We start from the raw sequence: 108,890 nt of genomic DNA, 5'->3' as shown, positions 1-108,890 counted from the left end.
GCTGAGCTTCCCAGGCCCCCCTTTCGTATGCATAGTTAATTGTAAACAGGGTGGTCATGTATTAATGCATTTATGGTTGTGACATGTTTTTGCAACTAAGCTTCAGTTAATCGTCGGTGAACTGAGGGGGGAGCTTTGCATTATTAAAGTTGTCTACATAGTACAATAAACTAAAAAATACAATGAGCAAGGAAAATACTGTTTACCGTGTTATGGCCCCTTTAAGTGCTTGATATGTCATTATGTATGACTCATATTTATGCTCAAGCAGAATTGCAGATTTTTCTGCATTCAAATAAATGAATCAAGAAACATGCATTTATTAATGTCAATTATTTATTCCAAAAGACTCAACATGTTTAAACTAACATTTTGATTAGTATGTTCCCATCAGAAGACTATCCTCTTCTCATCCAAAGCAAACCCCGCTCAAAAATAACAAGAATTCACATCCCATAGAAACATACCCTATGACACTGCTCCAGCCTAAAAAAAATAATTATTAAAATGCTATAAAAATAAATAATTGCATAAAATAAGAAGCTATGTTTGTCATTGCTAGAAATCCATTTGCTAAATTCTGGAACATTCATACATTAAAAATACAACATACTGTATGACACACAATTAACACATTAAGCCACATAAAAATAAAATCTATATTTTAATTGTGGAATATTAATTTTATAATGCTAGTTTTTAATTAATCAAATGCACATTTGAGGAGGAAGCAGATACAATATAGGATGGAAATCAGGTAGTGTAGTGAATTCCATGCGTGTATCAAACAACTAATGATTCCTGTACATTTTGGCATTCCTGTTAATGTACTCCGAAAAGAGGGAAAGGCAATTTCTATATTAAATACAATTTCTATCATAATCTGAAAAAAATTGTAGAAAAATAAAAAGTTCAAGGTAAAGTTTTAGTGACTTAAATGTATTTAAAGTGAGGCACTGTGGAAAAGAAAACATGTTTGTGTACTTGAGAAGAGGAACAAGTGTTGAAGCATCACAGCGCTTCAAACTCCAACCATTAATTTCCTGCACACTACATAGTCAGATCTTCTCTGAATAAAAGGAACTTCAGTTTTGTGGTCTGAAATAAAACTAAATTTGATAAATGTAAAGGGACAAAAATCATATCAATCATCTTGGACATCAGAATAATGGGGATTTACAGTCAGCTGTGAAAAGGAGAAATCTTTTCTTGAAAGAGATGGCATTATACTTTACCTTTACATATGCTGCCATTCTATACATTTCATGTTCATAAAGACTAAAATATCTGTGCTTCTTTATATTCATATTGAGGTCAATGGAGTATTTTAGCTGTTAAATGGGTTGCATAGAATTTGTTTTCGCAAATACACTGTGTGTGTTTTTTTTAACAGTGATAACAGAACAAACCACAACATAATTGTGCTTGAGGCTAGAACTTGAGGAACTAGTGACACCAATACATCCAAAAACATTGTGAAACACAAAAGTGTATAAGAACGTGCTTTATCACCTGACATCTTATTCAAGGAATAGTTTACCTAAAAAGAAAATTCTGTCATCTGTCAACATCATGCCATTCAAAACCCATATGACTTTCCTTCAACAGTTGAACTCAAAAGGAAAAGTTAATTTTCATTGCATTTTTTCCATGAGGGCAGGGGGGGTGCTTTAAAAAAAAACAAATCAGAAACAATACAATCAGCCTATTTTCCATCCAATGATTTTATGGACCAGGAAGTGTAAGGATAAAAAAAATAAAAAAATAAAAAAAAAAAAAAAAAAAAACAGAGACTGAGGCTACTATTATCTATTTTTAAAACACTTCATAATTGATCAATGATAAAGCAATTCAATGACATTTTTTTGGAGATTTACATTTAATCCGAACAGAAATCCAAAAGACAAAATAATGTACCTATTAAAACAAGATCTATGGATTTATACATTAATTTCCAGCGCACACACACACACACACACACACACACACACACACACACTTCATTATTAACATTCAACATTATTACTGTCATTATTACATTAATGCTCACCTCCACACTCTAAGTCTAAATACAACTGGATCATTGAGGTCTTTATGATGCTCAGTAGTAGCCAAGCTCAAAAAGGTGTTGAATTAGTTTTCATATGTTAAACATGCACTGTAAATGGAACATAACAAATCAAAGCATTTAAGAGTCAAACAAAGTGCACATATTGACACTATTGGTGCCAATATTGGTCATATAACATGACTAAATTGTGCTCCAGGAACACTGATGGTGCCAAACTAGCTGGAGCATTGAGTTTTAGTGAGGGGTTTTTAGGTTCTACGGTAGAATAAAAGGCAAATTACCAATTCGGTGTCGTCTCTACAATTCCAACTCTTTGTTCAATTCATAAAACCTACAAGGTTGATGGGACATAAATGAAGATGCTGCTAAAACATTATGACATCATAAACAGAAGTGCATGGACTCGTCCAATTAAACGATATTTGAAAAGTTCTAATGAAGGTCTTGTGTATTAATGAAGGCGAGGGGGAAATAAACGCTACAGTATCACTTTCGGTTGGATATGATATGGTGCATTGATTAGAGGGATGCTGTAGATGGGTAAAGAGAAAGGTGTAGAAGATGAGGGAGCCTCTGCCCTTTGAATTTGAACTTCCTCATCAGTAGATATCAGGACAGTTTATGTATTTTCTATTAAAGTAGCCGCCTGTGTAGAGCCAGTCCTGTGATCCTGTGTGTGGATTTGTGCCTGATTGAAACCACCTAAAAAAGGAAGATTGAAGAGGCAACCAGGTTAAAACACAGCATATGGGCAATTCCACAGAAATGTCAACCATACCATGGAACAATACAAATAAAAAGTTAAGCAAATGAACAAAACCCCTTTTAAATTGCTAATTTAGGCCTATATTTTTCTGCATTATACTGCTATAAATGTATTTTTCCTAGGCAATTGCATTGTTTATCTAACTCACATGAGGAGTGCACCATTTCAGAATCCCCATTCACACATGCAGCAGCAGGTTTTCAAAACATAATTTTTATATATATATATATATATATATATATATATATATATATATATATATATATATATCCATGTATGTGGTTATAGACAAATTATATAGAACAGTGATATCAATGACAACATTAGCATTCTCCATCTTTCCTGTAATTGACTCCAGTATATAACTGGATACGGATAACCGTCTTCCCTCCTATCGGTAGTTGCTGATATCGCTTTACATGGTCGCTGTCACTCATGTAGCCCGAAGTCGTCAGCTCTCAATGAAAATGTCTCCTATCACTTAGTGGCTGTGAGTTGCTAAACAATGTGAACGTCGGTTAAAACATAATTTTTAACCAGCCATATTTCAGTTATAAAAGAGGGATCAAAAGCACTTTGTTAACAAAAGAACTGTCAAAATCAACACATTAACGCATGAGAGTACATTTTTCTTAAAATCGCAATTAAAGCATTAACCATTTATACAACATAAACCTGTATAAACACTGGTTTGAAGGGCGGAACCTTTGTAATATATCAGTCCAGAATCATTACACTGACACACACACCACAAACATACACAGCAGTGATTTAGTGAGGAGCTCTTAATGCTATTTGATGTACAAAACTGAATTCCATGCCATTACTACAATGCAACCCACAAAATTACATGTTGTTGTCATTTATCGCCCTGCAGGTCAGCTGACAAGCTTTCTTGAGGAGTTGGATGTCCTGCTGTCCTCCTTGCCAGAGGATGGCAGGCCACTTATGGTTCTTGGCAATTTCAACATACACCAAGACAAGCCCCAGGCCATTGAACTGAATACTCTTCTGGCCTCATTTGACTTGGAAAGACTTCACACCACAGCAACTCACAGGTCGGGCAACCAGCTGGACCTCATTTTTACACGTAACTGTACCACCTCTAATATTCTTGTTATACCTTTACATGTCTCTGATCACTACTTTGTTCAATTCAACATGATTCTCCCATCCATTGTAAAACCGACCCCACCTTTGGTTTCCTTTCGCCGTAACCTCCGTTCCCTCTCACCCTCTCGCCTTTCCACTGATGTCTCTGCCTCTCTTCCCACAATTAATGTATTTTCCATGCTTGATGTAAACACTGCCACAGACACACTTAGCTCTACTTTAACAACCTGTCTAGACAACATCTGTCCTCTCTCCTCTTGACCAGCACGTACTACACCACCCAGCCCCTGGCTGTCTAACGTCCTTCGTGAACATCGGACTGACCTCAGGGCAGCTGAGAGGAGATGGCGGAAATCTAAAGATCAAGCCGATCTAGGTATATATATCAGCTCCTTCTTGCAACTTTCAGATAACGTTAAAGCTGCAAAAACTTCAGATTACCAGACCAAGATCAACAGCACCACAGACACTCGTAGCTTGTTTAGAACATTCAACACACTTCTCTGCCCTCCCCCTCCACCACCTGACACATCACTGACAGCAGATATATTCGCCACATTTTTTACTGATAAGGTTACAGCCATCAGCAATACATTCACTGCACCACACCCTGTCAAACATCCACCTCCTGTATGCAACTCTTCTTTCTCCATGTTCTCTCCTTTAATTGACACTGAGGTCTCTAAACTCCTCCTCTCCAACCACCCCACAACCTGTTCCCTTGACCCCATTCCATCACACCTTCTCCAGGCCATTTCTCAGTCCATCCTACCTGCACTTACACACATAATTAGCACATCTTCTTGCAGGCACTTTTCCACACACACATAGAACACTACAGACCAGTCTCTCTCATCCCATTCATGGCAAAAACACTATCTCTCACAGAATAAGCTGCTGGATGACAATCAGTCAGGCTTCAAAAGTGGACACTTGGCTGGCTGGTTCAACTCCTATCTCTCAGAAAGGTCCTTTGAGGTAGCCTGGAGAGGGCTATCAAAGCCACATCGGTTACTTACTGGGGTACCTCAGGGATCAGTGCTTGGGCCACTTCTCTTCTCCATATACACAACATCACTGGGACCCATCATCCAGTCACATGGTTTCTCTTACCACTGCTACGTTGATGACACGCAACTCTACTTGTCTTTCCAGCCCAACGACACCACAGAGACTGCTCGAATCGCTGCCTGTCTGGCAGACATCTCAGCCTGGATGAAGGAACACCACCTGCAACTCTACCCAGCCAAGACCAAACTCCTTGTCTTTCCAGCCAACATCACCGTGCAGCTGGGTCCAACTACAGTTTCGCCTTCCAAAACAGTCAGAAATCTAGGGGTAACCATTGATGATGAGCTAAATTTCACAGACCACATCTCAAAGACTGCAAGGTCATGTAGATTTACACTCTACAATATCAGGAAGATAAGATCTTTCCTCTCTGTACATGCCACACAACTGCTCGTTCAGTCACTTGTCATGACACGACTGGACTTCTGTAACTCTCTCATTGCAGGCCTTCCTGCATGTGCTATTAGACATCTCCAAATTATCCTAAAAACACATCTTTTCCAAAAGCACTTAACAGTCACAAAAAAAAAAATTCTTGTTGCACTTAAATCTGTTTTGTATACTATTCTGATGATAGGGAAACTTTGTAGTATGGCACTTTTCGTACCACTGTCTCATTAAGATGATTCACTTATGTTTTCCTCTTTTATAAGTCGCTTAGGATAAAAGCATCTGCCAAATGAATAAATGTAAAATGTAAATGTAAAACAAGCCCAGATGGAAATTTTGACAGAAGTCAAGTATTTTTCAGCCTACGTAAGCAAGGTGCATTTTAATTACCACTGAAACACGCCAAGTCTTAACTATCACTAAATCCTAGATAAGACGTTTTTGTCTGCAAGCACTTTTTAAATGTAGTTCAAAGCAGTGCTTGACGGTGACACGCTGACACAAATTATGAAAGCAGCTTCACAATTGCTGTAGCAAAACAGATAGCGCTTATTGCAGGGACAATCCCCCCCCGAGCAACCTGGAGTTAAGTGCCTTGCTCAAGGACACATTGGTGTTGGCTGTGGGGATCGAACCTGCAACCATCTGCTTACCGTTTGTGTGCTTAAGCCCACTACGCCACCGCCACTTAATGCACATTGCAATGAAAATGCAACCTATGTGGGGAATAGTTCTTTTAATTAGTCAAACTCCCACATAGACTTTGGGAAATGTTTAATGTTACTTGAATTGGTGCTTTTTTAGTGCATTTCTATCTTTAGCCACCTTTTTCCTGACTTCTCCATGGGTGGCATCATTACGTCGAGAGTCTTCCTCTCAAATGCTCCACACTTACACTTAGTTGTTGTTATCAGCTAGACTAACGTTACTAGTAATGGTGAGCAGCAGAGATGAACGTGCTGTTATAGGGCATTTTTAACAACTACAGGTCGCTTATAAACTACAGGAAAATGACTGTCACAATGATATATATATATATATATATATATATATATATATATATATATATAAACAATGGGGTAATAAATGCTCACCTAGTGGACCACTCTTCACCAGCTTTGGCCCGCTCTTTACGGGCCGCTCTCTGTTTCTCTTCCAACCTTTCCTTTTCTTTGCTGGCCTCATCTACTCGCATGCACATAAGGCATTCATAAGATATTGGTGAAGACATGCACTAACATGCACAAGCAGAATGGTGTAATTTCCACATAAAAACTGCAGGGAGCACAATAATGCTGTTTTGAAAACAAACTTCTTTACCCATGTCACCATTCTCCATGGCTCTGATGTCAGGCCGTAGGCGGCAGTCGGTTGGTGCTAGCACTCCCTCCATGCCGGGCTCCAACTCGTTCAGTGTCATGGCAAAATTTGTGAAGTTATACATCTAGAAGTGGACAGAGAATTCAGGTTATTACCGTTATTAGTTCACCATTAGAATCTTTTTTACTATTTCACCTTTTAAGTTTTTTTTTTAAGTTTTGAGGTGTTTACGTGCATTTAGGTACCTGTTATCACAACAGCATGCGTGTGTGTGTGTGTGTGTGTGTGTGTGTGTGTGTGTGTGTGTGTGTGTGTGTGTGTGTGTGTGTGTGTGTGTGTGTGTGTGTGTGTGATGACAGTCTGTACCTCTACTGAATGAGGTGGTCTAGATGATATTCTCCACAGTAATGTGCTACCAGGAATCACAGCCACAGTCTCTTGAACATCAGGCATTTCATCTGCATCCTCATTGACAGCTCCTTCGGTCTCCTCCTGTTGATGAATGTACTTTAAACACTCCGACAAATCAGCATCATTCTTTAAAACATTTACTGGATACTTTTGGGATTCGTTTTAAACAGTATATCCAAGGTATTAAACCTAGAGAATGCTTTTTTTCCTTTTCTTTTTTTTTTTGTTACATAGACCGATAAAAATGATATGGAACACAAAAGGAGATGTTAGGCAGAATTTTAACCTTAGTCACCATTCACCTTTTCAGCAAATAGTGATTGAGTCAGTCATTCTGCTCCTTTTTCTTCTCCTTTTGTGTTCCAAAGAAGAAAGAAAGTCACATAGTTTTGGTGAGTAAATAATAACAGAATTTATCTTGGGGTGAACTATCCTTTTAAAGTGTGCTTGTGCCATCTTTCTTAAAAATAATCAAAGTGATATTTATTTTAATTATATAATTTTTTTAATGTAATGCAGTGACATTTATACATTTTTAAGTGTGGCATAAGTGTACTTTTGGGACTGCTGTACATACACAATGAACTCATAGATAAGGAGTCTTACTAAATATTGGCATAAAGTAGGTGAGTCACGCTATTAATGGGACAAAAAAAAACTAAAACAGACAATAAACCGGAAAATAACAAACAGCACAGAAAACCCTAACATAACAAAGATGAATTTGAACACCGTTTTGTCACAACAGTTGGCTTAAGATGTTGGCTCCTTACAGAAATATACATATCAACTCCTACTGCGATTTGTCTATATCTCTTTGAACTCTTTGAGAGGAAAGCTGCTTTAGTTTTAAAAAGATAAATCATTTAAATACATGCATTAGACTAAATTAATCTTGACTCGATCAAGCGTAGAAGTATCATCAGAGGTCAACTGTTTGCACTTGCCATTTTCCTTCTCACCTGTTTCTGTTTCTTAGTGTCTGTCGTTCCTTTCTTCTCAAGCTTCCGATGGGCTTCATACAGCTGTGGGTTCACGCTCCACATACACTCAGTCCATTTCCCATAGATTACACAGCGCTTCTTCTTACTGTACACAAAGCACATGCACGATTGAAAACCAGCCGTCATGAAATCCGGAGGCATTTATCACTCTACAACCTTTTAAAAATTAAAGAAACATAATAAAATAAGAGTTCAAAAGAACAGAAGCATTACGGTGTGTTTGCTAGTGCACTCTTATCAAAATTATTGCATAACAAGTGCGAATACTGTTCACTGGCAAGAAAAGAATACAGTACCATTTTATTTGCACACTGGCAATACTACAATACATTCACACCCACATTCACAACAGGATACGGAGTCTCCTGCTAGCATATGGACTTAAGATGAGGGCATCAATCTGTATCATTTCAATAAGACATTGTATAAAATATTTTTCTATGGATAAATATGTCTAGCACTGGTTTGAAACTAGTTACAGAGCTCCCATTGACTCATTTACATCTGGTATTAAGATATTTTTGTTGATCAAATCACAAATGGTCAGCACTAAATACTGGTGAATACAGGACCCAAAACCTTTTGTGTTCGGATCATGGAATTAAACCACATACAGAGGTATTAAAAATGCATGTGACTATAGCGCAGTTAAGATAAACTGCTAATTCATCCTGAATGCATCCATGATAGAAGCGAAGCATCATCCCTCACCTGTCGATCAACTACTGTGTAAAAGTTTAAACTTTGACATTTATGAATGGCTTAAAAAGGAAATAACCTTCCAATTGGAACATTTTAAAAAGCACACACACACACACACACACACACACACACACACACACACACACACACACACACACACACACACACACACACACACACACACACACACACACACACACACACACACACACACACACACACACACACACACACACACACACACACACACACACACACACACACACACACACGTTGGTCTACCTATCATTATGAGGACTTTCCATAGACATAATGACTTTTATACTGTACAAACTATAGATTCTATCCTCTAAACCTAACACAACCCCTAAACCTAATCATCACAGAAAACTTTCTGCATTTTCAATAAAACATTGTTTAGTATGATTTTTAAGCGATTTGAATTATGGGGACACTAGAAATGTCCTCATAAATCACATTTATAGCATAATACCCTTGTAATTACTAATTTGTAACTTACAAAATTGTCCTCATCACACACACACACACACACACACACACACACACACACACACACACACACACACAAGCGTGTGTGGGTTTATTATTATACAATAACACACTGACATAGTAATTAATGTACAGTCGAACTCAGAAGTTTACATACACATAAGCCAAATACATTTAACTCAACTTTTTCACAATTCCTGAAATTCATTCATAAAAAACATTCCCTTTCTTAGGTCAGATACGATCACTACTTTATTTTAAGAATGTGAAATGTCAGAATAATAGTAGGAGAGAATGATTTATTTCAGCTTTTATTTAATTCCCAGTGGGTCAGAAATTTACATATACTTTGTTAGTATTTGTAGCATTGCTTTTAAATGGTTAAACTTGGGTCAAACTTTTTGGGTAGCCTTCCACAAGCTTTCACAATACATTGCTGGAATTTTGGAGGTATGATTGGGGTCATTGTCCACTTGGAAGACCCATTTGTGACCAAGCTTTAACTTTACAGTGCACCAGTCCCTCCTGCAGCAAAGCACCCCCACAACATGATGCTGCCACCCCCATCCTTCATGGTTGGGATGGTGTTCTTCGGCTTGCAAGCCTCACCCTTTTTCCTCCAAACATAACGATGGTCATTATGTCGATATAGGTCTCGTTTTAATGTGGATACAGATACTTGTCTACCCGTTTCCTCCAGCATCTTCACATGGTCATTTGCTGTTGTTCTGGGGTTGATTTGTACTTTTCGCACCAAACTACATTCATCTCTAGGTGACAGAATGAATCTCGTTCCTGAGTGGTATGATGGCTGCATGGTCCCATCATGTTTATACTTGCGTACAATTGTTTGTACAGATGAACGTGGTACCTTCAAGCATTTGGAAATTGCTCTCAAGGATGAACCAGAATTGTGGAGGTCCACAATTTTTTTTCTGAGGTCTTGGCTGATTGTTTTTAATTTCCCATGATGCCAAGCAAAGAGGCACTGAGTTTGAAGTGCGCATGCATTTTAGTTAGTTAAACCGTAGCGTTTTGAAGTTTAATAATAATCATATTAGGCCATGTCGCAATTCCTGCCTTTCCGCCCCCAAATTTAAAACATCTTTAAATGATAATTAAGACTTTTGTTTTACCATTTAAGATTTTTAAGATTTATTTAAGACTTTTTAAAGACCCGCGTGAACCCTTAATTTGAGGTCATGTTTTTTAATGGCCGATGCCGATATCCAGAGAGCAGTGTGGCCAATTGGCTGATATACAGTATCACACAATGTCATTTAATAGTAAATGACATTCATAAATTGGCTAAAATGTAATCGACTTTTAATTCAGCCTTATATTTACTCACAATATATCTACTCACAATTTGGTTAGGAACTTTTATTAAGCATTATAATTACTCACAAGTTCACACAAAACTTTAACTTATAATAATAATAAAAAAGATTTTGTGTTTTAGATGGTAGATAAATGAGACTGTTGCACACCAGTCTATTATTACTATGGCACATAACAACAAAATAAATTGCAATTGGTCATTTATATTTACTCAGATAATGCAATAACGATGTATTCATCACTCATAATCTATGATGATAATCGGAGTAAAAGAGATTACTGCCTATACCAGCACTACTCAAAAAGTGGCCCTTAATGTGCCTTAATGTGTATGAATTGTGAGCACTGTGAATCACAGAAGTTAAAGAGGGAAATACACTGCAAAAGGCTGTAACAAAAGAAATAAAGAACAAAGAATATCGGAGCATAGCTAAGGTGACATGAGAATGACGGCCTGTCATGACAGTGTCTGTGTGTACATTGCCAAAGCATTATTTGACATTATACATACAGATATAAAATTAATTAAAGCTGATGTTTAAAATATCAAAACTATTATTTTCTATGGCTGCCATTCAGTCTCCATTGCGCTCACGCTTATTCTCTCATACGGTTTCGCTTTTGACACTTGAGTGGTTCAGATGACAGTGAATATTTTCAGGCTATGCGAAGAGAAAGAGCAGGTTGCCCGTATCTCTCCCACACCTGTCTCACCACTTGCATGTCTTCATTCTCCATACAGTAAATCTGCTACCGGTGATTATTATGCCCAGGCCATGCATTGCAAGTAATGAATAAGCATGGACTACTCCACACAATCAGTTTCTGTGCTAGGATGTGCAGTCGAGTAGAGCATGTACCTACTGGAAATTTATATATACCAATTTTAGACTCAGAAAGTGGGGAAAAGTTTCAGGAAGTGACAAGGCTACAGGAATCTTTCCAAAGTTGAGTAGACCTGGCCTAGACTTTGGCTAAATGGGACGGAGAAGTATGGGCAGCAAATTTGAACATGATCTTAAACACTGTGTACCTTTAACTGATAACAAGCTGATGCAACTGTTTGGCCATATTATTGGCATAAAGACTCTTTAAAGGTTATTAACCCTTCACATTTACCACATTAACAATTCTGCCAACTTTCTCCTTAAATGTCCACTATACTATTTTTTTCTGGAAGTAAAAAAAAACAAACTCTAGAAAAGAAGCCGTCTAATGCCTAATCCACTAATCCACCATCATATTGCAAGTAATGAAGGTGAATTTGCACAGCGCAAAATATAAATTAAAGACCACAGTTGAAAAATCTGGATTATAAAACAATATTATGGTATGGATTCCAGCAAAAGCATGTCTGGAGTAGGGTAAATTTTTAAGCAAAACAATTCAAAATTGAATCAGAGTGATATCCAGCAAAAATCTCACCTCTTGTCCTGGACATAACCTTCAACTCTGTGCAGCTCTTTTCCGAACATTCCACAGGGTTTAAAGTTCAGCACACACTTCTCTCCAGTACTAAATGAATCATAACAACAGGAAGAAAATTACAAATATAATGAAAAAAAAATCATAATAATAATTAACATACAATGTCAGTATACAATGTCTTTTATGGTTCAGTATAAATAATCATTCAGTCATATCCATTTGAATTCACTGCACTTAATTCATAGAGTCTAAAAAATTAAAAAGGCAACATTTTCTAAACATCTATTTAAGTGTAAATTTGTGTGAGCCGAATGCAGTTGGTCTGTACCGGTGGTTGACAATTTCTACAGTGCCGTACTGCTCAATCCACAGTTTACCCAGAATTACATTGTGTACACAGCAGAAAGGGTTCGTCCATGTATAGACCTCTTTATGCCTGTGAGGATACACACACAAACACAGATGCATGTGGGTAGGCTGTTACCCAGCAACCCCAGAACCCTTCGCTCTGAAATCAAACTTAGATACCACTGACTCATCCAAGGAAAATCTCACTCACACAATCAATAAACCTTTTTGAAAAACACCAGAAGAGCTGGTTGTTCTAGGCTGAACAGTGAAAAACAACCAATAACCAAGACCAGTGTCTAGACATTGTGTGTAATATGAGTGTGTGTATATAAACACGACCACACGTGCAGTCAGACTCACTTCAAAAGCTCTAGTGTGATGGTTCCTTTAGGCTCTGCCTCAACACTCTTGCCCCAGAACTTGAGTTTGGGGTAAATGGAGCCATGGAACATGAAGTCTCCGCTCAGACTCTCTGCGTGAAATGCACTGACAGGCGGATGGTGACTCACCTGTTCTGAGAGGAGTCTGAAACCCTGATCCTCTCTGAGATAAAAGACAGAGAAGCCAACAAGAGCAGAGGAAGGAAATGTGAAGAGGAAGGAGAAGTTAAGTTACATAAGTGACAGTAAACTAACCCTGTTTAATGACATCCTCAAAAGCTATCAGTGTAACTTCTGTTATTAATCAGTGTCTGGCCGTTGGCTATACCGTGTAAGTTCGTAGGTCTCTCCTAAAAGGGGGTTGAAAGGTTTTCCAGTTCGGTCCCACTGAGAGGCGACTGCAGACACAGCGAAGGCAGCAACAGTCTTAGGACAAAGAAAGATGTTAAATTAGTAAGGGATAATGTACAGTCATCCGGTCATTCTCACAAAATAAGCCTGTCAAATTAAAATTAGAATATTTGTCGAATTCATAATTAAAGTGTAGATTTGAATGTTAAAACTGTTCATTTAAATTTTGGGTGTGCGCCAAGCACTGAAGATGACTCCAGATTAATTGCATACTTGCTCTAAAAAAGGCTACTGTAGATGTAGCGAAACAAACACAGTTTAATCAAATGCATGTGTCTCAAGATGTGTTTTTAAATGTTATATTTCTTTTTAACTTATATCTCTACATTTTCTTCCTAGCAAAGGTCTGGACAATAACTTACTTGGTGTCAGTAGTCAGTATACTGTTGCTATGAAATGACATAAGGCATGCTTAATCAATTGTATAAAATAAATATTATAAAAGTTGGCAGCAATAGTAACAATGTCAATACAGTCTCTTCAAAATGAGGCAAGGATTACGACATTGGGGCTCCAGAGACAAAGCCAAAGTAGTGGGGTTTGGGGAATATTCTACCCAAAGATTCAAATATTTCAATAAGTTCATCAACCGAGTGCACTTTGATATGAACATTAAAAGATAAAATCAACTTTTTGTTTTGAAGCTGAATGACAGCAGTCCAGTATTTGTGTTAGGTACCCAAGGGGCATATCAGGCCTTGTGGCTAAAGAAAGATACATTATGGGGGTTCAGGGTTACCCCCTGAAAGAAAATGTAGAAAAATGTAAAGGTCTGAATGTTTTTATTTTACATAAAGTGAAAATCTCTCAACAACAATGTACAACACAGTAGTAAAGCTATAAAAATGTTACCGGTAGCTAAATTTAAGTATGCCTATAAATGGAATATAAATATCAAATAATGGAAACATTCTCATGAGAACTCTATACTACTAGTAATATAACATTTCTGGTTGTTTTTTTCTTGCCATCTATGCCAGAGATGATGACATCTTTGATTAATTTTCACAACAACATTCAGTTTGTGAAAGACTTTAAACATGCTGATCATAATAAAGTACATTTTAAATGAAAGAAACAATTGTTTAAAGGCACTCTGGACGTACATTGTCCTGTCACAAACCTGGTTTAGCTGAACGGTCATCTAAAAAAAAAAACACCGCTCCTGCAAGAGATGCTGAAAAAAACTACGAAATCCAGTGAAATAGTCAAAAGTTCTCTAGCCTAGCGCATTTTGAACAGAAAAACAATTGGAAAACTGTGTGGTTGGACACAAAAGCATTTGGTGTGAACAGCCCCTTTGGTGGAGGTATTTGGCAGTTGCGTCTTGCTCTCGCGCGTTTCTCAGATTAAGCAACTGGTTTTAAAACTATTTTTTAATATTATTAACATATATACAACTGTAATAAAAACATACTGTGGAATCGCCATTTTTATAAAGCTTGAATCTGGAGTAGTACTGTGGCACCAGTGCAACCCCATGTTGACATAGAACTGTCCACTAAAGAAGTTTTCCAGCTTGTTTTACTTTTTACTAAACATTTGAGAACATGAACTAGCTAATTTTTTTTTATATGTACTGAAGTTTAAAATGCAATGCACTTTTTTCAAAATGCAAATGAAACAATGTTCAGAAGTTACAAAGTTCAAAGAAACAAAGTTCAGAAGTCTTCATAGTATGTTTTAAAGTAGCCTGCAATAAATAAATATATATATATACACACACACACACACACACACACACACACACACACACACACACACACACACACACACACACACACACACACACACACACACACACACACACACACACACACACACTCACCTAAAGGAATATTAGGAACACCTGTTCAATTTCTCATTAATGCAATTATCTAATCAACCAATCACATGGCAGTTGATTCATTGCATTTAGGGGTGTGGTCCTGGTCAAGACAATCTCCTGAACTCCAAACTGAATGTCAGAATGGGAAAGAAAGGTGATTTAAGCAATTTTGAGCATGGCATGGTTGTTGGTGCCAGACGGGCCGATCTGAGTATTTCACAATCTGCTCAGTTACTGGGATTTTCACGCACAACCATTTCTAGGGTTTACAAAGAATGGTGTGAAAAGGGAAAAACATCCAGTATGCGGCAGTCCTGTGGGCTGAAAATGCCTTGTTGATGCAAGAGGTCAGAGGAGAATGGGCCAACTGATTCAAGCTGATAGAAGAGCAACTTTGCCTGAAATAACCACTCGTTACAACCGAGGTATGCAGCAAAGCATTTGTGAAGCCACAACACGCACAACCTTGAGGCGGATGGGCTACAACAGCAGAAGACCCCACCGGGTACCACTCATCTCCACTACAAATAGGAAAAAGAGGCTACAATTTGCAAGAGCTCACCAAAATTGGACAGTTGAAGACTGGAAAAATGTTGCCTGGTCTGATGAGTCTCGATTTCTGTTGAGACATTCAGATGGTAGAGTCAGAATTTGGTGTAAACAGAATGAGAACATGGATCCATCATGCCTTGTTACCACTGTGCAGGCTGGTGGTGGTGGTGTAATGGTGTGGGGGATGTTTTCTTGGCACACTTTAGGCCCCTTAGTGCCAATTGGGCATCGTTTAAATGCCACGGCCTACCTGAGCATTGTTTCTGACCATGTCCATCCCTTTATGGCCACCATGTACCCATCCTCTGATGGCTACTTCCAGCAGGATAATGCACCATGTCACAAAGCTCGAATCATTTCAAATTGGTTTCTTGAACATGACAATGAGTTCACTGTACTAAAATGGCCCCCACAGTCACCAGATCTCAACCCAATAGAGCATCTTTGGGATGTGGTGGAACGGAGCTTCGTGCTCTGGATGTGCATCCCACAAATCTCCATCAACTGCAAGATGCTATCCTATCAATATGGGCCAACATTTCTAAAGAATGCTTTCAGCACCTTGTTGAATCAATGCCACGTAGAATTAAGGCAGTTCTGAAGGCTGAAAGGGGGTCAAACACAGTATTAGTATGGTGTTCCTAATAATCCTTTAGGTGAGTGTATATATATATATATATATATATATATGTATATATATATATATATATATATATATATATATATATATATATATATATATATATATATATATATATATATATATATATATATGTTTTTTTTATTTTTTTATTTTTTTTAAATAGAAAGTGAGCCAGTACACAATCTACAATGATAGACATTTCAAAAAGTAATTTGCTACACTATCGCCTGTGTGCTCTGCTTGTATAATTCACAGTTTTTTGGCAAATGTAGTAGGTTATCCAGGTATTCGATGCATAAAGAAAAAAACAGTAGTATTGGTTGATGCCATTCCGAAGCTATCCATGGTGATAAAAGCCTCACAGGTAAACAACTGGTGTCTATTTATCAACTTTCTTGAGAAAAAATAATAAAATGCTGATTCAGGATCAGAGACCTCCTAATGTGTTCAATTAGCATGTGGTGAAGACTCACCTGCATCCTCTCTATAGAGTCAGACTGTGAGCAGGCTTTCTGGATGAGGTATGTGTGATCCATATACTCCGAGATTCTCTGTAGAAAGCTCAGGGGCTCATTGAACACGATAGGCATGGTGATCTTGGACAGTTCCTAGATTACAGCACAATAATACAGGCTCAGCAGGACCGAACTCAAGTAATAAAAGTACTGTATGGAACACATTTGAAATCGATTTAGCAAAAAACAACAATATTATTTATCCTCACCAGTCCAATACATTTCTTGAGGATGCTCCATATGCTAAAATCATTTTTGGAGAACATGGGGGCAGGAAGAGATGACCTAATAGGACAGAGTAAAGCTGTATTACATTCCCAAACATGCAGCGCTATGCACAGATGTATAGATAAACACGACGTCGAGCAATACAAATCTAGATTGTAAGACAAAGGATATAGTGAGAAAGATTAAAGAAATAGTCAAAGAAAATAAAGGAGGGAGGATGTGGGTCACCGCCCTGGATTCTGGCAGTACCTGCGTTTCTTGATTCCATTCTCCTGAGAAACGGCTCCATTGTTCTTCGGAGCGCTGTCAAACACTACAGCATCTTTAAAACTGGCTACTGATGTGCCTTCACATGACTCATCTGAGTCCAAGCCTGGGACATACAACATACACAAGTAAATCTCACATTTAGAGATAGACACAGATACATGCTGATAGGGTTGCCATGGTGTACGGTGTTACCGGTTTTACTTGGTATAAGGGACAATACTAGTGTAAACAAATTTTTGGGTAAAAGGGGGAAACATTATGTATGGAACTTCCAATATCAATAGAATAGCCTAATTAATAAAATAGCTTTAAATAAAGAATAGTTGCCTAATGAAGAGTTTGCGACCCATGATAAATGAACCTAAATAACTCATTTAAAGCCAGATGTTCTGTACCAACGTATCAAATTACACAGGCAGCGAAGCACACGCACTGACATAGATGTTTAAATGCAGCTAGTGAATATAATGTGCATGTTGGGTAACTGTAAGTTGTCTCGGATTCGGAATGACACAAGAAATGCTGTAAAACACACAGACATGCGCTTGAAGAAACACACTTTATAATTTTTTAAGAACAGATGACAGAAAAGCTGTCTATATGCATGTCTGATGGACTGTTTGTTCAGAGGCTTGCAGTCTTGTGGAACACATGTAAAGGGCTCTCACTCTTTCATTGTTTGTGCAAAAATGTTTGCAAGAATAGTATCGTCTATGAGTGCTGCAAATGACCTCAGACCATCTCAGCTCAGGAGGTTCTGAGTTCAGTTCACTTTATTTCCAGAGCAGTTTGTTGTGAGCACAACTCTGCAGGGTCACTTTATATATAGCCTATACATCTGTGATTCAATTATAAATATATACAATAACAATAAGTGATTGTTATCATCATTATATTTACATTTAAAATTGTTTTTATATCTTAATTTGCATTAGTATTTTTCCACCTGTTGTCATAGACGGATACTTGCGCGACGGTAAATGGAAAGGTGATATATTTGTTATTTTAATTGCTTTTTCATTTAGTTTGAAGTGCAATTTGAATTTAGAAATGTTTTTGGTATAAGATAAAAAAAATCACTAAAGCAAGAATATTCACCGACGATGTAACAGGATATTGTGATATTGAGGATAAAAATATTTAGAAATTATTTATTGCATATCCTGGGATGAAAGGTAGTAAACACCAACAATAAACCTGCAACAACCCACAATAAGTGATATATTTGCCCAGACAACAAAATACCCGACCGGTAGCCCATGATGGAGAGAATGCACAGATGAAGTAGGTTTGTTGCCAAAGAGATGTTGCCCTTAACAACGGTTGAAAAACCATCTTTCAAAAAGTTGAACAACACACATTTTGTTCACTGAGGATGCATTTAATTGATTGAAAATAATTGAAAAATGACAGTAAAGGCATTTATATTGTTACAATTGACTATTTATTTTAAAATAAATGATGTATTCTTCAGATTTTGTTCATCCAAGATCCTCTACTTGCAGCAATGCAGGTGTTCGGCATATATTGTTCATCAAAACAGCTAGTTTAGCACATGTGAGGAGTCTGTTTTGCATATTAGAGACTCTGATCTACTTGAAATTTTATGTACTTAAAAATAAATGTTACTTTAGTACTACATTAACTGTTTAACTGAACATTAAATGATTTCTTAAGGATTATTTGACATGTTATTTTCTAAGTAGACTGGAGTAATGGTAGCTGAAAATTGAGCTTTGCCTTCATGGATACAAATCTAATTTTATTATAAATAAAAACAAACACTTATTTCAGATTATATCGCTGTAATCTGTAACAACATTACACTTGAGACATTTTTTTAATTTTTGTTCTTAAATAATTATAGCTAAATCTACTGGATATGAAAAACATATATTTGTGAATTCTTCTGGTGCCATGGATTTGTGAATTGAGAACGTGTGGATCTGTTGCATGCATGTGTGGCTCGGTTGCCTGTGGATTCCCGTGTGCATCTGTCGATCTGTTATGTGAATGTGTTCTGGCCACTTACATAGTCAACATTGCACAACCACAGATGCAAAAGATACCACGCATTTATGTGTGGAACCCTCAAAGCTTTCGTAGGATCTTTAGTGAAGATAGAAATACTCCTATTCAGCTAACAAATTTGGCCAGTTTGAATTGAAACACCGTTCCCCCACCAAATTCACTCTGTGAACTCTGTTCCCCCACGTTCCCCCCATTTCCAGCCCTGCTTATGTGTCAGTGCAATGTAAATATAAGGGGATGAATTATATTTAAAGTCTGGACCTCCAAGACTTATGGACAAATTATGGAAAAAAAAATTCTCACATGTAATATATTTACATTTTATGCATTTGGCAGACGCTTTTATCCAAAGCGACTTACAGTGCACTTATTACAGGGACAATCCCCCCGGAACAACCTGGAGTTAAGTGCCTTACTCAAGGACACAATGGTGGTGGCTGTGGGGATCGAACCAACAACCTTCTGCTTAGCAGTCCAGTGCTTTAGCCCACTACACCACCACTCCATAATATAGGTTCTGTTTTAATGACTTTACGAAATAAACTGGATAATGATAGGTTCATCAACTTTTAAAAGGGCGGAGAGAAGTTATTTTTGTTGTTGACATTAAAAACGAAAATAATGTTACTTGATACATGCCCTTATACCTGAAAACCATGAACAAAACTATTCAAGATAAAAAAAATAGCACAGGATACATTATAGGTTATGTTTTTTTTACTATGGTGGGTCGCCACTTGATGGCCAATGTAAAATCTGGGTTCTGAAGCAAAACCAGTTGAAAACCACTGTGTTAATGTACTGAATAATGTCAATTCACTGCCCATTGCTAATTACACAGTGCAACTTTCCATCATCTGATATCATTACCACTAACATGTGCATGTACCCTGTTCCAAGATATTTTACATTTATAGTGTATCAATAGCCAGCGAGTGCAATTTAACTTTTAATGAGCCAGTTTACAGTACATGCACACCAATACCCTGATAGTTTCCAAAATTAGCTTATTTAAAAAACCTGACAAAGTAAGAAAACTGCATTTACATGAGATTTTAAATAATCTAGTTATTCTCTGCATTTGATGTCAAACCGTGAAGAGGCACTTACGAACATTGGATAAGCCGGTAAGAACGCCAGGAAAGTTGTTCACATGCAATGCGAAATCTTGGTAAAAAAAAAAAGAAAAAAAAAGAAAAAAGAAAATCTACCTGTGTTGATCGGTTTAGTATTTAACAATTTATAACGAACTATTTATTTTCAAAAAGAAGTCATGCATTTACATGACCAAACACGTTGACGGATTAAGCATAATTAGTGTAAGAACGTGCATGTAAACACACTCTATGATGTCAATTTAATAATATAGTATAAAATGTGACTCCATGTTTTGTACCACATGATATATTTGATTCATCTGATTCATCTGACTTCGGGTCTCAGGTGCCCTGCACAATGACCTGCCAAAGTCCTTATCTACTTGTTTATTTATTCATTATAATCTCTAGTCGCAGCAATGACAAGAGACATCAAACCATCGGAAAACAGCTGTGTATAATTGAATCCATCAACAGGCCTAGGTAAGCAGACACCAGAACGGCGTTCCGTGTCATGGCCGCTCTGCCATAACAGACACACAGCCGCAGGGAAGAGTCAACAGGGGCCAAAACACTCACAATAGGGGACAAACAGCATCATCCTCAGAAAACACAGCTGTTTAATAGTGTCTGAGTGCTGTGTGAATTCAGCTACTGTTGACTATGAATGTTTTCATGACATGTGGCATTTCTATACAAGCTTGTGTCACCAAAATGACATTACAAACTACTTGTGATGTTCAATCTACTTCCTTTTTAGGTATTTACATTTTAGAGTTGCGTTTTTGTTCTCAAATATCCATCCAAGGTTTTGGCCAACCAAAAGAACATGTAGACTCTTTCTGAAACCTACAGCAGTAAAAGCATCTTATTACTAGTAGACACAATATTACGCAAACATTGAATTTGGACGTGACTTGTTGTGTCCACCTCTGTGTACTGCATGTGAAGGCAGCATTTTTCAGCTTTTGGACACAGGCATAAACTCAATCTAGAGTAGTGCTAAATTAAAGGTCACTGCAGATCACAGAATGAACCTCAATAACCAACACGTGTTATTTCAATGCATTTCATGATGATCATCCCGCCTCACCTGTGACGGCATCATAGAACTCGTCCTCATTGTTCATTGTAGAGAATGCAGGGCTAATACAGGGTCTCTAGTACATGGTCTCTCTCTTTCCTTCTCTCGGATCTTCGCTAATGCTATCACTTCCTTAGGACAGGCACACCTGTGGAGAGAAAGTCACAATGTCAAAAGATAATATCAACAAGACAACTCAATAGAACACTTCATTACAGTGTCAATATTAAAATGGGTAATTGGCAAACAGCCAGGCCCTTTGAGATTCCATTGGCTTCTTGACATCTATGGGGGAAAACAAAATCCTCTGATTCACTTTATCCTCCAATTATCTCAGTGTACCAAGTTCATTCATGCACTCATTCATCTGTCATGTTTCAATGAAACTTGCTAGCTGCTCTTGAAATGAGACGTGGCACAAATAATATCTATTAGCTAGCTATGCAACTATGTGCACAACTGAGTGTTCATTAAAGAAAGCTTACTAAAACGTTGCTTGTGTTTTTCAGGGTCTACCAGATTGTCATTTGGGCTCAAAGAATCCCCAAAACACAAATTTGTAGGGTTGGGAACAGAGATTTATTTTTAAAAGACACCAGAACCTTAGGATTTTCACAACTTTAGGTACCATCAACGGCTCTTGAATGTGCCGTTTCTGCCAATGTGGATCAAACACTGTACTAAAAAGTACGGCCTTCTGAGCTGTTTTACTGGGCGGTTAACACGAAACATACAGCGTGACTAGTGTAATGTGGTTCCCGAATGAATGACTTTTATGAGCAGGTTCTTTTTAGTGAATCTGACTCATGTCCAACTCAAAATGAACACAACATAATCTCATCATTTGGCAACAGACTGCTGAGGGCAGTAAATGCAATAAAAATGTCTTATTTCCAAATATTTATTTTCTCAAAAGTAAGAATTGTTAATGGGAGGTACTAGGAAGCTCTGCAAGCAAGGATGCGGACTACCATCCCTGGAACCGCGAGTTCGAATCCAGGGTGTGCAGAGTGACTCCAGCCAGGCTTCCAAAGCAACCAATTGGGTGGGTAGATTAATGTGGGTTATCTTCCTCGTTGTCGCTATAAGATGGTTCTTGCTGAGATTTGTGCACGGATGCCACTGTGAACAGCATGAGCCTCCACATGCGCTAGGTCTTCTTGGTAACGTGTTCACCACATGATAAGATGTGTGGACTGACTGTCTCAGAAGCGGAGGCAACTGAGATTCATCCTAGGTCACCCGGATTGAAGTCACTGCGCCACCACAAGGAATTAGAGAGCATTGGGAATCAGGCATGCCAAATTGGGGAGAAAATCATTATTGGAACTGTTAAGAGGAATTGGAAGTGGAATCTTTTAATTTAATACATATCCTGGACAAACACTGAATCTGTGCGGAAACTGAGATGCTCTTTGTACTTCAGACATCTGTTCTAGGCCATCTCAGAAAACCCTCAAAAACAATTCCAGGAACACAAACATAGATTTATAACTGTCATCCAAAGAAGTGTGATAAAGGTGAGACTCCAAAGTCAATGAGGCAACCAACTATTAAGTCAGAGAACAGTAAATAAAGCAGATATGCAAAGCAAGGTTCCAACCTACAGCTTTGTTGCACAACTTCATATTGCTGTTTAATGATAAACCTTATCAGAAGTGTATTTAGATAAATGCTACAATCTTCTACACAGCTTTGATTATTCATTAGAGGTGCTTTCCAAAGAAAACATATCTATTACTGTACTATCACTCATACTTAAGTTTAGGGATTTGAACAAACCATTACATTTTGGTGCAAAACTCATCCTCTTCAGAAAGTGCAAAATCTAGTCTTTCTTTAAAAATACAAGTACAGTATGAAGCAATGTTCAGAAAAAATTTCAAAAACGCCCCAACATCTCAACCATTTCGGAGGTCTAATTGGTTTCTGATGGCCGTTTCACATATGAGGTGTATGCAGTAGGTATTTCTTTTCAGGTATGGGCATTCAGACTGCACGCGGGTGCAGCACAGCAATACGTTGCAAGAGCGGTACATAAGCAGCTGTGCAGCGATCGTTTCCGCACCGATGTGCTGCACGTGCTGAATTAAAGTGATGGCGCATGGTTAGTGGTCAAAATTAACATAGATTGACATGAAAATGTAGCAATTTCACCATAAATGCATATAATTATAGTCTACTGTGTTTCAGTCACCATATGACTTTCAGCGCTGGGTAAAGCAAAGAAAACCAAAATACACTATTACCAATAGTTGCAAAAATAACAAATGCGATCAGAAGTATATCTAAAGCATGTTGTGTGGGGGACATTCGCATCTCAACAGAAAGCAGCAATCATGGCAGGCTGGTGGTCGGAAAACTACACCTTACCTCACATTTGGAAAAACAAGGCGACATAATGGATGACATCCGTGAGGCGGAAAACACAAAGTTCTTTATGAGCTGCAGGATTTCTATGTATGTTTTAATTTAAAATGTTTGTGATAATACATTTTCACATAATAAGTTTAAATGTATTGCCACTTGCTTGAGCAACTTAATATATAAATCTATAAAGAATTAATGAAATATTACATTGTTATATTTATTGTGTTTAAACGTGAATACATCTATCAAAGATTTTATTAATGAACTGTATTGTTCTAAACTTAATTTCTAAGTCCTGTCATCTTCCACATTCATGTCCTTTTCTGAATGCGTTTTCACACCACACACAATTTTCTGTTGGCTGTTGCTATATTAAACCATTTTTTGTTGTTGTTGTTGTTGTTTTAATTCAAATTTTTAAGAAGTGTGACAACAAGTGATTCAATATTGGCTTTTACACTTACCATTCAAAAGTTTTGAAACACTTGAAATGTTTCTTGTGATCTTAATCTGGATGCTTAAATGTTTGAAATTAGATTTGTAGACAAAAATATAATTGTGCCACCATATTAATTTATTTCATTATGAAACTAAAATGCAATAAAAAAAATAATAATAATAATTTTGAAATTGATCAACAAATAGAAAATTGGACTAACTGCACTGTGAAAGACCACTTTCAGCAGTCTGTCATGGTCACACCAACGCTCTCAAGTTAATGATTTCGGAAACACGCAGCCTGTTGGGTTTCAATGCAGAAAAGGGATGTTAATGTGTGGATTTTCATCTTATAGGTACAGGCCTAGTTTACTCAAAATGGAAAATTCTGTTATAATTTTCTCAACCTCATGTTGTTGCTGAAGGTGGTCTGATCCTTCAACTGAATCTGATACATTATCTCTGATGCACTTTCACCTACTACTACATGCACTTTCAAAACAAGTGTTCTGCAATCAGTTGAAATGTTAAAACAGTAGAGATGTACCCCTGGGAGCAGTGTTGTGCTACAGTAATGATGTCTGATTTGGGAACAGCATTCCCGAGAGCAAGCATGGCGGAATCAGAGACAACCGAGTGAATGTAAGTGCCGTGGCAACTGATAATCAGGCACAATATGTCTTGGTGATAAATAAAGTCTTAGGTGCAGGTGTTGTGCTGTGTAAAACCGGTCTCATTCAAGTCCTGTACATTTGAATAGAATCCTATTTAGCTGGATAGAAATTATTATAAGTATGGAAACTGGATAAGGAAAACAACATACAACACAAACACACTGATTTCATAGAGCTCCAATGAAATCATTTTTATTTTTATTGCAAATTCAGTTTTATTTTTTCCCAAATTCTGTATTTAAATTATAATAAAATTTTATAATAATAATAAAAAAAAAAAAATGAATTTTTTTTTTTTTTTATTATATAACTTTAGCCAAATGAAAACAGTACAATTATTTTTCCAGTAAGGCTGGGCAATATAGACCTAAGCCAAAATGTATATTGGGTTTTTTCTGTTTTCTCCCCAATTTGGAATGCCCAATTCCCAAATCACTAAGTCCTCATGGTGGTGTAGTGACTCGACTCAATCCGGAGGACGAATCTCAGCTGCCTCAGATTCTGAGACCATCAACCTGCGCATCTTATCATGTGGCTTGTCGAGCGTGTTATCGCGGAGACCTAGCACGTGTGGAAGCTTCACGCTATTTTCCGTGGCATCCATGTACAACTCACCATGCACTCCACCGAGAGCAAACCACATTATAGTAACCACGAGGTGGTTACCCCAAGTGACTCCACCCTCCCTAGCATCCGGGCCAATTTGGTTGCTTAAGAGACCTGGATGGAGTCACTCAGCACGCCCTGGATTCAAACTCCCTAATTTTTGGTCATTAACAACATAGTGTGTGTGTACACACACACACACACACACACACACACACACACCAATTTAAATGTTTTATGGAAAATGATTCAAAAACTGAAAAGTTAAATTTGTAATTCATTTTCTCCATTAAGAGACCATTTTATTCAATTCACAGGTGCTTCTTCACTGATTAATAAAGCATTACAAAGAGTGTAAATTGCCCAGTGCTGCTTCAGCATCATGGAAGAGATGCTGTTCGCAGCACAAGAACTATAGTCGCCACCTGGAAGGGCATGATAAAGTGACAGTAGATTAACACACAAATACATAAAGGGATTCTGAACTGGAATGAATCACAGCCTCTTGCATTACAAACACAGTTTCACACCTTTGGAATGTGGTCTGCTTGGGAGAGGTGCATGCACATACCTGACCATGAGATGCATGAGTCAGCAAGTAAAGGCGGTGTTAGAAATCTTCAAATGCACACAAAGCAGTGACACCTTAGCTTAATGTACGGAATGTGCCCTGATACCCATCTACAACTTTCTACAGACTTGCCCCAAGCTAGACAAAAACAGCAACATAGCACCTCAGGAGTGGAAATCAAACAACAACTGTTCAGCGAAATTCACTGTACATTATTGAACCCATTAACCTGCTTTAATGCAGGGCAGTACAATGACTGTCATGACTATATATAGGCTATGTAGAAACCTTGACAAAAAAAAAAAAGAAAAAATCATATAAATAAGTCATAAATCAGACATAGACTTCAAGTATGCTGCTGTAATTAAGAGCCATTGAACCAACATGAATCAACATGACACAATTCAAATAAGTCAATCATTAGGTGAACACACACACACACACACACACACACACACACACACACACACACACACACACACACACCATTTGGAAATTACCCTCAGCCAAAGTCTGGAATTCTGACAGCTCAGGCATTTTGGGACATTTTTTGTGAATTTGAAGAAATATTTCATTTCTGACATTTTACAACCACCGAAGAACATGCAACACCTGAAGTAAAGCTCTTCACACTTAACATCTGACTCCCTACATTTAGTTATTTCATATTTGTTAGCTATAGGCTGTATAAATCCCAGGACAAATTATTAATGTCAGTGCAGAATACGTTAACACACTTAACTGAAAACAGCAGAACAGCATTTTTTTAATGCCACTGTTTGCTTTTAGTTTTAATAAGAAAGTATGCTGTCTACAAAGAAATGACAACTGAACAGCCCTCAAACTCCCCATTGCATTCAACAGAACAGTAAGTGCACAACCCATTTAACTCTCATTATACTGAGACCGATCCACTCTAAAACCAGATACAAGACTACTTTATCACTTAATTGTATTATCAAAGGTGAAGTAGCTGGGAAGATAAATATAATCAACCAAAATAAATATTCAGAAGACACTCTCTCTCCCTCTCAAAAGCTGCCTACCTAGTCTACATTTTTGAGCATTCGGATTTGAACGCACTAGGTAGGAAGGTCACTGGGTGTTGACAGTGGTCGCTGCATGCCAAAAACGGCTGTCTAGGTAGGCAGCTCGCTTGGTTTTCGGGCACAAGCAGTGTCTGTAAACAGACGCTAACGGGCTAAAGCTCCAGCAGCTGACAGACAAACTTACTGAGCAAAGGTTGCGATAAAGTGATTTAAGTCGACTGGAAGACGTAACTTTAAAGCTTTTGTTAAAGAAGTGCATTAGTTCAAATCGCTAAATATAAATAAGACACACGGGTACCTGTGATGCTGTCTGGATTTCGCTTCTTCTCTCAGCCAGGGATGTTGCTGCTGCTGCTGCTGAAGGGCTGACAGGCACACAGCCGGAAGGGACCAATATGGGCCGTATGATTGACATATTTCTTGGCCAATTATATTGAGGGAATTACGTCGCCTGACGGGTTACGTCAGGGCAAGAATATTTGCATTGTAGTTGCACAACACTGTTTTTATGATGGCCGCTTTTGCAGACTAAAATAAACGAAATAAAAATGTATAACATTAAATTAATTAAAGTATTTAACTTTATGCATTTAAATTTATAACACGTATATATGAATTGGGACATATGAATTGGGCTTTGTTAAATAAAGGTTTTTCATTATTTTATTAATATTTTAATCTGATAAAAAAAAAAATCCTTTAGAATTTTTCATGTGTACAGTTAACCTGTAAAACAGTTCTAACTTGGTATTATTTAAATAACGTAAATAACTAAATAAAACATTAACTATGATATTTTGACTGAAACCATGTTTATCATAGTAAGTTCTTTTCAGTTTTGTTTTTTCACTAACATGAGCATTTAATAGATGAGATTGAGCAACACCCATTACCGCCTCTCATTCCAGTCTTTTATTACATATTATCTCGACATCAATTTATTGAACCGAACAGCATACTTATCATATATTACAACATGTTCTGTGATCCACCTTTCAGGAACATTTTAGCCTAATGTTCATTATAAATTCACAACATTGAGCAATTTGAGGTCACTAATGAAAATGTGAAATAGTGGGTTCAAATCTGCTTATGTTTTATTATGACCTGCAAATACTGCATTCTCTATGAAAGCATAAAGTATATGTGAAATTTGCTCTCTTTATACTGGCTCATTAATAATGGAGACAAAAGTCACTGATCACTGTTTCTAGAGCAACTCAGTACAGCAGGACAGCAGCTGAGCTGACCTGCCCTGACTTCATTGCTTAACTGTAGTTATCAAAGATCAAGAGCCCTTAAAGTAAAAAAAAAAAAACATCAAACAGTCAGCATGACAGTGTGATGCAATTATATTTTTCCAGCAGCTATGAGATCAATCTTAAATATGCTGTCTCAACTTTCTGTTCCTCTAGAGCCACAGAGTATTCATCCAAACACACCAGACCTGCTAGTCAACTGTCAGCATTAAAACAGTGGCAGAAGCAAATTATAAACCTCCCACTCCCAGCTGTTTTTTACACCATCAGTGTTTTGTTCCTGCAGTGTTGTTCCAACAGTTCTCGGAGGACCACAGAGTGGGACCGGAGGACAAGTACTGTAAAAGAGACTCTTTCATCCAGCATTACATACGCCTATTACACCCAGTGACCCTGTACAACATGCCTTTGTTTTCTGCTTGCATTACAAGAACTGCCCTTTTATCAGTGCTCGTTTTGTGTAAACAGTGTCTTTTCTAACATAGTCCAACAAAAGTATGTGAGACCTGGAAGCAAATGTAAAACATGATAGTCCCGCTATTTGTTCTGTTTTATTATCCTTTATTATTCTGTGCTTTACCCTTTTAATGAAAACCCCAATCTTTTCGTGTTTTATTCAAGTTGCGCTTGCCTAATTTTACCAGTAGATGGCACTAGTGGTTAAATGAACAGACAAGACGACTCGCTCTCTCCAATGTTCTAAACTCTAGACCGGTCAAGATTTTAAAAAATACATGTGCATCTTAAAAAATTTGAATATCGTATAAATTACTGCAAATAATTATTGCGCAGTTGCTCAAAGTCCTCTTTTCAGATGAAAGTACATTTTGCATTTCATTTGGAAATCAAGGTCCCAGACTCTGGAGGAAGAGTGGAGAGGCACAGAATCCAAGTTGCTTGAAGTCCAGTATGAAGTTTCCACAGTCAGTGATGATTTGGGGTGCCATGTCATCTGCTGGTGTTGGTCCACTGTGTTTTCTCAAGTCGAGAGTCAATGCAGCCATCTACCAGGAGATTTTAGAGCAATTCATGCTTCCATCTGCTCACAAGCTTTATGGAGATGCTGATTTCCTTTTCCAGCAGGACTTGGTACCTGCACACAGTGCCAAAAACTACTAGTAACTGGTTTGCCGACCATGGTATAACTGTGCTTGATTGGCTAGCCAACTCGCCTGACCTGAACCCCATTGAGAATCTATGTGGTATAGTCAAAGAGGACAATGAGAGACGCCAGACCCAAAAATACAGATGAGCTGAAGGCTGCTATCAAAGCAACCTGGGCTTCCATAACACCTCAGCTGTGCCACAGGCTGATTGCCTCTATGCCATGCCGCATTGATGCAGTAATTCGTGCAAAAGGGGCCCCAACCAAGTATTTAGTGCAGAAATTAACATACTTTACAGAAGGTTGTATTTCTGTATTATAAATTCTTTATTCTAATATTTTGAAATACTGGAAATTAGATTTCCATGAGCTGTAAGACATAATCATCAAGATAAAACAAACACAAAAAAAAGGCTCGGAATATTGCACTTCATGTGTAATGAATCTAGAATGTATGAAAGTTCCACTTACTGAATTAAATTCTGGAAAAAACATTTCCACAATATTCAAAATTATTTAGATGCACCTGTATAATTTCTGTATACACGCCAACATCTCTCAAAAAATCTGCATTAATGTGTACTCTGACACTGAAATAACAAACGTAACTAATTATTATTGGAACTTGTTTATATGTAACACATAAAATGTCGATTTACAAAATTCCATCATCTCAGTTTCAGTTTCATACCTAATTTATGATCAACACATCAATTATCATACAAATTCAAAAGTTACAGGGACCTGAAATATTATTGGTGACCTTTTTCTTGTTATAATCATGACAAACTGGGTGACTGGTGTAATGTATGTGAATGGATTCATCCCTCAATTAACGTTCAATATATAAATACTAAATTTCCAAGGATCGAGAAAAAAAAAAAAGAACGCATATACATGATTTATTTTATTTGATAAATAGTCCGTTATTATATGCATTCAAAACATTATAGTACTGAATGCTTGTTATTATAATGTAAGTTAAAAGGTATTCCACATCCATACATAAATCTGATATATGGCCATAAACATTTAAACTCTAGTTCATATGTTTGGTCATAGATATTCAAATTCCACTTTCATTTGGGAAAATATATGCAACATATGAACATATATGCACTTTTTCTTTAAATTCTTTTTTTTTTTTTTTGCAGCATTTTGAAATAAATGCTGTTGCATACACACATCAGTATGTGACTTTTTATATCAGTGAAACCCATACATGAACATAGTATTTAACATACAGTATGTTGTAATATACTGTATCAGAATTCTGAGTCTTACAGAGTCTTACAGTACTTTGAATGTCATCTGAAAAGTTCTATAAATCATAATATATAGCATGATGTACAAGATGTCTTTCTCATCAAGACAAGCCCAACAAAGAAATAACCAACTTTCGTCATTGTTACCACCACAACCATCACACTGTACACCAGAGACAGGTCCCAGTACTCACACACTGTCCCCACTAGGAGACAGAGCAAGAACAGCGGAGTATCCTACTGTTAGTATCATTATCACATTTAGGCCAAGTAATTGGGAAAAGGAACCAGTGACGGTTCTGGCTTACTTTGTGCCCTAGGCGAGATCTGATGTGGCACCTCCCATAAACATATACATGTATAATATAATATATAAATTATATACATATACCGATCAGGTACCCCGTCGTGCTGGCCCAGAGAGTGTTGCCACCCTAGGCGGTTGCCTATATCTCCTAAGCCAGGATCCACTACTGCAAGGGACCAAAATACAATTTTACATTAATTAAGCCCACATGAAATAGAATAAGTGATATCCTGTGATGTCTCCCAGTGGGTTTCATATTCCTCAGTCTAGTGTGGCATGGCTGCCCACAGCCATAACAGTAAAAAAAACCCTAAATGTCTGTACACCATGGATTTAATTGCTGCCTTAGGGAAAATTAATACAGAAGATAAAGTCAATTTTCCATTATACATTTTAATATCTTATTTAGCAGTACTGGAGCTAACAGGGAACGTTCCCAGAACTTTGGCTGACTGTAAAGGAATCAATGAAAAGGAGGAGGCGAGAACCGGCTTTTAAATATAAATAATCGTTTAATGATGAACTTAAAAGACAACATAAACACACACACATGACGGACATGTCCATAAACGATCTCTCTCTCTCTCACGATCCTCTGCAGTCGACCCTTATCCCTCTAGGGAGGCTTGATTAGCCTAATACGTGACCGGGTGTGTTTGATCAAGACCCGGCCCCGCCCTCCGCCATGCCACATTCCTCCCTCGTTCTCTCAGGCTGGGGAGCCCCGGCCTGACGTACATCTCCCCCCCCTTTGCCTGGGGGAGGGTGTGCTTTAAGCCTAGTCTGCCGGCAGGTCATCCCCATCTACCTGGACGAGGGAGGGGACAAGTGGAGGGAAACAGAAATAGTTAAAATGGGGGGGTACTTCCTGTAACCATGTAGTACCGCCCAAAAAACACTGTAAAATTTAAAAGAGGGAAAAAGCCAACGCAGAGCGGCAGTGAGAGAGAGAGAGAGAGAGAGAGATGAAAAAAAAAAACCTTGTACTCGCCATTTCTCCGAGACGCCGCAGCTTGTTCCTCGGCCACTCCTCCACCCTCTATCGGACGACAACCGCGTCTCTCCGGGTGGATCAGAGGCAGTACTCCAGCCTCTGGCGGACGGAACGCCCTCCCCCAGGGAAAGGGGGTGTAAGTCATGCCGGGGGCTCCCCAGCCTGAGAGAACAAGGGAGGAATGTGGCAGGGCGGAAGGCGGGGCCGGGTCGTGATCCTACACACTACACGACGCGGCCCAGCCCTCCGCCCTGCCACACTGACATTCTCTCAAAGTTATGAACAAATGTTCTTGCAGTAACATTAATAGAACGTTCTTTCATCATTTTTTATGTTGATAAAATGTTATTCAGTCATAATTGGTGGAACTTTCTCAGAACGTTACTACATTGTAAAAAAAAAAATTCCAAAATGTTTAAATGTTTTCTATAACGTTCCTATAACCAAGAAAAAACGTTTTGGGAATGATAGGGAAAAGTTTTTAAAACATTAAATTGTTAACTGGGTTTTTTTTTTTTTTTTTTAAAGAAAATAGTCCCATCAACACTTTAATTGAGCAATATCAAACAAGCAAGAGTGCTGTTGTACTGAAAATCATCATAGCTGTGATTTGATGCTCAGAGTATAAAAAACACTTTCCTCCCTCCAGGCAAAATCAAACAGCTCCACTGTCAGCCCTTTTTCCAACCACGCACCACTCGCATACTCTGGTCTTTAACGCTGTGAACATTTATAAGTGGAGTGATACAAACAGTGGAAAAAGTCCTAGTTCTGTTAATGTGCAGTCACATTTGTCTTCGCATGGCGAAATTCGGTCACTTCAATGGTTATCCGTGTGATCGTGAATTTCAAGCAGTGGACATCTGGTAGTGAAGAATTCCCCCTCATGGATTTTGCATGGAGTTCAAGTTTGGTGAACTTTGGTAGGTGATTTAACTGTGTTGATCAAGGGGAAGTTGCTCAGTTTGGCAGTGACCTCTATGTGGGTGGTACACTGAATATTCACAATGGACAAGGATATAATTTTAGCTGCAAGTAAATGTTTAACCTCACTCTATCAGAGTATATTTAGAAAAAGGCTTATTGGAGTTTTTTGCTGGTTTCACATGCGCTCAACATCCGGCCATACCTTCTTCGCCTACGGAATTTCGCAGTGACCGCGCCTTTCTACTAATTACCATCACTCATGGAAAACCACTTGGCCAATCAGATTAGAGGACCAGAACTAACTGATTTATAATTTTATTTTGATGTCTGATGTATTGCCAACTGTTCTTGCCCGATAATACTGTATTTCCTTATTTAACATCCCATTCACACTCTTTGATAATTAAAACCACACAGATATTCTACATTGTTTGTACAAAAGAACACACTGCATACTTGCATAAATAAATGGCTTGTACATCTTTATCAATAAAAGGATTAAGCGTTGCCTTTCATTGATCTGTTGTAGTTTCGAGTCTCTAGAGGCCTGTGACAAACTCCCATTGATAGATTTAGCATGAGGTACTAACATGAGACATTGAGAATGCCTCAACTTGCACAGACACCAACAGGCTTCTCACTATATACTGTCCTATCTCCAGCAGGGTGTTGGTGTGTAAAGCTGTGATGCTAGGGGAGCACCACCTGGGTGAGGGTCCACATATGGCACTCCCCTGAGTTTGGCCAGGAGTCCGGCCTCTGAATAAAGCAATTATTACAGACTAACCTCACAGTAAGTGCATTTCTGTGTGGAGTTTGCATGTTCTTCCAGTATTCGCGTCAGTTTTTATCTCTGGGTGCTCCAATTTTCCCCACAGTCCAAAAGGTATAGGTCAAGTGTTGTTTTGTTTTTATTTTGTCCTTTAAGTTAATTATGCCATTTTATTCTTAGTTTGATTTCTCCCTTACAGAGTATGATTTGTATCAGTGAAACTTTCCAGCTTAAGTTACATGGCTTATTCTTCTTGACTGATGTAGTGGAGACAAGGCTAGTTGTCATTATTAATTTCATTAAGAATATGTGAGGAAATAAATGTGAGGAAAAATAACTGATGCACTATAAATAAACACTATAAATAATAATAATAATAATTATAAAATACTATATTATTTTATTTTTAGAGGAAGGTCTCTGAGCATCAAGCTTAAGAGAGAAACTTTTTCTTTCTCTCTCTCTCCCTCTTCCAAGTAATGAAGACTTAAATCTCATTAAAGAAATAGTTCAAAAAATAAATTAAAATTCTCTCATTTACTCATCCTCATACCATCCAAGATGTGTATGACTTTCTCAGCTCTGTAGGTTCATATAATGCAAGTGAATGGTGACCAGACCTTTTTAAGGCAGAAAAAGCAGATAAAAGCAGCAAAAAAGTAATCCACCAGATCCCAATGGTTTAATCCATGTCTTCAGCTACGTGATAAGTGTGGGTGGGAAACAGATACATATCGAAGTCCTTTTTTACTTTAAATATCCACTTTAACATACTGAAAGTGAAAGAGAAAGTGGAGATTTATAGTAAAAAAGACTTAAATATTGATGTTTCTCAACCACACTTATCACATTGCTTCTGAAGAGTTGGATTAAACCAATGGAGTTGTATGGATTACTTTTATGCTGCCTTTATGCGAATTTTGGAGCTTCAAAGTTCTGGCCACCATTAACTTTCATTTTATGGAACTACAGAGCTGAAACATTCTTCTCAAAATCTTAATTTGAGTCTGCAGAAGAAAGAAAGTCATACACATCTAAGAGAGCATGAGGGTGTGTAAATGATGAGAGAATTCTAATTTTGAGTGAACGTTCACTTTAAGATGACGCGTTCATCTACCGTACCTTGGTGGCAGTATTGTTGTGCGCTCGGTCCCTTTCAGTGAGCCATTCGTCACGGTCAGAGCCGCTATCTAGGCGGGGAGAAAGAAACCCAACCAACACTCGCCAGAGGACACAGAGAGAGAAGCTACATTTCAAAGTTGAGGACGCATACGGGGGAATATTTAGAAAGAAAATAAGCTATAAGCTGCGCAGTTAAGGCAACCCTAGTTTTCTCCACTGGGATTCAACCAACTCAAACGGTTTATTGTAGGTTGAAGCTCCGGTGTGACGATTTTACCAGTTCAACTTCTGTTTTGGAGAAAGGAGACACATTTCTGCTTCATTCGTGGCTTGTAAACGGAATGAATGACCAAGACAAAGGTTGACACCGGTTCCCCGACGCATTTTGTCTCGAGGCAAAAGCAGAAAATGGAGAGCTGCACTGGCGCACGAGCGCAGCCCGAGCAGCATCCGCCCGAACAACCGTTACAAGTCAACGACAAAAAGAAAACACACAGGGCACCGTCTCCTGCAAGACCAAAAGATGTGCCCGGATGGTCCCTCACTAAAATCCGCGGAGGTATCGGCACTCCGACGCTGAGTGTTAAACCTGGAGCCATACATTTAGGCGGCGGCCGCGTGTCCAGACGCAGTCCGGTTGCCGTGAAAGAAACGAAAGCGGAGAAGAGTAGTAAACCGACCGGCAAATCGGCGGCGGGTGCGCAGAAGACCGGCGCAAAGTCTAATAACAGCAGTCGGAGGAAAGTTTCGGACGCCAGCATCGGATCGGATGATTTGAGTAAAGACTCCGGCTGCGCTCCGGGGAAACTTTCACCAACGGACAGCAGCTCGGAGCTCTCGGATTGCGCCTCGGAGGAAAACAAAGTCTCCACAGACGCACTGAGCAGTGACACTGAGACCAGCAGCCGTGGTGGGATTGAGGGGGACAAAGCAGGAGCAGAACATGGACTATCCAACAAGCGCGCTCGAGCCAAGACCAGCGTAGGGAAGGATCGGCTGTCGCTGGGAATGGAGACCGGAGAGGGCAGCATCTCTCCCGGCGACGAGCGCTCACTTGCATCGTTCGATAGCAGGATGCCTGCCAGCACCTCCTTGGCGTTTTCAGACCTGACTGAGGAGTTAATGGACGGGATGCATGAGGAATTAATCAGGGAAATTGAAGAACTAAGATCGGAGAATGATTATTTAAAGGTAAGAGTTAAAGGCCGGTATATTTTCAAAGCCAAATCATAACAGATAGCCTATTCATATGACGTTGCCAATGTATTGTTTTGCTTTGTTTCCTATGTGTCTCATACAATAGAAGGTTAATGGGTTCATTCATGTTGCAAGGCAAGGGCTTGTCATTTCTCCAGAATTATTGTGAAATTTATTTTTGTTTTTTATTTGATACATTATCATGTGACCATGACTCTACCAAATCGATCTGCATTTTCCTCCCCCAATATAAAGGCGTTAAAAACAGACCAGAGGTTTGACTGGCTGCATGAACTCATCACTTGATCTTCTCTATTGGACTCGTATTTCTGTGATTCCCGAGTGTTGAATAATGCAGCTGTTTGTACAGATGCTGCAGCAGTGCGCCCGCGCCCACTTCTCACTCCATTGTTTATGCAGTTGACCTATATTAATTTACCAAACACCAGCCATGTGTGGCAGCACGCGGTGGCACACAGCATCCTTCGGAAACTCTCTTCAGTATAAATAGTTATTTGAAGTGTAAGTGTGGCTGCGGTGGGATTTGGAGGATTTAGAGTAACATAACTGCTTTCTAAACATTGTTTTATTATGCAAACTCCGAGGCAAAGCAAAGTCCCGCACAAAATCCTAATGCCGCTGCTGAGGAAATTAAATGGATGTAGATATATAGCCTATAGGTAACATACTAAATGTTCCACACACACTTCATGCCTCCGCGATCTTGTGGACCATGAAAGGGGTCTTTTACACTACGTTTTTATACGGATTATTAAGCTCTGTGGTGCTAACCCTGAATTGGAGTTTCAAAGATATAGCCTGCGATCAAAAAGTACAATTTAATATTGTGTGGCCTATCATTTAGCAACAAAACTCAGAATGACTTTATCCCAGGGTTTAAATGATCCTGAGTTAACAAAGTAAATGTTTAAGGGCTTCCTAGAAAGTGGCTTAACCCTGGGTTAAAAAGACATTAAACCAGGGTTAAAGGAATAGTTTACTTTAAATCAAAGTGTCATAGAAGTGTCAAGAAATGACATGGCTGCTTCAGCTATTGTGTTTTTTACGTCACATTTGCTTAAACGACACTATCGATTTGGTTTATACAATGTGTTGGGGTAGGTTAGGGATGTCTGTTTTGTTTACCTCACTTTTGTATTTAATGACACTTTTGGTTAGGTTTAGATGTAGCACTTAGTGTAGGGATGTCAGTTTTGTTCATTTCCAAAAAAACAAACAAAAAAAAAATGGTAGGCCTAATCTTACATTTGCTTTTTAGGACATGGTAGGTTAGGTTAGGTAGGTAGGTGTGGCCATTAAGTGAACTGCAGCTAGCTACCTGTTGCTCATGCTTGTGCTAGTGCACACACTCCATAATGACCCAAGCGAGCATCCAATACTATGACATAACGTACAAAGAGACTGAACGTGATTCACCGGCATCATGATGACAGATGAGGTAGCATAATTACAATTACACAGTTATGATTGTTTTACTACAATCTTTGAGACTGTATATTATATTTGACTGTCCAGTGCTGGAAAGGGGCTTAAAACAATGTGTGGATATAGGTCTGACTATGGGAGAGTGTAGTTTGAAGTAATCACTTTTCTTTGTATGATATAGTGACTGCATTTATACAATAGCCCATGTCAGCGTTAGCTAGCTAGCCAGCTTTATCAATAGCTGTTAGCTAAATTTGGTGGATGATGACAGTAGCTGTTTATAAAATAGACTGTACATTATAAATATGTTGAAAAATGTCAGTATTGATGTGATTCCATCACATCTGTCATTTTGATATATCAATGCGCTCTTGTTTTACAATAATTTACTGTATATATTTTCTGTTTAACCAAGTTACGTTACACTAATGAATGGGTCTTTTTGTATTATCTTGAACGTTGCCTAGCATTCATTTCACATGTTATTGTAGTTTACCTCGCTGAATAATTACAGATTAACATTGACATTAACCTTACTTTTAGCATAAAGAGAAGATTGTTGATATTATTTTAAATGTATGAAGCAAGATAGCTTGCAATTTGTCAGCATTATCAGGCAAGACCAAGTTATCGAAAATTACACAGATCAATCCTTATGGCACTATATTTCACATGCTTTGCATTTATGTAAGCTTACCTGTTCAATAAGAAGAACGCCAATTCAGGGTCGGTGTTGATCCCCAAAACCGAACGAAGATCCCTCCAGGAATCAAATGCCCTGCCGATGTTCACTCTAGTTTTCACTTGACCACGATCACGTTTCCGCTCAGCCAGAAGGGATTCAGTAAATACAGTTTGTGTAGGAACCTGTGTTGTGCTAGATAACGTGCTAGATGACGTTACCTATGTTGCAGTTTGTTGTCGCTGTTGAATAGCGGAAGAGATTTACTGTCTGAGGCAAGGCTCTCGGGAGCGCGCATAAACGTCACATCCTTTGGATTTTCCCTGCAAAAGCAACCCGCTCCCTTCGCATGAAAATCAGTCTACAGGCTTTAATAGGCAACCTAGGAAGTCTGGGCAGGGCTAATTTTTTAAGTTGAGTTACAAGCCGTTCACACATTGGCAAAAAAGGCGAATATTACATGAATATTGTTACCTATTGCACCTTGAAAAAATTTGTTCTTTTTTTGAAGAACATTAAACTTGCTTTTAGCACCCCTCAGTGGACATTTCATCTCAGAACTGCAGCGAAATATGTAATAAACCACATAATTACATTTTGCAAAAAATATTGCCACAGTCATGTAATTTTCATTAGCTCAAGCTGCATTTTTGGATGAATTGTAGGGTACAACAGGGCTAAATGCACACCTTAAGGGAAATGTTATTTTTTTCTGGTCGCAAAGTGTATCAAAATGATTTTTTGTATTATTAAATATTGATGGAGCAACATCATTTGTGTGAAAATAAATAATAAAAAGTTGTATTGATTCAAATTGATTTGAAAAAAAAAAGGTGGCAAGGGAGCCTTTTGCCCTGCACCTGGCGTAAAAGGACCCCAGGGGGGTGATAGAGATGTCATGTAAATATAGGAACAATATGTATAGAGTGAAAATTGTTAAATTAGGCAAATAATTTTTAGACAGCAAGATGCTTTTTGGAAGATAAAACTTATTAAAAAAAACTACTTCAGAAGAGGGTGCACCATTTTTGTTAATTTCAATCACATTTGGCTTTTCATAACATCTCAATTATTCTATAAAAAAATTCTTCATTGTGATTGAATCAGTCAGTGTGAGCCCACTTTGAACATTTTTTCAAAACAAATTAAAACAAAAACCCACTGAAGAAAAACAATGTGTTTTATCAGGGGGGCTTTTACCCCAAATACTTTCCTTTCACTTATTGGAGTTATTGCAAAACTTTAGATTTTTTTCACCTTGAACAAAACTGAAAATGACAAATAAGTATGTGATAATTCCAAGGATTCTCATTATATATATACATTTGCAATATTTTAAAACGTATTAAATATTAGATCAAATTACCTAAAAAATCTAACTTTAGACATTGCATGACATTATATCACGAATGAGGAATATTTTGCAGTGTATAGTGACAAACCGGTGTTTAATGGAAATATTGTGGTAGTTTTTGTTGCTATTTTGTTTTTGGGAGAAAATACAAATAAAAAGTTCCTTTAACCCCATTGTATCCTACCTTTAAAGCACAATGTGAAAAGGTATGTTTATGTGTGACAAGCCTAAAAATGTCCAACATTTTTGTTAATGCTTGCAAAATGAATTCTAACTTTATATATTGCTTGTGGATGTATGTGTATCAGGACGAAATGGAGGAGCTCCGGTCTGAGATGCTGGAGATGAGAGACATGTATATGGAGGAGGATGTTTATCAGCTTCAGGAGCTCAGACAGCAGCTGGATCAGGCAAACAAGAACTGCCGCATCCTGCAGTACCGCCTTAAGAAGGCAGAGAGACGCAGCATCCGTGTGGCTCAGACCGGACAGGTGGACGGAGAGCTTATTCGCACACTAGAGCAAGATGTCAAGGTAAGAGAGAGAGAATGTGTTACAGATGTTTCAGTAATTCCTGCTTGTGTTCCCTATTAAATATCATTACAGGCAAACCCCACTGAACAATTCTGTCTTCTGACTGTTGAACCAAGTAATTCTATATCTAGTTGTCATAGATTGTTATGGAGGTTGTGTTTTGGTTCAAAGGTGTTCTGTGTACATTTTGGGAAAGTTCTTTCTCTTACCCCAGTTAAATGTGCAGAGACATATACAGAGACAACTGTATTAAGTATACAACAAGTAAGCCATTTATAGTTTGAGTATCCTGAAAAATTTATAGTTTGAGTATCCTGAAAAATTGTAAACACTAACTCAACCATTAGCACAACTTTGGGGCGACACTATCTGTTTGTCTGACCATTTACAGGCGAAGTTGTGTTTGGGAAATCTGTTTAAAAACAATCATTACATTTGCAAATCTAGTGACACTAATGGTAGAGAAATTACACACTTCATCTTTAAGACAGACTACTACCTGAAACTCATAAATTAATCTTATAAAAATAACCAGTGGTGGAATATTTGCGGTAGTCTGTAAGATTATGATTTGGGCTTCTTGTCATGTACTTAGAGTGGTGACACGCTGGCAACTGTGTCATGTGGCTGAGGACACAATACTTCTTTTCTCTGGTCTGTCACTGAGAAAATAAATAACCATGATGTCATTCCCTTCAGCAAGGGCCTGCTGTCTGCTTTCCTCTTTTTTAATGATAATAAAAAAAGATACAGTACCAGAAATGAGAAAGAGGTAGAGAGATTTCCACTGCCAAGTAAATGTTGTGGCTCTTCGTGTCACTGCAAAAAATGACAATTCTTTCATCACCTTCATGTTGTGCTAAACCCATATTACTTTTTTGTGGAACACAAAAGGATATGTAAGGTAGAATGTAAGTGAAAGATGACTGTTAGACATTCTGCCTAACATCTCATTTTGTGTTCCACAAAAGAAAAAGAAGGTGAGTGAATAATTGCAAATGGTCATTTATTTGTGAACTGCACCTTTAATATACGGTGTGCTTTAACATGTTATCACATACATATTTTTTGTCAGAATATAGCTGACAATCGACAACTTGAAAAACCCAGAAGGGGGATTTTATCTGCTGGAAATCATCTCAGTGTCTGCTGAATCCTTTAACTGCTAACAGGAGTCTCCTAACACTGGGTCAATTGTCTCCCCAGCCAGGTCAAATTACACTGCACTCCTCTGCACTTGTGCATTCAACTGGTTTAAATGCTCCATTTTGGCCGCTGTGACAGGTGTGCTACAGCTTAAGGAAGAAGGACATTGCTTCTTTACATTCAGCTTAACATAGCAACAATGCATCACACAGAGCTAAGTGCCATCTCAGGCATATTTGCTTGTAGCCTTACAGGGTCATGAAGATACCTACTACGATGACCATTCAATGTACAAAAATGTATACTTTGAATGTTTATGTTATACATGCTGAAATGCATAGTTTGGAATAATAGTCGACCAGTATGGTGTTGTGGGTTTTTTCAGTACCAGTATAAAGAGCGCTTGATCACCATCAATTAATGGCCAATGAGATATACTGTATGTGTTGATATGGCTAAACTTAAATGAACAATTATTTTACACAATGTTTATTAAAAACTTTAAAAGAAGTATTTGAATATGGAAAATCTTTATCCATTGAGAACAACTACAAATGTATGAGCTGAGTTCAGAATGGCATACTACCATGCTACTCTTGCTATTTTTGCCGTAGAAAGATAGTAAGTAATTAATAAGTATGGGCAAATATGGAATTTCACACTCAGCAATAGTGAAAGGTACACTACAGAATTTTGGGCTCTCTATCAACATACTGTAGTGGAAACATCAAATGTAATATCTTATACAAGTTTATTTCGGAAGAACATAGTTTTGTTTTTCCTGTCAGTTGCAAAGATGAAACTGTTAGTTTGAAGTATACACATAGTTGCCTGTGATGACCATATCAGAGCAGATGTGGCTACACCAAGAGGTATAGACCTGTAGTTAAGAAGAAAATATGAAATGTTAAAACATATGTTGTTAAGTAAGTAGCATACCTGCCGCTGAATCTTCTTTTCTTTATTTACGGACATGGCATAAATGTGCAAGGATGATTAAATGAAAGTCTGTTATTTCCTGTCAAATTCAACCTGAATGCTCTAAATATAAAATCATTATTGTAGGTTTACTGTAGTAACTCAAGGTAATGCAAGAACATATCTATGAACACAGATTTTGTTATATACTTGCTCAAAAATGGTATTTTGATCATTTCTAACAAGTGTTTTTATTTAATAAAAATTTTAAAGGCCTAATTTTAAAATGACATGCCTTTTTAAAAACTATTTTAATATGTTCCTCGAGCTTCAATAATATTAGTAGGGCTCTGAATCCATATTTTTTTTTTAACTCATTAATCGCTAGGGATATAAATCGGACATTTCATCACGATACGATCTAATACCGATCCGATATTTGCTGATACTTCAAAGTCTGCTACGATATGATTTCAATTTGATTTGATTCAGGGTTCTGCAATCGCTATTCTGATATTATGTGCCTGTTTTACACAATTAGTTAAAATTATTTGCCCTCAAATGCTATCAAAACATAATTTGAATATTTTAATGAGCTCTCTGAAAAGTGCAAATTTAATATCCACATTGGGATATCCACAACAAAATAAGGTACTTCAGATGTTGAAAAAATTATACAAATAATAATATAAAAAATAACGTCTCACACACAAGTGATCATCAATAGTTTGATTACAGCTTATTTTTCAGTTTAAACCAATTCAAAGTACGTACATACCCATGACTTGTTTCCAACTATCTGTGCTATCCATGGTTTTCTTGGCTACAACTTCCACAGTTGTAATGAAAAATTCTGTTTCAGTTAACTTAAATGTTAGTAAGGGTGTTGATGTGTCAAGTCTTATAACTGATGCAGGGCAGCAGGTAATTTCTCTTTCACTCATTAGTGCTGTTCAGAATGTTGGTGTTGTCGAGATGTTTCACATGATGGTTGAACTGCTCCATGGTACTTTAAAATAGCAAATTCTCATATAAAATTAAAATGGGTCGCATGCGCAACAATATCGATGGAAGCCGGAATTAATCACGCATGTGAGCCGCTCTGCGTTTGACATGAGAGCTTGCATTTTAAGAATTGCCCGGTTGATGTGCTGGAATTTTCCTGTCACTGGAGCTCATGTTTCGTGGGAAGCCCAGTTGACGGGTGTGCACGACGCACGGATAGCAGAGCACAATTTGTGCTTCATCATCTGACGGAAATGCTACGGACGTGGCTGACATGACAGTGTTAAAATAAAGGTACATCTTAAAAAAAATTATATATCGATATTTATGCATTGTATCGATAACATTTGATCGTTGGTTATTGGATCGATGCATCGATCCAGATCGATGAATCATCACACCCCTATTAATTGCATTAACATTTTTACTGGTATAAATCTTTGATACAATTATATACATTGCCTGACCAAAAAAAACATGTATTGATGACGGGAGAGTGGAACCACTCCGTAAAGTCTTCTCCAGCACATTGCAAAGACTTTCAATGGGGTTAAGGTCAGGATTCTGTGGTGGCAATTCATGTGTGAAAATTATTCCTCATTCTCCCTGAACCACTCTTTCAAAATGTGAGCCCTATGAATCTTGGCTTTGTTGTTCTGTTCTGTGTTATCATGGGGAAAAAATACATTGATGGGATAACCTGGTCATTCAGTACATTCAGGTAGTCAGCTGACTTTATTTTATTGTCACATAACATTGACCAATTGAAGCAACCCCAGATCATAACACTGCCTCCAGAGGCTTGTACAGTGGGCATTATGCATGAAGGGTGCTTTGCTTCATGCGCTTCCCTTCTTACCCTGAAGCGTCCATTGCTTTGGAATAGGGTACATCTGGACTCATCAGACCACATGACCTTTTTCCATTGCTCCACATTCCAATCTTTATGCTCCCTATCAAATTGAAGTTGTTATTTCCGATTATTCTCGCTTACAATTGGCTTTCTTGTGGCCACACAGCTGTTTAGTCCCAATCCTGTAAGTTCTCGTTGCATTGTGCTTGTGGAAATGCTCTTACTTTCACTATTAAACATAGCTGTGAGTTTTATGTCGATTTCTTACGATGTGACTAGGGCTGGGACGACGCGTCGATGTAATCGATGACGTCGACGCAAAAAATACGTCGGCGCAAAATATGCGCGTCGATTTGTCAGACTAAAACAAAGATGGCGGCGCCGGAGAGTAGAAGCAAAACAAGTGGCTCCTCAGACTACCAGAAGTGCAAGGCGGCACACACTCGTTCATCTAAAGTGTGGGAATTCTTTAATTTAAAAGGAAAAAATTATGTGATATGTTGTCTTTGCAAAATCGAGATGGCTTTCCATTCTAGCACCACGGCAATGCACCAGCACTAGGGCTGGGATGACGTCGACGCAAAAAATACGTCGACGCAAAATATGCGCGTCGAATTGTCAGACCCAAAACAAAGATGGCGGCGCCGGCGCCAACACGAGTGGCTCCTCAGACTATAGAAGTGCAAGGCGGCATGCACTCGTTCCTCTAAAGTATGGGAATTATTTAATTTAAAAGGAAACAATTCCGTGATATGTCGTCTTTGCAAAATGGAGATGGCCTTCCATTCTAGCGCCACCCGGGAACAGCCGCAGATAATAATGCGCTTACAGCTATGAATGAATGTCGTGAAAAATACATAGAGGACACTGACAACGCGCTGACAAACAGGACCAAGCAGGTAACATTTGATAAAGTCTCAACTTTCAAATTTGGTCATTCAAAGAAAATTAAACCATAAATAGGCCTACTATTTTGTGGCTCTTTAATGTGTCGTGACAGATTGCCTCAGTTAAAGCTGCTCGTGAACCGATTATCTTTTCCTTGGTTAATTTATAGCATCAAATAGGCTAAACATGAATGTAGCCTACATCAGAAGGACTGTTGTTTTATCCGCAGAAAGACGTCAGTACGGTAGCCTACAATCCATTATTCAAATCCACCGACGTTAATCTTCTCTCTCCTGACTACTTTGTTGGTCAAAAATGGCGTATTATGATTGATTGATCAGATCGCCAGTCAATCAAACTCCCGGCAAATGTTTTTTTTAAAATTTTATACACCCCCACCCCCGATGAAACCGGTATTACCGGTGTTGTCACAAGTCGATTAATCGAATCGAAATCGAATCGGACTGAAAAAATGAATCGTTAGATTAATCGATGCATCGAAAAAATAAATCGCTAGATTAATCGTTTAAAAAATAATCGTTTATCCCAGCCCTAGATGTGACTTCAAGCGTGACTTCACCAAGAGTTTTAGTGATCTCCGATCACGATTATTCAAGATTTTTTTCTCACTACATTTATTCTGCAAAGCTGACTGTTCACCACTATCCTTACAGGTGTTGGACAGTTATTAACCCAATTCCAGTGAATTCAGCAATCTCCTTTGTTGTTTTCTTTGCTTGAATCAGGCCAATAATTTGCCTCTTCTGAAACACAGTAACATCTTTTCAACGACTATGGGATACGATTTCCGACAACGTTGTTTAAGAAATGAGGAGCTACACACTGCATCAGATAGCAGTAGTTGCCAGCTGAAACATAGTAATCGCTGCAATAATGATCCAATCATAGGCATCTGCTAAGTATCTGCTTATTTAAATCCAAACAGTGACTTTCTTTTTGGCCAGGCAGTGCACGTCCCATAAAATCAGTGGACATGCTGTTATTAAAAATTGTGCAAATTCTTCTACCATTTTCCAGTGGACTTTTTAATAATAGAATCAAATGGGCAGAATCAATTCATATCAAACTTTATTGGCAAGAGAAACTTAAGTGTACATTGCCAATGTATCACTGGACACTTTATATACAGATATAAAACAAATTGAGTGCTGAAGAAAACTTTTTTTTAAGTATAAATGTCACTTAAATGAACAAGGAAAATTTAATTTCTCATGTTATGACCGCTTTAATCTTAAAATGGTCAAGGATCAACCAATTAATTTTCCTGGCCCATATATTTGTCTATCGATAGTTAGGATGCAGGTAGAATTTGATTCATAATGTTTTATTTAACCCTTTATTTTTGAGATACTTAAACTCTTTAAGCCAGATTTAGATGCTAATGACCGGCTTATCGGTTGTTGTTTGGTGCGTTCCTAATGAATGAACACCATTCAGTGGTCAGTATTCTTACCAAGTGGCAGTGCAAGACAAAAATTGTTTTACCAAGCCCCCCTTCTCTCATAAAGGAGTTTCCCATGTCCAACTTCCTCCCATCTTTCTCCGATCTCTCGGGACAAGGGGGAGGGGATTATGTCATGGTCAGGAGGGGATGGGGGGTTAAAGGTTTGATGGAAGATCTGAATGTTTGTTAGATCTCTGCACTATTTCCTGCTCTCTAAATCACTGGCCTCATTTCTCAACCAATGGGAGCAATATTTCCTGTAAAGGAAAGATTGAGAGCTCCACACCTCTCATCAGCTGCTGTGGCTGATTCAATTGGGCTGGAGAGACACCATAAGATCCTCTCTTCTTCTGTTACCCATCTGATGTTTGCATCCATGTGCAACAGCTTAGGAACAGAGTACAGCCAGAGGAAAGAAAAAACACAAATACGATCTCTTTAATATCTCAAAAAGGTAGTGAAATTAATGTTTTTGCCCACCAGCCACAGTTGCTAGTAAAAGCTCAATTTTACCAGCCACTTTATTTAATTTTTATACCAGCCATTTTTATTTATCAATTTCAAATATATAGCCAGTTCTCATTGCATTAGCACTGCCCCTGTATTTGAAAATCAACTTTGACCTCTTTTTGGTTCACGTTCAGTTATTGTCTTAATTAACTTTTCATTCACACTGTTAGTCACATTATTACTTATTAGTATTACCTTAAGGGCATATTGTCTAAACAGCTCCATTTTAAATGTCAATTGAATACATCTTACAGTTTGCCTGTAATGATGTCAAAACTACCCGCCACTGAGTAAAAAGTATGTGCTGTGTGGTGTTTATTTCACACCCTGATCTCAGTTTTTTCTTCTAGACAGCAATAAGATGAAAAGGAGAGCAAATGGAGCCTTTTGCTGAAGTCCTCTGTTCTCTGATTTTTCTCCTGAAACCCCAGTAATCTCACATGTTTCTCTTCTAGAGTTTCAGAAGAGATCTCAACAATGTCACAAACATTGCTCTTCTTTGCCAATATACAATTCAATACAAACTGGAAATTCAAATTCTTCTAAGTCCAATCTATTTTACCTATGCTACATTCATTTTATAGCTCTATACTCTAACTGTATTTCAGCAATTTTCCTCATTATCTGTATCTATTTTTTATTTCTCATCAGTAATTTTAAGAGAAACGTCTGAGATAAAGCTGATACTTAAAATTCTCTCCTGGGCAGAATGAGATTAAAAAAGAGGAAGGGAAGATGACAGATGTTTATAAGGGAGGAAAATACTGTTTGGTCAGTTTATCCTTTGCTTGTTCAGATATCAGCCTAGCAGCAGCATTCTGGAGATAAGAAGAGAGAATGAGAGACAAAGTAATGCACTCTTCCTTGTGTAGCTGGCTCCCTTCCCTCTCCCTCTAACTGCTCTGGGGATTCCAGGAAATTTGACTCCTAAGCCTCACTCCATTCCCTCTCCCTTCATAATTGTCCATGCGAGAAGTGCACATGCATAATCACCTATGTGGTACATTCACATGTCAAAGTCAACTCAAACAGCCAGCAATGAAGCAAGACGAAGCCCATATATCTGAAGCGCTGAGATAAAAGGCAACACATGACCCCTCAAAAAACAGATCTACTTAGTGCCAATTCTTAAAGGAATAGTTCACCCAAAATTGAAAATTCTATCATTCCAAACCTGCAATAAGAGGAGTTGATAGTACCCCAATTTAAAGCTTAAATTACCGCAAAGTATAAAAAAAGTATCATATTCCAAGTCTTCTGATGTCATACAATAGATTTTGATGGAAAACAACCTGCGATGAAATAAAATGATTTTGTGGTGAAGTAAATAAAGCAGAAAAGATCAAGTACTTTCTACAGTGAATAAGTTAGTTTAAGCATGAATTTGAAAATATTAAGTAAATTCTACATTTGTACTCAGTTCAAGCATTTAAAAGAATTAGAATTACCTTATAATTAAATATGATTTATGATATTTATCTGTAAAAAGCGTAATCCTATACCAATCCTAAATTAGAAAACCTAATATTTACAGTATTTGCTGATTTTAGTCAATATCACAGGAAAATGAAATTAGTAAATTTTACTTAACTTTGCTAATTATTCGTCACTATTTTGCCGCAAATTCGCCACTTATATTTTCACACGAAAATGAGCTTTGTGGCAATTTGCAGCAAATTGTCCATTGTTGCCAAAGGTTTACTGGAGGTTCACCACTACTGACGAAGAGCTGCAAACTTCTGGCAAATATTTGCAGTGAATCAAAAGCTGATTTGCAGGAGAAAATAAAAAGTGTCAATTTCGTCATCATCATTAAAGCAATGTGATGTTGTATAATAGACTACATGGCATGGATTAAGCTTCAATGTGTAAGACTTCCATGTGTCATATGATTAAGTATGTTAACAAAGCACTGAAATGTTAGTACACTTTTAAAAGCATGGCTTGGTTCAGTGCAACATTGTTTAAGTAAAATGTACTTGAGTATTACAAAGTAAACTTTACTTGAGAATTTTTGATTAAAGCCACCAAGAATTGTGTGTAGTCTTCACTCGAAAAGCTTATTCTCAGTGGCGTGCGTGTTCACACAAAAATTTGCTTTGTTTTTAATGCTTAAAAAACAACAGAGACATTGTAAACAATGCAAGTGCTTGTGTGAACAACACAATGCAATAACAACTTATACTGTTGCGTTACCTTTGCTAGAATTAATGGAAGTTAAAAAGCAAAGTTTTTATATGCATTGTTTTAGTAAACTCTGATTAAGGTTCTGATGTGGATCAGACACTTTCGACGATCCAATCAATTCCCCATGGAGGAAATCTAAGTCTGGCCCTAAATTGTTTTCTCATTGAGTGTTCTGTTTCAGCCTGAAATACATTAGATTACAGAAGTAAAATGGGTTGCAAATGCCGTTTTAATGTTGACTTTAATATTCTCACTTGTGAGTCACAAAGACAGGACTTGGAAAATTAACATGAGAGTGACATATGGGCGGAAGCAGAGATGGGCTGACAGATTAAAACATGTTTTAATGGGTTTCTTTCAACACAAATGTCTTCATGTGGCTGATCTGAGCTGCATGTGTGTAGTAGAGGTTAACTGAAGGGCAGCTAGTTTTTTTTCCAGTCAGGGTAAAGTTGAGTTTACAGCGATATTATGTCTGGGCGCCCGTCCTGCTGATGCAACCAGATACAATCTGTTGGGAAGTCACTTAAAACGGCCGTTTGCCCAGGGATGGGGGGAGCAATCATGAAAAGCAGGTTCAGAATACACACACACACACACACACACACACACACAAAATCAAGTCCAAATACAAACAAATTCCAAAGAGCCATTTAAATATTTGACCCAAGTACTGCTGACAAGCAGTCATGGTCACATGCAAACATTCTTTGATTTATAATTGCACCCCTTTGATTTCAGTGTTTGGATAAAATGGTGCCGATATGGCAGCTTGTTTCACATCAGGCTGTGGTGAGTGGGTGGACAACAAAGCACCTAAATAAAGTAATGCCTCATACAAATAGTTTCGCAAACAAACAATACCACAACAGGCTGTGACATTGTCAGGCAAAAGCAGGTGGATGGCATCCAGACAGAATGGGGGAGGAGTGGATGCAAATGATCTTGCAGTAACAGACACTTTTGGAGCTCTAATAAAGCTTTTGTATGACAATACAGATTACCCGATTACCATAAAACACTCATGGACTAGGCATTTTCTTGATCATGAATGATGGCATTGATTTATACTGGGATTGCACTCTACCTATTGATAATTTATAGATAGATTAATAGGTTAAATTATTATATATAATGACATATAAATTAAATATAAATGTCTGTTGGTGGCATTTCAAAAAGTTATTGTGAATATTGTTTACACATTATTTTACAGTGTCCTTGTTACAATTTGTAATTACACAAGTAAGCACTGGGTAATGGTAAATAACAACATGTACTTACTATAAGTTATTGGTTAGGGTTTAGTTTAGAATTTGTTGCTTGTAATTATACATAATTTACTGTTATTACTATAGAATATACACTTAATATGTGTAACAAGGAAACTGTAAAATAAAGTGTTACCATATCATCTAATATTTCTGGAATTTTGTTGTTTCCCCATATGTTATGTGTATGTGTTTTGACCCCCTGAATACCTACCGGTCCTGCTGTTTAGTGCAGTGGTTGGTTTGGTGACAGGTGGATTATACTATAGTTTGCAAGGCATAAAGATCACCTGCCTCCTTTGCTTGGTCTCACTTTTGATTAATTCATTTTATTTTATTTTTCTTTTGCCAGACACACACACACAGACACGCTAATACCACCTCTAATATATTCACAAACACTTAAAACACTGACTTGGATTTCAGAAATATGATTTTGTGTATTTTTTATGAATTTTTGAAATGTTAAAATCGACATAACTTCCTGGTCATATGACCTGATGATGTCACACCACATTGGAATCAATGCTTTCGCAAACACATCCTACCTATAATAATAATAATAATAATAATAATAATAATAATAATAATAATAATAAAAAAAGATTCCCATCTTTGTTTTTTTAAATATCCCCTGAAGTCCCATTTGGACTTGGTTCATAACATTTTGTACTTTAACAGAGCTACGCTTATTTGGCCCTTATATTAATTTAAGTAGTTGCACTTACAATACTCACAATGTGTTAGGAGCTGTAGAGGCGTAGTCTCAAGATGGCGCCGAGTATGGCTGCTGCGTTGCGAGCTCCGTTACAACACTGCGGTTTATTGTTTGTTTTGTTTACAGTTCTTTGTTTTTTTGTCTTGGATGTTGTCTGCCTTATTGTTTACGACAGACAAACGCTTTTGGACATTGGTTCTACAATTACACATCGAAAACCGGACTTCAAATTCCTTAATGCCGACCTGCTGTTTACAAACACGCTGGCGGAGCCCTTTGTCTGGGCTGCTCGGCTGCGGAAACACAGAAGGAAAAGAGGAAAACGAGCCGGCGTTCTCATCAGAGTAAGACGTCGTGCAAATCGACCCCCGCTACCCAGTATACTACTGGCAAATGTTCAGTCTCTGGACAACAAGCTCTACAAGCTGTGAACACGGATCTCTTTCCAACGAGAGACGAGAGATTGCTGCGTTATATGCCTTACAGAAACCTGGCTGGCTGCGGAGATTCCAGACTCAGCCATCGAAATCACGGGCTTCTCCGTGCACCGAGTGGACAGAGCGAAAGACCTCTCAGGTAAAAGCAGAGGTGGTGGTGTATGTTTTATGATCAACAAATCATGGTGTGATCAGAGGAACGTATATTTAATCAAGTTTTTCTGCTCTCCTGATCTGGAATATCTCGTGCTTCTGTGTCGACCATTCTGGCTGCCTAGGGAATTCACAGCGGTCATCATCACAGCTGTGTACATCCCCCCACAAGCCGACACAGACCGGGCACTCAGGGAACTGTATGGGTGTATAAGTGAGTTGGAAACCACGCACCCTGAGGCTGCATTCATTGTTGCCGGGGACTTTAACAAAGCCAACTTCAAAACAATCGCTCCAAAATACCACCAACACATAAAGTTCAACACACGAGGGGACCGGGTTTTAGATCATTGTTACTCTCCTTTCTGGGAAGGCTACAAATCCCTCCCCCGCCCCCCATTTGGCAAATCGGACCATTCTTCCGTTCTACTTCTACCTGCTTACAAGCAGAAGCTGAAACGGGAAGCACCCACCCTCAGAACAATCCAGTGCTGGTCGGACCAATCAGACTCTGCGCTACAAGACTGTTTTGATCACGCGGACTGGGAGATGTTCCGGTCCGCCTCTGATGACGACATCAAGGTTTACGCTGACAGCATAACGTGTTGTAGAGGACGTTGTTCTGACCAAAACTATACGGATATACCCCAACCAGAAACCATGGGTTAACGGCGATGTTCGCGCGGCACTCACTGCGCGGACCTCCGCTTTTAATTCTTCTAACACGGAGGAGCGTAAACAAGCCAGTTATGCCCTCCGTAACACTAACAGTGCAGCCAAACGCCAGTACAGGCACAAACTTGAAGGTCAGTTCAACACCACTGACTCCAGAAGTATGTGGCAGGGAATTAACACAATCACGGACTACAAACGGAATAAAGTCTCCGCCATGAACACCGCTGCATCTCTCCCGGACGAACTTAATACATTTTATGCTCGTTTCGAGGACAACACCACCGCCCTCGCGGAGAGAGCACTCGCGGCTGACGCTACAGAGGTCGGTTCACTCTCCGTCTCTGTTGTGGATGTAACCCGATCATTCCGACGGGTGAACATCCGTAAAGCCGCGGGTCCAGACGGCATTCCGGGCCCCATCATCAGAGCGTGCGCAAACCAACTGGCTGGTGTATTTACGGACATTTTCAATCTGTCCCTCTCCCTGTCTGTGGTCCCCACATGCTTCAAAACATCAACCATTGTGCCTGTTCCGAAGCAAGCTATAATCACTTGCTTAAATGACTGGCGTCCTGTTGCTCTTACCCCCATAATCAGCAAATGCTTCGAGAGGTTAATCAGAGATCACATCTGCTCTGTTCTGCCCCCCTCTTTGGACCCATTGCAGTTTGCCTACCGCAACAACCACTCCACCGATGATGCCATTGCATCTACAATACACACTGCTCTCTCCCATCTGGAAAAAAGGAACACATATGTGAGAATGCTGTTTGTAGACTACAGCTCAGCATTCAACACCATAGCGCCCTCCAAGCTTGATGAGAAACTCCGGGCTCTGGGCTTAAACAGCTCGCTGTGCAGCTGGATCCTGGATTTCCTGTCAGGCAGACGTCAGGTGGTTAGAATGGGCAGCAACACCTCCTCATCACTGACCCTCAACACTGGAGCCCCGCAGGGCTGTGTTCTCAGCCAACTCCTGTATTCCCTGTACACACATGACTGTGTGGCAACACATAGCTCCAATGCCATCATTAAGTTTGCTGACGATACGACGGTGGTAGGTCTGATCACTGACAATGATGAAACAGCCTACAGAGAGGAGGTGTACACTCTGACACGCTGGTGTCAAGAGCACAACCTCTCCCTCAACGTCAGTAAAACCAAGGAGCTTGTTGTGGACTTCAGGAAGAAAGACGGAGAACACAGCCCCATCACCATCAATGGAGCACCGGTGGAGAGAGTCAGCAGCTTCAAGTTCCTCGGTGTCCACATTACTGAGGAACTCACATGGTCCGTCCACACTGAGGCCGTTGTGAAGAAGGTTCACCAGCGCCTCTTCTTCCTGAGATGGCTGAGGAAGTTTGGAATGAACCAACACATCCTCACACGGTTCTACACCAGCACTGTAGAGAGCATCCTGACTGGCTGCATCACCGCCTGGTACGGCAATAGCACCACGCACAACTGCAAAGCCTTGCAAAGGGTGGTGCGAACTGCCAGGAACATCATCGGAAGTGAGCTTCCCTCCCTCCAGGACATATATACCAGGCGGTGTGTGAAAAAAGCTCGGAGGATCATCAGAGACTCCAGCCACCCGAGTCATGGTCTGTTCTCACTGCTACCATCAGGCAGGCGGTATCGCAGCATCAGGACCCGCACCAGCCGACTACATGATAGCTTTTTCCCCCAAGCAATCAGACTGTTGAACACTTGATCTATCAGGATCAATAATTAGCACTGCACTTTATTCAGCTATAATCTCACACTGGACTGTCAACATATTCTCCTCAATATACTACTTCATATATATCCATCCATCCATCCATCGTCAACCGCTTATCCTGTGTACAGGGTCGCGGGGGGCTGGAGCCTATCCCAGCTAACATTGGGCGAAAGGCGGGGGACACCCTGGACAGGTCGCCAGTCCATCGCAGTACTTCATATATATATATATATATATTTCATATACTCCTTACTTATTGTATTGTATATTGTGTATTCTATATTGTGTGTATTGTATATAATTATCGTGTTGTGTAAGTATGTGTACATTTGATATGTAAATTGTGTTGTGTAAGTATGTTGTTTATTGTAATTGGTATATGTCTTGTCACTGTCATGACTGCTATGTTGCTTGGAACTGCACACAAGAATTTCACCTACTGTTGCACTTGTGTACATGGTAGTGTGACAAAGTGATTTGATTTGATTTGATTTGAAAAACAGCCTATTACAGTAACAACATGTTTTTACTTTGTAGAACTCATTACTTACCTATGTACTTACACACTAATACAAAGTCTTAACAGTTGAATTGTTACTGCTGTAATTGCAGTGCACTCAAACGCCATAGAAAAGAGGGACAGGAAATCGTCTTTGTTACACATGTAACCTCGGCCCCGTGATCACTCATGCTAGGGAAATTCTAGAGATGTCCCGATCGATTGGCCGCTGATCAAATCGTCCGATATTCGTCTTAAATCCGTGATCGGCCGATCGTGAATAGATTTAGGGCCGATCTTTTTTGCAGCATGCAGGCAATCACACTTACACTGCTCCTCTAGAGGTAAATGTGTATGAATATTACTTTGCCCAATTTCTAGAGTCGTTACTGTTGTTATTCGGACTCGTTGTACAGTGAACAGGAAGAGGATGCTAACAGATTTAAAAACAAATTAAACAACATATAAACAATCATGCAAAAACATGATACATGGCATGAGTTGTAACAATCAGACGTTGTGTTGAGTGATAGAGACTGTTTGAGCAATCATGAGCGCTTTTAGCTTTACTCTCTTTAACATGAGCGCTCTCTGTGTCAATCAATGATGTGCACTCTTCAAGTGCTCTCAATAACTCATCATCAGTCACTCATCCCAATTTAAATCAGATTAATGTTGGTCACAATACCACTAATATTAAATATAACTGTTCAATAACCTTCAATAACGACACCGCGTATTCATGCATTTGCTTAATAATTAGTGATTTGTGTTACATCAAAACTCAAAGACAGTAAACAGACCATAGATATGAACGATTTCTCACTGGAGCAGTTTTAGGGCTTGTTATGAATATATTTTTCTTATTTTTGAATGTGTCTCTGCGGTGTGTGATGCTTTCATGGTTTGTACTGTTTGTCAGTATGTCACAATGGCATTTTGATATTGACAACAGAACTATTAATAACTGTTTCATTATTGTTGAACTTGGGCCTGAAATTTTGAATTAGTTTTTATGGAATACATTTTTTGTTGTGACTATTCAAGTCAAGCTGTTTACACCATTTGTAAGTGTATGTAAGATTTCTATTCATCCATGGATTTGATGGATGAACTGGAGTGGATTTATGATAAGTAGAAGTTGATTTTATATGTGAGTTTTATAAAAATGCTAGCTGCACTAAGTTAAATGCATTAAGCTGATGACATCTTTTAGTTACTTTGTTTACTTAGTTATTTTTGTAAACAAACAAAAAAAAAACAGTCTGTAGCTCTATTATCTAGGCAAATACAAGAATCGAACCGGGACTCAGTATCGGCAGATATTTAATATTTTAATATCGGATCGGGGGCCAAAAAAGCTGATCGGGACATCCCTATCCAACACATTTGAGTACTGTTGGTAGACTGTGTAGGTCCCCTGCCGCGATCAAAAGCTTTACCCAGTTTTATGTCTGCTTTTGGTATACCAAGATTTATTCAGACTGATGAGGGCTCAAATTTTATGAGCCAACAGTTTGCAAAGGCTCTTGACAACTGAAAGTTAGGCATAATATTTCTAGTGCATACCACCCTCAAAGTCAAGGTGCCCTCAAGAGATTTCATCAGACCTTGAAGTCACTTCTACTGTCCTTTTGTGTGGAGCTTGGGTCTGATCCTGAACCTGGTCCTTTTGGTGCTCAGGTGTGTTTTAAGGTAATTATGACCGGGAAGGCAACCCTGTATGGACCTGCAGATCGAGCTTGAAAAGGACTAGTAATAAGGGGCAACAGAGCCAACACCTGATCCCCGATAGGGAGTACAGGTCTCCCATATAAATATTTTGAAGCCTGTATCTTCTGTTGGACTGGTAACCTCTGTTTTACCAGCATAACCTGTTGACTCTTTACATCCAACTGAGGAGGGGATCTCCCTGTAGAAGAGCCTACATGGGTCTAATATATTTTCTAATGATATTTATTGAGTTATTTAAGGGCAGCTGAAACATTCTGAGATGCATAGTCAACTGGTTCCCTGTTTACCACATTTAGCTGAGATAGAGAATGGTGACATTCTTTAGTTGCTAGAGTCTTTCCCCACCTTGTTTCCAGATGTGCCTATTTGTACATCCGTAGTTGAACGCAACATTGATGTGGGGACTGCTGAAACATTTTAACAACATGCATACAGAATGAATCATACAAAATGGGAATTGTTGCAAAAAGAGGTTACCTACCATCTGGATAACAATCTAAACCTAGCTTTAGTCCTTGGAATTCACCCTGTCTCCTTGTAACCAAGCCAGATGGGTCTCTGTCACTGAACCAGACTGCTACCCTTTAATCCTGCATAGATGACTTTGTGGATAGGGTGGGGTCTGTGAAGTTTGTAAGCAAATTTGACATTTTAAAAAGGGTATTGGCAGGTGCCATTGACTGCCAAAGCAAGGGAGTTGTCTGCATTTGTGATGCCGGACGACTTCCTGCAATATAAAGTTATGCCTTTTGGAGTTCAAAATGCTTCAGCCATATTCCAGCGCCTTATAAATAAAGTACAGCTTTTTGTATAGCTCATCCTGGTCAGACCAGATGAGGGAGTTGTTTGTTCATTTAACCAATGCATCCATAACTATAAATCTGGCCAAATGTGAATTTGGTAAAGCTACTATCACGTACCTGGGCAAGGTAGTGGGAAATATACAGGTCAGTCCAGTTGAAGCCAAAGTTTTCCCAATACCTTCAAATTGCAGGGAGCTGCACAGGTTTTTAGGAATGGTAGGGTATTACTAAGGGTTTTGCCCAAAAATTGCCACAGTTGTTGCGCCAAGTCCCAAAGTACAATTTGACTGGTTCGAGGCTTGCCAACAGGCATTTTATGCTGCTAAGGCCTTACTGACTGATGCACCTGTACTTGCCACAGCAAATGTTTTGTTTAGCTGTTGATGCCAGTGACAGCGGAGCTGGTGCCGTTCTTTTACAGAGAGGCCAGGATTGGTTTGAACATACCATCTGCCAATCCGATCATGGTCAATACTGATCATAATCCCTTGGTGTTTTTAGACTGAATGAAAAATTATAACTAGAGGATAATGAGATGGAGTATAACTTTTAAACCATTCCACCTTGATATTAGACATGTTTTGGGAAGTGATAACATAATAGCAGATGCTCAATCTAGAGCCTATGATGTGTCTCCCACTTTTCTCTTCTCCTCTCTATCCTGTTTACTTATGGCCCAGGATGCAAGAGACCAGGCAGAGTGGGGATCAGATGGGTGAGGCCAGAGCCATATAGAGAGAGAGTTGCGACAACGGAAGTTCTAAATGCTTGATCGTCACGTGATTCACGTAGACTTCAGATAGTTCCAGGAAGTGCTTTGGGGGGCATTTCAAACTGTTAGAGTAGAGTGACAGAACTGCGATTTCTGGTAATTAGTGGTCAATAAATGCATTTATTTTATATATTTATGTAACACACCGACATATGTATGTAGCATGAGTATGTTGTTACAGCGATGTTGTTGTTTTAAAGATCAAATCAGCTAATATTTGAGGATTAGTGTTCGCTTACCGTTATTTGCCTCAACTTATTTCAGGCTAGGGTTTCTGTTGCCTTTTTATGTTACCTCATGTTCATTATTTTCACTAATCTCATGGTAACTAATGTCATATTTATGACTTTTCAGATAGTACAGAGACAGGCTGGTGACAGGTGATTTCCAGCTCGCACCGCACAATGGGTCAATGAACTATTAACTATTAGCAGCAGTTACGTAAATGTAAAATTTAGTGAAATGAAGCTTATTGTTTACAATTCTTACAATTCTATATATAGTAATATAATTATTTATGTATTATAAATATTATATATCTAATATATAATTCTTACAATACTTATTCATATACACAATATATTCAGCTTTAAAACAACTTAAGCATACTAGTATATAAACTGCCGTTCAAAAGTAATTAGGCTGAAAATTCAGCTTGGCATCACAGGAGTAAATTAAATTTTAAAATACAATACTTTATCCAGCTCCAATCCTTGCCTAATCTGTTAGTTATCCGATAACATCCCTTATCTCCTAATTTAATGAGTAATACTCAACTATAAGGTTTTAATTTACAAGTTATTTTTATTTAGCTGTACTGATAATATACAGAATAAGATAATATTATTCTTTAAACGTCTCACCTTTTAAAAGTGCGTCGCAAATGGTTTGTTCTGATGCATCTCTACGGTGTTTGCTGCTACTTCCGGGAACTATTGAGAGGCTCCACGAGCCGCCATTGCTGTAAAAAAAAACGTTCCATTGGAGTCAATGGAGTTGTCGCAACTCTCTCTCTATATGGCTCTGGGTGAGGCTACATGAGGTCTTTTTTTGTGTGCTTTTTTTTGTGAGCACTTTTGGGAAAGGAGGTTTATGACCCCCTGAATGCCTACCGCTCCTGCTGTGTATTTGTGGTTTGTTGACAGATGGATTATATTATTAATTAACCCTCCTATAGTTGGCAAGGTATAAAGAGTCACCTGCCTCCTTTGCTAGGGCTCTCTTTCAATTCATTCCATTTTTCCCTCTTTTTTATTTTTATTTATGCCAGACCAGCACACACACAGACACACACATTTCTAAATTTTTCAGTTCTATTTTTGGTTATTTATTTTTTTCCCCACACTAGACATGTCCAAAGTTGCTGTATTTAACTTTTTCCAATTCATTTGAATAAACTTGTTTTGAATAAGTCATTGTTTGCCTTTTTATGTTGTGGTTTACGAGCCAGCCGTAACAGTGTGGGACCATGTTTATGGGTAATACATTTAAAAAAATTTAATGTATAATTAAAAACTACACTTTCAGAATTGAAACCCTTTCCTTTTTAATTGTACTTAAATTGGAATTACAATTCTGCATCGTGTTTTCTACCTCGTTTCAATTTCAGAAATTTGGTTGGAATGTACAATGAATGGTCCTGATGGATGGATGGATCTGAGTAGTCAGAGCACAGAGAGATGTTTACAGAGAGAGGAGTACTTGGAAAATGTGATGGAATAAGACAGAGAGGCTGCCTGAGGGAGAGAAGGGGGAAAAATTGTAGCAGGAGGGTTTTGATATGAATTAGAGCATGGTGCTTGTACAGAGATGCATTGTGGATACCCAGCTGCACCCTGGCTGTGGTTTAGACACAGAGAAAGAGAGGAGAATCCACTCTCATGTAGTATTCACAAACAGGCCTGTGTTCCTTGTTCCCCTTCACAATCCCCATTTACCCCTTTCAGTGACTGTTGCCCTCTCTCTTCTTCATTCCCCTAAAACAACACTACATCCTTCCTTTATATGTCCCCTAAAGAAACATGTAAATGTTGTCAGCAATGAATGACCAAACGTGGAACCATACTGTAGAATAAATTTTGTAAGCAGGACTTATTTCTACTTACAGTTAGGGTCAGTGTACTTTTGCGTCCATTCTTTTTTACTTTTTAAACCCAAAATTAAAAACGAAAAATGCGGTTTCTTCTTTATTGGTTTTAAAACTAAAGAACAGAATAAGCAGATCAAAACAAATGTTCTGTTGACTATTTAATTTTCTATTTAAACATCAATAATGATAAGGGAAAATTATTTTCGTATTTTTTCATTGTCAAATTTGATATGCACATGTGAGCGGCACTGAAACACCACTTTTTTGATTGGTCAACCCGCCCTGTCTTCTGTGCTGCCTTAATCCTATCAGCCAGAATTAGAGTTGGGATTGCTCTACAAATTTGTCTAAATTTTCATTAAATATTGTCCTGACCCGAACCACCACTAACTGTAAACTATGCATGCCATATGTATTAGAATTTTGCTGCTTACATACATATGGCATGCATAGTTTACAGTTAGTGGTGGTTTGGGACAGTATTTAATGCAAATTGAGACAAATTGGCAGAGTGATCCCAACTCTAATTCTAGCTGAAGGCAGTAGGATACAGAAGACGGGGCAAGATGACCAATCAGATGAAAGGGGCTTTTCAGTGCCGCTCACATGTGCATATCAAATATTCCAGGTGTATATTAATTTTTTAAACACTGAAGGAAAACAAAAATGGAGAATTTCCCCCAATCTCATTTATTCCTTTGGTCCTTGAAATGGTCAACAGGAAATTAGTTTGTATCTGCTTATTTTATTTATCAATGTTAAAACCAATAAAGAAAATGTGTTGGGTTACGTGGTGTAACCCTTGTTCCCTCAAAAATGCGGAAAGAGATGCTGCGCTGAGAAAAGCATTTTGGGAACAATCCTACATTGTGACCAGCTGTGAATATGTGTGTAACACGTCAATGACCATTGACCGGAATTTATAGCCTCGGCTGGTGAGATCATTGGATGCACCTGTGGCCAGGCTATAAATAGACGTGTCACCAGCGTGTCGTCAGATATATTTTTTTCTGAAGAGCAGTCCTGGGACATCCCAGTTCGGTGAAGAAGCGCAGCATCTCGTTCCGCTTTTTTCAGGGAACAAGGGTTACACCACGTAACCCGACACGTTCCCTTTACAAAAAGCTTCACTAGGATGCTGCGCTGAGAAAATCGCTTTGGGAACGAGAATACCCATGCCGCCGCACTGAGGCTGTCCGGACCCCTACGGTTGTGAAGTGTGATCATAAGAACGCGAGAGGTGTCAGACATGAGCTTAAGATATCGACTCAAGGACATAAGAGCCCGGAGTAGCATGAACATCCAAACTATATAATTTGATGAATGTGTGCGGAGAGGACCAGCCTGCCGCATCACAAACTTGCTGCAGAGGGACCCCACTAGCCAAGGCTTTAGAGGAGGCGACCCCTCTGGTGGAGTGAGCCCTGATACCTACTGGCGAAGCTTGACCGCGCGCCTCGTAGGCCAGGGCAATAACATCCCTCACCCAATGCGACATAGTCTGCTTGGAGTATAGTCCACTGCGGCTCCCATGGCAAACTAATAGTTGCCCTGACTTATGCCAATGGCTAGTGCAGTGGACATAAGTCTAAAGGGCACAGACTGGACACAGTCTGTCAAGTACTTGCTGCTCCGGCGTTGCAAACGGCGGGGAGAAGAAGGCTTAGAGAGTGACCTGATGTAGGGTCGCGAAAGGCACCTTAGGCAGGTAGTCATGATGAGGGGGCAAACTCTAAACAGGCTGGTAAAACAGACAGAGCCTGTAGGTCCTCAATTCTCTTTAGATAGGTAATCGCCATTAGAAAAACCATCTTGAGAGTCAGAAGTCTGTCAGACGCTGACTCTAGAGGTTCAAAGGGGGTCTCAACCAGACCCTCAAGGACTATTACTAAGTCCTATGAAGAGGTCATGATCCTAGCAGGGGATGCCTCTCAAAGGGTACCCTGTCCATCAAGGCGTGGCAAGCCGAAATGGCCACATAGACCCTGAGAGTGGCGGGGCATGTGCCTGCTGACAGTTCTTCCTGCAGAAAGTCCAGTACTGAAGCAATATGGCAGTTAACTGGATCTGCATATGAACTTTTAGTAGAGGGAAACGCATACAGGCACATTCTGGGCCATGTATTCGCCACCGTGTCCAGCCCCAGGGGGCTGGGTGACTCAGGGAGAAGTAGAGGAGACATTGCACTATTCATAGAGGCGAAGAGGTCCTCTTCTGCCCTGTAAAGTCTCAACCAGATTTGTTCCAAGTGGAGGGAGCCCTAGCACTTAAAATGGTCTCGATAACCTCAGGAGAAAGCCCTGTGTACCTCAGTTGGTACCCTTCAGGGGCCAAGCGTGAAAGGTTCCACAATTCGGCCAGGGATGAAATATTGTCCCCTGTGTCTGAGAAAGAAGGTCCTTTCTGTTCGGAATCGCCCAAAGCAAGCCGTCGAGGAGAGATATTATCCCCGAGAACCATACCCTGTTCGGCCAGCGCGGCGCTATCAGTAAGAGGCAAGACCCTTGCTGGCGAACTCTGCATAACTCTGCAAAAATGCATACAGACGCATTCAGGGCCATGTATGCGCCACCGCGTCCAGTTTTGGGTTAAAAAAGAATGGATACAAAAGTACACTGACCCTATTGGTTGTTTTGTTTTTGGTTTCATTTTGTTTGGTTTTGTTTTTTCGTTTTATTTTTTGTGTTTCGTTTCAAGGTTTTGTTATGGAGGTGTTTTCATTTTGACTTGCCAGATCAAAGAAGTAGGCCTACAGAGTTGCTGAAATGGTTATGTCTGTGATTACCATTAAAGCAGATTTGTGCAACTCTGTATCGTTGTTTGCTTAACACAGATAATTGCCTCTTTAAAAGTTACTGCGGTTTTATAATCAAAAGCTTTTAATTAACTCTCCACCACCTTCAGGGACCCATGAATAATTAATTTGTGAGCCAGCCATCTTTGATACTTCTTCCTCAGTTATAAACTGAAAAGCACCATTAAAAACACTATTACCACTGGTCACACAACTTGTTACCTCTGCGCCACTATGGTAAATGGTCTGCACTTACATAGCGCCTTTTTAAACTTAGCGGTATTCAAAACGCTTTACACTGCATCTCATTCACCCATTCACACACACATTCACACACCAATGACAGCAGAGTTGCCATGCAAGGTGCTAGCCTGCAATTGGGAGCAACTTTGGGTTCAGTGTCTTGCTCAAGGACACTTCAGCGTATGGAGTCATGTAGGCCGGGAATCGAACCGCCAACCCTGCGATTAGTGGCCAACCCGTGCTACCACCTGAGCCACAGCCGTCCCACAGAACTGTAATAATAGATGAAAAATAATGATTGTCATACAGATTTCCCAAACACTCCCTTTCTTCCATTGTTTGAACAAAAATGTAGTCCTGTACCATTTTGTTTCCATTGGTGGAGCCAATTTTACTATGCTGGGCAACTTGACCAAACATATTGCAATTCCATTTGATGACACTGAACCTTAAAAACACCTCGCTGATCTCCCTCCCTGGTCATTGTGGTTTTTAGGTGGCTAAGGACGTGTCCATCCGTGTTCACAACGAACTTGATGCTGTGGAGAAGAAGAGATCTCGTCTGGAGCAGGAGAATGAGGAGTTGAGGGTGAGGCTACAGGAACTGGAGGTGGCCAAACAGGTCCTGCAGGCAGAGATGGAGAAAACCAGAGAGGTGAGAGAAAATTCAGATCATTGTCAAAACTTTCACAATTCTTCTGCAGGTATGATATATGATGTGAGATCTTGGGTAAATGCCATGGCACAATGTGCAACTTTCTGTCAGACTGAACGATACACATCGTAGCCAAGAATCTGGTCCTATTCATCCCAATTGACAACATTGATTGTGCATTTTATCTCATCTGACTGTCATAGTAGCAGTCACACTGCACAACATCAAGCAACATTTTTTTACTGCCAGAACTATGTCGGAGGCTAAGATTCATTTCAACGGCAATTAATCAGCCGGCGGTGAATGTGTCATACTTATGGCACTTTTCCACTGCGCGTTACTGTTCAACTCAACCCGACTGTACTCGCTTTACTATTCTGAGCTTACTTTTCCACTGCTGTTTTGTGCCACCTCAACGTGGGTGGGACTTAGGGTTGCAGCGGTATACCGGTTTCATAGTATACCACAGTATGAAAATGTATGGTTATCATACATGTACATTTGCTTATCTACGGTATTGAGAAAAAAATGCAACCGGATGGAGAATCTCTCATGCGTGTGCGCATCTCCTTTCCTCCTTGTCTGCCTGACAGGCTCGTCAACTTGCGTCACACACACACATGCAGTGGAGAAGATGTCAGATTGAAGCGGGGCGAGGGGGTCTGACATAAGTGAGTGTGTGTGTGTGTGTAAGTGCAGACAGCAGGGAAAGAACAATGTAATGGTTCTCCCATTGACGATATTTCGGTGGCCGCCCAAGTGATAGCCTATTTAGGACTGCCGAGGCAGATTTAATGATAATCTCGCAAACAGCTAAAGGCTTACAAGCTCGCGATCATGATCTGCTCTTCTCTCTGGTGCGCACGTGCAACAACTGGGCTTCTCTCGATATTGCAGAGTGCAGACATCAAAACTGATGTGACCAATTTCAATTCTAGACTTTTCTATTCAATTTTTAAAAGGGGGTGAGAAAACTTCCAGTAGATTTTGACATCAACAACAAAATAATGTCACTTGATGCATGTCCTTGTACTGGAAAACCATGAACAAAACTATGCTACATAAAAGGAAATGCGACCCAGGATAGATTAAATACAGGTTATGTTTTTACTATGGCGGGTCTACACTTGATTTCCAAAGTAAAATCTGTCCTGAAGCAAAACCAGTTGAGAACCACTGAGTTAAAGGTACAGACAGCAGCAGTGTATGGTAATTATTAATAATCATAGGACATTACTTTAAAAGCTCACACAGCTGATGTTATTTTTCATTTAGTAGTTAATTTAACATGCTATGCTAACATGTAAACTAACATGCTTTAGTTATATAACATGTTACATGCTATTTTTTTCATGTTTATAATTTGGTTTATTATAATAATTCTGTTAGCTTTCTTATTTTTTCTATTTATTTTATTTTCAAAAGGGATAATGTTTTTACACATACTTTAATAAAAAAAGGTTTCAAGTTTCAATTATAATAAAGTGTTTGCTTAAAAAATAAATAAATAAATAAAATAACCCTTCTGTTTTCACTGCTAATAGTAATTGTGTAATACTGTGAAACCGTGATATTACACAAAACAATATACAATAACACAGCCACTAGCTGTTAACTTCTAGCTCATTGTGCTGCATTATACAGTTGTTGAATGGTGATTTTACACAAGTGTAACAGTTAAATTGGCCTGGTTGTTTTAGAAGCAAGCTTTCCAGTAGCTGGTCAACTAAATAAAGTGAAGCTTTCAAGCAGAGTACAGAGTTAACATAACAAAACATACCATCCTCCATCGTGGAGTCCAGGCCACTCTCCCTCCCATTGCTCACCGGTCTAGATAGCGTCCATTTGGTCGAACCACTTCCACTTTTCCTTGATGGTTCTGTAGTCACTTTTCCCTACACTGTTGGTAGGTCCGGTGGTAGCTGTGTCTCAGCTGTGCGGCCAACATCTGAGACACTTCCTGAAATACTTTTTTCATTAGTCGCTAACGAGAGGAACGTCTGCACCTTGTTTATTGACCACGGCGTGGTTTTTACAATTCGAAAGTCACGTGAACAAATGATACTGCTATCGCTGTAGCTAACTTTAATACTAACGGGTTGATGACCCATGTCGAGAATCCAGTGACACTGGTAGACGATTCTCCCTGACCAATCATTAATCTGCAGGGTTTAGATATCACATTTAATATCTCGCTCGACTTGCTTGGAACCTCGACCAAGGTGGTATTAAAAATAGTACCAGGTACTATTCACAATGGAAAACCCCCAAAAAGCGAGCAGAGTCAAGTCGAGTTGTACCGTGCAGTGCAGTGGAAACGCCCCATAAGCTATCAGAGACTGACGATTTTGCCCTATGACAACATAAATCTTTTACAATCACAGAACTTTCTCTCAGACAGCAAAACTGCCAAAATCATGCATTGTAAAGCTTTTTTTTTTATTATTAATATAGAATTCAAATATGTACAGCATTTTAAGAGCCATTTTACAAGTTCTCCAAGCTTTTCAGGTTGTCACCTGTAATTTTGGGAAAATTAGACTATTATTTAGTTTCAAATGCTGTAAAATTCTGCATGGCTTCATTAGGAGCTCCTGGGAATATTTTTAAACGGAAATGTGTTTATATTTAAATTGATTTGGCTTGGGGCAGAACTCTTAATGTTGACACTGTTCTTCAACTTGAGGCACAGAGTACCACTATAGTCAAAGCGGCAGGAGCCGAAAGCCCAGGGCTGGTACTGATTTGTTGACTTTCTCTGATTAAATGTCAGCTTGGCTGGGTGGTGGAAGGGGAGCACATGAATTAAGTGTTAGATTTTTCTATAGTGACAGTTTAACAAGCAGGAACATAAAGCATGCTCCTTGTGTTTAGTTAATTCTGTTTTTTTTTGGCCTGCATTCTTTCCTTTTCTCTTACTGATAAATGTTTCTTTGTCTTATGAGTCATAGATCGTTGGCTGGATTGTTTGCATTGGTTCAATGGTTCTACTGTGATAGAAAGTGATGATGAATGCATATTGTATAAATCAATGGTCACGATTGGTTGGTTTACAAATTTCTTTGAAAATAATTTTATGGGGTGTTTTTATACTGCTGGTATGGTCAATGCCAGCACTCTGATTTGCTCGGCTGCGCTGCTATGGGTGGGCTAAAGTCTGTTCTGCGTTCTCATTGGCTGAATGCCCAGAGCAGGATGTATGCCACTCTGTGTTGTTGTGGACTGAATTCTTGGCATAACGGGCACTTATGTTATACAGCAAGAGAGTGAGAGGGTTCATACTTAACTGAAAATACAGTTAAAAAAAGAGCCAATAAAGTATTTTAGAAAACAGATTACTGAAAGAAAGAATGAAAGGAGCATTGCAGGGATGTAAAAGAAGATGAGTAAGAGAGGATTGGGTCTGAGTTATTGATTTTGAAGTATAAAACATTTGTTGCAGATCAGCGATTTGCCTCAGATGCTGGTTAGATGATCTGACTAATCATGATCTCTTTCACTGACATACTCAGGATAGGACAAAAAGAGATATATTAAGATGATTTGTTGTTAGTGATGGTATTGTACAGAATTTAACCTCCTTAGACCAGAGCATGACCGATGTGTGCATTTTCCATTTCCCTTTTTTATTTATAACTAGTAGCACCTAATGAACATGCAAAAATAAATATATATATATATATATATATATATATATATATATATATATATATATATATATATATATATATATATATATATATATATATATTAAAATTTCACAACAAGTGAAAATTTTAAAATAATATCAAGCTATAGAAAGTTTTTTTTTAATCAAATTGTTTGTTTCCAGGAAGGTTGTTTATTCATGTTGAGACATTACAGACATTAGAATAATTAATTCTTATTCAAAGTAATGGCCAGCATCATCCAATCACTGCCAACTATGTTAAAATAAAATTACACATTTTAAATCCTAAATCTATGTACTGATTACTATTGTTCCATGTCTAGCAACCACTTTGAGTGATCCAAACATCATCTGTTGCCTGAAACTGAACTTTTGTTCTGATTTTTCGAGTAAATCTACTTCATTACTCTATGCTGCATAGAGAGCTATAGGATTCTCCCTTGCATCTTTTTAGTGAATGGCTTAACCTCCAGTGTGCTGTCTGTCTGAACTGGTCTCAGAACAGTTCAAAATGCACCTTATTTTAATCATAACCCCATATAAAAGCCCTGAAAGCTAAATTGATCAGCTTTTGGATGTACCTATTGATTTTCAATGTGATAATATACAGTAAATATAGGATTTCTAAGGAACAAATTTGCTGTAGTACACGTTAGTGTACATTGTTTTTAGCTGCATGACGTTTCGCCAAAAATCACTCAAATTAAAAAAATGGCATATCAGATTACATTTCAGATTGCATTTGATTCAAACAGGTTTCAGTGTAAAAACTTAATCTGGTTTCTTGCCAGATGTAGTTTTGTTGACGTTTTTCTCAATGACAAACTCCGCTTGATCAGCGCCATGTTGTTTTGTCACATATCACCATCAAAATCCTCCCTTTCTGACAAAAATAAACAGTAAAAATTAAAGCTGGCTGATGAAGGGCTTTTTTTATAGCCTAGATAAAGCCATATCCAAAAATAATTTTTCTTTCCTACAAGCATTCGATTCTCTGTCCTTTTTATTCTCTGTCTCCAGTCTTCATTTAAAACACAATCAGTATTGATGCAGCTGTCGCAGAGTCGCACGGGTGATTAGATGCACATGTCTACTGGTGTGGGGTTATGAGAGGGTGTGTTTCTGTGTGTGTTTATGGCGTTCTGATGGTGGTTGCTTTGTGGAGGGGCTGTTTTATAGCCATCAGGTGAGAAACAGCAGCTTTAATAGGAGACATCTGTATAGTAATTGTGCAGTTAAGACAAGAGTTCAAACCAGAAACTCTATATCTCTCTCTTTCCTTCTTTAAATAATTCACTTTTATGTTCAAACATACACACTTTGATGTATATTATTTATAATACTAGAACAGTGATAGGTCACTAAAATGGCCCTGCCTGCTTATGAAATGCATTTTCCAGGTATAAAAAAAAGTGTTTATATTCGCTTACAAAAATGTACTGTGGCAGTACCATGGTACAGTGATGTTGTAACACTCTCCCCTTTTAGGGAGAATACACAGAAACATAAATACAGTTCAGAAACTCTCTATACCCCAGATTACTTTTCTGTATGAATGTGAGAATCAAATTAAAAATATACACCATGTAATCTTGAAACAAAACAGTCAAATGTATTATACAAATATATATAAATGCATCCAAACACCAATACAACAACATTTAATCCCTTCCCCTCCCGATATTATATACTTGAATACCAGTGGAGCAGTATTTCTGTGTAACTGGATTGCTCTTACCACGGTAACAAACATGCCGGTAGCATCCATCTTTAAAATACTCAATGTTGTATAACATTCCGTTAAAGTAATCCAATGTCAAAGATGATGTGTCCAAGCACGAATCCAAACAAAAAAATCAAATCAACGTAGAAAAAACAGGTAAATCTAGCCCAGTGTTTCCCAACCTTTTTCTGCCACGGCACACATTTTATGACTAACTTTACCCTTTTCAAGAACTTTTCCATGTTTTCTGTCTGTCTTAGTAGCGTGTTTACATGTAATGTTTGAAATTCTGCTATGCAAAAGACTTAGACTTTCTCATCGTCCGTCATTTTGACGGACAGGGTCGTAAAAATGCTGTCCTAATCTATTATTACCCGTCAAACTGATGTTCATATTTTAATGATAATAAGACATTTAATAGATTTTATTTTCATTCACATTTTCATTTTTAATCATGAACTTACAGGACGAGTATATAGCAGATTATACATTTATTTATTTATGAAGAGAACAGATGAACAACAGACACCACACGAAGCAGATGAATGTTTTTCTCCCTGCAGTGACAGCAGAGGCCACTAAAACACGACATATGAACAACGCAATATTACAAAAAAACAAATGTGATTAAAATGTGAACAGAACACATAAAATATTAACTGAACAGAACTCAATCGACAACTCTTCCTTCTGGTCCGCATCGACTTAAAGTGTGTGCTCGCTTGTGCGTAATGCAATGCTGAGGGAATTGTCATTAGATTTTGTGTCTTTGCCTCAGACAGACGACTTCTCGTGACAGTTTTTATTTGGTTCTGGAGGCTGAACCCAGCATCAAACACCGCATCGCCCTCCACATGACAAGAATTGCAGAAAGCGTCACAGAGGGGCAATTTTACGAGTTTGCCACATAAAAAAGCGGGAGGTGCCATGGTAGTACCATTGTACTTTTGTTATTTTTCTATTAATGTTGTTATATAGGGATGTATTTTAGACTGTCCTCTCTCCATTACAGTACAATGTTATGAATTAGATTAAGGAACACACAAAAATGAGCACATGTTCTAGTATCAAACATATACATTTCTCTAATGACCCAAAGGAGAACTAGAAGGATGTGGAAACATTACTTGTTTGTATGTTACAATCAGAGCATGTATGATTGACTGGGATCATATGTATATAGCTTGTTTGTTTACACAAAGCTCTTTACCCTTTGAGGCTTTAAATTCTAGACTGTGCTAGAGGAAGCAGTCCTATGAGTCTGACTGGATCTGTATTTATATTTTTCAGGATGTTGGTATCTTTGTTTTGCTCAAAAGGGGGAAAACATTGAGAAAGGAAGGAAGTGTGAGATCACTGTGTTCACTCTCATCGTCAGCCACTCTGATCGAGGCAAACACGCCAGCTTAGATATAGCACAGCCAGCAAAGTCATGCATCAGGGCTATTTAAACTTTAAACACCCGCTTATTCTATAAGGACAAGGAACAGAGCATTTGAGGAATTCTGAGTATTCAGAGCATTCCAAGGACTCCCTGAAAGTTTGAGGAATGATATAGGATTCATATAGTGGTCACATACTGTAGGTCTATATTTTAAGAACTAGTACAATAAAATCTTTAGAAATGTTAAACCCATATAATGTACTTAATGTACTAAAATACTTAAATTTAATGTACCAACTTTAAAGTTGGTAACTGTAATCTGATTACAGTAATTTAAATTGTAATGCATAGCACTACTTTTATATTAAGAGTAATTAGATTACAGTAACTAATTAATTTGTAATCAGATTATACCCAACACTGATGGTACTCACTCAAGTACTTCACAGAATACCATAGTATAGGGCTGTGCAATATGAACCAAAATGTTTGATTTGAGCTTTTATTTTTGTATATTTTTTTTACTTATTCACACATTTTACATTAAAAAAAGTGTGAATAAGTCATGTGGAATTTTTTTTGGCTTAAATTATAGATGATTGTTGTTTATTTCTTTCACCTTCACAATTTCTGTTCTTTTCTTGCACTTGTGTCTTTATTGTGCACTGTACTCTGATTGGTGAGATCTTGTCAGTGTGCAAAAGATGTGTACCAATCAGAATGGCATCACAGAATTCTGAAAAAACAGAAAAAAACAATTGAGCTGGCTTCAATTTAGAAATCTAACATGCTCATGTTGCTATTAGTTGCACTGCCCTAACATGGTAACTACCATAGTAAATGTCCAAAAAACAAACAAACATGTATTTAGCATGGTACAATGTCCAAAAAAACATGGTAGTACTATAATACTTCTCGGTACTCTGGTTTTTTTCATGAACTAGATTAAGGAACACACAACACAAAATAAAGAAAGCATTCTGTAACTGTGGGAAATATAATTATACAAGAGTAAAAAGAATTCCCTTTACAAAATGATGTACAATAGCCACATTATATTGTATCAATTATTTACATTGCTATTAGTAACACAAAGGAGAACTATATTGAGGCAGAATAGCTACTTGTTTGTGAGGTCTTGAGTCTATGAAGGTTTGTCAGCTGTGTTTGCTGTGTATTGTGTGGTCTGTGTATTATACAGCATCAAAGCACAGGGTGAATTTTTTTTTTTGTGTGATTGGAACACAAGGAAAACAGAGACTAAAAACTAAGTAACAATGAGGTCAAATACACAGTCACATGGCCAGACACACACACACACACACACACACACACACACACACAAAAACACAAATGCATGTGTAACCTTGATTTAGTTTAATTTTTATGGCTTAATATGAGGAAAAAGTTTGTCATCCTAGATAATTCCACCCTGAGAGACATGCCTAAATCCACTACTGGCCATCATCGAGGAAAAAATGAATTCCCAAGTTTATCGAGATATCCTACAGGATAATGACAGTGTGGCTGTATGCCAGCTTAAGCTCAGTAGAAGTTGGGTGTTGCAGCAGTGCATCTAAAACAGAATGGCTTCAAAAATGGAATGACCTCAAGAGAGCTGTTCACACCAGACTTTCTAAGAACATTGAAGTAGTTCTGTAAGGAAGAATAGTCCAAAATTCCTTCTGAACATTGTGCAGGTTTAATCCGCAGCTATCGGAAATGCATGGTTGAGGTTATTGCTGCAGGAGGATCTGCATTTGTCAAATGTAATTATATGACATAGGCTACTTGGCTAAATCATGGTCACTTCAGTGGGATAGTTAGATGTGCACCTTTTAATCAAAGGCCATTGTATGTCTGAAACCAAGACTCTGATGTCTTAACCAGAACTTCTCTATGTGGTCCATCTAATAGCTCTGTATGTATGTGTCTGTACACATTACACAGAGTGTTTGTAATTTCCAAAAGCTTCCACTTGACAGTTGCACGACTGAACAAATGGCACAGTCAAAACAAAAAATAAGAGAATGTTTAGGATGGAGTGAATATGCTGCTATACACCTTATGTATAGCAACTGCCTGTTCTATTTCTGTTTTTAATGGTCATATAATTGTGTTGTCTCCTGGATACGTCTCCACACAAACTCCATTAGGCAAACAGCATGTCACATTTAGATTGTGACTGGAAACCAACCAAGCTCAGCTGTTTGACACAGTTTTAAGACATGTCTGACAAAATTAGATCTGTCAGATTTATTGACAATTATTTTTTTGTAAATAGTTTGTTAGTCATATACATTATATGTATAATTATTTTCAGTCAACATTAAATTGTCTGGGTATGGAACACACACTTTTCACAATCAACTTTTGGTGAATAGAATGAAGTCCCACTTGTTTTTGTTGTTGAATATTCTGTTTCATACAAAATCACATTAAAAGGGGTTGTGAAAGCTGCTTCATGTTGACTTTAAACTAAATTTGTGATACAGATATTCATGACACTTTTTAATTTTATTTTCTCACACAGAGCTTGTTTTGATCCACAATGCTGTCTAATTTGAGACGTGTAGAGTATAGCTCCAGTGCACTGTTTTTTTCCCAGGACTGAGGTTAAACAAATTAAATTTTCAGTACCTTTGAATCGCAGCATTCAGTACAAGCAAACAATGCAGCTGTATGTAATTTATGTGCCATTTGTGGCACCAAACGGAATTCCACAAATTCTGACAAATTTTATGTCAGTCTTTCAATGTTGGGCCAAACATGTAGTTCTGTCCCAATCTTGCATTATTACTTGAGTCAAAAGTAAACATATTCGGGTGCTCAAAAAACAGAACAATGTTTTGAAAGCACCACAGTGTGAACACAATACTACAACTTACGAATGACTTATGTATACACTCAATTAGCACTTCATTAGGTACACCTGTACATCTACTTTTTCCTTTGATTATCTAATCAGCCAATTGGATAGCAGCAGTCCAATGCAAAAATCATGCAGATAAGAGTCAGGAACTTTAGTTAATATTCACATAAACCATCAGAATGGGGAAAAAGTGTGATCTCAGTGATTTCGAACATGGCATGATTGATGATGCCAGACGTATTTGCATAAGTGCAACAATCAATATTCATTTTCCACTGTACACCTCAATGATTTGTTAAAGGCTTATTAATAATGGGTTGTTGGAATCTGTAGTCTTTTAGTAGGTAAAAAAGGGATTCTCTAAACTGAAAGAGAGATTATAACTTACAGAAGAATCACATCTTCATTGACTCTCTTCTGCAAAAGGATTTTATTACTGCAGCCCAGTGACCTTCCCACCTGCGAGAGTATAAGAGATCAATACAATCTGTCTAGATCAATAGCCTGAGCTCATACTGGCTGCTATTTTTATATATAGGTACTCAAAAATTGTGTCTAAAACAGTATACAGGATGCAATAATATACTTGTGTACTGCACATTTTGAAAAACAATTTATTAATATATTATTAATTTATTAGGCTGTGCATACAGAAAACACACTATTCACAGTATGCATACAGCATATGTCAGAAATAGTGCTTAATTTACATCTGGATCTGTTAACCATAGCAGCTTATTGGGATACATCCAGTTGAAATACTGAGTTGAAATTGTGTATGTGTATGTGTTTTTTTTATTTTTATTAATGTGTTCATTAATAGAGAAAGGAGATTGAATAACAAGTCATTAAACAACTCACAATCGAATTACACTTCTCTCTGCCAAATAATCTGGTTTATACTACTTTCTGAGATAGAAACGGATGCACTGTAGAGTGGTGACAGTTGTTACATAATGATCCTCTAAAAGTTTGTCACTTACAGTAATCTAATAATGATTTTTAGTGGCTTGCTGGGACATTATCTAAAGCATTAGTTCATAAATGATTGATCAATTAAATGTGCTAATGTGAATTGTCACCTTGAATGTGAATAACTATGTGGACTACAAATGAGTTCTATTAATTATTGTAGCCTAATATTCACATTTTGTGCTGACCATTGATAACTTAACTAGATGTTCTTTTAAGTATGACCCCATTTTTAACTTTTCCTCTGTCTGTCTTCACCCATCACTAACTCTGCAGTCGTCCCAATGTGTGTCTAACAGTGAATGACTTCTTTGCATCAGTGATCCAATTTGAGGGCTTCAGTTAGTGAACCACAGAAAAAAATGAAATATATACATGTACTACCATCTCCTATGTTATAGGAGTGCTGAGATTTGTATTACTTGTCCATCAAATTACTCTTTGGTTTTCTTTTTCACTCGATCACTCTCTTTATCACTATCTTGTTCGCTTGCTCAGATTTATTATGTAGCCTCCCGGGGATTGAGAGTCTCTCCTAATGTATTTTGTGGCAAAATGAAAATGAAATTTAATTGCGTATGTGCTGTGTGTACTAGTTCAATAGTAATATAAAAGGAAATATTGAAATATTGTAATGACAAATGTCTTTAAAAAAAGCATGCTGAATGTCATTGAAAAATAAACACATTTTTGGGGATGCAATTTCATATGGTTGTAATTTATGCTGTGGATATTTCAACTGAAAACATTTCATTTAAAATTAAAAAAAATATACAAATTATTTAACAGGTAATATTCAGTCCATTATATTTCACTTTGCAAATTTGCCTCTAAAATTTCAGTGGTTAAAACTTTGTTGGAAATTCAACCTTGTACATCCTGGCATTGCAGGAAAAGCAGTAAAGTGCTGATGCACAAACTTCAATTGATTCTACTAGGCTTCACCATTAGGTGATGCAATCAATTGTTGATAAAGACCAAGAGCAACAGGAAGAGGTCCTCACCAAACAAACCTTTATCACAATCTGTAGCTGTGTCCAAAACCAGGAAAATGCTGCCTTTGGAGGCTGTATACAGAAGTAGGAAGTGATCCAAATCCAGTGTTCATGTCACATACTGTCCACTGAGATAACTTCAGCTGATTGATTTTTGAAGGCAGCATAGATGTATATTTTACTGGAAATCCCACAATCCTGTGTGTGCTGATCCACAGCAGTTGAATTGAAGAAAGAAAATGGTGGCCGATAAGGCAGCTGATAACCAGTTTGTGTACAAATGTTTTTAGGGATGCACCGAAATGAAAATTCTGGGCCGAAACCGAAAATCCAGGATGCACTTGGCCGAAAACCAAAACCGAAATTTTTACCTATTTAAAAAAAAAAAAAATGTTGTGTATAATTGTATTAATTTTATACTTTTTCATTAATTTCATGAATTTAATTAATCTGAATTGAAAAACTACAAACCAATAAAATAAATCACACTTTTATTGAAAGTAGCACCAATATTGGACAAAAAATATATTAAAACTATATTAAATATTATTCTTCTTTCAGTTCTGTAAAAATCTAATTTTACAGATTTTATTAACAATTATCCAAATAATGTAAAGTTTTAGAAAACTATTATATACAAAACAACAGTCAAGTAATGAACTTAGCTAGCATCTTTCAAAAAGTTTAAATATGCAACAGTAATTTTAATTAAAACAAAAGGCAGAACACAGAATGGCAGATGACCTCTATTCCACTGATCTATAACTATAATATATAATTATATAGATCAGTGCTCTATTCTGTTTATGTAAACGTATGTACACTTTAAGTGAAAATGATTGTGCAAAACAGCAGTAACTGAACTAAATCCAACCTCAACTGTAAACGACAGATGTATCCTCAAGTGAAGAACAAGTGTAATGTAATTGCTATACACATCATATTGGACCGCTTTCTATTTAAGTACAAGTGACAGGTTTCTCTTCAAGAACAAAAGTTGCTAAACTTTCTGACAGTCTCTCCTGTTTGAAAGCTCATCAAGAACATGAGATGCTGCAGTCTCTCACTCTCTGTGCTGGTGCTTGGGCAGATAAATACCTGTGCGCAATCCGCGCAAGCAAAGGAATGCGGTGTTTGTTTATGCGCCCGTAGTCAAGGAGATTGTCGCTTCTGGCGTAGTACAGCTATACGTCTCAAGTTGTGTTGTAGCTGCGCTAGTTGTGACATTTTCCTGTAGAATCTCTTGCTGTATTCTGTATATATATATATCTTGAAAGTTCTGCTGAATAAACACTGCAGATCGCAAATTTGATGTCCTTATCAGAAACTTTGAAGAATTTCCACACCGCTGACATGATCGGCCTTTGTTTGGTAGCGCCGTTGTGGAATTATCTAACAGCTGTGATAAGGGCTACATCGATCCAGAGTGAAATCAGAGCACTGAGGGGCGGGGCGAGGAGTTATATATTTTCGGCTCATATTTTCGGCCTTTTTTCTCTTTCGGCCGAAAACCGAAAGTGCCATTTTCGGCCGAAAATTTTCGGTGGCCGAAATTTCGGTGCATCCCTAAATGTTTTACTTTTCTTTTTTTTTTCTTCACTTTTTCCAACTTTTGATTCCATTTCTAGCGAGAAAGTAGTACGGTAGTTATTCAATATATGCATGTTTATTGCAAAAACTCTCTTGATTTTGTTCTAGATTAATAGTTTGTTGCGGTTCAGTTGGAATAAATTAATGCTGGTATCATAGCAATGATGTGTTGTATAGCGGCCTTGGAAGCCTGTCCGAAACCAGTTTCCGGATATACCTTTGTATGCAAATGCTGTCTGTTAAGTAATTTACTGATAGGTCAGCGAGACAACAAGGCAGCTAGCTACCTTAGGATTTGGATGCAGGATGCAGAGTCATCCTGGCATAAGAAATTGCATCCCCAAAAAAGCAAGCACTGCAATGCGTTTATTTTTCAATTAGTGTAATCTAGTGTGCTTTTTTGTTTTATCTGAGATTTATCTTAGAAAAAGAAAAAATAAATAAGTAAATAGACTCTTCAACAAACCACCATAATTGGGGATGGGAATCTGCAGGGACCTGCCGATTCGATATTGTATTGATATTAGGGTTGCGATATGATTATATTGTGATTCTTTATGTTTAGTGTATTGAGATTCAAAACTTGTTTCTCATTTATCTTCATTGCACATTGGTGCTTTGAAGAAAAAAAACTACACAAAAACCTACATCTTCATCCTTGTTCATCATTTCAATCTTTTTCACAGATTCCAAAAACCTCCTCCAAATACAGCCCCCATTCTGCTCTGAATGCCAAAAGGTCGTCCTTAGTACGAATAAGAGAACTAAGTGAGCAATAAGTGGAATGTTTGGAGTGTTTTTCAGCTGCCAGGGTGCATGCGGCTCGCAACCCAACATGCTAATGAGCGTCAAGTGCTTGCTCTTCTCTTTAATGAGCACATGGGCTCCCTGATTGAATTCCACTGAATGGGGATGACACACGATACAAAGACAAAGATCAGTTTATGTGGCTTGTGGGGAGTTGGATTCAGTTAGCTTCTCCTGTAGATATTTTGTTCCTGTCCTGACTTTCAGGCAGTAAATGAGGACAGATACACAATTTAAAGCCTTGATTATGTTTTTAGGACAGGTCAAAGATGAAGAAATGTTTCCTTTAGGCAGATTCTAAACATAATTTGTTTATAGTTATCATTTATGAAAATGGTGGAAATTGATGTATGTAGCTAAACAAAGTTTGTTGTTTTGATCTTTTCTTTTTTTCATGATTGTGCACATACTGTGCAATATGTCCCAAAAGTACAACAAACCATGACTGCATTTGATTGCTATGTCAGTGGTGTTAATAAGGAACAAGCTGCTATAGTTAGATTTGATTGGACTACACCTGGGAGCAATTACCTCATGCTCAGTACAGGTGTGATTCACCTCACTTTCCTCTGTTTCTTATTCATTAATCTTTTGAACTTCACTAAATGGCACACCGTAGGCACTGTTTCAAGAGACTGCAGGTTATCAACATTTCTTAGTCTTCGATCCTGTTATAATCATGTTTTATTCATGTAAAAAGGACAACAGTGTTTGGTGAGGTTAAATTACAAGATACAAACAGAATCAAGCCCAGCATCTGATATTGCGTACTCTCAGAATACTGTATGTATTGTATTTCATGAAGGATGCACTTCTCGGCCGGTATAACAGTACGCTCTTTATGTAAACATGCTAGTAGTATGAATGTGCTGTATTTACTTCATTCGGGAATGTTGGCATTGTCCTGTAATCCGAATATATGAAGTAATGACAACAACCACAAAAATGCTCTACTCTGGTTTTGTTAAACAAGCACCATTTCAGTTATAACCTCTCACCTCTGTATCCCACACACTCTCATATCTGTAATTCCCTCATGGACCTCAAGACTTCACATGTAATTATAAAAGTGTTTCCCAGCTCTAATTAATACTTGAGTCTGATAAGCATGACAAAGAAACATCCCGTTATGGGTGGACAGAAGCATATGTCATTCTTGAATGTGAGAAAGCTGGAGGCAAATGCTGCCAAAACAGTTACCCCAAATTCCTATTGACAGAAAAACTGCCCAATAAGGCTTTTGGATGGAAAGGAGGATGAAAATGTATGTTTACTTAGAGTGGTGAAGGGTTTTGTGGGGAAGAAGCAGCAGTCATTTCAGCTCTTATTGTAAGGCATATTGTTTATCAATGTTATTATGTTGCTGTAAACTAATTAACATACTGTTGTCATGGATCAAAGAGCTAGAATATCTTATTTCCAAATCTTGTGCAGAGTGGATGTTTTGCAGAGGTGTAAAACATGTGTGGGATCTTTGCTGCTCTAAATGTGTTGCACCTGCAGGCACTCACACTTGCTATTCAAATCCTTTATGAAAAATGTTATGCAAATGAATTATGGATCTGGCTTTTAGCTTCCTAATGTTTCAGTGCAACTGATAGGAGAGAAAGAAAGGGGAATGTGGTCATCTTCTGCAGTTGTTTTGCCTGTCTGTGTAATAGGAGAGAGGCCTGCTCATGTCAGAAGCATTTGAAAGGTTGAAATTTCCTGTTTTTCTCTCCTCACTTCCTTCTCTCTTTTATCCATCAATTTGTTCCATTGAACTCTACAGGGGAACTGCTCACAAAAGCCGTCGTCATGGGAACACATTATAGTCTGAAGTGGTTGGGCACTCATGTCTCTGCAGTCTGGTAAATTGAGAGAAAAAAAACATACAATGTGAAAATGATTTTACCACAGCCTCTCTGTCTATGCTTGTAATGGAATACATGCAGACTGCTTACTGAATACTGTGCTGTATACACTTTGTACTGCCTACCATTTAAAAGAAAATACTACCGTATTTTGTTGGTTAAAAATCAAATAATGAGTCTAGAAAAAAACTTTTAAAATGATAGGTGAAATTGTGTCTGGTTCATCCAATACCATAAATAATATTCTCTGCAGTGTTCTTTATTGTATACTGCACATTGAGGCAAATGTAGAATGTCATCTGACCATTTCACATGTCCAAAAAATTCACATACTGTGAACAGTATACATACTATATGCTCCAGAAATAGTAAGAGTAGTATTACTCATTTGTTTTTGTTTTTTACATTCTATATTTATTGTATAATATTATATTATGTATTATCCATCTCTTTCTCACTGTATGCGCCTCTTTCCTCACAGTTTTCTCTCTTTGTCGCCTTTTATTTCTGTATGAAAGGATACAATGTGTGATATTCTCTCTGGAGTCATTTGGGACGTAAAGGATTACACAAAGCTCTAAGGACAGCAGAAATATTAGAGTTTAGGCTTCCATACACACTCACTTTTTCTCACAATGCAAGGTAATTGACAAATAGCATTAACTTTTTTTTGACCATCAAGATTTTCATTAAGTGCAGATCAATGCACATTTTAGGCAGTCATATTTGTAGCCTTACGTTTACACTAAACATATAACGATACATAAATTGCATGATATGATACAATATGATACGAGCACCCACAAATGCTTTGCTCAAACTTATTCAAGGATTCAACATAAATGTCTTTATGTGTCTGACATTGGCAACAAAAAGCAGAGCTCTAAGTAACATAAACAACAGCACTGCATTTTATTGTTGAGAAAAACTAATATGAACTCACAATTTTTCTTGTTTTTCTTGAGAAAATAAGTTTGTCTACACTCTAGTGATTTATATTTGTAAAGCACTTTTCACAATACACATTTATATAAAATCATGCCTTGTTTGAAAGCCCCCTGTGAACAAGCTGAAGTGACTGTAGCAAAGAAAATTCTTAACGTTACTTAGTGGTGAAAACAACTCTAGAGGAACCTGACCTCTGTTTCTACGATATATGTGCATAATCCAATATTATTTAGTGGCTTAAAGCATAAACTGATCGGCACACGTAATTTTTTTGCCCTCTTCCCCATTTTACTTTGCATGTAAACTTTACAGCCGTTATTACTGGCTTATAACATGTGCTCAAGTGATGTTCTCAAAGCGGTTTACATTTTGAAGTCAAAAGCATATAATAATAAATTTCATGTAATTGCGGGTTTCTTACGATGTTGGTTTTTTGAATAAGCTGTTTTTTGATAGTTATGACTCATAGCTTATGAGCGTTTTGCTATGCATGTTACGCTCCGTGTCGGCTGTTAAACTTACTGCTGCTGTTTCTGCCTCACAAATCCACTGATTTGCACAGTGATGTCTGTGTAAATAAAACAACATTTTTTATGTACTATTAACACCAGGACATAACATCATTGTTTGGCAAATTCGACAAGCTGTACCGATACAGTACAATCTGCTTGGCGTTTGCTATCTATCTTCTCGCCTACATACTATAAATTGTTTTCCTGTGAGTGCTCAGAGCCGCATGTCTCTATATTACTCTGCTTGGTTTTAATAACATGTGTTTATTGTATCGTACGATACACATGGTATTGTATAGTGAGCATCGTATCGTACGATACAATACGATATTACATTTTTTAACAACCCTATTTTATATAGTATGGTTCTCCTTGCTCAAGGATTCTTCAGAATTCCCACCCAGTGCTGTTACAGAAATGTAATTCTGTTCATGTTTACATTTACACCTGCTATAGGAGATTAAAGTGCCTGTTGTATTAAAGGTGTTAGCTGTAGTTGAGATAATCCAAACACAAGAGGCCTTGACTATCCTCTGTATAAATGGAGAAAAAGAAAACTCTCGCTCTCTCTCCAGTCTCACTGAGTGTCCAGTTTTGTAATAGTTTCTCTTATGCAACAGCCCCTGCTCATCAGTGTCATTTGTTTCTGATAGACAATGTGTGTGAAGTGGAGCGTGATTTGGAGACTCTCTCAATTTCACACAGTCCACTAACTCGTGTTTTCAGAATTCAGTCAAATGAGGAGGTGAAATGAGTGAAGAGAGAGAGAGAAATAAAGAGGAGTTCTCTATTGTTCCTTAAGATATACTTTATTGATACAGTTAACTAGTTCCTCATCCCTGACTGCAACATAACATCATCAGGTTCCTTATATCCTATGTTTGAGGAAATGTGTAGAAAGTCCAGCAGGCACAAGATCAGGCCACAGGTAGACCAGATCTACCAGTGTGTCTTTTTCTTGTCCTTATAGTGTGTGTGTGTGTGTGTGTGTGTGTGTGTGTGTGTGTGTGTGTGTGTGTGTGTTTGGACAGGTTTGGCTGGTTTATGAGGACATTTCTAGTGTGCCCATAATTCAGATCACTTAAAAACATACTCAAGTATGTTATATTTATAGTTTGTACAGTATAAAAAACATTATGTCTATAGAGAGTCCTCATAATGATAGCTGCACCAACGTGTGTGTGCGTGTTTGTGTGAGTGTGAGTATGTTCTCAGATTTCTGTACCATCTTTAGGTTTCATAGTGTTGAAATTCAGGTAGCTGATAAGAAATACAGGACTCAAATTTCAGTAAACTACTTGGATAAGAGTTACAACATGTTAGCTGCTGAGAATTATGCAACAATGGATATACTTGATTTTTTTCTGCAGTAGTGTTCTGACTAAATGTACTGTATTTTTTAATCAGATATTTTAGAAAAATGTCACAAAATGCCACAATCAATCCACGTATTAAGTGTTTAGTTTGAAAACATTTGAAAATGCAGATTCAAAAATCAACTTGTAGATGAACATAAAAACATTTTTGAAAAGACTTGTTTTTATCAATCATGTTATGCTTTTGTGAATCATATTTTCTGAGTATATATTTTATTTTATTGTGTGAATGTGAATTAGGTTACACATTTTTAGATCATATTTTGTAAATACAGGTATATACATTTTGAGACTGTTCTGAGTCATAATACTGTAGCATTTAGAACCAAAAATATTTTCATTTTAAATCAGGTTACTCATTATTGTTGTGCCTTTATTTCTGTCACATGCAAAAACCTGTTAGCAACTTGTGTGGTTGTCCATAACATGTGGGCCTCGTTTCACGTCTACTGTACACATGTGAAAAAGAGTTTGTCAGTAAAAGAGAGAGAGAAACTCTGTGTAGGAGACATGTATCAGTTGCATTAGAAAGTCTAGATGATTGCATCAGACTTGGAGTGTAGAAGGAATTTTAGCACAGCTGTGTGACAGCCAGAGAAAGAATCACTCAAAAAATGAGTAAATATGTTTGAGTGTTTTCACTGGATGACTCATAGAAAGAAAGAATAGAAGAAAAGGCAGAGGCTGTATACTGTATATACCTGAGCCTGTTCAGCTGGTGAGAGTTAGCCGTGGAAAAATTGTCTCTATAATCTCATTATGATCAAACATGTTTCTGATATTCTCTGCAAACCGCATTAAATAAATAAAATAAAAACAGTGGCACAGAGTTGGTCGATGCACTGCTAACTCAATATTTCCATTTACTTTTTAGGACAAATCTATTGATTTTAATGAAGTTTAGTGCAATTAATCTTTTCCATTCCCTCTGCCAACATACGACAGGGTTTAGCACAGCTGTATATGATTATTCACCGTTTCTGTTAGATTTTTTTTACAAGAAGATAATCATGGATGCGATTACATGGATTTGAAATTATACTATCAGTGATTATAATTCTGTTTGTATTGTGTATTATTTAAGCAATAATTAAGCAAGGACGAAAGGCCATTCTGTATTGTGAAAAGGTAAATATTATTGTGAGGCACAACACACATTGGAATGTATGGTCTAAAAAGCATGGCCTCAAGTGTCTTATTGTTTAAATAAAATAGTTACAGCATAATAAAAATATGAAGGATCCATGATCCATTTTCATGAAAACGTTAATAAATATACAAATAATAGCAGAAATTAGGTGTTTTGTGCATTGCTGGTAATATTGTTTATTTTTAGCACAGCTGGAATGCTGATGTACCAATCAGCATCTAAAAATAAAACTCAATTTTCTCATTTATGTTAGTCTAATGACCTAGATACAGTAGGTACATTCCCTTGGTGTCTCTCTTTCTCTATTTCTTGCAGTAGAGCAGGTTTCATGGAAACAATGAGATAGCTCATGCTGTGATGTGTATCACTTTATTTCACCCAATTTTCTGCCAAATTATGATTTATGAGTTTTTAGTATCACAGACAGTGAGAGAGATAGGGGGGTTAGTATTGTATCAGAGTGGATGTGCATTGGTTTTGGATGGGGGTAAACAAGAGTTACTAATTTAAGTTTTTGCACATTTGAATGAATTGAATGTCTTCCCTTTTTCCCCCTAGAATGCTTTGAAGAAGAGGGCTGCCAGGCCAAACAATAAACCTGATAAAAAAGCATCATCTCAGGTAATACACAGTAATTCTAGAATGCACTTGATTGATAACTTTATTTTTCTTTCTTCTACTCTTAATAATATTACAGGCTGTAGCAGATTAATAATGTTTAGCATTGGTAGGGATCATTATATACTTATGTCCCTGGATATATTATGCCTTCAGAGTTCAAAGTCTTTTACTTGAGTTGATTCTCTTTTCACTCCTCCATCATCTATTAAGATATAAGCAGTCCTGAGTTCAATCCTCCATTAGTGTACACTGCCTCTTGTCAGTCAAGCTAGGGAGAACAGAGGGGAGAATAGACATTTTTAGAACCAGGCTCTATTAATTTAAAGCTGTCATTTTGATGATTCTGCTATATTGTTAATGATTTACTAGGCCTTGATCTACATCCTTGTTCAGCTACTACAAAGGATAACATCAAACATCTCTGCGGTCTTTTAGACAAAGTGTATGTGAACCTACAAAGTTCTTCTAATGCTTTACAACTTTGTTGATTATAATAGCTATTTAGTTATGTCATGTCAGTTTAGCCAGGTTGTTGTTGCTTTGAAAACATAGTGAGGACATTATCCTGCCCGAAAGACACTTTAGTCATTGGCCACCAGCAGGTTTAAGGGGCTAGTGTAGAGCCAATATTTCCACCCAAAAACATTTAGAACCATACTAGATTGGGCACTGGCATCATGTTGGAAGAAAAGGGGTACAAGAGCACATTGTTATGGAAAAATTACAATGTTTTGTGGATAACTGTTGTCTGGTGTCTGCAATTGTTAGCTTCCAGAGGACAGTTCCGACCTAAAATGCCAGCTCCATTTCGCCAAGGAGGAGTCAGCCCTCATGTGCAAGAAGCTCACCAAAATGGTGAAAGACAACGAGGCCATGAGGGAGGAACTGGTGAAGTATCGCTCTGTCTACGGTGACGTTGATGCATCTTTGACTGTTGAAGATGTTGCTGACTCTCCTCACACTCGTGAGGCAGAAGTCAAAGTTCACCTAAAACTAGTGGAAGAAGAGGCAAACCTTCTGAGCCGACGAATTGTGGAGCTAGAGGTGGATAACCGTGGGCTTCGTGCCGAAATGGATGATCTGAAGATCCAGGAATCCCCAGGTGGTGTTAGCATCCCAGGAGGAGTTGGAGGTCATCTTCTGCTTTCCTCATCAAATGAGAATGTGATGGAGCTACAGCGCCACCTACAGTTTGTTGAAGAAGAGGCAGAGCTGTTGCGGCGATCGCTGATTGAAATGGAAGAGCAGAACAAGCTCTTGATGAATGAGCTCAATCACTACAAATCCGAGCTTCCTGCTGTCACTGAGATTGAGCCAACCGCAACCATTACGTCACCCACAATCATTTATGGAGCTTCTGAAGATGGAGGATCTGGTCCAAATGAAGCTGTCTATAAAGAATTGCTGGCTACCAGGCTGCAGATTGCAGAGCTGAATGGAAAGGTAAAGAAGCTCCAGTATGAGAATCGAGTACTTCTCTCCAACCTCCAACGGTGTGACTTGGCCTCCAACCAGGGCTCAGAGCGTCCAGCACTTGAGACCGATGCTGAAGCAGGGGACTCGGCTGAGTGCCTCCCCAGCCAAACGCATCATGAGGGGCCTGTTGGGGATGAGCGAATCAATATTTTTGGGGAGAAGAATCAAAAAGTTTCAGGAACAAGACATATTCATACATCTCAGTGCCTCAGCATTAAGGATCTTCTCGCAATCCGTGACCAGGCTCAACTCGTTACCTCAGCCATTCAGCTTCTTACGTCACCCAACTCCACCTGCCTCTCAGCTGATGTCATCTATCACAAAATCACAGCCAATGAGTCTGCAGAACCAGTTCTTTTGGAGAAGATCCAGACACAGGGGTCCACGCTGCCTTTGGTGGAGGCCCTTCATGGGAGACTGGAGTCCCTTCAGGCTCAGCTGCAGGCCCTCAGTGAGAGGGTGGATGCTCTGGGGCAGTCCCCCGAGAGGGAGCATGTGGAAGGGTTGTCCCAGTTGCTCCTGCTTTCCGAGTGTGGGGACCCTGCAGCAAATTGCTCATGCCCTGCAGATGCTCAGGTTGACCAGAACACAGTCCAACAAAAGGTATTAATGGCCTCTTTCAGTCAAATGTTCTGTTGCATTTTTTGCTCTTTCCTTTTTGTTTTAAAGTTTTATTATTTTTTGTTGCTGTGCTTATTAGATCATTGATTAGTTGTATTAACACTGCCCTTACCCTTAGAAAGATTTGCCAAACACTATAACAATGCATGCTTGTAGTTCAATATAAGGCCTCATAATGGATAACAATAAGGCCTCTAATGGAGTTTAATTATCATTATTATGGTAAAAGGTTTGGGTCCAATACCTGTTGTCAGTTGCAAGTTAATTTTAAGGGAGAGTTTACCCAAAAATGAAATTTGTGTCAACATCTACTCCTCATGGCACTCCAACACGTATATTGTTTTCTGTGGAACACAAAAGGAGATGGTAGAATGTCCAAGATAGTTCTATTCCAACAAAAGTTATATGAAACGGAGTCTGTCAAGCTCCAAGAAAGGACACGAAGGCAGGATTTTCAGTGAAAAGTTACCTACATTTGGGCTATAGTATGGCTTTTGTATAACATTAGAAGACTTTGGTGCACATGCGTTGATTAGACAACTTTAAAGGTCCTTTTGAAGCTTGATGTGAGGGTGAGTAGATGGGGACACAAGTTTCATTTTTGGATAAAATATACTTTTAAATGTATACAATCTTTGATTTTGGCTAAGCATGTTATGTGTAGATTCAAATGAGACCAAACAAGCCACAGTGAAAGTTTATGAGTAGATGTATTGGTATAATATTATACATTTTAGACCTGGATATTTCAAATACTTGGCGTTTCAAGGAAATCATAAAAAGCTGATGATGGCTGATCCTACATAGATATTTTTAAAGCAAGGCAACATTGCTTAGCCTCTTAATTTAAAAAGCTAATATCTTAACATTTCATGGTCTTGGTCTTGCCAGGCTATATTTGATTTAAAAGATTGATTGAATACATTGAATACTCAAATATTATGATACAATTAAGGTGTAGTCAAGAAATAATTTATCTAGGCTCCATCAGAGGCCCAACTCTTGAGATCCAATCCAGACTCTCCCTTCCTCCTTCTCTCCTTTTTTCCTCGCTGCATGGGCACCATGACCTCTGGTCACTGCTACATTTCTGTCCTTTTCTTCCACTTTTTATGATTATTTTGTCTCACCATTTCTTGTTTTCTCCTCAAACCAAAGATGATGCTTTCACTCCTCATTGTTTTGTTTCTATTTGCCATTTTGTCCTATACCACAATGACCAAACTGTTTTTCCTGTACATACTTTTCATTGTCTTATGAGATTTTATTTGATTGCTACTTTTATGGGTATCATTTAGCCATTTCCTCCTTTTTTTTTTTTTGATGGTCTGATTTTTCACATCTCACTCACTCCAAATGTCTTATATACCCACACTGCACAACCTATCCTGTTGTATTCATTCATCATATTCCTCTTGATCTTTTCTGTCCTCTGTCATGCTCTTCTTTATTGTTGTCTTTTGTTTTTCTGCATTAACTTGCCCATGCATGCATGCAACAGCCTGACTCTAGAGACCAGCCAGACTGTGAGGTCAAAGTTCACCCGTGCAAGGCAGAGAAGGAGAGCAGCAGCCACAAAGACAGCAACAAAGATGAAGAGCCTGACTTGAAGGAAGCAAACGCTGTTCTGGTAAGGTGCTGTGTGCACAAAAATACTTCAGTTCTGTTATTATCTTATTGTAGTGCATGCAGTGGCTCTGTTCCAAACTCTAAAGAGCTGCCTACCTTGACAGCATTTTAGAGCATCACAAGCTTATTCCCTATGCGCAGGCTGCAAAATTATGCTCCTAAAATATATCTTGTACATACAAAAGCGTTGTTCCAAACCCTAGTGAGCTGACTGCCTACTCAACATTTTTACGCATCACAGAGTTTAATATATCTATATTTTATTCAGTACTGAATTATTGGTAGAAAATAGTTCCATCTCATAATGATAAATATATTCCCTGCAATATTTGATAGGAATCATTAGTTGTCACATTCATTGAGTGAGTATTAACAAAGTTGCTGTCTATGTTGAGTATTTAAAATCAGCCAATTATGAGGCTACATGATAGTTAAGATGCTACCTTAGAAGGTAGCTGCCTATGTAGACAGTACGCATCAAGGCAGCTCACTTAGCTTTGGGAGAGAACTGGTATATAAAAAAAATACTATTTATAATATATACTAATTGAAAAATAATTATATAATACTGTGTTAACACTTAACAAATGATCCCATAAAGGTGTTATTGCTGTTAATGTTTTTGTCTGTAGATGTTACTGGCATTTAAGAAGTTTTTAATATTTTTATTAGTGTTTTACTTTAGAACAGCAATGGATAGTTTTAATGTTTGTCAATTTACAGTATTGCTCTATTACAGTTTCGTCCTCTCTTAATGCTGGCCATTAGAGTCATAGTCAGTCTCTGAATTAATGGTGCTCTCTCTTACACTTTTGATGAGCTTGAATCAGTTAATGGTTTAGTGTTTTAAAATTTCAAAAGCTCAGAAGATAATGTGAAGGCTTATGCTACTGTCACTCAAATCTGAGGTTCATAGGTAGTTTGGAAATTAGGGTTCATGCAACAACAGCAACATTATTTAATGGGAAATTCATAGACCGTGGAGAGTTTTTATGTATTTATAAAAAGACCCATGTACCCATAAAATATAACAAGACCTGTCCACACATGAGCAAATATAGTTCTCACGTCCAGTGTTGTTCAGTTTTTGCCTTATTAGTTCTCTCTCTTCAATTCCAGAAAATGAATGAAACATCCAGCCATGTTTACTTAAAACTATTTAATGGTCAACATTTAACTAGCTGGCAAATGTGTTTTTTGTTTTTTTGTTTTAGAAAGAGAAAGGGATTACTGAGATCTTGTGATCATCAACTCTGGTCCCATGCTTTAAATTATAGGAAGGGCCTGTTTGTTTTTGGTTTGAAATCTATTAGTGTCGGGTTCAATGTCTCTAACTTGCAAAAATGGACAAATATAGACTCTATTTTCTGCATTGATGACTGATTCCAAGCTAATTGAAAGCTGTTGACTGTGATATTAGCCTCCGTTATTATTTAGTATTGTAGTGCTGAAACATTTGGACATTTACAAAGCTTTTTTGACAGCAAGTTTTGCCAGGGGGACATTTTATTGTCCCTGTTATTTACCTGTCATCAGTGACCACTAATCTCTCTCTCTCTCTCTTTCTCCCTCTATCTCTCTCTCTCTCCCCTCTCTTCTCTCTTGTCTTTATCTTCTGCAGCTGTCAGAGCAGGTTGGTGAGCTGCTCGCTCTGTTGTCAGAAGCGAGAGAGAAAGCTCAGGGAGCACAGGAAGCACTGTCACAGGAGAGACATGCACACCACATTGACACGCATAAACTCTCTCAGGTGCCAGACACATGCATACACAAGCTGTTGTAATATAGATCTTCCACATCACATATGATACTACAGTGGTTCTCAACTGACTTTACTTAATCACCCACATTTTAGACATTAAGTGGTGAGGCAACACTGTACCAAAATGTAATTTATTTTTATCTATCCTATTTTTATTCATGGCTTTCAAGGTTAAGGGCTGTCACACAACCTGCCCAAGTTGACAAAACCTTCTATTAGAAGACAGATGACTTTTCAGCAGAATGCATTAGAGTTTGATTGGATGCATGGTTTTGATATCAATAACAAAACATGTGGGAAGCGTTTTCTTCTCGCTTTAAAAAGATGATAAGCCTGTTTATTTTGTTGTCCTTACTATACACGATTATATGGTTAGATCCGTTTGATTATTTATTTATTTTTTTTAAATCCCATTTCCCAAACCCATTTTATTGTTGCAATGCCCAACTCACACATTGAGAATCACTGGTCAACTAATTTCAGACACTAAATACACTAGTATATAGATAGGAGGCAACCATGATTGTGCGAAGTAGGGTGTGTTCTGGGATCAGCCTAGCTTTGTTGGTCCTATCCCAAATCCCAAAAATGACCATGAACTACCTTTATTATCAGAGATAAATAAAAGTTTGATAACTATGTTGTTTAGGCTCTAAAATCCCCAAGATAAAACATAATCTAAAATCTGATTGCTTAGGAATTTTGTTCCAGGACCAACAAGGATGTTGATGCAAGAACATGTATACTTGGCAAAAATTACAGTAAAGCATAGTTATAGTATACTAACCAGATAAACTGTACACTATAATCACAAAAAAATGTAAACATGACTTACTGCACAGGTGCTTCGCAAATCTCCACAAAAATCGTAGTATCATCTTTCACACATTTTCCCTGTAACAAATACAATAATACAGTGCTTGCCAATAAAACAACAGAAATACAGTAGGTATTGACTCTTCCTGCTTCCAGGCATCTCGCTTGTTAAATACCTTGTAATAACCTCTCTATCACTCTCTCCCTCTCTCTCTCTCTCTGCTCTTTCTCTTTCTTTCTCTGTAGTTTCATGAAGAGCATCAGAAGGCCCTCCTCCGTCGAGACTTCCAGCTGCAGAGTCTGAGTCTACAGACGCGTATACAACAGAAGCTGTGGAGTCAGGAGAGGAACCTGCTGGTACAGGAGTCACAGCAGCTCAAAGAGAGTCTGCTGCTCATCAGCCTCAAACTGCGCTGGCTCCTGAAACAGTGGAGAATCGGCAAGAAACTAGACATAGAGGGCAAAGATATACTGGAGGTATGGAGTCATTTGTAACAAACAACTGGGGACTCTGTGAGGTAGAATGATCCTTTAGCCCAGTGGTAATCATATGGTGTGGAGAGACCCAGAATAGGTCACAGTTCTGTTCTGATATTGTCGAGAACAGCAGGGAGGGTTAAAAAGCAATGCTAAATGCAAATAATGTAAAATAACTAACAATACAATTGTGCACAGTTCAGATAGCAAATTAAATAGCTTATCAATGTTTAAAAGGTATGAAAATGCTATCTGTATTTTTTAATGTTGACGTCAAAGGCTGTGTCATATTATTTTGTTGCAAGTTCATCTGTAACTTTTTAGAGGTTAGCCAAAAATGCAGATTCCAAAATGAACAGATAATGTGACGAGCCACCATGTTGTACTGATAATTTTATATATTGCTGGGCCTATGCAGCTCATAGTAATTTTAATTAATAGGAATAAATTAATACATGTTTTACAGACATTCACATCTATTATAGTCCTCCAACTTATGTACGTCAATTGATGTCCAATGTAAATCTGGGTCCTGAAATAAAATTAGTTTAGAACCACAGTTTTAGCCTATTATGAAAGTATAGGCATTATAGGTACTATTATGAAAATATAGGCATTTACAATATGTTCCTCTAGGTAAACAGTGTCAAGGATCTCCGTATTTTGCTTGAGGAAGATGGACTTTCTTCTCACTATGTAGACAACAAGATGTCGGCTGCTGAGGAGCAAACACTCAACCCTTCACCCAAAGAGCACACCATCACAGAGAAAAGCTGCACACAGGTTTGCTAAACCATATTTCTTCAGTAGGAAAGTAATTTGAGGTAGATCAAGCCTTCACAGCTACATATCCTGTTGCCCCCTCAGCAGCCTAGCTGTTTTGGCAGTACTCTGTCGGACCTGAAGGTGGCGTTACAAGATCTTAGCACCGAGCTGCGCGAGGAGCAACAAAGTTCTCAAGAGCTAACGCAGCAGTTTGCCCGTGCTAAAGCATCATGGGAAGTTGAGCGGATTGAACTCAAGAGCATCATCATTCAGGTAAAATGCTGTGTCCTATCAGGAAGGTCTATATAGATAAGTGGCTACATAAGGTTGACATCTTAAACAGTTAAGGCAAATGTTGGCTTATTTTGCTGAGTTAGTATTTGTACAGTATTTAAAGACTTTAACATCCTCATTTGACTCAAGCAGGCATGAGTATGTAATGCCTGCAAATAGGCTGTATCCTACCCTGCAGCTTAAAACGTGAAGATCAATTTATTATAAAAGCTTTTAGTGACTTTTTAATCAATATGTTCCTCTAGCCAACAGTTACTGGCATGTTTAAATCAATTCTACAGTATGTCAACAGGAACATACCCTGGTTTTACAGTGTCAATAAATGTGCAATGGACAATTGTTAAAAACTTATCTCAGCTGGAGTTTCCCATAGTGATTTGAAATAAAAATGAATTTGGAGGGAGATTTTATGGTATAATGAGACCAAAACTGAACTTTTTGGCATCAAAGAGAAGAGCTGAATGTTTAGTGCAGGGGTTCTCAACAGGGGCGATACCATCCCCCAGGGATGCCAGGGGGCGCTGAGAGCAAATTAGTAGAGAGGGTGGCGTTAGGTTACAAATGGGGGGCGATTATCAGTCATAATAATCAAATCTATCATCAAGTTTCTCTTTGCATTAAAATGTTTATCTAGACTTGAAGTATATCGGTTGGTTCTCAATTATACGGGTTGGAACGCATTTGTACCGCTGTTCATCTGATTTTGAAGTGTAGAGACGCATCTGCACGGTCTAGTCTAGTGATGCAGGCATCTGGGGTAAGGGAATGAAGTAGGGGGGCATTCATCAAAAGAGGATGAGAACCACTGGTTTAGCGCAAACATAGGACAAAACATCACTCTGAGAACACCATTCCTAAAGTGGAGCTCAATGATGGCACCATTGTGTTTTAGAGATTGTTAGCATTGTATGGGGCTAAATACTGTAAAAATCAACCTGTGGGAAAGTATGTTGCAATCTGATGATCAAATCACTGGGATTTGGAGAACAAGTAAGGAAAGACCAGAAAAATAACAACAGTGGTGTAGCTTAACACACTCAAAGGTGCATGTCCTGAAATGAGCCAATCAAAGATTTCAAACCTCAATCTAATTGTGAATCTATGAAATTATATAAAAATAGCTAATAAATAAAAATATTTTAGCTAATAAGCATTTTTTTAAAGAAGAAATATTTTAATGTCAAAATGTTTAATACTGAATTATACTGTACATACTACATACACAAAAAGTGACAGTATTTGCTGTCAAATATAGTCTTATCAAATATTAACTGTAATGGAATAATTAGGGGAAGAATTACGGATGTAAACCTTCGTTTTAATGTTTGTATTTTTTATAGCCTTTAAAATTATAGTCAATGAGTATGAAAAATTGCTGTTAAATGCATTGGGGCCTGAAACGCAATAAAATCTGAAAGAGTCCACAGAGGTGAACAATTTTATAAGTCTTTACACTGTAGATGTAAAGTAATTACTTTAGCATTGATCTCAAAGCACAATGAGCAATTTTAACACCTACACTTCATGACTGAAGTCATTGATTTAACATGTGCGAGCCTCTTGCGTACTTAATTCTAAAAACCTAGTTTCCCTAAAATTTCCCTAGTTATTGTCAGATAAGCTTGCAATCATTTTATCTGTGAGGCAGGCAGAAAAGATGCTGGATGGCAGCTGCAATTTAGTTTTTTTGCTAACATTTAATCACTTGTTAGTGAGACATGTACCAGTAGTCTGAAAAGAGAGCTGTGTGAGCCATCTGCAGTGTGTCAGCAGCAATGTGGTGGTATCATGGGGGGTGAGAGGGCATTTGTATGTGTGCTTACAGCCTTGTTGCTGGGCGTGATGGTGAAAGATAAGTTTAATATCTCTACTCTGAGACACATTCCTGCAGTCTTTTTAATAAGTAAACTTAATTAATGAACTAGGGGAGGAATAGGAATAAGTCAAACTTGTGCCAAATCAAATATATATATATATGCAGACTATCACAAAGTGGATCCAGCACCTATGCGGGACAAACGCTAGGAATGAGAGAGAGGGGAGGAATAGGACAGATTGAATAAATATATTGAAAATAGAAACTTTTTGTCTTTTCACAAGGCTGTCTGTATATTTGGGCTCGGCATAACTACCAAAATCTTAATTGTCCATGCAGACTCCGTTATCCGATGCTGATGACCTCAAAATACAAATAATTTCCCACTGTACCTTTAAATCAGATATGTTTACACTGTAGATGTCTTAAACAGTGCATAGAGAGACAGGGCATGCATAATTATTTAGATTAGTTGAAATAATCTCACTCTCCTTGCTTCCTTGTTATAGAAGTAACAGCAGTAAAAACAGTCTACCTTCCAAAAAAGTACACATGCATACAGATAGATTGATAGCACCTAAAGCAATACTCCTATGAGCACCTAATGGCACTAGACTGCCGCTTTCACCATTACTGGTGACTGCAACTCCTCTAATCTGCACTTTCTTTGTTTTCTGTGGTGACTGTGGTGCAGAGAAGGAACCAAGTTATAAAGAGAGGAATGGGAGATGATACCTAACACCTAAGTTTGAGCTGTGACCTCTGTGGCACTAATGAAACCTGCCACAGAAAACTGATTTATCACTATTAATAAGACAGCTTATTTACACCAGAAGGAGAACTTAATGCTGTTACTATATTACTATTTAGTCTTTTCTTGATGCTGTACTGTATCACCTTTTATTCATTCATAAACCACATCAACATTCTGAAAGGAATAAAAACATTTGGGGAGCATTTTTGTGCCAGTCTGCTTGGCACAGCTGGTAACATCACCCTCCCTAGTATGAAGGTGCCTGTTTGGCAGATTGGCAATGTGTTACAAGCCACTTTCCCATAATCATTAGGGTTTATGAGGAGGTTTTTGGAATAAATATCTTTCACAATTTTTAATAAACCACATCAACCCATTAAACTCGTCGTGCCATCCAAATCAAAACACATTAGGCATTATCACCGTGAGAAGCTAGTCACATGATTGTCTGAGTTCCCCGCAGACTGTTTTAATAACCTGATTCGCGTAAGCTCATGAAATTTTGGATTTGTGAAGATTTGCAGCTCCAATTGACAGAGCAGAAGAAAGTCAAATGAGGATGGGGGATGAGAGTAGGCTATTTTAATACTTATTGGACTGGAAACATAATCCAAAGTGTAAAGTTAAAATGAAATTTCCATGCCCTTTCCCAACTTATTAAATTACGAGTTATAAAACTCTAAATTTCGACACTAGTTTTCACAATTTATTTTGACTTGAGCAATTTTCAAAACCATTGTAAAGAAAAGCCAATATGAGCACTCTCCTATATATACCACATATCAGTTGAATTCTATATTAATGTGCCAAGTTACACATTGCTTGGCTAGCAGCGTACAGTTAGACTAATAAACTATATTACTTTTAGAATTGTTTATTCTGATATTTCTTAATAACAAATGTTAAAAAAATTTTTAACGTTGTTGTCTTAAGCATATTGTCTTAAGCAATTGGCCACATGAAGTGGTATGTTACATGACTTTACCACAGACAAGTGGCTTTTTATTCAGTCTGCTTTACAACGTGCTTAATAATTATTTTTTGTGTGTGTTTTTTTTATTCTATTAAGTGTGTTCCTAATTGCACTTGTGAAATTCTCTTATCAGCTGGAGGGAAAAGTGGGGAAATCTTCTGTGACTGAGGGTGAAAAGGAATCTCCAGATCTCAAGGGGGCGCTGAAAAAGGAGCGAGAGGATCATCAACACCTGCTAGCGGACTCTTACGCTGCCGTGATGGACCTCACCAAACAGCTGCAGATTAGTGAGAGGAACCGGAGTCGAGAGAGACTAGAGCTGCTGGAGCACTTCAAACAGGAAAGAAGCCAATGGGAACAGCATTTAAGAGATGCCCAGAGCAAAAGCACACAGGTGAGAAGTTTAGCAAATGTTCACATTGCTCTTTCTGTGCAATGAACCCTTACAGTAACCAGTTGTTTCAAAGCTCCTTAAAAGTACCAAAAAATTAGTCCATGCGACTTGTGCACTATATTCCAAGTCTTGTAAAGCCCTATGATAGCTTTGTGTAAGGAACAGATGAGATTTAAGTCATTATTCACTGATCTTCTACCCCTCCTCATGTTGTTCTCAAATATAATTTGCACATCTTAAATATGGCTTGTCACAATTAGTCATGAGATACAGAAACAGTGACGTTTTGGTGTCAATGATATCAAAACTGACTTAATGCACGATGTTTGAATATGTTCAGTCAAGTTTCAAGTGCTTTAAAAGGAAACCATATTTACTGCTATATATACCTTTTTATCTAGGCCCTTTTAATCTGTTGTTTTATTTGGGTTGGTGAGGATGTGTAACCATGACAGATTATTGTGTCTTCTACATATATTTTACCCTCACACTTCCTCAACTGGCTCAGTGCTCCCTCCACATAATGGCCGGATATGACAGCTTTGAACACTTCCATAGCACAGAGTACCTGCAGACATACTCACTATGTTGTATGTTGCATAATTTATCTAGAAACACTTGTTTTGAAAATGTTTTGCTGCTCACAATGTTTTGTGTTTAAATTGGAACGCACCCTGAGACAGTGTAGTCAGTGTGTCTGCACTAACCACACTGTATGTATTGAGACTGGAAAAGAAATGAGACTATAGTTGTAGTCTCTCCTCTCTTCTTTGTGACAATAAAGCTTAATGCTTTAATTTCTTAGTTTCATATACTATCCTAAATTAAAAAGTCTGATACTATGCCTCATTGAGAGGTACTGGGTCATTTAAGTGTCTGTGATGAGCCGTACCATTATCATTTCCCCTTCAGAGAAAATTAGCTACATTGAATGACCTCATTTCCTAAATAGAAAATAAGCTGACTCAGTAATACCACATGAATTAATGTGAGTACTGTGGAGGGGGGATGACCAAAGCATACCACTCTGTAAAACTTCACTAAAATAGCTCATTTCCTTTTTAGGCTCTTTACGATAAAACCTCAGAGAAGGAAACATCAGCGGATACAGCCACCAACAGCTTTGCCTTACAAAGGTAAAATTACATACATGAGGTGTAAATCGCATCCCCTTGTCATCAGATTTTGTATTGTTTTATGATAATCGCCATTCTTTCTTTACAGGACAAAGTCTGTTTCCGCCCTCTCTGAATTTAAGAGTCTGCTGGACACCAGTCTCTTCCTTCTTGGACACAATGTCAACGGTGTACAAGATGGAAATGTTGGGCAGCACCAATCCACCGTCCATTTGTCCCTGCTGGCTCGCACTGATCTGAGTGACCTTAACAAGAAGAATTGGAAGTACCTTACCAGCGATTATGCCATATTTGAGAAGGGCGACCAATTTAAGACATGGGACTGCCCGAGAACCAACTCCAACAGCAGCTTCCCAGGACTGGAGCTGAGCAAGGAGTACATCCAAAGAAGCTACACCGCTCCAGATAAGACAGGCATTCGCATCTATTATAGTCCTCCAACAGTGAGAAGAATGGAGAGGAGGCCAGTCAAGGAAAAGGCTCAGCAGGAGCCCCAGCATGGATTTGCATCAAGGGACATAGACATGATGGATCCATCAGGTCAAACCTCTGAATCAGCACCCTTATCAACCACTTCCGCATCATCTTATGAGCAATGGTTGAGTTCACTTTCACAGGAGCATAGAGACCTACTTGAGGGACAAACAGGAGGTTCTGCTCCATTCCATGGACTGGAGATTTCAGGCAACCTTAGTGATGACATGAAGGAGATGACCAACTGCGTGCGACAGGCCATTCGCTCCAGTTCCCAGGAGAGGAAGTGCAGTAAAGATACTGGGAGCCAAACTGTGGGTGTTTCTAGTACAGGAACGCAAACAGCACAGTTTGTCAGCATTGGCCTACAAACGGATGGCCCTGTTTCAACAGCTAGAGGCATTCAAGGGAAAGTGTGGTCTCCTCGTCCATCCACCTCACTTGCATCATCACGGTCCCGACAAATCTCATCATCGCTGGAGAAAGTCCACAGTCGCATAGATAGACCCTGTTGCTCACCCAAATATGGCTCACCCAAGCTTACCCGTAGGATCTCTACCTCCTCCTCTAAACTTGAGACCTCCTCCACATCCTCAAAGGAACGCAGTGTCTGGAATCTTCAAAACCGCAGTGGATCACAGAATGGTTCTGCATGGGCACGTTCCACCACCACTCGTGACAGTCCAGTGCTTAGCGGCCTCAACGATGGCTTGTCCAGTCTTTTCAGTGTGGTGGAACACTCCGGAAGTGTTGAATCACTATGGAAAGCAGATCCGTGTCCAGGAAGACAAGCCGCTGGGAAACCCTCCTGTCCTAGCTTTGGAATTGGTTTGGGAGAAGCTGCAGCTCAGAGGAATGGAATGGTCCAGGAGTTTTTCCGCAACGTTTGTGGCAGGACAGCACCAGTGGGCACCATGGACGAACCAAAACTTGAAAGCCTCCCTGGATCCTTGATTGGAACAGACAACATTACGAAGATCGTCAATAAGAGGTTTATGAAAACACAAAGAGACGAGTTGGTAGCCACAGGAAAGGACACAATGAGCATAAGCTCTAGTACCCTGGAGGTGAGACATTGGTTGATTGTGTTTAATCAAAAACAACTGATTGAGTTATTAGGTGTGTTCGACTTCATGCAATGCTGCTCAGACTGATCAGCGTCTTAAAGCAGTGAATGTCAGTCAGAAATGATGTCTGACTTTAGACTGTGCCACCGCAGCATTACCGTGACATATGCCATCAAAGTACTGCGAGAGCGATTCAAGACCAGCTGGCTGGCTCAGCCAGGGCAGTTGCTCCAGAACGGCTGCACAAACTCTGATGATGACACCGCTTATATGCGATTAGCCAGACACACCGATAACAGCGGTGACGTGTTTCATGAGTTTGCAATGGCATAGTACACATTATACTCTTACAACGTCTGCTATGTCAGACTATTGCAGAAATAGTAGGAGTAGTATGGTAGTGTGCCGTTACCAAGGTGTTTATTCTTACACCTTCTGTTCTGCTAAACTCTCACAAATCTGTGTTCTAATAGCAGTACATCACGTTTATATAATGTTATAATGTTTATTCAATGATTAAAAGTGATTACAAATACTGACACTTTTACAAATTACTGAGGCTTTTCCTGTACACATAGCAGGCACTGAATTAAGCAGCATATAACCCAGGGGGTACTCAATTGGCAGACTTTGGTCCAGATTCGGACCTAAGAACAACTCAATCCAGACAAGATCTAAATCTTTGTGTTATTATTGTCCGGACCTTTGCTGGAAAGTAAATGTCAAGACTGCACCTCTTGGAACTTAAATTGAATAACCCTGATATAATCTTTTCAAATTGTTTATGCATAATTCATAATGTTTCTGGTTATATGTAAAATTCAAACCTCTGTAATCTGAATTCAACTTTGTCAGCTATAAAGAAAGCAAACATTATGCAATCTTCCATGACTGATGTACGTTCAGCACACAGGAAATGCAAAGTGTCTGGCTTGACAGCTCTCTTTAATTTCTCCCCCGACAGCAACCGGCAACACACCTACTTACTTGCTCCAAAAAGGGTGGCAGAAGTGGTTGTGAAAGTGGTTGTGAAAGCAATCATAATGAATACTTTTACCTGTTGGATCATGAAATAGAAGAAAATCCCATTGTCTTACTTTGAAGGAGGGGTTAAGCCATATCAAGGGAGCAGAATATTAGAGAATACATAACATAATTTGAAGGTGTTATGAAGGGTGGCTGCCCACTTTCTCTATATTTTTAGATATTAATTTAAATATTTTTTTCCTTTTCAGGATTCCTTTTGTGACTGTACCTCACAAACCCTCACTACCTGTTTTGCCCGTCACTCCCGTGCTACCACGCGGCACACCAATGGTCAGTGTAGGCACCGTCTGCAAGAGACATCAATCACGACTGAAGAACGATTTGATACCAGTAATGAGTGATGGGGATGGCTTCTGTTGATGCTTCCCAACAAGTATACAGCAAAAAACTCTTAACACTCCCAAAACACTCAGCCTTGCACATTGCCACACAAACAAACTGCCACATACGCCAATACACAGACACACCTCAAACCAAACACATACATATTACTTCACACCTGTCAAAATCCACAAAACTTTTTTCAGAACAAGACCTCAGTCTAACCAGCACACTTTAATGCCAAGGAAGGGGAGGGAGCATTGACCTCCCCTTTTGGTCCACCATTCCACTCTCAACCAGCCCGATTCTCTTTGTTATTCCATAATTCCAGAGTAAGCCAGCCAGACCTGCCTTTGAAGTCCACTATCCCATTCCACAGTCAACCAGCCAGACCTCTCCTTAAACTCTGCCATTCCACTGTTCTTCATCCAGCCAACAGGACAGCTAACTTTATTTTACCATTTCAATCAACTTGAGACAACTTGACAAACCCAAGATATCACTAGGGATAACATTTCAGTAGATATAAAGGGAAATGCAGCTGAAAGATCCTCAACATGGCTTTCAGTAAAAGGAAAGGTTACATCACAACTGCCCAACAACCCATATACCTGCCCTCTGATAGCTGTAAAATTGTTCTGTCACCAGCCCTTGAGGGGTTCAACAAGTTCACTATAAAACTCAGCATTTCAAACATCTAAATTAGACTGCCGTTGCTTTAGATAGTCTAGAAAAAGTTTATTCTTTGGAAGTGTTATCATCTAAACCCAATGTGGTCTGAATTTTTTCTTTCCCAAACTGTCCATTTTCATTCCACTGACAATCATCAATCATTGAAGCCTCTTTCAACCAATGTACAAACTAACTGGGACAACTGTCAATTTCAAACAAGCCAGATACGAAACTTTGAATCCACTCCTGGACCCGATCATATGATTGATTATATTGCATTCGGAATCTGTCCTTTTTTAAAGACTTTGTATGCTGTCTGAAAATGTCTACGGAGAGAATGTTGGTAGTAGGGATTTGCACGGATAGTCGTTATTCAGTTAACTGTTTGATGCGCCTGTATTCGAATACCAAAATTACTATTTGGATATTCTAAGTGCACTAGAGGTATTCAATACAATCCAAGCCTGACGATACCCAACAAAGCATCAGGTTTTGGGCCAGGTTTGGGTTCGTTTTTCAAGTACAGGGTGAGTTTTGACTCTTTGACCGCTGCGCCCATTGTTTTTTGGCAAAGTTTTAGTGCTTGATAAACCAATGTTTTTTTCCTTTTTGCTCTGGTGTGCAGACATTAATTCCACATGTTAAATGTTATACCATTTAAAAATCAGAGCATCCTGAATTGGCTAACAAACCATAACTTCATGCACATAACAATACTAGCGTTTGCCCGGGCAGAGCACATATCAGGTTTGGTCTTAAATTACATATATTCCATTGGTTAAGAAAAGTATGCTGCAGGTAGTGACAGTTTGATTATTTTTGTTTTACTTTATTGTGAAGGATGTTTATCATTTTAAGATCTATGTATTGTGCTATTTAAGGTCATAGCCCATTGTGGACTTTATACCCTACTATTTTGAGTAGTGTTTGATGCATATCCATTGCAATAAATGTAACTCCCAAGTCCGACTCCCAACAAATAGCCGAATAACCATTTGTGAATCTTTGTGGTAAACTGAATTTTACAAACGGTAACCGTGCAAATCCTTAATTGGTAGCTGTAGAGTAGGAAGATCAGTTGTTTTGTTTGCTTTGGTACTTTGTACTATAAGTGTGTGAACATTAGAACATTAACACATCTCCATTCCCTGACTAGGATATCCACATGAATTTTAAAGTTTAAAGTACATTTCTGTAATTGTCCCCCTCTTCTATAGAAGACATTTTGCTAGGTCTATCTTTCTATCTAGGTTTACCTCTCCATTCTCTGCCATCATGTTGATATAATCCTAATAGACCTTAGTCAGGGTAAATGCCTTATTTGACATGATGAATAAGAGGCTGTAAGTGATATGTTTAAAATGATGTACACTCTCTGGACAGGCTTAGAGAAAAAGCTGCTTTGAATGGTGCTGGGCACACATTCATGAATGCCTCCATGTTGAGATCATTATGCTGTCTAACCTGACTAAGGTCTATAATCCTATTTTGACTTCTTTCTAGGCCCCATTAAAGCCTCATACTTAGTGACAAAATACAAATTACTCAGATATCAGATACATAAACAGAGATATGTTTAAGACTGAAACATTGAATTGAAATTGGCCATAGTGATATTTTGAGATTAGTGAGATTTATTCAGATAATCCAAAAATATCATCCATATTCTGACCGTTTGTTCATGTAGCCATGCAGTTATTGTAATACAAGCGTGTGCCTCCCTCTAGCTGCCCCTACATCAGAGTCGATTCTCGGCGAGTATGTTTGGTAAAGTGTTTTCTGCAAACTTCAGTTGGAGTGGTGCTGCAAAAACTAAAGTTTAGTACTTTTTAAGTGCATTTTTGGGCTTTGATGACATACATTAGAGAAAACATATTTGTATGCATCTCTCAAGCTATAAGGACATGATGGCTCAGCTCTTTCATAAGGCATTAGGGGATATTCAGAATATGATCACTTTTTCCAGTTGTTCAACATTTGGCCTTGTCAAAAAGAAAAAGAAATAATAATATCCCAGTGGCTCCTCTTTATCCATCAAAGCCTCGCCATACATCCCACAGCTACCTCTTAACTTAGAACTGTATCTTACTAAGCCCATTTATGTTTCATATTGAAGGTCACTAGAGTGCCTTTTGTTATTAAAGCAACAGGATATCTGTTAGGAGTAAGTCTTTGAGGAACTGCCTATTGACCGCAATGAAATAACAGATACTATTAGCTACTGAATCCGTCCATTTCTTAGTAATACAAAATATTAGGCAAAGTCTGTTTTTGAAAAATGTATTGAAGTGGAAATCCAGTCTGTGTACATTATATTTGATTATGGATGCCAAAATTCATTTTAGGGCACATACTTTTAGTATTGATCACCCATGAATTGTGAGTAAGATCTGACATTAATATGATCAGTCCTACCTTTCTTTATAAGACATTTTCATCCTATTTCAATGTTCCATGATTTAAGTCTGACATTGTAGTTTTGCTCACAGTACAAATGAGACAAAAGATGTACCTTTCCTTAAAGTGTCCCTTAACCGGCCAGACATCGTGTTCATGTTTCTAAGCTTGGTCAGATGACCTCTAATTTACTCAGACGGGGAATTTTCATAGCTCAGGAGGCAAACTCTGAGCGCTCCCAACCAAAGTCTATTTCAAACCCCAATGATGGGTTGAGAAAGGAAAATATTAATGCACCCCAAATTTACGAGAAGAATGTACAGTATATAATGACAATTGGACACTTCTAGAGCAAATATTAAACCATTAACAGCTGTTTTACTCCTCCTGTTGTCTTAAAAAACTGCACTGCCCTTTTGTCCTTCGGGTCATTTTTGACCTATAATGAAATCAAAATGCTAATTATTCAATATATATATATATTGAATATTTGTGGAGTAACATAATTAAAAAAAATACTTTTAGCATTTTATAAATATATAAAATATATTACAACAATTTCTTATTTATTTTGCTTGTAGAAAATCAACAGTGTACATTTTAAAGTTAAAATTTTAGTGCATGTCTATTTCACAAATTAATCTGTAATGCCTTTGCCAGCAGTCAAAATGGGCCCACTTTGAATGTCCATTGTAACAAATCCATTTCTTTTCACTAATGTTAAACATATTGTTGCAGCGTTACAGTTAGTAATTTATTATTCCTAACATATAAACTGTTCGATACTGTAACAAAGTTGACATTTTTTTTTTATATTTTGGGGTCAAATGTTATTTATAGTTGTACAAAAAATTATTTCAATCTGTATAACATTCAGAAAGTGTGAAAGTGAAAGGTGTCTTGGTTCTTCCCATTCTGGTCAGAACTTACAATGGAAGGAAAATTTAGGTTGAATTGTTATTTTCATAAACAATTTTATATATATATATATATATATATATATATATATATATATATATATATATATATATATATATATATATATATATATATATATATATATATATATATATATATATATATATATATAATTTTTAAAAAATTTTTTTTTTAATGGCCTTTACAAAGTTACAACATTTGGTGCAGTTTTTATAAGATACTGTATTCTTTACCTGTTCTGGGTCAAAAATTACCCTAATGGGGCTTTTCAACTGCACGGTACAACTACGACTCTGCGTGCTTTTTGGGGGTTTTCCACTGTGGATAGTACCTGGGTCCTGGTTTAGTATCACCTTGATCGAGGTTCCAAGCGGTCGAGCCAATACTAAATGTGAAATGTAAAATCACCATGCAACAACTGCTTTATGCAGCACAATGAGCTAGTAGCTAACAGCTAGTGGTTGTATTATTGTTAATTGCTTTGTGTGCGTTTAAGATGAATTTCACAGCAGTAGAGGCGGCACAACTATGACGATCAGCCTATAATCCCACCCACGTTGAGGCGGCACTAAACAGCAGTGGAAAAGAAAGCTCAGTAAAGTAAAGCGAGTAGAGTCGAGTCAAATCATAACGTGCAATGGAAAAGTGCCATAAGACAATAGGTGGGTTAAAGGTCATGTTGTTGGTGGTTTAAAAATAATGAGATGTTTTCATGGGAGCAGCTCTCTGATTGGGCTTCCCATTCACCATATTGATCTTCATTACACTCATGTCATCATATCACCCTGTTCTAATGCCTAGCAATATATAAAACTCCTTGTCGCTTATTGTTGTTAATACTGTTTGCTAAATTATTATAAAGAGAATGTGTGTAATGTATATTTCTTTTCTTCTTCTTTTTTTGTCTCCATTTGGAATCTTGAATTTTATGAAAAGATAATGTCGACAGATGGAAAATGATTAACAGAAACCTTCCTATATGTTTTAACTTGAAATTAAATATACTGTACATACATTTTTTTTTACTCTTTCTATCCTCGAATAAGAAACGTTGAATGTCTCTGCCAACTTTAAGCTTGAATTATGTACCTTTCCTCCCCTGAATAAAAACTTGGGAAGATTTTGTGTAAATAGAAACATTTTGAAGATAAAATAAAAGTGCTGAAAATTTCTTTGTAGACTGTTTTGTCTTTATTTTGCATCTGGGAGGGAACAGGGTTGTTCACTCAAACGGATTTCAATTGTCACAAATTAATTTAACATTTGCTGATAATTAAAGTGCTCAACTACTTGCACGTTATCTGAAAAATGTACTTGCATGTTAGCAAGAAGTAATCACCTATTTGTTTCCTAAAACAGATTACGTACACTAGCCCTCAGTAAAACTAATATATTGACACATACAGTACCTTATACACAATACAAAAATATTTTTTATATTAACAGCATATGCAGTAAATTTCTCTCTCTCTCTCTCTCTCTCTCTCTCTCTCTCTCTCACTCACTCACTCCCCTCCACCCCCAGAGCTTGACCGATCCTTATCACTTATCACTGCCATTGTATGGCAAGATTCTTCACAAAAATACATCTTTTTGTGTTCCACAGAAAAAAATAACAGCATACAGATTTGGAACAAAATGAGGTTAAGTAGCTAATGACAGAATGTATATTTTTGGATGAACTTTCACTTTAAATGTAGCTATTGGTTGTAATCTGTGCATGTTTAGCTGTGGTCTGTAAGTCTCAGTTCAGCTGGATTCATTCTTTCCACATCAAACACACAGACAAGACCAACTGACAAGAAACCATGCAAGTAAAATTAAGTGTGCGTGTGTGTGTGTGTGTGTGTGTGTGTGTCGGGTTCTCTAGGGAACGTCTGTGATTTCCCTGTATGCCAATTGTCTTCCATTTTTTTTAATTTTTAAATCAAGTAGTTTACATTTGAATCTTAGCACAGAGACAGACAGATTGAGAGATATGCAGCATATGACCAAAAACTTGCAACATTCAAAAAAGAGACACTGCCAGTCGCACTGGGATGGCACTGACATTAACATTCATGGTGTGATTCAGAGTGGAAGAAAGAGGTGGATAGAAAGAGATAGAGAGGGGGAATAACAAAAGAGAGGCAAAGAGGAAATGTAAGGGAAAAGATGTGGCTCTGAATGTCATCTGAGAGTTTTGCCTTTCAAGCTGCGCTGCACAGCAATAACACATTCCATTCTCTGCTGAACATAAACACACACACTTCTGTGCTAGTGTACTTGGCAACCACTGTTGTCATTCTCCTATAAATAGGCAAGACACACTGGGTACTCCGGCCTAAAACAGGCGAGGGAGGAGTGTGGCGAGGAGGAGGGAATGGCCGGGCCATGAGGGTGCACGGCTGGTCCTGAGCCAACTGATCAGCGGGAGAGCGAGATAAAGGGGAGCCAAAGATGCCAGTTTGAGAGAGAGGGAGACGCACAAGGCCACTGTGTGTGTGTGTCTTATGTTTTATGTTGGTTTTAGTAGACTGTTCTACATGAAAGTTCTGTTGACTGTCCTGCCAGTTCCTGCCTACTCCTTCATTTATGCGTTATACTGTTATTATTAAAAAAGGTCTAGATGCTACTCGATTGCCACTATGCATCCTCTATGTATTGTATGCTTAAAAGGATCTGTAAGCGATTTTATATGTTCTAGAACTTCCACGAGACTGAGCCACTGTATTAAACATGGCCCCTCTTTCCAAAACACAGCCTTCCAAAGATTGAGACCGTTGAGTGAACAGCAGAGCAGTGCGTCATCTCACAGTTGTCAAACCGTGGCCTACTTTCAAATTTTTTGTTTGCTGTTTACACAGTCTAGTGCTGTCGCAGTTGCTGGTGAGATCTTTCAGGACAGTTATTTAATTGATATCTTTCAGGGAGACCACTCGGGACACCATGGCAGTTTCAGTCGTTGAGTTGTCAATGCTAACTTATCTTACTAGCTAGCTAATGTTTACATTCGATAGGGTTATAATGCTATAGGGCAATGCTAACCCAAATCAATATTGTATATAACTTGATAACATGATACCTCAGCTAGAGATTCCCTCTTGCTTATGAAATTGTCGAGGAGTGTGACGTTAGGACCGGAGTGGCATATTAAGGGCAGATCGCTTTTGGTCTTGCAGCTCGAGGTCCGAGGATACAGTTGAAAAGCCCTATCTCTCACTGGCCCAATAGTGGAAAAGTGAATAATGTATGGTCTTTTCTTGCACTTGTACCTTTTCTCCTCCCGAAAAATCTTCTCTGTCATTATACAAGCTTGCAGACCCAATATATCTTATACATTGAGAATTTCAATTCCCAAACATAACAAAAACTTCACATTCAATAGCAACATAACCCCCACAGCAGATCACTGGTTGATTGTCCTCAGTGCCACTGATGCTGAGTCAGCCATTCTCTAAGCTGATCCAGTAAATCAGCAGCTCAGGTGACGCTCTGTGCTGGAATCCACCTATTGCAGCTTACAGTATACGGTTGGTAAGTGAGAAAGATACTGATACTATCTTTTATCTTGTTTACACTGCTCAAATTTGAAACCTCGTCTCTTCAGATACAACATTTCACCTGACTTTATGTGGGAGAATATGCTTGTGCTTTTTTCTGAGATGGTTAACATTTTATAAAGTGGTTGTGAGAACAGTTGTTGGGTTGTTTGTTGCAGTTGTTTTTGTTCGAAAAGAGTCAGTGGGGCTTTTCAAACTTTAAATTGTTAACCAAGGGTCATCCTTAACCCAAGGTAAATGAAATCCTGGGTTATCTTGTTTCATGTTTCACACTGATTATACTTTACCCTGGGTTAATAATTAATCCTGGGTATTCATGTTTAGAGGTTTCACCATGTACATTTGTAAACCCCGGGCTAACGTTCTTATTTGCACATTTGTGGTGCTAATAACAATGATTGGACGAATACAGCTTACAGAATACAACATATATCAATGAAGATGCTCTTCTGTGGAAACGTCACCAAGCAAACATTTGTCTTCTGTCTTCTAAAACATACGACGAAAACACAAGCCAAAAGAATACTGTCTCTTCATCATGATAGTTATCATGTTTTCCTTCACTGTTTGCCATTACTGAATTCTTACCGGTTTCCCTTTATAATGAGAACCTCAACAGTGTGTAAACATTTTTTGCGACTGCACAAAGCAAATTAATAATAAATGAGGTAAGCACTGAGACATCATATGATTGGTTGTGTTGCTAAACAAATTTCTGTTACATTGTAACACCGCACCATTTCACACTGTATAGCTTTGGCACCGCAGTGCAGGGTTAACCCGTAAATGCGGTGCTAACCCTTCTCCAGAGCAGGCATTGAAGCGGTGATAATCTTCTTTCTATTTAAATTATACGTGTAAAATATAAATATATAAAATGGTTAAAAGTGGGGTTTAAAAAGACAATAAGCGCATTGTGAAAAGCCCAAATGAATAAGAATTGTGGCCACTAGTCCATGTCTATTAGTTGTCATGCAATTTCTATGCTATGGTACAATATACTTTAATTAGATAAAGGCATTTAAAATATCTTTTAAAGCCTTTCTCTTTTGAGAAAAAATTTAATCTTTTCTAGAATGAGAAAGTCCCTCCCCCTTGTTTATACTGTAAACTCCACCTGACTCAAACTAGTAATAGCAAGTAGCACTTCCTGCTTTGTTCTTCAGTTGCACTAACACTACTTTTTTTTAACATTCCCAAAAAAACTAGTTGTAGAACAAAAATGGAATTTATTAATTTTGAAAGTGTCTTCATTGCTTTCATCCTTAGTAGAATTGTTGAAATGTGATTTTGCCAGACTGTAACATAAAATAGAGCATGAG

The 108,890-nt window shown here is 38.2% G+C and overlaps 2 protein-coding genes across 2 annotated transcripts; one reads left to right on the top strand and one right to left on the bottom strand.

The window, feature by feature from the left end:
* Positions 1-333: 333 nt before the first annotated feature.
* On the bottom strand, positions 334-27,619 carry osbpl2b (oxysterol binding protein-like 2b). The gene is made up of 14 exons (XM_052092092.1): positions 27,524-27,619; positions 21,527-21,665; positions 17,285-17,408; positions 17,017-17,092; positions 16,766-16,900; positions 13,187-13,284; positions 12,839-13,021; positions 12,456-12,563; positions 12,125-12,214; positions 8,105-8,231; positions 7,098-7,223; positions 6,732-6,855; positions 6,506-6,596; positions 334-2,773 (listed from the first exon to the last, which is right to left on the bottom strand). The coding sequence occupies exons 2-14, from the start codon at positions 21,561-21,563 to the stop codon at positions 2,671-2,673; spliced, it is 1,422 nt and encodes a 473-aa protein (XP_051948052.1). The 5' UTR covers positions 21,564-21,665; positions 27,524-27,619; the 3' UTR covers positions 334-2,670.
* Positions 27,620-35,862: 8,243 nt separating this feature from the next.
* Positions 35,863-104,030, top strand: LOC127619104 (protein SOGA1-like). The gene is made up of 14 exons (XM_052091860.1): positions 35,863-36,167; positions 39,964-40,188; positions 63,568-63,726; positions 84,137-84,199; positions 84,968-86,278; positions 87,798-87,926; positions 89,547-89,672; positions 90,747-90,977; positions 91,614-91,760; positions 91,845-92,015; positions 95,713-95,973; positions 97,039-97,109; positions 97,198-98,650; positions 99,886-104,030. Exons 1-14 carry the CDS (start codon positions 35,985-35,987, stop codon positions 100,036-100,038), a joined length of 4,683 nt encoding a protein of 1,560 aa, XP_051947820.1. The 5' UTR covers positions 35,863-35,984; the 3' UTR covers positions 100,039-104,030.
* Positions 104,031-108,890: the final 4,860 nt, after the last annotated feature.

Source organism: Xyrauchen texanus, chromosome 25 (genome assembly GCF_025860055.1).
Source record: "Xyrauchen texanus isolate HMW12.3.18 chromosome 25, RBS_HiC_50CHRs, whole genome shotgun sequence".
NCBI lineage: Eukaryota > Metazoa > Chordata > Actinopteri > Cypriniformes > Catostomidae > Xyrauchen > Xyrauchen texanus.
This window is presented reverse-complemented; position numbering and strand designations above follow the sequence as displayed.

Excerpts from the sequence above, each read along its gene's own strand:
- osbpl2b (XM_052092092.1), bottom strand. The coding sequence starts at position 21,563 with ATGAACAATGAGGACGAGTTCTATGATGCCGTCACAG. Across the intron at positions 13,285-16,765 it reads ACTCTATAGAGAGGATGCAG|ACTGTTGCTGCCTTCGCTGT; the intron begins GTGAGTCTTCAC and ends CTTTGTCCTAAG. Across the intron at positions 12,564-12,838 it reads ATCACACTAGAGCTTTTGAA|GCATAAAGAGGTCTATACAT; the intron begins GTGAGTCTGACT and ends GTATCCTCACAG.
- LOC127619104 (XM_052091860.1), top strand. The coding sequence starts at position 35,985 with ATGGAGACCGGAGAGGGCAGCATCTCTCCCGGCGACGAGCGCTCACTT. Across the intron at positions 36,168-39,963 it reads CGGAGAATGATTATTTAAAG|GACGAAATGGAGGAGCTCCG; the intron begins GTAAGAGTTAAA and ends TATGTGTATCAG. Across the intron at positions 63,727-84,136 it reads AGATGGAGAAAACCAGAGAG|AATGCTTTGAAGAAGAGGGC; the intron begins GTGAGAGAAAAT and ends TTTTCCCCCTAG.